A 140,849-nucleotide genomic window follows, 5' to 3' on the forward strand; every position below is an offset into this window, starting at 1 on the left:
AACGAAAACAATGAAATGTCAGGCACGTACGAAAGAAATTCGTTTACTTCGACTGTTTTCCTTTTTTCCCGTCCGTTTCCTCCACTCCTTTTCCCGCCACTCTTTTTGTCCATTCGAGGAATTTGTTTACCCTAACAAAGGTTACTCACCTTTTGCTTTTTCAGTAGTGCTGCCCAAACATTTTAATAAATGTTGCATCTCAGGAATATATAAACAATTTATAATATTTTCTATTTCATTGTCTGGTTATCCCTGAGAAATCAACTTTTTCGATAGGGTATTTCTGGTTCACCTGGTCGATTTCCCCAGAGGTTTTCCCATTTTTTCCCGACCAGCTTGGCGAATTTGACGGGCAACGTGAATGTCGGCGGCAGGAAAGAAAATAAATATGCCACAATATGTTAACGACAAGTCTGCCTTGGCCTCCAGTCACCTGCCACGCCCCCTTGCCGCGCCCCGCCCCCCGGCATTAGCACTTTCGGCTGCCTCCGCTAGGTGAACTACGTGCCAAGTTATACTTTTGGCTCTGACTGTAAATAAATATTATTAAAGCGACACTAAAAAATTGTATTCGATTATTCAGCAAGTGCTAAGATAAATGAATGGCCATGGGACTGGTGGAAATGGGTGAGTGGCTTACCACGAATTATGTGCAATAAATGGAATGTGACAGCATAAATCATTACAGCAGATAGCTCTGTTTTCCCGGTACTGTGTGTGTTTGTGTGTTTGGGTGAGTGTGTGGGAGTCCTTTTCGATTCTCGTTTGGCCCGAAAGTACGCAATCATTTTTCAATAAGCCGTATTAGCTTGTCAGCCAACAGATGGCGTTGCGTAGTAGCCCGTTGTAAACACATGCAGCTACATTGATCAGCATATCAATGCTCCAAATGGGAAAAACATTCAAATATTGTCTCCGTTACGAAATCGCCGGCGGTCGTTTGGGCCTGCCTGTCAGTTGTAATTCGATCGGTCGACGGAGTTCATTGTAGGCGGTGTTCCCGGTAACGATATCTCATTAAACTGAATCGCTTGTTTCAGGTAAACAGCTTTTACCAAAGGAAATTACACTTTCAGGACTTAATTGCATTCCTCTGCTGCGACTTACCATACTTATAAAGGTGTGTCAGGGGTTTGTAATGGGTTGTTTTAATGCATTCTTTTAAGCACCATCAAAAGTCGCTTGGGATTGTGCTGGGAAATCACTTCTAGAACTAGTTATCGCGCCATTTTCCATTTGGACGAAGAGTGAAGGGACAAATTGCAATCACAACGTCCGCCTATTTGCGAGGACGATGCAGTTGCCAATTGCCGAAAAGGCTCCGCAACGGTTGCCAATAACTTTGGCAATCAAGCCGGACTTCCACTGCGCTGCCCGAAAGCGGCCATAATTACAAGTTAATGGTGTCCGCGTGTAAGCTGTTCTCAAGTTGGCCGAAGTACTGCGCCCTGTTGGTAATAACTTTATTAATTACATCCTCGGACTTGGCAGGACACTCGCAAGGACCTCGGCGTCCCTTTTGCGTTCCTGGGCAACAGCTGGCCTCCTTCGGCTCTTGTGTGCGCCTTATTAATTTATTCAATTTCCCCTTTTTACGGCCTCCCCAAGTAAATTAGCAGCTGAAAGTGCTTTCAGTACCTCTCTCTCTGCTACTTCATTTCCCTTTCGGCAGGAAAGTGTGGCAAGTGAGCCCTGAACTTTAAATGACTTCCATTTATGCACTTCTAATCTCATTTTTTGGTGGAAAGTATAATACTATATAAGCAATTTGTGAATATTGAGTGTAAAGGTTTCATGTATATCTGATCACAAGACATTGGTTTGAGAGGTTTAACTGAGCGGTGAAAAGGATTTTCCTCTCCTTGTGATAGGAAGCACTAGTCATATCCACATAAATCACCGACAACTGTTCTTCAAAGGCGGCTTCGCATCAAAGACCGCCGACTGGCGCCTAAGCTCTGGTTTTGGGCCCCCGGGTCCAACTTTCCTCTCCACTGACTAAATGCCCACCAGCCTGTTCACATATGGCAACTATTTGCCCGCAAATTGGTATAAATGATGGTGGATTACGCCAAATGCTCTCCATAAATAAGGATTCCCAATGTAAGGGGAATGGGGAATGGGAGATAGAAATCAACCAAAACAAACTATACTCTTTTATCGAAGTTTCTTAGATAACAGCCTCTTAATAAAATGGATTATATGCTGCATATTAAATGTAAGCATAGGAAAACATTTTGTAATGGAGCAACCTCTTTGTATCTAAACTTCTGTTCAATATTAAGTTAACAAAACATCACAAATAATATTGTGATATGGCAAATTGTTTAACAATTTAATGAAGAAATATGTGTACCCTTAGCCAAGAAGGGTGTGTACAAAACCCAAGGCGAAAATTTCCCAAGGAAGGCCAGGAAAAGCAAAACGCAGAAAAGTAGGCAATGATTTTTATTAATTGATAAGCATTTGCAACAAGTTGCACAGACACAAGGGTAAACACAAGCACACACACACACCACGTGCGTATGTGTTCGAGTGAAAAGTCCTTCTGGCCGAACTCGTTTCATATTTGAGGTAGGATTTATCATATCAGATCATCGCATTGCGATAGGGTCCATGAGGACTTTGTGAGAATCTAGAACACGAGCTGAAAGGAAAAGCAAGGCGGGGCAAAGGACGAGGATACTAGAAAAGCTACATCAAAGCAAGTGGAATTTAAGGTCCAAAATAGCTGAGAGGGGGTTAAAAATAACCTTTTAAATGGTAGCTGGGAAATGTACAGAGGCTTTCTAACAAATGTGCCTCCAACTACGATGTATGCGTTTAATTAACGGGATGAACGGAACCATAACGAAGATAATTAATAATTTTTGCCAACTAATTAATAGAAATATGCCAAACTTCCGCGAGGCATTCACGGCTGACTAATTTGCAAAGCTAACAAAGAGCGGGAGTAAAGCGAAGGAGAAAAAATGCATTCTTCAAACTTGCTCAATACGAAAAAAAAGACAAGTATTTACTCCTTAAAACTTTCTGTCGAAGTTTGCGCTTTTCCGGCCCCCATAAGGCAGGGAATATGGTAAGCAGAGGGCCAAGAAAAATGTGCACTTGTCAGCAGAAGAAAAGCGCCAAAAGAAGGAAAGCAGCGAAGAAATCAAGGCAGCCCTAAGAGACTTCAACTCGAACCAAGCCAAACAAAACTGCAGTTGAAATCATTAAAAAAATGAAAGCGTAATTGATAAAGGGAATGCGGGCTGGTGCTGGCAAAATAAGAATTACGACAAAAAATGCGAAATAAGTGGGGGCATGAGATGCCGCAAGTCTGCAGCGATGACATCGTTAAAAGTCTACGAAAGTACACTTCTCATGGAGTACGCCTTCACCAATGAGTTTCCCCCCTGAGTTTCAACAGTTTCCCCTGTTTTCCCAGTCTCTCGCACAGCTTTTCTCTCTCTCAAGTGACTATTCAAGTGCCGAATTAGTGGCCACAAATTGGCCCGACTTCGGCTGAAAAGCAGGAAAAGCGAGCCGGGGGCAAAGATTCATTGCAGCCGACGAAAGATTAAGGAATGTGTGGTTAACTGTTAGCAATCTTGGTGAATTCAGCTCCAACTCACACTGCCCCGGAAAAGCTTCTTGTAAAATGCAAATGAGGGAAATATTTTGCCTGCGCTCTCGTCTACGACGAACTGAGTTATTTGAGCAAACCAAAACGCCATTTTGTGGGTATTTCCCTGGGAAACAAAAGGCATTCGCTGCACTAAAGCACTACTGACCCCCAAAAAGGACCCCTTCAACCTTTTCCACGGTACTTAAACCGAACTAACAAAAAGTTCGCTTTATTTTTCCCTTCTATTTGACTTCGTCTCAGCCAGAGAAAAACTGTAAGGATGGGGCGGTGGTGGTGGAAGATCCTTCGCTGCATAGGGCATTTGCATAAGTTGCTGTTAAGCTAAGCCCAGCCCCGAACTTTTTTCGCAACTAAAATTTTTGTTTTCGCAATTGTGGTGAAAAAGCGGCGGGCGCAAATTAAATCGTCAGTGGCGAATGGAATAAAATGGAAAAGTTTCTGGGTGAAAAAATATTTGGTCGACTGGGTTTGCATATCCACAGCAATTGAGTGAAGTAAAGTTGAAAGATGTTTTAGCATTTGAAGTTTCCCCAAAGAAAAGCACAAGTTTGCCATATAAATCAATACAACACTTTTCATTCTATTTTTCCGGCCTGCAGTTGTTTTCAATCAAATTCAAATGCCATACATTAAATTACTGATCTGCTGGAACACTTTTATTTGTGTTCCACTGGTTGGAGATGTATCCATATATAAATAAACAAAGTTTTGGTCTAATTAAACATAGCATAACAGATCCTGTCGGCGAAAGTGTCCAACAAAAACCGGGTGGTGAGAGGAAAGTTTTCCACTTTCCGTTGATAAGATAGCAATCCGCCCTGTCAATGCCAAGTTCAAGTGGCTCCACCCTTCCCAGAAAGGGTAAACAGTATAAAACAATGGAATCGGAGGGAAAAGTGTTAGCAAGGCGGGATACCAATCTATATATATAACAATGAAGACGGAAACTTTTTGCTTATTTTTATGTGTTCACATTATTTTCTGCTGCTGTTTGCACTTTATTAGGTTTTGACAAACGGAAGGACTTTCCTTTCAGGACTTTCTTTCTCGGTTTTTTTCCCGCTCTCCTTGGCCGGCTGACATATGAATATGCTGTGTGGAAGGGCGTTGATTGCCGTTTGGCCAAATTATGTTGCTTGGGGGGCCAACAACAAGTGCCAAGATCGTAAAGTTGAGCCAAGAACTTTCCTTCGGACTCCCTCCCTCCCCCCAAAGAGGAAGTAAATTTGTGGCGCCGAAGCGGGTCAATAAAGTTCCGGCATCGCCATCTTCCGTTTCCGGCTGGAGTTTAATTTTCTGGTTTATTTTTGTGCCTTCATTTCGGGCTGCTGGCGCGGAGGAAATCAATAGCGGCGCATTTATTATTCAACGGCAAACAAGAAACTCAAAATCCACTCAAATTCCACCCCCCGCCCAAAAGTCTGCCTTCTTCTTTTCGTGTGTATCCCACACTCAAGGCCGTCGCCGGTCGGGCCAAGGTTGCCACAAATTAAAATTATAAAAAGAAATCATGTATACGCATTACGTATAAATAAATTCATACTTGAGCGATACTTGTACTTGTGCTTCTGCTTCTGCTTGTGCTTCTGCCTGTGCTTGTGTTTGTGAGCGATTTTCGAGGGGCTGGCTCAAAGTCACGCGATTGTGGCCCAAAGTCAAGTGCCTTGCACAAGTTGGTTCACTCTGCCCCAGCTCGCCTGACTCTTCGAGTGCGTTTTCCATTTAATTACTGTTTTGTGCCGGCCTCCATTGCTTCCATTGCTTCCATTCCTTCCACTCGCCCTTCTGGCTTTTTACCAGTAATTATATTTGCAACTTGGCCCAATCAGTCGGACGTGATGTAACGGCCAAAAGTTATTTTTGTTCTATTGATTGGTTTTCAATTAAAGTCCTTCGGGGCCTTCTCTCTTTTATTTCCCTCGCTATATGGCCAGTCCGGTCTGTTTTCTTTGTTTTGATTATTTCCTATAACCTTTTCATAACACTTTTAATTCAATAATAACTGAAGCAAATTTACAAGATACTAGTTCAAAAAGTGAGATTTTGGGAAATATATTGCTAGTGATATAAGCCATAAAACTAAAACCAAATATTAAAAAAGGTTTGCCAACAAATATTGAACGTTTATGCCAAGATTTGTATTACTTTACACAGATGTATTTTCGGATATTTTTTCACATATAGACATATCCGAATATTTACTTAAAGATTAAATATTAAAGCTGGCACAGTATATTTGGGCAAATTATGGAATTTTTTTGCGCACTGACCTAAAATTGAACTGAGTTGTTAGCCCAAAAACTGTACCATGAAGACAGTTTCCATCGGAGCAAACTCCGCCATACATGGAGAGGTAATTGACTTTGAAATGAGCTCCCCTTGGCTGGAGCCTCAGATGCATAATCCACTTACCCCTGGACATTTTGGGGCAATCAAAGGTGCCTGCAACATGTTGGCTTGGAGTGCCTCCAAGCAGCCAGCCAGACACTGAATTCAGTCATTATGAGGTTGGGGAGCCTTAATATCCGAACACATCCTTCCTGCCTCGCTGCCTCTTCCCCACCTCCCCTCACCACTCTAACTGGAAAAGCAAGGAAAAGCGGCCACGAATAGTTTCGGGCCGTTGGCTTCTTTTTGTCACTTTTATTCTGTGAATATGTATATTTTTCTTCGCGTTGGAAGAAGTGTCGCTGGGGTTGGGGGTGGGGTTGGGAAAATTCGAGTCATGTGTGGCAGACATGCATAATTCAAAACGTGGCTGGCAAACTCTGTTGCCTGTGCATGTGTGTGTGTTGCCACTTTTTATGTTGGTAACTCGTCGCTCTACGTGTGTGTGTGAGTGTGTGTTTGTGTGTGGGCTAACGCAATTTTCGTATGCAGAAAAAAGCGAACAAAATGTCACCGCCTTCGCCTTCTGTTTGACATATTTTTCACACAACGTCTGCTTGTTAAATTGTTGGCGGCAATTTTGAGGTTAGCGTGACAAACACAAACACATAAACACACTCACTACCCACACATGTGCATTCGCAAGGCCACTCCAGTGCAACGAAAATTATGTTTGCTACCCTCTAGTAGCTCTTGTTTTTGGCCCAAGGAAATAAGATATTATTGTGTACTTTCAAAGTTCAAGCCACTGTCAGTAAAGCTGATTTGCTGCTATTGATCCGGCTTAAAGGACCAAAACCTTTAAGATGATAAAAGAGACATTAGATTTATTCAGTTTGATGGCGACTGCCTTTGGGCGGAATAAACGGCTAAATAATGATCCTGTGGAAATTGAAAATAAGCCAGTAGTCCGCAGCACATTTCCGTGTTGATCTCACACCATTTTTAATAGACTTCCACCGACATCTGACAGGGTTAGTAAATATGCAAAGTTGGTTTTTATCTTGGCACATTTCTCTGCAACGTTTTCCATACACTGGCACGCGAAACGAGGAAAAGCGGAGGGACCATGAGGTACAGGGAAAATTGGTGAGAAAGTAAGAGACAGAGCGTGAGAAAGGGCGAGGCGGGATTGGGAATCGCTTGCATGTTTAGCACTTGACGGCTTAATGGCGAACAATTTGGGTTAAGACAAGAGGCCACGCCCCCAGCTGGACTCGACTGGCAGAAAGGACGACTGGCCCGGATTAAAGGATATAGCGCGATATATGGCAGGGAAGGGAGCTTTAATGGGGACATTTCAATTATTGTAAGAGGCCTTTAACAGTCAAGTTATGGAACTTAATGTTGAGCAAATGTTGAGTTACAAAACAATTAAGCCCATTCGATTAATCCTTTTCCGTCGTGAAAAGCACTTGGCAGATGAGAATCGCCCTTTGCTGCAAAACTGTTTTTCTAGCAATTGTAAATCGAGACATAAATAATTCGCCCCTGGCGAATCCAAACCGAGCGGTTGAAGCGTCGACATGAGGGACAGGACTCGAAGCAGAACAGTGACAGGACCAAAAGCCACCCACCCAGTCGACCAATAGCCACTGGCCAAAACAGCACAAACTACATGGTGGAGCGAAAGGATTGAGCCCGGAGCTCAACAAACATGCAGCTGCCAAGAATTTATTGGCTGGACAATGACACAACGACAAGGACCGAGCAGGACAATTATCATTGTAAACATTTTGCCATGACTTCAGCAAAATGAGGAATGGACATCCGAGGGGGGCAGGGATGGCTTAAACTGCCATTCAACCAGCTTTTTTCCAGGTTCGTAGCATGTGTGCCAAAGCTTACTTCCATTCTATTTGCTTGTGCAACTGCCACACCGAATGGCTTGAAAGTTGAGAAGTACATATATTTTCTTTCGTATAAATCATAACTAGTTAAGTGGCGAACTAAAGGAAGCAGTATATTTTAACTAAAAATTTATAAGAATAGATACTCGTAAGCTCTAAAAGATTTGCAGTACGCGACTTAATTATCGCACAGTCTCGGCGTTGATAATGGATCAAAACTTACGCTCTTATGTTCGGCTCTTATCACTGATTCCATTTGGGGTACATTTCTCTCAATTTTCCAATAACCTACAGCTGCAGCCATTAGTGCCTCTTGCTTTTCCGACTGCCGCGAGCAAAGTTTTCCCGGCCAGCAGTTTCGGTTACATTCACGAGAGTTGCGAAGGAGAGAGGAAATGCGATGGAGCTGCGGGCGCTTCACTTGCAGCTCTCAAGCTCCTCCAGTCCTCCAGTTGGAAAAGTGCATTAGACAAAAGTAATCGATACTCGGTGGAGGAGCAACTCAGCCGAAATGCTTTAAGCCTTCAATCAGAAGATGTGTTTGAGTTATTCCCTCAAGTTCGTCGTTTTACGGGAGGGGGTGGGGTGGTGGATTTTGGGTGGAGATTTTGGATTTTCGAAATTTGTATAGATGCATAGAAGCCGACGACGCCAAGTTTACATTTATAGGACTTATCAGTTTCCCCAAATTGAAATGTTTGCACTCCGCTGAATCTACACGCACTTCCTTCCGGTTTTGTTTACCCGACTTGAGCCCGTTTCAGTGTGTAGGTGTGTGCTGTGTGTGTGTGTGGTGTGAGTGTGCGTGGGTATCTGTGTGCTCATCGAATTTACTTACTTATTTAGGTAGCTATGCTAATGGCATATTAGAAGGCGGCGGTGTGGGGTTCCCGTGGGCGACGCTTCTCTAGCCGTTTTAATGCCAGGTTAGGTAAACACTTGCGAAATGAATTAACTTTAAGCCGCAAAATTTGTACTCCTGTGTGTGTGTGTGTGTGTGCGTGCTTGCACGCATGTGTGAGTGTGCATACATAAACGCTCGTAATTGTTTATTTACATAACTTGACATAAGATTAAAGACGCTTTTGATTAACGATGCGGGAGACAGCAGGGACTTGAAATTAAATTGCAAACATTAAATGCTTGACAGACTGAAATGAAATTCCAAGGTGTGTTTTGCTTCAACTAAAGTCCTGTAAATACTACGATATCAATTTAAAATTTTAAAATTAAACGAAAATGCAAAGGTAACCAACGGGGAGTTGTGTACATACATAACTTATAGCAGAATGTAAATGGGAAGGCCTAGAAAAAGTCAAGCTAATTTAAATAATTGCCTTTTGCATTATGCAGATCCCAAAATGGGAATGACAGCTTTTTAGCAGCATTTTTCTGCGATTTCAATTTGTGTCAAATGCGCGGGAATAACAAAATTTGCTGCTTCATCCATATTCATTCGTTTCCCGAGCATTTATGTGCGGATTTGCGCGAAAAATGCCAAAAAGTTAAGCGAATGGGCGGGAGAGGCGGTGGAGGCGGGGAGTTAAGGAAAAGCCGCCCTAAGCCATAATTTAATATATTGACACAAAGCTTTGTCGTAAGACGTGTCTTGGCACCATCATAATCCCCAATATTGTATATTGACAGCTGTCAAAGGAGCCACTTCCCCACTTCCCACTTCCGTCCCGAAGAAAACACGAAAAAAGCCACAGAAAAAGTGGCAAGGAGGAGCAAGTAAGTTTTTGGCCTAATGCGCAACTATGCGGAAAATATTTGCACTTAGTTCGGGCTCAGTTTAGCCTAGGAAAATGTAGTCGCTCACTGAGCCCACTGCTACGTGTGCTGGCTGAAGGACACGAAAGTGGGCCAGGACCTAAGCCAGGGAAGCAGGCTGGCACACAAATGAACTGGGCCACAATGGAAAGGAGCTGGTGACAACTTTAAGATGCCGAATTACACAAGTCCTCAATCGTCAGCGATTTCTGTGGGCCAAATTCAAATGAAGTCTGCTTACAATAGAGCTGCGTTGCTAGGTTTCACTTAATTTATGAAGCGAATATACATTTGAGGGCTTGAAATGTGAGTAAAGTGTTCATTAAGTCTATCAAACGAGAACACAAACGAAATACCCTGTTCAGATTCCTAGGCAAAGTTAGCCAAATATTACAAAATGAAGGTCAGTAATCTTTATTTTCCAAGAACTTTCCCCAATTTTCAGTTGGGTTTTCCAATCATATACCATTTATTTAGAGAACAAATAATTTTGACAACTTGCTGTAGAAATCGATAAGGGGTTCGAGTCATGAGTTTCAGGGAAAGTTGCGCCCTCGGAATCGCGCCAGGGATTTGGCCAGCATCATGGACACTTCCTGTGCGGAGCGCCCCTTTCCTTGGATCAGCTGCTGTCCGGATGTGGGAGAAGTGGGCTTAGATTCGTGTTCCCGATCTCGGTTCAAGTCATTCGTGGCGTTAATGTCCTTCTGCGCTTGGTTTGCCGCACCTGGCAGCGATGAGCAGGAGGCAGAAGGAAAGGGTCGCTGGCTGGATGACTGGCTGATGATATCTGGCATGGAGGTGCTTTCCAGGTTGAGATCCTGATTCCGTTTGGGAGACATCGACTCCACACTCAATTCCTTCACCCGATCCGCATAGCGTAGGGTATTCAGGGTATGCTCCACCGAGTGCAAGCCCGGCGAGATCATGGCTATCATGCAGGTCTTAACCTTCTTGCCCCCAATGAAGGAGTCGCGCAGCACTTGGGTCAACTTGGAGCCACGGAAGGGCAGGTGACTCGACTGGCGACCCAGAGCGCGAATGCACTCCTTGAGGACCAGCAGCGACTTGTTGATCTCGGATCCCTCCAGGCGCGTCACCCGATCCGCCGAGCTGTTATCCGCTCCCCTTTCATTCCCGGCCAGATCTATAAGCGAGAATTTCCCGTGCAGCCGGTCTTTCGTCTCGGATCTCAGCACGATTTGGAATACCGCATGCGAGCGGGAGGACTTGGAGTTGGCTGAGGTATGGCCCGAGGTGCGAACACTATTGCCCATCTCGAGTAGTTCCAGCACATCGCCGGTGTTCTTCACCGGATTCTGCGTTAGGCCCACCACTTGCACCTGCTGGTTGCCATCCTCCAGGACGCGCAGTTGCGGTTTGCCGGGCATCAGGAGATCGTACACCCGGGAGCCGTAGATCTCGAAGAAGCTGCAGGATACGCTTAGCTTCAGGCTGCTATAGGGAGCCGTCTTCAGAGTGGAGAACACATCCCTGGCGGCCATCCCATAGATGCCATCCATTGAGCTCTGCTGACTGCCGGGGAACTTGCCGCCCATCGTATGGGTCTTGCCGCTTCCGGTTTGTCCGTAGGCGAAGCACGTGGCCATTCCGCCATCGAAAATGTGCTTTATCAAGGGACGGGCTGTGAACTCGTAGACCGTGGCGTTTGAGCAGTCTTCGCTGAAGACGTAATCGAAACGGAAGCTATGGTTCTCCAGGAACTTGACCAGGTTCACATGCTTTCGGGGCTCGTGGACCACCATCGTGTCCTTGGACAGCACGCTGACCACATCCAGTTCCCGATCCGTCAGCTCCTTGCGCCGCAGAGGCCTCTTCCTCACACAAACCACAATCTGGGTCTGGTGCCCCTTGACTCGATCGCTCGCAGCACCGCTCTTCGCCGGCTGATTCTCCAGTTGCACACGCTGCACTCGTATCATTTTGGCTATCTCCCAGTTGGGATTTGCCGCATCCTCGCGCTTCACCTGCTCCCGCTGCTGACGCGTCCTGGCCTGCACCTCACGCCTCCGTTCCCGCTCCTTTCGCATCCTTACAGCCTGGCTCACCACATCGTCCTCCCGAACCAAGGGCGTCAGCTGGCGGGGCGTGGCCGTGGCCAATCCGGGTAACAAACTGCCAGCTACCAAGCGTTGCTTCATGGAACGTGGGGGAATTGAGGCAGTTTGATTGGCTGATGTGGCATTGCCACTGCAGCGCGGCGGATCGAAGATCTGGGGATTCAACAGGATCACCAGCTCCAGCGGCATCTCCTTACCACGCACCGTATGTCCTTCGGGCCATTCCACCGTCACCAGGTTGATGCTACCGCCCTCCAGTTTGATAATCTCCGCCAAGTGGACTCTGCCGTCCGAGCGACGAATGAAGACCTTCTGCTTGATCGACAACTGATCCATGGCAGCAGATCTGTGATCCTTCGATTTCTGCAACAAATTTGTTTAACTGCAAATTTTCACCAATGACGCGGGCATATTATTTAGCCAGAATTCCGATTTAATGTTAGGAAAAAGGGAGCGACAGTCAAAGCAACGAATGTTTTGATATTCTATACTTAATGGATTTGGTAACTCCTTTTGAAGGAAACACGTTCAGTTGGCGGCTCCATTTCGGGTGTTCCAGAGCCATTCCAGTGATATCTATTCTGGCGGCGATTGTTTTAGCTATTTGTTCAATTTGAGGGCAAACAACAGGCAGCAGCAATAACCGAGTCAACAAACAACACCATTCCGAAGCCTCTCTCGTCAGCCGTGCTGCATGTCCTGTGTATTTCTATGTGTGTGTGTATTCTATTTGCCGAGCGGGGGGAGGTCCTGGAATGAAGCATTCTTTCATAGAAAGAGACAGAGAGGGAGAGAGTGGGAGAGAAGAGATAGAGCGAGGAACAAGTTGCAGATACGTTTGCATAAGCCGAGACGTGTGTAACGTACCAAATTGTTATTTATTTTTTGAAGTGCTTGCGCCACTGCCTCTGTGTAAAGGTGTATCTGCGTGTGTGTGTCGTATCTGTGTATGTACGGGTGGGTTTTGGAGTATGAAGGCACAGATACAAAGATACATTGCCACCACAGCTACGTGCAACTTGTTTGGGTCTTCAGTGGCGTCTTGTTTGCTATTTGACGTCACATTTTGCCAAATTTACCGTGTAATTATCGGCAAAGGCGAGCGCCACACCAGCGCCACACCAGCCCCACTTCAGCCCACCACCCACCATTTACCACCCAGTGGAAAATGCAACGGGAAAGGGGCGAACAGGTGGTACCCTGGACACTCCTGCTGCCCAGCTGATATGCAAATTTCGATAGCTTTTTGTCCTGTTTGGCCGGGACCCCAGGCATATTTGTTTAACCGTAGTCAGAACGAGCCGGACAGTTTGATTTCGTTTCGGGGATTTCCATTTCCATTGCCATTTTCATTTTCATTTCATTTTCATTTTGATTTTCATTTTTAGCTGGCATTTGCACCTGTACGCAGGCAGCACGTAAGCTGAATATTTGCTGTATGCTTGCGTAAACTGCAAATCTGAAATGAACTAATAAAGCAATTGAATTGGAAAACATTTGCCGTGTTTTACACAAAAAAAATTTAATTCCAAATAAATTGAAAAGCCATTGGACTGGATGTGCGTAATGTGGCTTGCATACAGCTTTTTTTTTTGTGCGACCTTCTGAAACGTAATAATAAATGCATGCATAATGAAGAAAATGATTTCATGGATATAATCTTTTGATATATGGCATTGTGCGCATTTTCCCTTTTGCGCCTTTCTCTCTAACCCGGCTTCCTCGATCAGCTTCAATCATTTGAAATATTAATAAATAATTTACATATTGTTTCACATGAGCTATGCATAAAGAACATACATACATGTACCATATATAACACAATGCAATCATAAACAATAATTGTCATTCGGCGCGGATTAAATGTTGTCCGCTAATGTAATCGAATTGGTCAATTTCGACATTTAAACTAATCCGTTTACAAAATCCGGCTGCAATCACACCCCGCACCCCGCTGCTGATTACCGCCTTTGCTGCTTTGATTTAATTATGCCTGAAAAAACTAGCACGACAAATCGCAAAGCCGAAAACTAAATGAATTGCATAAATCATTTATTAAATAACCATTTCAAAATTGACTTGGAACTAAACTGCAATGGACCACGAACAGATTAAATGGTTGGCCCACTGGTCACATAGTTCGGGATCGTTTTCAGTAACCGTTGTATAATTTCTTGAGCAAATCCCAGATTGATTTCCTCAAGTTGGCCTTTGGCTCCATTTTGGGTGTGTCGTCCTTCAAGAAAAAGTCATAAATCAGCTTTCCCAATTGCGATAATCTTGGTTCTTCGTGGCATTGCTCTGGTGCTGCTGCCTCTGGTTGTCTGTAAAGCATCCATGGCAAAAGTAGAATAAGTGAAGCCGCAGCTAGCAGGTAGATGAAAGATGCCTGCTTTCCAACACATTTCCGGACGTTGGTTAACGAAAAGGTATCCATTTTTTTTTAATACTTTTTTTTTGTAGAAATATAGATCTTATCGATGCTGGTTATACTGGCTTACTGACCGAATGTGCTGGGCTGACACGCGTGCTCTGTTTGACATTCGGTTCAGTGAACTCTAGATCTCGAGATCTCGACTAGTCCTCCAGTGGTTGCTCCCATTTCCTCAATTCCGATTGGAAAGCACTTCAGCCGCAAAACAATGGTGAAAGGGGGAAAAAAAAGGAGAAAAAACAATTCACTACCGGACACGGAGGAACACACATAAATTTATAGTTGAGCCATGGAAAACAATGAGATGGAAAAGCGGGCGGCTTTCTTTTCCATTCATCCGGATCCGGATCCCCGACTGAAGTGATTTCCGTTGTTTTTCGTTGTGCTGCAGCTGGGAGCTGGGAGCGTTGGTGCATTCAATGGAGTGCACTCTCTTCGCCAAGGAGCACTTGAACTGCAGCAAGAAAAGACGCACAATACAAACGCCGAGGGCCTTTGTTCGAACAAATCGTTTATATGCGTAGTGCATATCCCAGACAAAACCCGGTCTTATGTGCTCCATTCGGCTGTCTAAGCAAGAAGTAAGTAAGAATGCGAGTTTCAATGCTGTATATGGATTTATTTAAAACTTATTACACCTCAAACGACGAGTCCGGCTCTACAATTGGAACGTATGGAGCGGGTGAAAGCTGCAGGAAGAGTTACAATTACTACCAAGTAAGTGAGATATTTCCTGCAGATCCTTACATATCCTCGCGCGCCTTAATCAGGGTTTCGACCAGCCGCTGCAGTGGATAGTCGCCAGTGCAGATCCTGTACACGGTGGTAAAGAGGGGGAATCTGTGGAAGGATCATATAATAAAGGATAATAACGCATCTACAGCATCCTCACTTGTCCTCCAAGCCCTTCTTCTTGAGCATATGATGCACCAGCTCCGCTGTCACCGGACCCAGTGGCTCGTGTCCTGGTATGAGGATGTGCTCCAGTTCGCTCAACGGCTTGCCCGTCTTCACAAAGGCTTCGGCCAGCTTGCGATTGCGATTTGCTGTGCAAGATATATATGCTATACTATACTTTACTAGAAAGATTTAAGTAGATTTATGGGTATACCATAACAACTAGTAACCAAATCGGATATGCCGCAGGACTCAAAGAAGGTTCCCATGCGGCAGCCGGGATAGAAAACGTCCACGAACTGGAGCATCTCCAGAAATCCTCTCCTGATGATTCCCCCCTTGGTGTTCTCGTTCAGCTCCATGCCATCCGAACAGCCAGCCGCAAAGGCAATGATGTTCTGTAATTTCAACAAGAAACCAGTTTCCCTTCTCCCAATGTAAATATCCCAAGGCGCAACTTACCCGTAGAGTGGAACAGATCTCCACGCAGTCTGCATCCTCGGTGACCACCACGCGGAAAGTGGGCGACCTGAAGATGTCGTGGAGCACCCTATAGTACTTCTGATCCCGACAACCCACGGTGCCCTCGGCAAAGTGGTCGTGGGCCAGCTCATGGGCCAGGTTGCAGCCCACGAGGACGGAGCAAGGAATCTGTTGTGGATATAGGGAAGGTTACAATATAAAAAGCTTTAAAAGTGTAATATTACTATGACCTTTAGCTGCCGCATAATAATCTGGGAAATCAGCACGAACTGCCCGTCGTCGCCGCGCTCGAATCCTTTGATCAAGGACACTGCATGGGCCGTGGGCTTCACTTTTCCGAGCAGAGTCTTGCAGCAGCTGCTCACGAAAGTCGGCGGAATGGCAAATATTATGATGTCGGCATCTCTAGCCGTGGTCACAATATCATCCACGGCCACCTGTTAAGTGTGGAATTGAAATATTACAAAAATCCAGAGACATTGTTAGTCAATCAAAGTCACACACAATATTGGGCGGCAGTTCAAAGTTCGGCATGTACTTGGAGTTTATGTGGGTGGTGTTGATGATTTCCGTGAGCTTGCGACCCTCAACGATTTCCTCGTAAACGTACATGGGCACCTTCTCGTCCAGTGTCTGCGAGTTCATCACGTTCCTGCCCACATTGCGGGCTATAGTCGTTGCCCAGTTCCCGGATCCAATGATGCAAATCATTATCTTGTCCATCGCGAGATTGCCAAATGATGTATGAATTTCAAGCAAATGTTTCGTGTACTTCTGTTTGTTGGAATGACTTAAAATTCTACGAAATTCTTTCGTCACTAACTGTTTATTTGGAATTGTCAGTTTGATCAGAATTAGTTATTCTAGTGAATGAGTTTTGTTTCATGACACACATTTAAACGGTTTAGTAAGTGACACCATCGATTAGGGGCGTGTGTGTGGCACAAATAGCAATTGTGGCGCCGCAATTATTGGCAATGCTAATTGGAGTGTATACAGCTTTTAAACTGAAATCAAGCTTATTTGCCCCGCAGATGGAAACTCCAATTGACTCGCAGTATCAATTCGGCTGTGAACCTTAAAAATTAATGCCCAAATAAATTAAAGCACACGCAAAGGGCACACAGACTCGCATAAATATATATGCATATTTACATATGAACATATAAGTTCCGTGTACATACATATATTGATTGAGTGCTGGGCAAACAATTCATCAGTAAACCAGGCGGGATAAAAATTACGTATACGTCACGTTCGCCAAACTGGCAGGGCAAATAATTAACTGCAGCAACCGTTTTCCCCCCTTCAATTTCCAATATGGATTCATTCATGGTTGCCGGCAACAAAAATGTAAGCTGATGCTGCAAAAATTGCGTAATTCTTATATTTATTTTTTAATTACGGCTGCGTTAAAAATTCTCAGAGAAATTCGGCTGTGCGGCAGAAATGCGGCAGTTATTTAAATAAAATATCAAATTGCCAGCGTTAAAATGCAAAAAGGGCGAAAGCCAAAGTGAAAGTCCCATCGAAATCAATGTGCAAGAAAGTAAACACTTTGAAACTGTGCGACCCGCAGTCGCTGGCAACCCCATCTCATCCAATTCCGCGACCAATCCGGCCAGAATCCTGAATCCTGTATCCAGCATCCAGAATCCAACTGCAGCTCAACCGCCCAGCGCCATCCACTCGACTATGAAATCAAAATGGATGATGGGCGAAATGAAAATGGAATTTTTAATGAGTTGCTGCCGTGGCAAAGGCCAAACGAGCTGCTGACTGGTGACTGCTGACTGGTGGCCACCGAACAATGGAGCGGAGACAAAACGATGGAAAAGTGGGGCCAAGTCACGGTGTCCATCGCAATCCCCCCAACTTGGCGCCACTTGGAGCGGACCAAGGCCGTGGCAGCCAAGTAGGAGGGTCCACTTTCGGCTGGCCAGCACTTTAAGGGCACATGAAAAACGGTTCCAAGTAGAGACAGATTTCCAAATAAAGTATCAGTTGCAGTTTAAAACGTACAGGTAGCCTAACAAAGCATCTTGAACATAATTTGATTTTTATTCCTTTCCTGAGACTGCATAATTTATTCCTACACATTCTGCTAGCTGCTCCTCGTTCAACATTAATTTCCGTTTTTATTATTTTATTCTTCGTATTTTTATTTCCACCATAAAGTAAACTTAACTTGGCCAGATGACTGAAATCTGCTCAGGGATACGCACATAAAGTTTTAGCACAATTTTTTATGCTTTGCACCTTACACACTGCCCCACCTGCAGCTGCACCTCCACTTTTTCTTTGTGACTACAAAGTTGAATCGTAAATAAAATTATTCCATGTTTTTGAAAGCTGCAACGTGATTTCGAGTATCTGCCGGTTAGTTGGGTATCTGTGTGCGGGAATAGTTGGCAACTTTCGCTTTCTCTCTCCACTTCAACTTGTGCGAACTTCGCAATCTGGAGATAAACTAATTAGCCGGATGTGTGCTTCAATTTTGTGTGGATAAGGCGTGTGTTTTCAGAAAATCGATGTTTGCTCTGAAAGGTAAACAAAATCGAATTAAATAAAAGCTTCCAGGTGCTGATGGCTTTTAACTACGAACATTTTGTATTTGCAAACATCAAATTTTAAGTATAAGAATTTATGGAAGTAACTGAAAACTATAATCAGGTGAAAAACTCCATATAGCTTTTATAGCTTTTCCAACCACTTTAGATGGCGATCCGCAGGACGAAAAGTGGCTTATGCTGCCCAGTCGCTTTAAGAGACATTAAATTACGTGAAAAGAAAAGTTTCTGGCCCGAAGTTGAGTTGGATTCGAGTGGAAATCAGATCTAGATACACATGTATGTAGCTACAGATGCGGATACAAAGCGAAAGCTCTGGAGTGGAAATGACGAAGCCGCAGTCTTAGATTGCGTGCGAAATGCAGGCAAAGTTGGCTTGCTAAAGGGCGAAAAAGGGGGAGGGTCCTGGAAAAACAGCCAACTATGCAAACTCGGCTCTATGCTCGGCTCTGAATGAAATCGAGATAAACTACTCACAATATTTACTTTTAATTGGAGAAGTTCAAAGAATAAACAAATATCAAGGGACCGAGGGATAGAACGATGCGGCATTAAAAGTTTTTTGTTCTTCGTCCCTTTGCCACCTTTCCTTGCCACATCGAAATGGGGCAAATGAAACACATTGCTTTGGTGCACTAAGAGAAATTTACTCGGAAATCCCCAAGCTGATTATAATTAAGGTAAATGAAACTGTCAGCTAAAGTGGAAAATTATAGAAAGCAAAGACACCTACAGTTGATCACAGCTTGAGAAAGGATATTCCTTGGAATGGCTTTGTATTTCTCTGTGTAGCTTTGGCTTTAATTCCAGCATTCAAGTTCATTAAGCTTCTTAAATGCGGCGCAAACTGGAATTAATATTCCGAACAACATTTGCCGCATTCTGCTGCTCTTCCACTCGCTCCCATTTGACAGCCGGCCAGAAAGTTGAGCCCGAAGTTCAAAGCGGTCGCGTCAGGGGCGAGGGGCGTAAGGCGAGGGGGCGTGGCAGAGTCAGAGGGCGCGGCAGAGACGTCTGCACTCGGCTTTTAATGTTCTCTCTTGGATTTTAGCTTTTTTCGACGTTTGCCTAAATGGTAATTAAAATATTCCCAGCTGGCGTCTAGCTGTCCGCTCGTCCACTGTCCGTTGTCCGTCAGCTGGGTGATGAGGGACAAGTGAGTGGGCGGCCAAGGAGTCTCGAGGTCAATTGCAATCAGAGAGTTCTTTCGCCGGCTCGCAGGAGGTGAAAGTGCACACAGGTCACTCGCAGATGCTAATTTTCAACTCTGCTTTGCTGCTGCAATCATTTTAATTGGATTCCGTTCTACTCGACCAATGAAACTCAAATAAAATGTATCCAAAGTTCAGCACTTCAAACTTTTCATATAATCATCGCTTTATCGCACCACCTTTCAAATACATGGAAAAGTCCAAAAATGTGTTATTAAGCTTAAAGTGTTCTAAGTTCACATAGTTGCTGAATAGACAATGATGTCATATTGCTTATAGCTGATTTCTTAAATATTTACCATTTTTTATAGAAGTCTAGTAAGCTTTCCTTGTACTTTTTGTAATGCCCCTGCTGTACTTCACAGTTAGCAGTAGCCATTTAGCGAACTACCGCCATCTTTCATTCATAATTTGCTAGACCCTTTTTGCGCGAATTTTTCACACACACACACACACATATACACACAGGGGAGGGAGGAAAATGGCAGGAGCGCGGGAAAAGCATCAGACGCAGCTGGGCGAAAAGGGAAACTGTGTCAACGCAGCCATTTGGCCGCCCAAAAAACTCCCCGCTTTTCCATAGCTCCATAGCTGTTTTCCCTGCGTCTCCGTTTTTCCGCCACGCTGATGGCGACATAAATAGCACCGCTTGGATGATGGCTTAGTCCCCCCCCCTCTTCCGCCGCCGGAAAACTCCCCGCTGTCGCGCCCCAAAGTTGGCCATATCCCCTAGGTAACAGGTAAGAGCCGCCAGTCGCTCATAAATGTAAACTTTTTCGGCTAGTTACGTGTAATTATGCCATTTTACTCACAGCAAAGATGAGAGGCATGAAACTCATCCTGCCGGGAGACGGGCTGCTGATGTCTTTTCACTTGATTGCCAATTTAATCGGCTGGCAATTTTCCGCCTTGGCGCCGTGATTAGTGGGCGTGGCCGTGACCAATTTGTGCGCCAGTGCAAACACAAAAAAGGGATGACTCTGCCGTGAAACTGGAATAATATTATCCGAGTTTCGGGTTATATACATATTTATTTATTTTCACCCGCCAGTGGCAGTGACAGTGGCGTGCGTGGGTTTTCAGGACTCACCAGCACACATAATTCAAATACGTGCCGGGCATACGGAAAACTCGGAAAATGCACACACACTGACTGCAGTTAATCGTGGCTTAAGTCCCGTGTTTCTGTCAATATTTTCGTTTGGCCAGGAATAATGCACTTTTTTCACACATTTGCAATGTTTTTCCCCGCTTGCGAAAAACTTTTTATAACAGTCAATAAATAAATATATATTCTACCAGCTACTTTAGCTTAACATTAAAACGAAAGTTGTACAAAAACATAGCTTATGTTTGTGTTTTATTGTAGTAGAAGAATAGTATTTTTAGTAGCTTAAAATGTGATATTATTAATTGAAAAGCTGCAATATTGATCGAACCACTGGGAAAGTAAAGAAAAGCCAAGAGAAACTAGCATGAGCAGTCATAGAAGAGACGAACCGGGGAGAACAAATTTGCTTGCAATTTTCCTGCCATTTCTCTCTTTTGCACCCACGCATATGAGTTCGTGTGTGTGCGAGGCAGTCGGGGTGTGTGTGTGTGTGTGTGGGAGTCCGTGTGTGTGCACACACTTGCATGTTTGCTCAGTTCACATGAAGTCAGTTGTTAAATTGTTGGGGTTTCTCTGGGGCTTTCACGCTACTGCTCCCTGTGTCCCATTTTTCAGGTGGTACTCGCGGTTTTTCTGGCTTCCTTCGCCGAGTTTCACGTGCTTTTTGCCGCTGTTTTCCCTCGCTTCTTGGCCCTAACAAATAGACTTTAAATATTTTGGCACTGAATTTATCTGTGCCAGCTCGTGGGCGTTTACACATTCACAGCCAGGTGTATAAGATTTATGACATCGAGCCGAAAGTGGAATGTAAATATTCCACTTTATAGTTTTTCTTTTCCATTCTTGTTTCTATTGTGTGGGAGTTTCCAAAATTATCCCTTTGGAATCCGTATAAATGGTATTTTTCCCCCTTTTTTTCAGCACGTTTTTATTTCGTGTTTCCTCACTACTTTTAACCGATAATATCTTGCATCAATCTTCATATAGAGATTGGCTGTAAAAACATAGCCTACTTTTAAGGGTCAAACTGCATAAGTGCATTAATCACTTGTTGTGAATAAAAATAAAACTGTTTTCAGCACTATTTAATTAAGTTTTTAGTCTGATATATCAACGCGCAGGGGTTGAACCTAAAAATAAAAGATATTTTGGTGGAATTTGATTAAACTTTTTACATAATTCAAAGCAAACGTAAAATGAATATAAAACTTGAGCAATTTTAACTTCTTCGCCGAATCGCTGGCTTTCCTTCTCTGCTATTTTGTTAGTTATATATTGCTATGAATTTATAACGAAAAGTTTTGCATTTTGCAAATCATTTTTAGCACCTGCGGCAGGGTTAAAGTTCAGTCAGCGTGAAAACTTTGCAAATTAGTAGTCCAGCGCTGTTTCTTTCCGTTCTCCTGCTGTTCATATATTTATATTTCGCTCAGCGCAGATTTCATTTAAAATGAGTTAACCTGTTAATGCTGCAATGATGAAGAACGAAAGGAAAACATTTCTGCCAGCCATGACTCGTAAATTTGTTTGCTGTCGGAGCAGCGGAAGGTCTAGAATATCTGCGAAAGTGGCAAGACCCGGAAAATGCGTGAATCGTATAGTTCGTATAGGTCACCAAGCTGATCGGACTGGACAAACTGACTGGACTGGGCTGCTGACCATAAGCAAGCAGCGAAGATTTATGGCTAACTAATCGACACGGGCAATCCCATAAATCTGCACCCCGTTCGAATGTCAAATGGCCAAAAGGTCAGCGAGAGGTAAGCTTCTCGGCCAACAAGGCAAATTAAAGTTCAGACCCAATAAATGTTAATCGGCTGCTCTTTGTCTTTTTCTACCCTTGTCTGATGTCCATTCCCTCATCCTAAGTTGTTGGCCATCTTTGGTTTGACTGTGGCCACTTGGACTTTCAATATGTTTTAACTTATTCAAAATGTTATATTTGCTAAATGTTACCACTTACAAATAAAACTCATTAACAATCGCTGCCTGTCACATTGAACATGGTAATTAAGACAAATATTATTCAACAAAAGAATTTTGTGATACTTCTGTTCGCGCATTTGCTACTTTTCGCCTTAGCGGCGTTGTGCAGGTGCCAATGATGGCCAAACGTGCTCGAATTTATGGCCAATAAATTAAAAAACTTTTACAAAAAGCAAAACAGAACGCGACAGCATTAATTGAAAGCCCCGACTGCTGCGAGTGTAGCTGAGCATATCAAAGGTAATTACGAATGCCGTTTACAGCAGCCAAATGGCTAAGATACCACCCACCTCCCACCACCCACTTACCCACTCATCTCATTATTTAGTTAATTATATGTTTGTGTGCCGGCAATTAGAACTCAGATTTCATTGTTGGCCGAAAACCATTTTGTGGCCTACTCGGTTGCCATCAATGACGATGATGATGATGTCCATGAAAAGGGCAAGCAGGCTACATGGCTTCGCTTTGCTTTGCTTCGCTTTGCTCACCGCAAACTTCTAATTAATTTGAAAGGAAACATTTGAAACGCCTTGTGTTGCGGTTGAAGTGGCCCACCTCCCAAACAAACCCCATCAAATGGGTCTTAGACATGTGCAAACGCCTCGGAATTTTCCAGCAAGCTCATTAGAAACCCGGCACTCGATTGGGCTGACAATATTATTCTAGGCTAATTTCTATAAAGATACTTATGGTTTTTTGCACCACTGACATTTTCGCCTTTTTTGGTTGGAATTATGCTGCTCGAATAATTGGCCAAACTATCTTGGCCAGCGAAAAGTTGCCCAACTTGGGCTCTTAACACATTTAATCAAGAGGCGGAAAAATCCGAAATTTTAGCGCCACAATGCATTAGAACTGAAAGTGAAATTGTTGGCTATGCAACTTTATTTGTTGGAAACCATTTCGGTTTGGTTGCATCATTGCGAAGGCTTAACCCCCATTGCCTACTTTCCTGATGTTTATAAAGCTGCTTGGGATTTTACCAAAAAGCTGTACAAAAATGAAAAAACTTTCGGCAGCCCTGTCAAATGGCTTTACTATTTGGCCAAAAAAGTTTTAATATGCTTAAATTAGTGCACTTTTTAAGCCAGCATTTTAGTTATCTCTGTTGCTGGTAGTGTAAACTGTGAGCTGGGTATTAAGAGTCACATTTAAAACTAGTGACTAAAAACTTAAAGCCTTCCATGCGCAGCTGTCCATGAGGACTCATCCCAGTTGAACTTAACTAGCTGCCAACATATGGTTGCAAGATGTACCTGTTGGCCGCACTGAGATTCATTTTCGCAATGCCAGTGGAAGACGTCAGGAGAGCTGTCATGTCAGCCGCAAAATAAACGAAACTCGCTGCCCGAGTGGAGCAGCATCCAAGGACCCCTAAGGATCGGGGGAGGAAGTCGACATAAGTAATTAACCGAGTGATAAAGAACCTGGCCCCGGGGCAACACAAGTTGCTGTCCAAGACGACGACGACGACGACAAGGCTCGTCATTAGCGGCCGAAAATGTTGCATTTAGTTGTGGCCCTGATGAATATGGTTAATTTCATTTATATAAGTACATATTCTCTCGTACATACATAAGCATATACACATGGAGCGTTGGAGCCTGGGAAATATGTATTTATCCCTGGGCGACGATGACGAGGACGATGACGATGGCGATGACAGCGCCTGACCAAGACACATTTTTCGTTTGTCCTCTAATTGCATATCTGAGGATGGTGATTATTATTATGGAGCTTCAGCCACGATGATGAAGGCCAGCCGTACAATTACCAAGTCTCCTGCTGTTCGGAGCACTGTTTTGATGTCCTGCCCAGCAGCACAGAGAAGAGAACCCCTGGACATTGGCCAGACGAAGCCGTAGCCGTGTTTCAGTGTCTAATTAAAAGCACCGGCAACTGGTCTCTTAATTTATGCTCGTTCAGGGACAGGTTCCGAGAAAATCCCGCCCCCCAATTCCACATTTCGCCTTCCAACTGCCACCTTCCACCTTCCACTCCGCATTTGCATGCTTTCTCTGCGGATCTCGAATGTTTTGGCTGGAAAAGTTTATGGCATAAATCGCACACTTGGCTCGTAACTCGCAGCTGTTGGCTGGGAAAATGGCATGTTTTGTGTCTTTGAATGCGCACTCCGGATATCACGGTATTTTTAAGACACTCCTGGGGAAGGAATCTCTTTTGATTTCAAAAATAAAATTCATTACTCTCAGAACTGAGCCAAGAACCTAGTAATCCTTGCATTAGCTGTTAAGTCAGCTTACTGATACCCAAATCATAGTTGCCGCAAACATTTTCAAGTGTATTTAAAATTGAAATTGTGAGTTTTTATAGTAAGTTTCCACTTCACCATGGCGGATCCGATTAACACCGACATCGATGAGAGTGGAGCTCCGCCCATCGGAGGCGATACTTTCGCCATGAACAAGCGGCTGGATTGCGAGCATTTAGGTGAGAAAAGGTGATTAGAAATTAAATGATTACTCGTTTATGTGGCCAAAACAGATCAGATGACGGATAACTGGACCGATTATCAAAGACCCTCGTTTGTCACCGCACTTCTGCGATTCTTCGGCAACGTATTTGGTGAGAGATATTCAAACTTATAGATACGAATGCATCTAAACATTTTCTTTAATCCGCAGTCGACATATTTAATGCGATTTTCGGCTGAGATACATATACAAATATAGTTGTAACTGTTGGCGGAGAGCAGTCATTGGTTCAGTAGTAAAACTAATAAAATCGTTAGTTGTAAAAATGTCTTTATTTTCACTACTTGGTACTGTATTACTGGTTTGTATGACATTTAGCCGCAATAGATTTCTGTAAACACGGGAATGCGGCAATAGCAGGTGCAGTTTTCGAACTCATTGGCGTACTGTGATATTTCGGCAATGAACCGCTCTAGGTTTTCCGGGTTTTTGAATATGTTCTTGCCCACACTGAGGTCGTGGTCCACCAGGATTTTCCAGCGCCTCATGCTGGCAATGACATCGCCGCAGAAGTCGCGCTTACTCTTCTCAGCCGCCTTCTTCATGTTCTTCATCAGCCCCTTTTGCTTTCCTGTGAAATGATTTAAAATATATATATTTTATAGAGTATATATACAATTTAACTTACTGTACGCCCTATTCTTTTCGACCAGCGCCGTGTGGGCCTCTCGCTGTGAGGCATCGTATATCTCGATGATCCTGTACATGCGCCTGTCGATATTCTTGGACATTTTCAAGGCGGCTTCGCACTTCGGTTTGCATTGGCTCCAGTAGCGTGCTCCCTCGAAAGGAACTTTGCTGTATTTGTTGCTCTTCCCGAAAGCTTCCGTATCCCTGCTTTGATCGGCCTGATCCTTGGCCAGCTGCGACTTAACCCTGCCGTTGTGAAACCGGAAGTGCAAGCTGGCCAGCAGCTTCTCTATGCGCGACATGCAGCTGTGGGTGGCAGTAGGGTGATATTTCAGTGAAATAGATACTACGATATACTCACTTTGAGTTCTTCAGCGAGTATACACCTGGAATCGCGAAGGTGCGCAGCAGGTGGTGCAACTTGAAGGCCACGCAGTTGAGCAGATCCTCGGCGGCGCACACCTGCTTCCTGAGCAGCTTGCTGTGGTCATGGATGGTGCGCCGACTTCTCCATCCTCGGAATAGGGCCTGAATCTTGGTGGCCGACCGGTGGTGGTGATCCTGCACCCGCTGCTGCAGCATGTGCTCCACCAGCCTGAGGTAGTTGTTTCTGAGCGAGAATCCGCGCCACCAGCGCTGAATCGTGATGGCCGCCGCTCTCAAATCCCTGAAACACTTTCGGAAGTGGAATTTTCGCCAGTTTTGCTGCACAGTTCGTGCTGCTTGGTATTGCTTGTAGTCCAGTAGCAGAATTCCGGTTCTGAAATCGGGTTTTAACTCTTCGAATGGGGCAGTAAAAGTAGGCTTACCGCGAAAGTGTTTGCATTCTGCATTTGGATGATTTAATCGATCCACTGTTGGACTCGGAGACGCCACTTAGTGGCACCGTGGCCCTCCGCGTCTGCTGCATCATGGGTAGTAATCCTGAAAACATCCTGCCAAATAAACCGCGCAACTTCTTCCTAATTTAAGTGTTTGTTTTCTTTGTGCTGGTGTGTTAACATGTTTTAGTAGAACAAAGTAGAAGAAAGTGTTGGGTGTGACTGACATCTCGTTGGAAAATCGATGACTCGTAGATTTGCTTCGAGCTGCTGGCTATAATTTATGGCCTCCAGCGATTATATCCGCATAAATCTTCGGGCTTTGCATCCTGGTCTCCGTCTCCGTCTCCATTTAGGCGACATATTTTATTTCGCCTCTGCATCAACATGTTTTGCCGCTTATCGCGTCGCGGGAAAACAGATTTATGTGTCTGTCTCTGGGTGGTGGAACCCCGAGTTGGCATAAATATTCTGCAGACTGGCTTGAATTTACCAAAGGCGGTATTTCCCATATTTAATTGAATTGTATCGATGCCTGTGGACCTAAGCTCGCTTGAGCCCAACTTGAACGAGGGACCCATATTGGCAGCTGGCCATTTATGATGCCCTTGACTGCAGCGGCCGTGCTATCCAATTGTGTTCTAATGCTGACAAATGGCCGAGGTCAAGTTGCCATAAATTCGGGACACCGAACGCCATTAGGTGGTCCTGGTCGGCACTTTAAACGAAAATCGATGCGGAGCCACGACATTTTGCCAGCTCATTATGGGCCACAAATGAACCGCACTGCCACAAACACACACAGAGATACACACACACACAGAGACACAGTGCCATTCACATTCACAATCGCAAACAAACGGTCGGAAATGAAACGGAAATTCTCATTTATGGCGCCCTTGACGCCATTTCCAGTTTCCAGTTTCCAGTCCCCAGTTCGGTCGCTATCTATGCGGCCCTGACAAGTTGGCACTGCACGCTGATTTCTGATTTCTGATGCAGATTGCGATTGCAGGTCCTGATTGCAGCAGCCATGAGATTTATGGTCCATATACTCGTACTACCCCGTGCTGACCCACTAGCAGCTGATAGCCAAACTAGACCAGAAAGGCATGCTAGTCACAGTCAGAGTCACATTCACAGTCACAGTTGTCCCCCCTTCTGCACAGCCATTCACCTTGGGGTTTCGATTGCGGTTTTTGGGGCAGCTGCTCCGGCTGCTCGACTGGCATGGCCGTAAATTAGTTTTTACACCTGACCGACTGGGAACAGCACGTTCTTTGATCCCTCGAAGGGTTCGCCTCGCAGCAGATGTATTTTAATTGTCCTCCAATCACATGTCTAGACAACAGAGCGCAGAACGAGAGCTATTTATTTGTGGAATGTGCACGCTTGTGTAAATACGAAAAGGTCCTGCCTTCGCTTTATGACACACACACACACACACAGGAGGGGGGGGGGGTAAAAAGGTAGGGAGCCCAAATCTAATTTGAAAAGTACTAACCCGTAACGAGCCAAGAGCCATATATCAAAAGAAGCTGCTAACCCAAGGAATTTACGAGCCAACACCCCAAATATGTTAGCCATCAAATGGTTCCGAGAGCGGAAGCAAAAGGTTTTGTACTTTAAGAAGGCTTTTCAATTTCGAGTACCCTAGAACTTTGAGTCAACCGGAAAATCGAGTAGTCCACCTCTTACACTTTGGCAGAACTATGCAAAAATCAATACAAAATTTGTATTACAGAGCGAAAAGCAGGCTGGGCGTTAGGGGTTCGATCCTAGATTTCAAACGATTATCAGTAGCTCAACAAACTCACACTCGACAGTAAATTACAGAGGCAACATCTGGTCGATAAAAGATTGTGTATCATCATCACTCGTTTGTGGATTGGAAATCAAGAACCATATACTTAAGCGGAAAATCAAAAAAAATACAAATATGGATCGCATTCAGATCGGCGAGCAGCTGTTCTTCCAGCGGAGCGACGGTCGAGTGCATCCGGTTGTGTGCACTGCCAAGAATCTGGAGCACGACTCCATAACGGGCGAGTGGACCGAGGGCACGGTGGTCAAGGGCAAGGAGGTGCCACTGAGCACGCTGATCGGCATCAATCGTCACATCTTCGCGGAGAATCAATCGCCGCCATCCAAGCCACCGAACTCCATGTTGCCCAAGCCGAGGGCCCCGAGTCCGCCCACAGCACCTATGTCCCTTCGCAAGTCCCACACTGGAAATCCGTATACGGAACGCATTAGAGTGCCGGACTGTCGCAGTAAAATTGCCACGAGAAAGACGGATCCTGCTACGGCGGGAAATCGTGAGCAGGCCAGGTCGCACACCCCGCGGGTGGCCAACTGCAGACCCACCCGGGATGCCAGCCCCGCCCAAGGTCGCCGGGCGCAGGGTGGCCACAAGGGCAACAATAGCAACAGCAACAGCAACCAACGCTGTTCCAGTGTCGTGCGGGAGGTGAACCGCATGAAGGAGGAGCGGGAGCGGCGCAGGGCGCGCCAGGTGGAGCAGCTGCAGGAGAAGGATGCGATGCGTCGCAAGGATCCGGGCAATCCCAACTGGGAGGTGTCGCTGATGCTGCGCCAATACCGCTCCACCCTGATCTTTTCCCCACTTCGATGCCTGGATCCCAATGGTGCCACTGTGCAGCAAATCACGGTGTGTGTGCGAAAGCGACCCATGAGCCGCCGGGAGGAGAACACCAAGAATCTGGACATCATCTCGGTGCCCAGTGCCGACACCCTGATCGTTCACGAGCTGCGCCTCAAGGTGGACCTCACCAAGTTCCTGGAGCACCACAAATTCCGCTTCGACTACACGTTCGACGAGGAGTGCTCCAATGCGCTGGTCTACGATCACACGGCTCGTCCTCTGATCAGAACCATGTTCGAGGGCGGCAATGCCACGTGTTTCGCCTACGGACAAACTGGCAGCGGCAAGACGCACACCATGGGCGGCGAATTCTTCGGAAAGATCCAGGATTGCGGCACCGGCATCTACGCCATGGCAGCGCGCGATGTCTTCGAGGAGGTGGCCCGGCCCGAGTACCAGGAGATGGGTGCCAAGATCACGTGCAGCTTCTTCGAGATCTACGGCACCAAGGTGTTCGATCTGCTGCTGCCCAACAAGCCGCTGCTGCGCGTCCTGGAGGATGGCAGACAGCAGGTCGTGGTGGTGGGCCTCACGGAGATGCCGGTGACCAAGGTGGAGGATGTCCTGCGACTGATCGAGCACGGCAGCAAGGAGCGCACCTCCGGCCAGACCTCGGCGAATGCCAAGTCATCGCGCTCCCATGCCGTCTTTCAAATAGCACTGCACATGCCCGATTCCTGGGGCCCCTACGGCAAGTGCTCCTTTGTGGACTTGGCGGGCAATGAACGTGGCGCGGACACGCAATCCGCCGATCGCCAAACTCGCATCGAGGGTGCCGAGATCAACAAATCCCTGCTGGCCCTCAAGGAGTGCATTCGCGCGCTCAGCCGGCAGTCGAGCCACCTGCCCTTCCGGGGATCAAAGTTGACACAAGTGCTGCGCGACTCCTTCGTCGGCGGCAAGAAGAACAAGACCTGCATGATTGCCATGATATCGCCATCCATGAGCTGCGTGGAGCACACGCTCAACACGCTGCGTTACGCGGACAGGGTGAAGGAGCTTATAGCCAAGGAAGAGGATATCTTGCAGTCCGCCAGTGGGGGGGATGGGGAGAAGTCGCCCGATCTCGACGACGAGTCCGAGCCAGAAATGCTGGCCGACGAGGAGGTCGACGATGAGCAGGAGGACGAGGAGAATCCGCATATAACCATATCCTCCGAGGAGGCCAGCTCCTGCACTCAACCGCACATCAGTTTCGACATGAACTTCAACCACACCATCAACGCACCCGTGGAGCTGCGAGAGGTGGCCGAGCAGCATGGACTTTTGGTGGAGTATCTGGAGGACTACGCTCGCAACTTCCGGGAACTGGAAACGGAAAAGGAACTGGAGCAATACACGCGAAATTCAGAAAGCTTGCTACTGGAACTGCTGGCCATGGTGAGCCGTACGCGGGATCTAACGCTCAATTACAACACTCAGAAGTTGATGAAGAGAGGTCACCAGAATGCAAGCAAGGAGGACGAGCAGGACGAACAGGACGAACAGGACGATTCCGACTAGATATTTCCCACCCACTCACCCATCAATATGAATTTATTTTCTACCACTCTGTATCTTTTCAATTGCGTTTTGGGGGGACCCCCGAATGGCTCAGATTTCGAATCGATAAACAAGCAGTTAATGAAAATTCAACCACGAATTGAGTTCTTTTCTTCTCCCATCCCGCTCCCCCTCCCCGCACACTGCACTCAAGTTTCACTTGAGCTCGCCGAGGTAAAATAAAAACTTTCCCAGCGAACTTTTCTTTTTGTGCAGCTTCCCAACTGGCGGTATGGGTTTCCACAGCGCGCTGATACAAATTTATGACCGTCCAAAGTGTAATCAACAACATGCGGCAAGCGGCAAGCGGCAACAAAAGGAACTGAACCTTTGGGGTGGATTTGTTAACTTGGTTAACTGGCGATACTGGCAATACTGGCAACTGGCAGCATATGTAACAGATCCGAAAGAAGCCGCACGAAGTGCGAAAGAAGCGGTGATAAAGTTTTTCCCGCCATAAAGCAAAAAGTATATGTTACGTGTGAGTTAAAGAGGTAGCCGCTCCACTGTGTCAAAGAACTTGGTAAGCTCTTTTGTAATTTTCCCCTTATATTACTCTTTAGTTTTATTGTACACACTTTATGGTCTAATGCCCTCGGGATGGTAAACAATGACGGGCAACTCGTTTCAGAGAATGTTTTTGCAAGCTGCTCTAGGCGATGAGCCCTTGCTATTAAAATACATTCTTCAGTTTACATTACCCAATATTAATTCAAACAAATAACAATTACTTCAATTACAAATGGCTGGCAAATGGTTTTCCGAGTCGTGATCCCTGAACTCGCTGAATGCCAGCACAACTTTAAAGATGACGTTGATGAGACTGAACCACAAGCAGCTGTAGACAATTTCCTGCTCCCTCCGCAAAACGAGCGATTTCTGTGCCCGAGTATATGTAAAATCTTCCCCCAGATGCTGAAAATTGCAACTAATTCCACGAGCTGGGGAAACTTTAGCAGAACTTGCCGCACACACAGAGAGATCTCTCATTTGGAAAACTTTAAAATTAGTTAAGTTCGAGCTGAGATATCCAATAATGCAGCCCCAAAATGTGAACAAACAAATTCATCTGCGACTCCGACTTCATCTCCATCTCCATCTCCCGCCTTCACTTTGCTTACATTTGAATGGATTGGTCGGGCTTCGAGTTGGTTTGGTCTGGGTTTTGGTCTTGGTCTGGGTTTTGGTTTCAGTCCGGGGCATATATTTGCATCAACTTTTCCTTTGATGTGGCCTCAAATGTGCGGCGAATGTAAGACTCCCCACACAAACTTGATCCGAAAACTTTCAATCAAATTAGCCCAATGCAACGCATGGGCTCGAGTTCCACAGAACCGTTTAAGCACCACAATGTTCTCCTCTTTTTTATTTATGTGATACTCACATTTATACATTCAAATTGGTAAATTCGAATAGTCAACGTCAGCAATCGCAACTGCATCTCTGCACTTTTCATTTCGGTAATGACTGTTAATTGTCTTCAGTTGCTCTAATGAGGAAGCCTCTTTGGGAGCTCGTCGAGATACTTTCTGCTCATTGTCTGCTGGGGTGGTTTTCTTTTTTTTTTTGGAGGAAAAAGCGAAAGTGCAGTGCTGAATTTTAACGAAATTTATATGGAGCAGCAGCAGCTGCGAAAGAAGTTAAAAGGACAATTTACCTCCTCCTTGCGGCGTCCTTATTCTCTGCTTCTTGGCTTGGAATGCATGAAAGGGAAAAGCACAAGCACAAGCACAAGAACATTTCCACGTCTCCCTCGACTTTGTTGGTTTTTCCTAGTTGCCCTTCTTGCCATCTCGCTCGCCTTTTCTTGTGGGTTTCATTTTAAGCCGGGCCAAAAGCACTGCAATGCCAAAGAATTTAAGGGGCTGTGGCAGCGGGGAGTGGCTGTGCTTCAACTCGAAGCAAAACACTTAAGTTTTAACCCAAATTGTTGCCAACAAAGCGGTTTGTCTAACATTCTTTTTGAGAAAATTTTGTGAAAAAGTGTTTTCCAACAAGACCGAAACTCACACACCGCAACACACCACACCATGGCACACACTACACCCGTATGGGTTTTCACATACGTCTTCGCATATAAAGCCGTGAACATCCAAAGGGTAAACAAGGCAGCCGAGGAGCTGAGGAGCAGCCTGGGATCTGGCCCAAAGCTAAGTAAGGGAGAGGGCATTTTCCTACGGTTTCTTGGACCGAAAAGTGTAGCTGGACTTTGGGGATATCAATGAAGGAAGCAGTTCTTATGTGGGATTTGGACTGCTTTTCTTTTGGCCAAGTAGCAAAAGTGGTTGGCTCCCCAGAAGTTGGTACACATCATGGAAGTATTTAGTATATTATATATTATATGAAATAAATGTTCAATGAAATCGAATTTACTTCTGACCTCACGCAAGCAATAATATTAATCGTTAGTGTGGTGATTTGGGATCACTTTACCCAAACAAAGTGAGAAACTTTGTAAGCCAAAGGACTCCGAGATGGAAATGAAAAAGGGTCTGGTCCTTTGACAATCGCTGGGGATGCAAATGACATCCCGCACGTTGTTCCAACCGATATTTCCCGTTCGCCACCTTTGGCTAAACCCTTTTCCCGCCCACTTCCCCTTTCCTTTTTCCCCTCCCCCTTTCCCGCCCCCCTTAGCACCCGCGGCGTGTTAGCCATGTCTGATGTCTAATGTCTGGCCTGCCTGCCAGCGACATGTTGACCTTAAAAACTTGACGTGTTCAAATGTTGCAAAACAACTCGAGGGCTTTCGACTTGAGCACTTTTTCAGTTCTGTTCACTGTTCGCTTCGCTTTGTGTGTGTGTGTGAGTGAGTGTGTGTGTGTGTGCACTGCTCTGCCTTCTCCCTCGCACATGCACATGCTGTTCCGCTCCGACATTCTGTTTGACGCACATGAAGTGCCGCACTTGAAATATGCTTTTTTGCCTCTGGCCAAAAGGAAAAGCGAGTGGGAGGAGGTGTGGAAAATGTGTTTTGACAAGTGTCACTTATGCGTAGCTACTATGAAATATGCAAGCCCCTTCCCCCCATCCCCCCTTTCCACGCGACGTAATTGCAATCGAGCCAAATGCAAAAGCGGGCGGGCTTACGGGGCGGATGAGCTATATAGATGGCTGTGTGATCAATGCCTTTATCGAGTGCTGACACACACACACATGCACATAAAGGAGGGGCGACAAGGACGGAGAGAACCTGGCAAAGGATGTAATTAATTTGCACCCAAGGACTTTGGCAATGGCAATTTGAACGAACTATAAAATAAACATTGAAGCATTGAGTTAAACTTAGTAGCTGTAACGTATTTTTAGGAGTGTAATGCTTTGCTTTATGATTATTTCAAAAGTGCTGTGTTAGAACTTCTTTATGATATTACCTATTTAGAATGCCGCATTTATCGAGAAGAATGCGCCACCTTAGCTGCCGCCCACAACCTTTTATTAAATCCATCCGCAGCCAATTGAAATCGCCCCCCAGTTTGGTGGCTGCCACGCAGAGCTGCACTCCACAAATTACCAAACAAAACCGAATCTCCCAGTGGAACCAACAAGTTTAGAGCCACGGAGCAATGGAGCCATACAACCAGTTCCCCAAAGGCAGACGGACTGATAGCTCGCTGCTCAGAGCGAGTGGCATTTAATATGCGAACCTTTTGCGTGCTTAAATTTCACAAATAGAGAGAAAGCGCACAAAAACCATTTCGTCCTCCAGGGACTTTGCTATAAATATTAAAGCAAAGCAGCCCCCCAAATCCACTGCAAGAGAATACTTAATATATATACATATATATATATATTTTGATATGAATTTAAGACCGACGATTCCCTGGGCAGGCCAGCTTTGGATCGCGGCCACCGGTGGCGTATACGTAATGCGCCCATTAATATTTAGGCCACGTTAAAGAGTTGGTTGAAAACTTTAAAGAAATGGCGGCTCTAGCCCCTTAACCCCTTAACCGCCTGCCGCAGCCCAGACTGCTAGTCATTTGTCAGTGGGTTAAAGTTTTTCCCCAAACTGGGGCATTGCTCCGTTAATTAGCATTTTACCGCAATCAAATGGGCGGTGTAGGCCACCCCGTTTTGGCCACCACTGGCAAATGGCAATTGGAATGTAAACTGCGATAAATGCTAGGGGTTTCCAGCGCCGCCACTCTGTATCTTGGCCATCTCCAGAGGAATTAACTGGGCTATGCAAATGTGTAATTCAATTGCCCGTAATCATGAAATATTCCTGGCTTTCCCAAAGGATGGTGTTTAATATTTATGATTTTGAGTGAAAAGAAACCAGGTGAAATTGAATGGCTGATGCTTGTGCTCAACTTTGTCAAAATATGTTTCACATATTTCAAGAATTTAAACTTTAAACTTTTATAGTTTCGCACCTGTTGCTCGCATTCCAATGAATCAGAAATGTTCTAATTTGCCTATTTCTGCTGTTTTCGACAATTGCGGCAACTACTAAATATAATTTCTCCCCCCAGGAATTAGCATAGCAAACACTTTGTAGTTTCCCCAACCAAACAACCATTCAATCCAATCGTATGTGCTGCAATTTTCCTGCATAGTTTTTCACACCTTTTTTCGCATTCGTACGACTTTTCCTTGGGCACAACGACATTCGGGTCAAATGCGTATAAATTTGAGGCGAGGAACACACAAGCACATTCCTGGATTTGTGGGTAAAGTGGGGAAAATGGGGAGAAAGGGGTGTAGTTTTTCCTTTGCGCTAGCCAAATCAAAGGCAGGCGCTGGAAATTGAGATCGAGAATGCAAACGCTTAGGAGCAATTACAAATTCCGGTTCTGTCATCCCCGGCGCTCTGTCGAAGCGGAAGTCATTATCGTGGCAAACAAAACCTTATAGTTGGCATGGGGGTTCCCCCATACCCCCCTGCTTAACCCTCCTGTGTTCGTTAACCCCCCCGTTGTCCCCCTGTCCAACCGCAGGAACAACAACTGTGACACGCCATTACATACATTTGCGACAACTTGGGCGAGATTGGGGATTGGGTTTGGATTGGATGGGATGGGATGGGGTTCTCTGGCTTTGACTGTACGTGTGGCTACGGGTTTTGTCCTCATTATCGAGTTAATTATGTGTGTATGCGAAAGTCTTTATCCGTGTACCACTGTTTGTGTGTGAGAAGGTAATTACAGCCGGGCTCCATTGTTGGCCAGCAGCGCTGGGAACTTTGCCTGCGAATTTCGGGTTTTCTTGCCACTCAGTTTGCCCTCCATTGATACGCGGGATACCGATTTTCCACCCACACTTTCCCTCCCACTTTTTCACCTCTCGCCTCGATTGTAATTAATTTGCAAGGCGACTGTCCTAATGATGTGGTTCGTGGTCTATTTAAAGTGATGTATGTCTCCGAGCGGCGAGTAAATCTTTTCTAGCACGAATATGCTGCAGCTACATTAACCCATCATTTACACCAAACAATCTGGCTTTCGCATCTGTTATCAATTTTCTCCAGCTGTCTCCGTTGTTTAAGTTGGACTACCCAACTCAACTCGCGCGATCCTGAAGGTTAATTACATTTATCCAAAACGCAACTGACCCCGCAGGACATTGGCTTCATTTCCCTCGCGTTTGTTGTTTCTCATCGTCCTTTTTCGCCGTATGCCGCATGCCGTATTTGCCTTTTTTTCGATTTCGATTTTTTGCTTTTTCATTTCTGTTAAACGCTTGGCAAAAAGGGAAGAAATGCGGAAAAAGTCGAGACCAAAATGCTGCCAGCAATTTCTGCCATCTATTTTATTTTTTCGCCTTTCTGTAATGCTCGTTGGAGCGCCTAAATGGTAATTAAAAATTGTTGCATTGCCGCTTGAATGCGTTTGCTATTTATGTAGCACTGGGCATCGTGTAATTTCACAGAATTTAAGCTTCATTGGATTAGCATTTCATTGTTTATCATGGGTAGCACTCAAACTGGCTTGAATTTCATCATATGGGCAATGAAAATCAGTAGAGATTTCTTGGAGATAAAATAAAGATAGATCTCGAAGCTCTGGTACTTTTTAAACTAAGCTCTAAAAACTTATATAGCTTCAATAAAACACTTTTAAGTTGCCAAAGAGCAACTTTCTTCGCGTCTCAACTGACGTTTCCCAGACGTGCTTTAGACCAGAACACCTTGGCATGGTCTAGTGCAAATTGCCAAATCGAATGCTTTGCCAAAATAAATTCTGATTTGACAGCAAATAATCGGCAGAGGACGGTTGGTTGGCAACTTTTGCGAGGTGTCAGCACGTTCCCAGGGACTTGGAAAAGTGTAGAAAAAAAAGAGAGGAAAAGTCCAGGATAAAGTTGATTATGATGACGTTGGCACCGTTTCGTAATGCCGCAGTAGTTGGCTTAATCCGAAAGTGGCAGCTGCAAATGTTGCAGTTGCATAGTTGCATTGTTGCATTTGGCGAGTCTGAGAGTCTGAAGTGCTGCGCATCCCTAATCCAAATCCTAATCCCCAGTCATGCAATTCAGTTGGGCCAAAACCACAGCATGTTGTGAAACATAAGGCACAAAGTTATGTGTGTGCTTTGTGTCGTTTTTGCAGTACTTTTCCGCTTTTCCACGCATTTCCATTTTGCCCCCACCCCCGCCGTCCATTCAGGCATTGCGAGCTTAAATATTTAATTTCATTACGACTCCCAAAGAAAACTCAGGCACGAAGACTGAAAGATATCCAGCATTCATCATTCATCATTCATTGAAAAGGAAAAGGAACAGAAAAAGAAAAAGGACGCTGAAGAAGCGGTAGCGGGAAATGCGAAGGAGCTGGAGAAAGAAAACATTTATGTGGCTTTCCTTACATCGCGTATGGAAACCCACTTCAGCCCTCCTTTGACATGACTTCTGCATCGTGAAATGCTTCGTTTTATTTCGCCCCAAGAGCTTGGCAAGTTGGCAAGCTGAAGAGGACACATTCCCAAGGGAGGAGATTGCTGAATTACAATTACGAAATTGCTAATAATAAGTGAAATGAGCCTTTGACATCATGTGCTCAGCGCGCTTCACTCTTCACTCGCTGAAAGGAGTGACACACATTTCATCTAATGTGTAATAACTTGCTACACGACTTACCTATCTTTTGAATATAAAGTGTGGTAAATAGGGTTTTAGTCATATAACTTGAGTACCAATCTCTAATTGGCGTAGTTATACCAGAACACCTATATGGAGTATAGATATAGATATTCACCGCAACAGGAAACCAAATGTCACATCCGGCGGATATTGCCGTCAAGCCAACGGAAGCCGAAAAAAATGTTGGGAACTGCACAGATGTGGATTTCATGCGGCAAGCGGCACTTTTTGGCCAAAATCGATTGCCTGGGAATTCAAGGCTAGGACTGCAGTTGATTTGTCCCAAAGCCTGTCGCCTTGTAACCCTTCGAGTAAAAAAGAGTCACGAATGTGCAGCAAAACAAACAGCATTTTATCCGCTTTCCATTTTGTTTGGGCGCCGGCAATAATTTTGTCAATAATATTTGTTTGTTTTGGCCATAAATGCAAGTTTGGCTTTTATTAGCCCCTCCGCCGGCTTTCCTTAGTTCGACGTGTCGATGGCAGCCAAATATTTGGAATGGGCTTCGGGTATCTGGAGTATCGGGGTATCGGAGTAAGGCGCTTGCCGGCAGATATTGATATACTAGCTGAAGTCATGCAATGCGGCAAATGATAAACAGCAACGCCTTCAATAACAGTAACAATTGCCGAATTGAGGGGGGGCGGGGCCAGGTGAGTGAGGTAAGAGCCACTATAAATAGATGACTCAATGAAATTATATCGCCACATGCAATTGAAAGTGAAATGGAGATACGGGTTGCAAGTCCACACAGTCCACAATTATGTACGCCTTGAATTGAAATATTTGCTGAGCAGCGTGGCTATCGATATTCCAGAACTAATCACTTGCAGGGAATCAACGTGGCTTACTTGCATGGAACTGCATATTCATGACAGGCGAAACTGACCGAGTTGCCGTCTGGGTTTCTATGGCCAATTCACTTAGCGATAAAGCCACATAAATGCCTGGATAAAGATAGCAAAACAGCTGTTTCGCAGCACCCAGTTGAGCTGGGGAATAGTGAAATAAAGTGAATGGGAGCCAGTGCTGGCATAACTATTCAACGAAACAGTAAAGTTTTTATAGACAATGGCAATGGCCGGCAGTGGGAACTTTACAGAGCCAGGAGGTACGGACATAAACTCTAAAAACGGAGCTACATAAGTGTTAAGTGATTTCCGTTTAGTGTCCCCGGAAGAACAAGCTCATAACAATCTGATGATGGTGGTGGCCACCTTGACTTGGCTGATGCTCAGCTGCTTAAGTGAGCGATACAATAAAAACGAGCTGTATTTCCAACTGAAAACTCATTTTCCCGGCCAGCACTCCTCATTTACTGCTGCAATTACTGGCAAATCTTGAGGCCCCATTCGAGAGGATTCCAGGAGGCATCCGAGCCGCAGCAAAGCACTCTGCTATCAGTGGCTGATTAGCCGGGAAATGCAAGGAAACTCATATCAAAGGACAAAGGATAGAGGACAGCGGGACAGAAGGACAACAGCTGTCGGCCATCATTCTTGGGCCTTGACACTGGCCATATGCCTCTGTGCAGCAGCTTTCATTTCCATTCTCCATTCTCCATTTTCCATTTCCGTTTCCGCTAAGTTAATTCCACACGACAACAGGGAAACAACAAAAAAATGAAACCCTACAAAAACGGAAAATTCCATGTGTTGCTATTTCCCTTTTCCATTCGCGTGTCCTCCCTCCCCCTGCGCCCCTCACCGTTTAGCTCTCCTTTGCCAAAAAATATTTTATTTCCCTCGGCTGCCAGGCAACCGAGGCAGGCAACAAAAAGCGGAGCCAGCCATCCTGAGATATTTGCAGCCCGAGTTTTCATTTCTTTGGCTGGCAAAGTGAAAAGCATCTTTTATGCAAATTTAGCAGGTGGGCGGCAAGCGGTGGGCGTACTGGCAGGTGGGCGTGGCAGGCCGGAGCCAACATGACTTCCGCTCCTTAACTGGCTTAATGCCGCTCGGGCACAGAGAAAAAGAGTTCAACAAAGGTAATGTCTAAAAGGAATCTCGAAAATGCTGAAACATTATTAGATTAAAGCTGAGCAAAGGCCAAAGCGGGTAAAGGGTAAAACAAACTTTGGAACTCTTTAAATCGCATTTCCCGATGAGTGTTTCACTTAGTAGGCTAGATAATACCCATCGCAACTGCTAGTAGCTTAAAATGAATTTTCCGGCCTTAACGGTCCACAGTTCAGGAGTTCAAACCTCCGACAGAAAACAGAAAACCGAAAACGAAAACCGCAACAATTATCCGTAACCCATTTACGGGGGCACACATCATTACCGTTCAAAGGCAAAGGCTGCCTCTTCCGGAATTCTCGGGCTTAAAATTTCGCCAGGCCGAATTCGATTTGCCGGAGGCCTCGACAAAGCCTTTATCACATAACTCAGGCCAGAGCAGAGCTGGAGTTGGCTTCACAATCAGCTGTCGCAGATGGGAGAGAGAGCAAATGCGGAAAATTCGGAAAATGTGCGGGGAAAACCCGCGCCTAGCATAGAGGTAGACTCTTAAGAAAAGTTTTCGCCGGCACCAAATCAAATGCCGATTATCGCCCAGTTAGTTGCACTCACAAAGGCAAAGGGAGGTAGCTCCAATCCGTGGCCTGGCACCAAATGTGGTTCAGGACCCGCTCCAGGACCCTCGCAGGACCCTCTCCTTCCAGGAACAGGCAGCACAAGCAACGACTGTTCACTCATTATCGGCGTGTTTGTTTTATGAAGGTCGTTTCCAACAGCCCGCACAAAAGGATTCGAGCCACGCACGCACAGACATCGCCAGTGTCGTCAGAGGATTCCTGCAACCCCCTGCTGTATGGCCTCCCAATCCCCATGCTCCACACCAAAGAAGACAACCATCACTGAGAAAAAAGGGCCACTATTTAAGCTAAATATTTTGTAATAATTTTATGCCTGATGACATTGAATAACTGACCCATCTTAACTTCTTTGAATTGCATTTTTTTTACATTTTTCTAACCATATTTGTAGTAGTATAAACCCTTTTCAAGACAAATAGCTTACTAAACTTTTGCGGTATGTAAAATATGTTGTTATTGGCATTCCCCTTTGTTAGGCGCACTTTTTTGCCGGTGCTGCTGCTATTGTTCTTGCCCGTTTTTCCTTGGCATTTTCATCTTCTCTTCTGCCATATCCAGTGCCCCTCCCCTCCCCAGTTTTCCCAGCTTTGTTGTCTTCTGTTGACACTTTGCGTTATTGTTGACTGGTCCATCTCGGTGATATCTTTGATAAATCTCGGCTTTCGCTTGTCCAAGTAACCAAAAATTTGTCTTAGCTTCAGCAAGTGCTAATAGCGAACACAGCCAGCCAGGCAATGGGGGAAAATCTGTTGAGAAGCGGGGAAAATCCAGCTCAAGTTCATCATAATTGCTTATGACAAAGATGGGTGGGGGGGGGAAAATCTGTTTTCCGAGCTCCAAGCCATCCGGTTGACTGGGAGGCTGCGCATTAAATTATTTCTCATTATTGACAGTTTATCAAATTGATTTAACAAACCGCCCAGCAGCGCGTCAGTTTGGCCTGACTTTGCCGGGTTTTCCTGAATTTTCCCGAATTTTCCCCCTTTTGCGTCTACTTAAGTGTTCGTGATAAATGTTATGGTTGTTTGTTAGCTTCTTTTCCGGACTTCCCCTCCCCTTCCCCACGCTATCTAAGCCTTAATGTGCTTTTGTTGCCTTCACTTGTAGTGGGCTTTGTGTGTGTGGGTGGGAGTGGGTGTGTGGGTGTGGGTGTGTGGAATTTATGTAATGCCCAAAGTTGAAGCATACTTTTGGGCTGTTTGCTTAATGTTTCTGCTGCAGCTTTCAGCCACTCTCAACATTTTTAGTTAATTTTAGTTTGTTTGCTCAGGAAAGTGTGCGTGTACTCAAGCTGGCTAAATGTTTTATTAATTTAAACGCAAAGCCGAGCGGAAAGGCAGGAGTTTTCATCACAGGGACTTCATCACGGAATTCTGGCTCATTTGAGCAGAAGGACTGCGGAGTTGAAGTAGCAAAAACATATTTAAAATGCAATGCATATTTAAAGCCGGGCCAACAATATGCAAGAGTTATCAGTTTGAAATTTATACGCATTTAGAGGAATATTTTCCAACTACTTACTTATTCAAAAGCGGAAAAAGGGTAAGGTTTTAATGCTGCCTTCATCATTCTCGTTGGTAATGCTAGTTAGAATGGGATTTTGATATTTGATATGGCAAAATTTGAAGTTGCAGCGGAGTTGCATCCTCTTGAACTTCTATTACCGATTTCGGCGGGATTTTGAAGGGCGCTTCAGGTTTAATCGAATCGAACGAGAGAAAGGGAGAGGGAAAGCCGCTTTTGGAAAGCACTCGTATAATCCGGTTTTCATTTCCCTCTTCATCTGCCGCATCTGCAGGACGTTGTTTGCCATAGATTTCGTGGGCTCCTCGAAATATTGTTGTATTGTTGGGCTTCCCATTGTAATTAAGCCCCTGCCAGGATGGAGTGCATATCAAACACGTCCTGGGGCATTTGGCTGCGTCTCAAGTGGCAGGAAAATGGGAGAAGCTGGTCGGGGCGGGGCGGGGGAAGCGATTCTGGTTTCCCTTTTGTTCCTTGTGCTGGAAATGCCATTGACAATGGCGACTTGTGCCGGGATTGTCACGTCCTTGTCTAAAATAAAATGCGAAAAAAATAAAAACACTGAGACAATCAAGGACCTGACGTCTGAAGTGGCAATGCACAAAAGATCCTGGATTAAATTCGTCGTCTTTCATGTCCGTGTGATTCCGGGCAATTTGTTTGTTTGTTTTCCATAACAGTAGTACAAATAATCTTTTACCCTGGTCACTTAATTGCCGACAATGCGACAATACTTGCCATAGATTATTTATGCAGAATACCCCTTGATTTTCCCCCCGCCCCACAGGCAAAACAATCCTAATTGTCTGTTGACTGCTAAATAATTTATTTGCCAAGTCAATCGCTGAGAGATAGCACTCACTGGGGCAAGATGCTGTGTTTGTACATTTTTCAAAATGTCATTGGCAAATGGTTAATTAAATATTTACCGGGCCAAACGTTGTAAATTGTTGATTAATTATTTAGAACTTTCAGCTGAAAGTCAAGGACTTTGTTGCGCAGTCCGTAGATGAATTGGTATCTAGATTTCGCAACTTTTGACTGCTGCTTGTTGCTCTTGTGCCGAAAAACTTTCGAAACTTTTCCCCCTCTCCCCCAGCACACACACACACACACACACACAGGGAGAGAAAGGGCTTCTGATTTTTCGACATGCCAACACTTGTTTTCCGACTGGGCTGTAAGTGATTTAGGCTAGAGCTAAACTTTTCCCCGGAAATGTAGCGGGGAAAACTTTTGTTGTTCTGCATAATCGTCTGCCGGAAGTGTATCGAAAACGGGCCAAAAATAGGGATTCCTGCTCCAGCGTCTAAGTGCATTACGGAGCAATCAATAAATTAGCTCAACTCCAGGACTTGGCTCAAGGTCCTGCTGTTGGTCCTGTTCATGGGACGTCCCTGCAGGGATTATATGTGCGTTCCAATGTATGTGTGTGTGTGTGTGTGTTAGCCACGTGCCTGAACATGGCACAATCCTAGTCGAGTCGACTCGTAATTCATTTGCATAACATTAACGGGCGGGCGGATGCCACAACATGAACCACACGCCCCAACTGGCTGCTAACTGGGCCAGCCACCGAGTTTAAATAAAATATGTATGCCAACGAATTAACCCTAAACACTTTGGGGCTTCCAGGTGTGCCGGTGCCATTGCCAGTGCCGAGCAGAAGGACTCGCTCAAAGGATTGTTACTACATTACCTTATATACAATTGATATATGATATATGTATGAGTCATTTGTTTGTTTCGTGAATTCACAGCTTTATTTCATAGTTCAATATCGTTGACAAAGTTCATTTGATCGATCTGAGCACTTTACTTCTTGAGCAGAGTGGAGACGACGGCGGGGGCGGCCACATAGGAGGAGGAGTACACAGAGGGCGCGGCCACATAGGAGGAGGAGTAGACGGAGGGGGCGGCGTAGACGGAGGGGGCGGCGTAGACGGAGGGGGCGGCATAGACGGAGGGGGCGGCGTAGGCGGAGTAGGCGCGGGGAAGGGCGGCCGAGTAGGTGGTCACAGGAGCGGCGGCGGCGTAGGTCAGGGCCGGAGCAGCGGAGTAGGTGGCCACGGCGGGCGCCACCACATGAGCCTGGGCGGCGGCGATGAAGAGAGCCAAGCAGACGAGGAACTGCAGAAGATAGTTTGTATGACATTAAAAGGGCTATCCAGGATCAAAGGATAGTGGTGGTGGGGTTCCAGCGGAAGGACATCCCTTAGCTACTCCAAACCAGCCAAACTTACTTTCATGTTGATTGTTTTGGGTTTTTGGGCGACGAACGATCTGAGAGACTGAAGGTGCGTTGACTGATGCTGTTCTCCACTCGCATCGAGGCTTTTATAGCCAAAGATACGGAGATCTTAAGAACAAGTTGCCCACAACAAGCGGATGTGAACTTGGTAGCAGCTAATCCGGGCGAGCCATGTCGAATGGATTACCATTGTGCGGCGGAATGTTTGTTTATTTTTACACTGCGACAACAATTGGCCTAAAAGAAGGCGGTGGGACTGACAAACTGACTGGCTGACTGACAGTAATGATTGTTTTGGGGCACTTTTGGTGACAAGCAAAAAAGGGAAAAATGCGAGTAAAAAGCTTCGATAATCGCGCTGAACGAACCGAAGTCGCCTCGGAATCATGAAATAATTACGCTCGAATTGAAAGCGTAAGTGGATGGCAATCACTGTAATTTACGTCATCGAAGTGATTTCAATTGTAACCCTGGCATTGACATTGCATAGACTATTAATAAAGCATTGATACCAAAGCAGATATGATACAAGTTATAAATGAATAGAGTTTGGTATTTTATAACTTTGTAAAACGATTTCTTTGTAAGAAAAAAATTAATGAATCTAAGGTTGAACTATAACCTAATTACTGGTGATCTTAACCAACACTTGTATGTTAATATGTGACAACTTTACTTATGTTGGCAACCCATTTCTCGGTCTGCCACTTAGCTTGTCATTGACTAAAGACTTAAATTCTTGATTAATTGCAAGCCAAGTGTTACCTACAATCAAAATCAGTTGCTGGTGCAAAATGGAAAAGCTGTTGAGTACCTACATTCAGGAAGCTGTGAGTTTTTCACTTCTCAACTTGCAGACAGAAATATATATATATTGATATTTCACATTAGCTGGACTTCTACTCTATTGGCAAGTGGGCCGATTTTAAGGGGACCCTGGAGAAGGGCATTGCCAAGTGCACGACTCCGTATAGCTCCTACGACAACGACCTGGCCAAGGCCTACGCCCTGCTGGCTGCCCACCACACCAACCATGCCTTCAAGAGAGTCAAGTGCCGGACGGCCTACCAGGCCATGGCAATAAACAACTTCGATCAGCTGGACAGCCTGGGCCAGCGGGAGGATCCGCACCTGCAGGTGACCAAGGGCTACCTCTGGATGCTCTCGTCCAGCAGAGCCCAGGAGGCCGATGCCCTGTTCATCCGCGTGCTCCGGAAGCAGCGCAGGAACATTTTGGCTCTGATAGGACGAGCGTGCCTGGCCTATAACCGCCAGGATTATGTGGGGCTCTGGGCTACTTCAAGAGTGTCCTGATGATCCAGCCCCAAGGACCGGTGGACGTGCGGGTGGGCATTGGGCACTGCTTCCGGATGATGGGTGAACTGGAAAAGGCTCGTATGTCGTTTCAACTCGCTTTGGAGTACAACGCTCAGTGTCAGAACGCCCTGCTTGGCTTGGCTCTAATAAAGCTGAACCAACGCGAGGAGCAGACCTACCAGGAGGGCAAGATACTGCTGGCTGCAGCCTTTGACCTAAACAAGCACAACCCAGATGTGCTCAGCATCCTCGCCAGCCTGTACTACTTGGACGGGAACCATAAAATGGTGTGGTGTCTGGCGGGAAACGCCCTTCGGTCCACCGACAGCAAGCAGATGGAGTCGCTGAACTACTTCCAGATAGCCAAGAGTTACCACGCCACAGGGCAACTCGAATCGGCCAAGAAATTTTATGTGCTCTCAGTGAAAGTCGCGCCCGAAGGATACGTCCTGCCCTATGTGGGCATGGCCCAAATGTATCTGACTGAGGGCGAACTCCATAGAGCCAAGGCCTGTTTGGAGGCGTTCCTCCAGCACGAACCCGACGAGCCCGTGGTAATGGGACTGTTGGCCAAAGTATATCTCGAGGAAAGATCCCCGGGACAAGTCGATAGGGCCATTGAGATGCTAGTCAAGGTGGTGCAAAGTCGCCGGGATTACAACAGCTGGTTGAGCCTGGCATTTGCATGCGAGCAAAAGCGGCTTTGGGCCCAGACCGTCAGTGCCTACCAGAAGGCCATTTCCATTTACTCGGCTCAGGGACATCACGTACCGATTGAGTGGCTCAACAACCTGGCCAACAGCCAGCTGATGGCCCAAATGCCATCGCAGGCACTCGAAACCCTCGACGCGGCCCTTTCCAAGTGCAGAACCTCGAATGGCGATCACAAGACAACTAATCTGCTCACACTGCACTACAATCGCGGTCTAGTTCTGGAGGAGCTGCACAGATTCGACCTGGCCGAGGAGAACTACAAGGGCATTATCAAGGGCTATCCCACCTACTACGACTGCTATTTGCGATTGGGGGTGATGGCGATGCAGAAGAACGAGCTCTCCCACGCCATCGAGTATTTCAAGGATGTCCTGAACGAGGACAACTCCAGTCTGACAGCCAGGTGGGTCCTAATTGTAACTTATTTAGTATAAAGTACTTTATATCATGGTTTTGGGTCTACTTTAGAACCTATATGGGCGACTGCTTCAACAGGCTGAGCCTGGACAAGTATGCTACCTTCAACTACAACATGATCCTTGCCAGCCAGTCCAAGTTCAAGGACACCTATGTCACCATGGCGATGGGCAACTTCTGTCTCAAGAAGTTGCAGACTTGGATGGCTGGAGGAAACTTCAGAGCGGCCCGCAAACAGCAAGAAAAAGCCCTTCACTTCTTTGGAACAGTAAGATACATAAATATAATATTTACTAATATTTAATATGGCATTTGGCAGGTGCTCGATTGCAATCCCAGGAACCTGTGGGCAGCCAACGGCATCGGAGCTGTGCTGAGCAGTTGCAAAAACCTATCAGCTGGTGCTGCCATCTTTACGCAGATTATCGAGTCTGGGAACAAGTGTCTTCCCGCCATACTGAACTCGGCCCACATAGCGCTCGAACGTGGCCAATACAGGCTGGCCATACAGACCTACGAGCGATGTCTGAAGGACTTTCTTCCCAAAAACTGTGTGGACGTCATGCACTACTTGGCCAAGGCTTTGTACGACGAGGGCAGTACCCGGCAAGCCAAGAAGTGGCTGCTCAAAGTCCGCCACTTGGCACCCCAGGATCCATTTGTGATCTTTAACTTGGCCCTGACGATCAAGAAGGAGGCTGATCAAGCGTTGGCTCTTCCACGCCCCCAACTGCATGAGCTCCAGAGCATCGAGGAGGAGCTCAAGGTGGCATACATGTAAGCTTAAGCACTAATGCAGCTTCTTTAATCGGTTCTAGAGCAATACACATATCCCCTTTTTTAGTTATTTTTACCATTTAAATCTCAATTATCCCAAAATCTCGGTGCATGCGACTGCGAAGTGCGCCAACGAATGTCAGAACTTAATGGCCGACTTGGTGGTTAAGCAAGATCGCGTGCGCGAATCGCTTGCATCGGCAGAAGACCGCATTCGGCTGCAGAACCAGCGATACCAGGCCCACTTGGAGCAACTGCGTCTGCAGGCTCGGCAGCGGGAGGAGGAGGAGCGAGTCCTGCGCGAGCATCAGAGGGTGCAACGAATGGAGGTGCTGGAACGCGCCAGGAAGATCCTTACCGCACCTTTACCGCCTGAAGTTGCCAAGAAACCAACGGGAAATGGGCGTGGCAGGAAAAATCAACAGAAAGGGCGGAAAGCTAATAAAGAATCCAAGGATGGAAGCGCGAAAAAGAAGAGCCGCAAAAGAGCTGCGGCCAAGGAACAGGACCTCGACTCTCTCAAAAAACCAAAGTCGAGGGAATTCATAGATACGGATGATGATAGCTCAGACGACAGTTGCACAGAGAGAGGGCTCGATGATATAGTTATTAATCAGAATAGCGATTAAACCTTTTGCAACTAGTTTTCGGATATGATAACTCTCTAAAACAGCATGAAACTAGTGCATCTAGTGAATTACTTAAATAAAGCAAATGAATATCACCTATTTACCCAATTTATTACCTAAACGCCGTTAATGAATTTACAATTTCGTAACATTTGACCGACCAGCGAGTAGTTTTCCTGTGGCAAACACCAAATATTCATTCAATTTGCTGCTACACGAAATGCGACAGTTCCTCCCTGGGGAGCCGAGTGGAAATGTGCTCCACCACCAGGGAGCAGGGAGCAGCACACACATGTTCATTTGAATGTCAACTCTTGTCGAAGGAGCCGCAGGACATTGGTGTCCTGCTCGCATTACGCATCTACTTGACTGCCACTTTGTAACTGTCAGGGAATCTAACGAACCGAACACCAAAACCAAACCAAACGAAACGAAACCGAACTGAGTTCAACCGAAAGTTAAATATTCGTTAGGCAAACGCGAAAAATGATTCGTGGATGGGGCGGCGGCTCATTAATATCAATTTATGAGCTGAGACACGAAATTAGTCTGTGACAAGTTTCGCCGCAGGATGTGGACAAACAAACAAGCACCCATCACCCTCCGTCCTGCCACCCATCCATCCACCCATCCATCCATCCATCCATTCATCCATCCATCCTGCACCACTCCACAGCCACTCACACATGTGGTTGCTTTGTTTGAGGGCGCCTTTTTGGGTGGTTGAGTGGTTTTGGCGTCTGGGGTAGCGTTAATTAATTCCAAAAGTGTATTGCGTGTCCTGCCAAAAGGACAAATATGCGCACACTACTCATGTCCTGTGGTGAAATGGGCTTGTTACGGGTGTCTGTACCCCGCACTGCCGCAAATTATGAAAAATATTTCCAAATAAATCAGGGGCAACGAGCTGTCCGAGCGCCCATGGAGTTCACTGTAGAGACTTTTTTATTCACTTGTAATATGGCTGCAAATATTCATTGTCCCTTTTTTAAAAATAAGCACAACAACTTCAGTTTTAATACACATTTTGTTCTTTATTTTTGTTCACTTATTTTCACTTGTTTTTCGTCATTTGCAATATTAAGTGTTCACTTGCTTTACATTGAAGGGAACTAAATGAAACAGAATGATGCTTGTTCGGAAAATAAATACTTAATTCGCTTACAAAACAAGGGTTAATTAAGAAAATATAAATTATCGCCTAACCTTATATGTGTGTCGAAAGTTCTTAGCTGCTAAATTAAATTTCATTCTTAAGTATTCGTTTTGTCCAATTTATAATTCGAGTCACAATTCACAATTCAATTTGATTTGATTTTGTCATTGAAGAAGCACTTTCGATGTTGGTTTTTCTTATGGTGGGAGGGCTGTGATCTTGATCGTAATCTTGATCGCGATCGTGGAAAGAATCAGTAAATGGGAAAACTTTGAGTTTGACCTTAGAGCGACTACTTTGAATTGGAAAATGGGAAAATTGGTAAAGGGCTTTTCTTTGGGCAGTTGGTGGTAGGCGGAGACACATTGAACTTTTGTTTTTAACTGGTTTTGCGCGCAGCTTAATCATGGATACATACAGATCATTTATATACTCGTACTATATAGATTTGATAAAGTTCTCGACAACAGATGCTTATAAAATTTCATACCACACTTAACAAAATATGATTCGATGCCCATATACAAGTACTTATACACTTCATTCCACACCATATCGTATTGTAGTATCGCATCGATATACCCTTTATTTATATAGTTTGCGCCTATTTCAGATTCCTTGTGGGCTGCGCTGCTGCGGTTTGTGCTATATGTATTATGTCGATATAGAGATATGCCATTAAATTCTGTTATTTATCATATATATGATCATACATATGATCAGGGGGATAGTCTTTTCGTAGATTCGCAATGTGACTAACTAAGTTCAATTTAGTTTAGGCTACATTAAGTGGCTAAGTCGTAAACTAGTTTAAGTATTAGCTGACCTGATCCTAGTTTAAGTTTCATATATACACATCTATAGCTTAACTAGTTGCGATTCCGTAAATCTCTTAGTTCGAAGTTTAAACTAGCTTCTCTATAATTTCACAAGCATAGCTCATTGTGTTCACTGAAGTATTCCATTCCACTCGTTAGTTGTTATTATTATAATAATGTTATAATGTTGTTTTGCGCACAAAGACAGAATTGAGTTGTACAGTACACAGTGGTAAATTAAATAAATGCTACTCCTTGTGGCCTCCACTTGCTCCACTTTAGTCGGGTCTCGAAAGCAGTGCTAAGTCCAGTAAACATAGGCTACATCTATGTATATCTATGATTTCTTAAACCTAATTTCTTTCCATCTGCTCCTGCTGCTCCATTTGTGTGGAAGTCTTGTCGCGTTTTCAATGCAGCTTAACTACTATAATACAGATTTTGGGATTCAGTTACCTCCGCTCCACTGCCCCACTGCTCCTCCGACTCCTTAGACGATGGTGGTGCGCTCGGCGCCCAAGGTGCTGGTGGTGCACGTACTGCTGCCCCCGATGCACACGATCTGACACTTGATGTCCTCTTTGGCTAACTCTCAGGAGCTCACCGTCTCGTAGTTCCCGCCGCCGCCGCCCACGCCGGCCATCAGCAGGGGCGACTGCACCCCCCCGCCGAGGGTGGTGCTGTAGGTGGCCGTCTGGGAGCGCGGCGACGTCAGCAGCGACTGTGCCGCGCCGATGGTGATGTTGCCGCTGGTCACCGAGCTGGTCAGCGCCGCCGAAATGCCGCCCACGTGCAGGCTGCCGGGGTGGGGCAGCGTGTTGCATGCCCCACCGCCCACCAGGCCACCCAGTCCGTTCACTCCCACCACTCCGCCGCTCTGCAGCGAGCCATTGGACTGGCCGGCCAGCAGGGGCATCGTGCAGGTGGTGGTGGAGCCGTACGGGGAGGTGGGCGAGGTGCGGGTCTCGTACGCCGGCAGGTGATAGCCGCCGCCGACTCCGGCCGCCGTGACCGTTGCTCCGCCACCGCCGCCCCCGCGGCCCGGGATGCGGGTGTAGATGTTCGGGGGCGTCCGCGTGGACAGCAGGGGCGGCGGGGCGGTGTAAACGGGTCGCTGAACGGCGGGAGCGCGCTGGGGCGTGTTGTACAGGCTGAAGGCGGGGTTCGTGGTTAGCGAGAGTTCACCGTACTGCGGAAGAGAAGAGAAGTTGGCAAGTTAGTTGAACTGAAAATTATAATCGATAAACTGAAGTGTAATTACTTTTCCAATTCAAAATAGAGGCAACTAATTTGATTTTTTCTCAGCCTCTAACTAGTTGCCCTTTGTGACCCGCCGCAAACTTTGTGGAGGACTTTCGGCAACCTTTTGGAACCTGCATTTATGACAAGAGCTGACAAAACAATTTCTAATCGAAAAGTTCCCAAACTGACCCACACAAACACCAAGAACTTCTAATGAGCTTGTTAGCAACTCTCAGCCGGACGAACATTCACAAAAAGCCAAGCTAAACAAAAAGCTAAACATTTTTGAACTTTTGCCGCCGACGACTGGCATTCGCTCATCAAAATATGATGCCACCCCCCTACCCACAAAACCTTCGGAAAAAAAAGGAAAAAAAAGGGAACAAAAATGATATAAAACAATGATAAAATTGTAAGCAAAAGAGGGGAAAAGTTGGACTTGTTGTTGCTGCGGCAAACAACGAAACTAATTTGTCTAATTTTTACGGTTTTTGGCTAATTGGCGGGAAAATGGAGAATGGAAAACACGGGACAAGCGAGTTTCCAAGCAAAGGGATAATCAAATTACTGCTCCAAATCCTCAGATCATTCCCCCACTTTTAATTTAACGCATTTAAAGTCTCTTTTCAACCGACAGCCTGAAAGTCGGCAACACTGCGCGTTTCCGCTTCAGCAGCGCGGTAAGCCATTCACAATGAGCTCAATATGTGGGAAATCGGCAATGGGAAATCGGTGAAAATGTACATATATGTGTATTCACCTGCTTGCCGAAGGTGGGCGACAGCGAGGGCGGGGGCGGGGAGGCGGTGTTAATCCGCGTCGGCGGGGTGTACAAAATCCGCTGCGATTCCATATTCAATCGGTCGAAGGCCTTCTCCTCCTGGTGGAATTCGTCCTCGCTGTTGGCCTCCTGGGGCACCACGTCCGGATTTTTGTCCTCGAGGCTGGAGTGGCTGCCCATGTTGCGGGACAGCGGCTCCGCACTGCCCTTGTCCGCCTCCGTGGTGGTGGCATCCGCGCCCGTCCCATGCCGCCTGCCGCCCCGCTTGCTCCGGAATTTGATGACGATCACCACGCAAATGGCCACCAGAATGAGTGTGGCAACCACGCCCACCAGGGCGCCCAGCAGGGGTGTCAGTTGCACCAGCACCGCCGTCGATGAGGCTGCGGAAAATGTCAAAATGCGAAAATGCGGGAAAATGTGAAAAGCTGAACACGAGTAGGCGGCGCGATGACACAATGAACCCAATTTTCGAGAGTGTTGCCCTCGCCGCGAATCGAATTGGGCCAATTAAAATGGCCAAAGTGGTTAATAAAATACTTGTTGGCACTTCAAATATCTAGATAAACACATTTTGTGCGAAAATATTCAATGTTGAATACATTAAAGATTTAAATTGATTTAATTTGTCAAAGTGCTTTTACCAATGAAATGCCAAGATTATTTATGAAATGGGCTCATCTTGTGTGTCCACTTTGGCCTACAAATTATGGCTAGAAGTGACACATCTCTGCGGCACTTGAACTCACCTGTCCGCAGCAGAGGAGCCGAGAGTGTGCGTCCTCGCAGACGACATGCCACCTTGCTGGCTCCCTGGGCATTCACCGCCGTTACCCGGATGACGAACGCGGAGTCGCTGGGCAGACGCTTCACCGTGAACTCCGCGTACTTGTACGAGGCGTTGTACAGGATCTGCTTGGTCAGTTCGTCGTAGATCTGGGCGTGGAAGTGCTGTGGAATGCCCCCGTCGTAGCCGGGAATGCACTGGATCTGCAGCGAGTTGGCCGTGGCGTTGAAGGCCGTGCAGTTCTTCACGGGCTCGGGAAGATCTGGTGTGGAAAGAGTTGCAAGTTTGGTAAATAAACAACTTGAGATAGCAAATGGCTAAGCCTCTTCTTTAAAATACTTTTACTTACAACTATACCTTTACTCAATATTTATTATAAGCTAAAGTAAATTGGCAATCCCCACTGCATCTGCCCAACTGAATGCCTGTTGATGGCTTCCTGGCCCAGTTCCAGTTGCCATGTCCAGGACACCCTGGGCTGATGGCCTTTCAAGCTGTTTTCCTGTGGCCACGAACCGAAAGCGCCGCTTGTTTTCGGGCCATGGTCGGCGGGGGTTTTATAAATAAATGATGTGCCCTGGCAATTTATTGCATTTGATTATCAGATTATCGGTGCGCACACAGATTGCAGTAGTTGCAACTTGCAACACAGTGGCAGGCAGCGGCAACATCAGCGCGGCAAACATGCAGATGGCGTCGGTAAACATGGCTTTTATGGCTGTCACGGAATGGAAAGCGGGGACAGCAGAGGATGCTGATGGTGTTGCTGTCGAGGTAGGTGTCCTTTGCCCCAACCACCTCGCCCATCCGGTCAAAGGTAAATAACGCGCTGAGATTCACTCGCCGCTAGCCGTACGTACGTCGTACGTGCTGCGTGCCACAATTATCTACTGGCCAGGCCAACAGCCGCATCGAGTCAACATGTTGGCCGTTGGCCGTTTGCAATTATTTAATTTCTTTCGCATACCCTTTATAACAATTTAAAATATATAAATGCCAACTTTTAGCTCACTACCTTTGACTTCACTTGAAATAGATAACCTCTGCTTTTTATACCTTCCTAATAAACTGTTGAGAACAGACTTAACTGCTCAAGTTGTATACCCCCAAGAAGGGTATCCGTGCTATCTGATTTCCGGAGTCCGCCCCTTGAATTTTTCAGCTCCGGACTTGGAGCACTCGACTGGGACTCACCTGCCGGCTGGATGTGATACCAACAGGGCGCACTGTGGCCCATCGGACTGCTGGCCACGCAGGAAATGGCGCCGAAGCTCTCGTAGCTCTCCACGTGGTAGCTGTACACGTTGTTCAGCGGGGGCGCAGCGGTGGTGGTCGGGGGCGTGGCCATGCCGCCCCGATGGTGCTGCTTGTGCAGGGCCACCAGGCGCTTGCGCTCCGCCAGCTGAAGGACGCCGCCGGAGGGGGAATGGCTGTCTCCGGACGAGCCGCCGGATGGCATCTGCTGCTGCTGCATCTGCTGCTGCTGCTGCTGTTGCTGAGGGGACAGCTGCTTCCGCTGCTGCTGCTTGCTGCTCTCCACGTGGTTCTTGTGCACCATGTTGGAGTAGACCATCTGGGTGAAGGGCTGGCCGAGCTCCTCGCCGTACTCCTCGAACTCGCCATACCCGCCGTCCTCGTCCTCATCCTCGAACCGCACCGCCGCCATGCGTCCATGTCTGCCGTGGAGCAGGCGTTGCTGCATTCCGTGCGAGTGCTTCCGCTTGCTGCGCTGATAATATCCGTTCAGGTCCGATCCGGGGGCCAGCATCACCGGAGCACCCAGTTGGCCCAGTTGGGGCAGCTCGATGAGGCTCTCCAGCGAGTTGTTGAAGTGCCACTTGTAATTTAGATTATCGACTGGGTTCGCGTCCACCTCGCAGGTGATGTTGATTGTCTGCTTGAGCGCAGCACGTATAATCGTCGACTCCGACTTGCAAACGGGGGGATCTGGAGGGGAGCAAGTGCACAGGAAAAAAACAGTGAGTAACAACAGAATATCTACTGAATATATATCTCTATATATCACATATAAGTAAGGTAAATAGCTAAGTAAGTCAGAAAGTAACTTCCCCATGATTCTTTGCTGTGGAAGAGCACTTACATTTCACATCCAAGTAGACCTCGTTGCTGGACACGCTGCCCTGCAGATTGGTGGCCCTGCAGAAGTACTGGCCGTGCGAGGACTTGGAGATGCCCTGCAGGACGAGGGTCTGGTTGGAGATGATGATGCCGCGCGAGGAGTGCAGTTGCTTGTCCTGCGAGAGAAGAAAGCAAATATGCAATTACTGGCTGTCCTGCGGTCAGTGAAATGCAACTTAATGAAAACTCTAAAGCGAGTTCCTGATTAAATAGCAAAGTAAGGAAGAAGTTGCACTCACACTGTGGTACCACTCCACACGTGTAATCGCGGGATTCGCCTTCACGTCGCACTCCAAGTAGACATCGGTGCCCTTGAGCAGATTATCCGGATCGAGGGGGGCGCCCAGATTCAGGTTGACAATGGGTGCATCTGCATAACAGAACAGTCGCATTCAGTTACGGCTTAAAGCGCTCCCCACATTGGGGCACACTCCACTTACGTGTCACATTGAGCACCCTGGAGTCCTTCAGATAGAGTCCGGTGTGTCCATTGCCCAGCGTGGTCATCACCGTGGTGTGGCCCTCGTGCAGCTGCTGGGAGGTAATCCCCGCATTCAGCGAAATGGAGCAGACCACCTGGCGCTCATTATCCTCGGGCACGGGAATCAGCATCAGTTCCGATATGGTTGTGTTCCCATCGGAGGACGTCTGTGGGATTTGGAACATATTTAGCCAAGTTCGCCGCTGAATGCCCCATTGAGTGGGCACTTACCGAGGAGGTGGCTCCACGCACAATCTGGCCCGCCTTTGACCAGATTATTTCCGGCGGAGGACGAGCTCCGATTGCCGTGCAGGTGACGTGGGATCGGGTTCCGGCGATCACGGCGTGGTTGAGGCCTTGCAGAAGCAAACTCAAGGGCGGAACTGCAGGAAAATACAAAATAATTCCATTTTTAACCATACTAATTGTAAGTCAGCTGTATAAGCTAAAAACCAAGTTAATTCCCATGTTGAATGACATAGCTGAATTAATGAAATATTTAAAGTACATAGTAGAAACTAGTTTCATTGAGCTAATTTAAAATACTGCGTAGTGGTCGCTGATTAACATGGTGAAATTGAGTTATTGGCACACAAGGACATCGCGCACATTGCGCAGCTACAAGGATGCCGCTTAATTTCCTGCCCATCTATAAACCAACCAGCCTTTATGGAAATGTTCATTATTTATGACACATTTTATTATGCCCATCACTGGATGTGCCACCCGTGGGACCCACAATGCGATTAGCATAGCGCGCCGCACCACCTGGAAGCCACCTGAAAACCAGCTGAAAACCACCTGAATCCGCCCGCATAACCATAAATGCATGGATGTGGATGAATGTGCGAGTGGTTTGGGTGGTTTAGGTGGTCGGGCGTCCTTGCGGCAGAATGACAAAACTTTAATTACATTAATTTCCATGAAAATGTCACGCCCAGCAGCTAAAACACAAACAATGGCCCCAAAATCCCTGAATGCTGACCTTGAACTGCTAACCTGCTGCTGGGTGGCCGCAAAAATTATACAAAATGTGGGCACCACTGGGGCACCATGGCTTCCTATTAAAAGCCTTTCGAAAAAGGACACTTACGATTCATGTCGAGGATAACCTTCTTGGTCAGCGCCGGAACCACGTGGCCATTGCTCGCCTGGCAGGTGTACATCTGAAATGGAGGTGGGGAAACAGAGAGGCGAGAACAATTAGACAATGAAACGCGATGATTTATGCTCATTACAATAATTGCCTTTCACTAATAATAGCGCATTCCATGGAAGCATCGATGATAAATCATCCCGCTGAACATTTAATTTTAATTGCGGCAAATGTGCTGCAAACACGCACACAAACATTTTGGCCAAAAAGCAGTCCGCAGTCCACAAAGCCTAATCAATTATGCTTTCGGCCGGAGACAGAAACCGAGAGCAGCCACAAAGAGTTCAAAAGGTCGGCGAATGCAAGTATCAATATCATAAATTCCCCAGCTGGTAATGCGATACTTCTTGGCTGGTCCCAACCATATATACCTATATAGATACATATACATAGCGGACATTTTATTGGCCCAAACGAACAGTGTAACGCTGTCGGGCCATAAAAATATTTGCATAACTTTTGGGTTCGCCGCAGCGCAAGTCTCGTTTCGATTGGAAAATTAGGTCATAAATTTCTATTCGGTTACACAAGAATACCGAGCGTTGTGTGGAGATACTTGGATACCGGTGGGGGGTCGAGAGGAAGTCCTCTGTCAGCCAGTGGCTCATTGATACAGCTAGGTGTTTATTGTGACACCAAATGGTTTTTGATCCCTACATATGTAGATACAATACCCACAGTTCATTGCCACAATCGCTTTAACTCGTTTTCGGTACTTACAGTTGGCCGCTATACTGCTGCAAGGCTTAATCAGCTTAACTAACAGTTGAGTTGGTTTAAATATATATTCAATCATATATATTCATCATCAGAAAATCTCGCATTGGAGTTTTTAGTTTTGATTAAGTGAATATATGCTTTACTTTGGAATCTGAATACTGAGACAGTTCTTAGCTTACATGTACATATACTTCATATTCAATATTTTGACTTTAAAATCGCTCAAGAGCGCCGCTCCAGATCAGCTGCTTAGTGTAAGCTAATAACTTTGGGTATTACATGAACAAACCTCAAGTGGTGCCTCTCATCTGTGGCGAGCCATTCATCTGTGGCACAAAAGACCTGACCGACTTACAATTTGCTGTTGGACGTGGAGCGGAGTGGAGCTGGCTGGTTGAACGGAAACCAAGATCTGAATGGCAGGATTAGCGCTGTCTAACAATAATGTTCATTACATGGACCAAGGAAAAATCCGGCTTAGAATCCACAGAACAGAGCAGTCTCGAACAGTAGAATGGGGCTCCTCTCCGGGGGGAAGTTGCTGCTGTCCAAGGGGAAGGGGATGCTCCAGGGGAAGGAGGGAGGGTAAGCCGCACAAGCCACCGAGGGAACAATTCCCAATGCAGGCGGTTGCATTTGATTTCTATTAGCCATTGTGCGGCATCGCTTGCCACACGGAGCGCTGTCATTAACGGAGGCCCACGGACCAAGTCGTCCATTGTGGCCGCCCGAAAATAAATGGCCAACTGGGCCCCCAAGGGGTTGCAAGCCAGAGCTGCGTATCTGGCTATTACCATTCAGGCAAGTCTCCCATGATAGATTTAAGACTGAGAATGACTTAGTTCGCAGTGTTATTCCAGTGGCAGCACTGATGGCCAGAACAGTTGGGGGGGGGCAGGGCCATTGTGCCACAAGGCCCTTTGTGCGCGGGCCGTAAATATGGCTTACGACAGTTGGGGCAAACAGTCCAAAAGCGGTGGATGACTTACCGTTAGGAGATCCTTCCGCTGGATGTTCTTGAGGCGCAGGACATTGCGCACGGAGCCGTCGGGCAGCACCTGAAAGGAGTCGTCGATCAGGGCGTGCTCCCGCCACCAGGAGACGCGCGGCGGCGGAACTCCGCCGCTCGACAGGCAGGTGAGGTCGATGCTGTCGCCCTCCAGGTAGGGTCCTGCTGTCTGGTCCCGGATCTCGGCACCGCGGTGGTCCAGGATGGTCAGTTGGGTGGGCGGAACTGTGGAGTGGCAATGGCAATAGGTTGGCGCTGTGTGCATAGGGAAGTTTGCATATGATGAACCCACCTAGCACGGTGACATTGATGCGCCAGTTGCGAGTGGGCGACTTGTGGAAGTCCACGCGGCACTTGTAGAGTCCGGCATCGGCGGTTTGGATGTTCTTGATCCGCAGGGCAGGAGGATCGGTGTCGTGGTGGAAGTGGGCCTTCTTGTTGAACACGCTCTCATCCGCCCAAGGAATGCCCTGATTCAGCGGACGACCTCGGGCATCAAAGCTGTAAAGAACACAATTAGAAATAATTAATAACGCGTATAGTGATAGTTCTTGTAAATGAAGCATGACTGGTAGATTTCATTCAGTTTCTTATCCCTGCAAACTAATGACACATAAAAGCCCTTTTGACACGTTTTCCCCATACCCCATACACACCTACAATTACCCACAATTACCGGGCCTTAAAAGGCCAAGTTGTGTTAACCTGGCTCATTGATTTTATTGTCCAAGCAATTGAGACAACATCGCAACAGTGAAATGTGTGTTAAATCCGGGGAATCCACTGAACGCGGAATACCTAATTAGCTTTCCCTTGGGCCAAACTATTTTAGCCACACTACAATCTATGGACTGTGCACTAAAATAGATTTCATGAATGGCCGAAAAGAACTTTGTTTTTATTGTTATGGGCCAGCGCTTTTGTTTTATGGCCTTGTCCAATGCATTTTGACAAAGTGCCGCATTAAATGTCAGCACAGCCCAAAGGCCCCAATCCGAAATCAGAGAACCCGGCATCGTAAAGTGCATTTACAGAACTTTTGATTTCCATTGGCTTTCGGTTTTATCTCCACATTTTTTAGCATTTTTAAATGGTCGCATTTCATTTGGTTTCAGGCTTTTAATTTGATTTTTCATTTTATTCTTTTTTCTCTTTTCAGCACTTTGTTTGCTCTTTTTTTTGTTGTGGGGGTGAGGACTCTGCAAAAAAAAAAAACAGAAACACATTTTTGCTATTTATGTAAATGCCTTCGAGAACGCCCTCACAGTGCCACGCCCACTTGGCCCACAAAATCGTGTTTTCCATTTTCATTTTATAGTTCACTTCAATTAATTAATTGATCAATTTAGGGCCTGTTGTATTTCGCTCTTGGCTTAAGCGGATTACCATTTTATTTTTGTATTTCCGTATTTCCTTGAATTTTTATATCACTTTGTTTTCCAAATGAATTAAATTCTTTGTGGACTCTTTTTTGCTTTTTTCTCCCCCTCTTTTTAAGTAGCTTTAAAGAGCCCACAAAGTATTTAAATGTTGGCTAATGTGTTTATGCCACAAAAAGCACGTGTAGCTCTTTAAAGTTTTTTATTTTACTAAATATATACCAATATTAAGGCTGCCGCTTTATGGTCTCTTATGGGAAGTTTGGACAACAAAACTGTGTTTTACTTACTGAATTTAAATAAGCAAATTCAAAGCCATTGCTCCCGGAGTATTCCACAGCTTAAATAGATCATAGACCCCATTCTACTTTGGATGATTTATCATTGGAGCCAGTTCCAAACACACTTTCGAGAAATGCACTCGAAAAGAAGAAAAAACCCAGCCCATGGAACACAACAGGAGTAAGTGGCACAAGATGGATGGGAAATTTGTTAATGGATTTTAAACATAATTAAATTATGCAGCGCAGTGAGTGCGAGAGGACAGAGGTTATCCATGGGTAATCCATGGCAATTGGAAAACAAATTTCTCGTGCAATTAATCTCTCGACCTTTGCCAGTCAGCCAAGCAGCCCAGCAGCCTTTTGGCCATATTGAAAGTTCAAGCAAGCCAGAAAACGCTCTGTGGAGCAACAAACACAAAGCGGAAAATTTATGAAGTGTGGGAAAAGCAAATTAAAATTGATGGAAAACAATAAAGAGGAAATGCGGGCGAGAAGCGAGAAGCAAGAGAGCGGTGGAGCTGGAGGAGGGAGAGGGGATATCTGCATAAACCTCAACTTTATGCGGTCGTAAAAGTGCCCCCCACTCCACCAACTCAAATGGTAATTGCAATCGAGGGCACACTGTAGCGCAGAGACCACAGGAGTGCACATTCTACGGCAGCGAACTTTGACACTTTGATTTGACATCATCGATTTGTGTGCCCGAGAACAGACGAACGCTTTTAATGGAAAATGAAATAAAATTCAATTTCTGGTCTATTGCGCATCTGTCTACTTGAGACTCCACTCGACTTCACCTGGCAGGCAGCTCCTCTGCTTCTCTGCTCCTCCACCACCACACCCTCTTTGGATTTTCCTACGTGGCTTTTCCTGGAAAATGGCACAAAAGTATAAAGTTGCCAACGAGAGACCTTTGAGCCGAATTGCTGCTGCCAATCAGTCAGTCCATACACCATATAGTATGTACACCATATACACACCATATACACAGCATATATACATATACACATGTGGCAGGATCTCCCGCATCGCCATTACTTGCGACATTTCCTGGCACACTGCCTCACAAAATGCCTTTTCTTTCTTTTCCTATGAGCTCGTTAAAAATTGCCAAGGCGCTTGCTAGACACTCAGGAAAATGGCAAAGTTCAATAAATAAAGTGAATATAGTTTAAATTCCTGTTTAATAAACATGTGAAACTGCTGTCACTTTAATAATTGTTACAATGATGTACTTAGCAATCGTATGGTACTTAAAATGGCCTAAAGACCCTCCAATTAATATTACCAAATACTACACACGCATTTTTCCAAGTGCTAATAAGGCGCTGGGTGAAGAGGGGGCGGGGCTCTGTACCTTAACCCCACCTTCAGCATTTTTTAGCCCCCGCCCCTCACGTAGGTGGTTCTGTGTAAGTAATGTTTATATCGTCAAATTCAACATAAATGCCTCACGTTAATAGAATTTATAATGAGCTAGCGCCTACTTTGGCTGCCTAGGTATGGATTTGTGGATGCCACGCCCCTCGCCCACCGCCCCCGCCCACTCAACACCGGGAGTTTCTTTATAATTGGCTGCCGTTCCCAACGGTATCGAAGTCAAATCCATTTTGGGTCCTCGGCTAATTCCAGAGAAATATCAGCTCAACCCCTGGCTTACCCACCCCCCTTTGGAAAATATTAAATGAAATTCATTTAGCTGACACTTTAGCGGGGCGTTACTGTGAAATCCCAGGGGAGTGGGAGCCCAAAGTTGGGCGATGAGACGATGAAGGCTTACGGGGATTTGGAGGGGATTTCGCCAGGAAGATGACTGCGTTAAAAAGTCGAAGCAAATCCTATGATAAATTGCAAAATAAATACTTCTTCCAGTAATTTCTAACAATCTCTCTAAATGTGTTTAAGGTGTAGTGCAAAATGAAGTAAAATGAAGTTAAGTCTAATATGTAACGTTAGATGTATCACTTAAAACTAATATATAATCAAACTTACGTGTAGATGGGCTTCACGTTGCCCTGGCGATACCAGATGACCAGCTGCACCTTGTCGACGATCCCAGTGCCGGGCACCAGATCGCACGGCAGCGCCACCTCGGATCCCACGGCGGTCAGAATCTCGGAAAGAGGTCCTGCAAGAGGCAAAAGGATGGGAAAATTAGCATAGGTCAGGTCAAGGTACCCCATGAGTGGAGTTTTCCCCAGCTATCGCATTTCGTATGCTTTTATTCGCTTTATTGCGGCTTCGCCTAATTGAAATATGTGACCTCTGACCCGACTGGTCCTATCGCCACATCGCCACCAGTGCTCCATTCTCAATCGAGCTCCGAGCTCTATCCATCGTCCACCGTATGTGGGCTACAACTATAAATTGACTGACAGCTTGATTTCCCTTTGATGATAAAGCGGGTTCGCTGAAAGGGCTCAAGCGCCAGGCGGTCAGCTCCATTGTGCGGATTCCGACATGGAGACATCATCGCCCCAGCGCAGCGAGTGGCGCCTCCGCGCGCCGCGTTCCACCGCAGTTCCGCACAGACCAGGTCGTTTTGGGCGAGGTTCCCGTTCCCAACTGCGGCGACATCTATTTCCATGCTGTGCGTGCCGCCGCCCAGGGGGGCGCACTGGGGGGCGGGGCGGTCTTCAATTCGTCGTCGCCCTTTTGGAGATGGGCGCGTGACACGAAGTAGACAAATATACCTTGCAATTAAATATTTTTTTTGCAATTTCTTCTAAAGCTTATTATGCATTAAAAAGAAATAACTCCTTTTTTATTACTAATCGCACCTCTTTACTTGACTCCTCTCTACTTTGAGTGTTGCTGGCCAAGAGCCCCCCGCAAACAACTGAGACCTCATTCGAGGTGGTGTGTTGTGCAGTGTGTTGTTGTTGATTGGTATTCGGTATTATACGAAGGCATTGTAATTATACAAATTATATTTTCCATATTTTGTATTGCAACACCAACAGCAACAGCAATAGAAACAACTGGCCTCAGAGGGCGTGTCGTACGTGCCTATATGTGGAACCCAGTAACTTCATTGCGAGGGCCCCCCATTGGGAATTGGGGATTGGGGGGAGCCGTTGAATGCCTTCCCAAATATTAATCAATATTTATCTAGATTAGCTGGCTATGTGCGCTCTGCTCTTCCCGTTTATTTGTACTGAAATTCAATTACTTTAATGCGTTTCCGTTCGATTAATGGGCATTTTATAACGATTAACACACGGGCGGCATGAAAATGGGAATTTATATTATTGGCATATGCGCAATGCAGATGGAGCAGTTTGGGTCTATGGGTGATATGGAAAGCATACAATTTATTGGAATAGGTATGGCGATGAAAACTGGAATCTGTTGCGGTAATAATTCGCTGCTCTGCGTCTGAATGAAGAGAATTGCCCAATTGAGAATAGCCGAAAACATCGATTTCCATTTCTTTGGCCACTTTCAGAGGCATTTCCGGATTTCCGAGCGCCATAAGTAACATTGCCATTAGGCAATCCGAATCGGAATCGGAATCCTCTACCGATATGCATAAACACACTCAAATAAATTAGATGCCACATGGGCGGCGGCAAAAGAGGGGAGGAGTCGAGAGGGCGAGGCGCCACGAAACAAAAATAAAATAAAATTGAAGCAATTGGTAATCGGATGAATGATATAACTCATTGGGGCCAAATGCAATTTGTTATGGCTCCGAAATGGGATTTGGAATTTGTATTTGGGTCAGCAGATCAAAGTGATTAGTTACAGAAGAGTTCAATTACTAATTGCAGATTGCAGAGTGCGTGCAACAAATGCAACAAATGTTCACACACTCGCCACTTTTGCAATCGATCTTTGTCCATCCGATTTCCAAGCTTTGAAGTCCGTCCGAAATGGAAATGGAAAATTGGGATGTGGGGGGGCCTCTGAAAAGATTTATTGTCACATGCCCTCGTATTGATGGAGCGATCGGATCGCCCAGTGTGCTGCTGGAAGTGCATTTCAGTGTTTTTTGCTCCAATTTCCTCCATTTTCCATTTCCATTGGAAGGGGAACGGGAACGGCACGGCGATATTTTGACAAATTCAGTCGGATCTGTTGGCTGACTGGCGGACATTTGGCCGCTAATGGTGCGTGCAACAAATTTCCCGCATCATGTATTCTATAATTAAGCGGATCGCTCGCTGCGCCTCAAGATGTTGCGCCTTACGCGTCCGATGTTGTCGCCTCATAATTGTGCCACTTTAAGTGGGCGTCAACATGATAGGGCCAAGTTGTTGGCTGTTCCTCTTCCTCAAAAACACGCACATCTCTATGAAGATCACCACGCCGAAGAGCCAATTCTGGTTTCATCAGCACTCGATTTTTGGGGTAGCTAGAGAATTTATTCAGGTTCGTGGAATATGGAATCATGTGTCATAATCAATGTTGCTGTGCTTGGGGTTCTCGGAAACCGATAATAAAATGTTCATTCTATGTTGTCGTCGTCGGGGGAATTACCCTTTTCCCATCAGTCCGCAGTTCAGTTTCAGTCGACGAATAAAATTTATAGTCATGTACAGCGAAATGAAATTGTTGGAAAATTGAAATAGAAATATATGTATAAAGGCGTTATAATTCAATACAATTCAAAACTCGCTTTGTATAGCAACAAACTAACTAGTTTCAAATTGAAGAAACCCAAATGCAAGGGTTTAGTTGAAATGAAAAGCGGATGAAGTGTCGAAGAGAAAAGCGTGTTAAATGGAAACACCGAATTTTCCGGGAAAATGCATTCACCTCTGGATGGGATTTTCCCGCTCCATTGCAACCCCGCGGCGAAAAAGCATCAATGCAGCCCCATTCGCTAAGCTCATTTAGAACTTTTATGAAAACAAACAAACATCGGAATGGCCACGCCACTTGGCCATTACCCAGTCAATCAGTCATCCGTTTAAATCGCGTCCAGCTCTCCGCCGCCGGCTATTTATTTATTTGATTATTTGCTTTGCCTGCAACTGTGAAAATATTTTGACAATAGCCTCAAGTGATGCCGATCTGTGGCCCCCTGTCGATGAGGCAATTATTCAGATCATTTGTATTGCCCAACACTGCGGGGGATTTGGGGCAGCTATGGGCGTAAGCCTTTGAACATCCCCAGTGCGAGATCTTTGCAGCTTTTCCTTGGCGCCAACACGAGAGCACCACGCAAACGGAAATAAATCAAATTAGCTATGTTTACACTGCATTCTGGCGATGGAGCTGAAACTGGAGCTGGAAAGTGGATTCCCACCCAGCAAACACGGCACCTGAGCGACAGCCCCACCAACAAACAATTGCTGGCGACAAATTGCCAATGACTCAAACGACACCAGCGGCAACAGCAGCAATTTGTACAGCAGCAACTTGCAACAGCAACACAGCAACATAAACAGCAGCAACAGCAATTGTCGTAAAATGTTCCTTTGATTTTTCCATTCTTTTTTTGTGGCCCTTGTCTTGGCTCCCTTTATTTCCTTTACTTCTATATTTTCAAATAACAACGGCAACAAAGTGGGCTCCCTTCACTTGTTTCCCTGCACGTGACCAATGACAATTTGCGATCCACTGGCCATTTATGACCCCAAGTTTAGTCGTTCTACTCGTTTGAGTCGTTTGATTCGTTTTTAGTCGTTTTAGTCGTTTTAGTCGTTGTTGTCGATTGGAGCTTTAATATTTCCTGCAGGCGGCATTTGTCGAGTCTTAGGCGCCTCCATCGAAATGTCGTGGGCGGATGTTGAAATGGCCCAGGGGGGCGGGGCTGGCTGGTAGCTCATAATACCAATAATACGATTGCCGATTGCCGATTGCCGATTGCTTTATGGGCCAATGTGGGCAATTGGCCAGCGGAACGAGTGACAGAGCCACCTAAATTAAGTCCGAAATTAGCCGGGTTTGGCCCTCGCTCTTCCCCATAAAGTTGCTTTGTTATTTCCTCCGCTTGGGAAGTTGTAAAATATGGAAAATACTCGTTAGACCCTCGGCTTGGGCTTTCCCCCGAAGCAGCTCTGAGTTATTTTATTTGATTTTCATTGGATTGACTTTGGGCTTCGGCCCTTCGCAAATTACTATTATGCATGAGCGAGCAGCGCAACATGAAGACGGCTTTGCCATCCTACTCAGGGGTATTTATACCCGTTACTCGTAGAGTAAAAGGGTATACTAGATTCGTTGAAAAGTATGTAACAGGCAGAAGGAAGCGTTTCCGACCATATAAAGTATATATATTCTTGATCAGGATCAGTAGCCGAGTCGATCTGGCCATGTCCGTCTGTCCGTCCGTCTGTCCGTCTGTCCGTCTGTCCGTCCGTCTGTCCGTCTGTCCGTCTGTCCGTATGAACGTCGAGATCTCAGGAACTACAAAAGCTAGAAAGTTGAGATTAAACATACGGACTCCAGAGACATAGACGCAGCGCAAGTTTGTTGATTCATGTTGCCACGCCCACTCTAACTCCCACAAACCGCATAAAACTGCCACGCCCACACTTTTGAAAAATGTTTTGATATTTTTTCATTTTTGTATTAGTCTTGTAAATTTCTATCGATTTGCCAAAAAACTTTTTGCCACGCCCACTCTAACGCCCACAAACCGACCAAAACTGCCACGCCCACACTTTTGAAAATGTTGTGATATTTTTCATTTTGTATTAGACTTGTAAATTTCTATCGATTTGCCAAAAACTTTTGCCACGCCCACTCTAACGCCCTCAAACCGAAAAAAACTGTCAGTGTTGAAGACTCGCCTTCGCACTTCCACTAGCTGAGTAACGGGTATCAGATAGTCGGGGAACTCGACTATAGCGTTCTCTCTTGTTTTCAATTGGAAAGAGGAGCTAGATCCTCTAGGGATACGTCCGAATATTGAAGAAATTGAGGTCGGATAAATGTCGGAACTGTGGCCGGGGTAAGTGAGGTCAGTTTCAGGTCTTTGTTGGCTGTGGGTCAACGCTTTCTACGTAAAGTAGCTTCCATCGTTACAGCGATGTTTGTTTAATGCACAATTGTTAAACAAATCCTGGACTTAATGTTTATAAGCACACTGAGTTATATATTTTTGCCTTACTATTTTTGATGTAGCTGTCATCCAATGGCGTGTCTGACCCACATCACCCATTCAATCCAACTTTCTACCAGCTGTCCATCGCCACAGGTAACTCCTTAAATTAATATTTATGCTCAGCCCAACGCCCATTACTTGGTACATATATGTATGTTGTACACTTCTTACTATTTCGGTGCCCTTTTCACCGCTTGGCTTAACTTTATCATAATCTTGGTTAAAAATCTAACGCTCGCTGCTTTCGTGGCAGCCGAACTAATTTGGTGATGGATTACTTAGTCGAGCGGGGGATCGTATATATTACAGCACTAGAGCCACCCACCACCGATAGGGTACACTGCGATATAAACTTATGAGTGTGTAGTAAACAAGAGAGTACACTGCGATATAAGCAAGAGAAAGTGCAGTAATTCGCTTTAGTTGTATAACATTGAATACTTCGATTTGGAAAACATTTGCTCTAGTGTTGACGCGGTGCTGAAGGTTCCACTTATCGCCTCAGTCGGCCGTCCATCCATCAGCAGTCTCCTCCTCCTCCGCCGCCTTATCAACCCCACCTGACCACTAATAGAGCCTCGAAGTGCATTTGCCTTTGTTGACATTTGTAAAATGCAAACAGAACACGCAACGGCGCAAGATAGTCCGTCTGCAAGTTGATGGTGGCAGTGGTGGAATTACCTCCAGGTGCCCAGATAGAGCCACGGATACGGACAGTCGCGGAGTCGGAGACGGAGTCTCGCTGCAGCGGAGCCATCACTCAAAGTGATTAGATCGCCGAGCGGGTAATCGAGTGTAGCGCTCAAGATACGGATACACGGTTACACGGATACACGGATACACAGACGGATGGACAGATAGATAGATATATAGATAGATAGATGGATGGATCCAGATTACATATGTGGGAGCTGCAATTGGGTTCTCGGTTTTATTGCCCCAATGGGGGCAAGTTGGGAATGCCAAATGGAAATGGAAACGGTCATGAGGTCGGAGTTCTTTTCGAGTCGGAGTTGTCTGTATTTACGATATTGACACTAGAAATCGTGCCTTTTCCATAATGAACGGGATTTACACGTGTTTATGGCAGGTCATAAATGGTTCGACACCTAAAGGAATTTTTTCTCGCCGAGTTTTTACCCTCCTGGCCCATTTCTCCCCGGCGGTAGTTTCCTTTTGTAGTACCACACGGAGCAAAAGTCAATGCTGTAAATGGAAATATTATTTAAGCTCTCACCCCTCTTAAAACACTGCTAGAAAATGTGCTTAAAGGATTACACTAAGTTCTTAAACCTTTCACTTTACCAAAGTAAGTACTTGGTTCGTTTGCAGCATTTATGATGCAGATTTTTATCGCTGATAACGCTTTTCATATGTTACTTCGGAGTAGCATCCTCATTTCCCGGTTTCCCCACATCGACTGATTAAATTTTCCGAGTGCATCCTGCGCTGCTTGCCCTGTTTGTCTGCGAAAAGCGAAGCTTTCAGACTGCATTAAGATGAGTAAGTGGGAACTTCACGCGGGTTTTCCCGACCCCTTTTCCTTTTTCCGCTTTCCTCTCTCCTTTTTCCTTTTCAGCGAGACACCTGGCGTTCCGTTCCACCTTTGACAAAGCTCAGACAATCAGAGTGCTTAAGTGCTGCTCCCCAAACAAATGGGACTTCGTTCCAAGTTTGGCCAAAAGTTTTCTTAAAGTCGCTCCGGATGAAAGTGCACCCACTTCAAAAAGTGGGATAGCTGCTGGTTTGGAGCGTGGGTGGTGGGAAAACCTAATCGTTGTGGTACATGGAATTCATGCCGCATCAAATTACCTATCATAGAGACTCCGAGGCAGCCGGAGAAGAAGATATTATGCAAAATAATATATAATTTTGATAGCACCCAATTTGAGCCTGTCATAACAAGACTCACCCCCGTCGACCTCGTCGTCCTGCGGAAAGGAAAATCGATATATGTAAAAAATGTTTGCATGACTTTAGGAAATTTAGCAAACTTTTTCCTCCGCTTTTGTTTTCCTTTTCTGGTGGTTTAGCGTGTGTGTGTGTGTGTGTGTGTGAGAGCGCCGATATGAGAGCTTCATTGATATGAAAAATATCTTTTAAATGCAATAAACCAACGAGGAAACGATAGCAAGAGAGGGTGGGGCTAAGGCGGTTAAGGAAAAACAAGACTCATAAAATTAATATGATATAATAAAGAAAAATTTGCAAGCTGCCAAAAGCATAACGATTGATTCTGAATTATAGCCCAAGGGGCGGATGAAAAAAAGACAAACAAAAAAGCAAACAGCGGTGGTCGGAAAAATGTAACCCAGATGCTCAGATTAGGCCAAAAAAAAAGATTACAGAAAAAATATAGCTCTGCAGTATATGTGGTTCTTAATCCTAAAATGATAAGTATTATATTTCAGATATAATAGGTACATGCATATATCAGGAATATGAAAGTTAAGTTAAATAATAATCACTATTTAATCTTTAGTGTGGCATCACCATTGTACCCGGAATTATTTGGTGAGCATTGAAGGGGGCAATGTGTTTGAGGAGACGGAACGGAGGACCCGAAATCAAATCGAATAAATAACACGCAGAACCCCCGAAGAAAAAAGAAACAGCGGCAGCAACCCAAATATGTTCGGCAATCAATGGCAGCCGAGAAAAAAAAGAGAAGAAAAACTTTCGATGCCGCAAGGAATTTTCCGAGGGATTAGGGGAGCCACAAAGGCGAGGGAGGGGGATGTGGTTGGCCACTTGCTACACATGCAGCGAAATTAATCATGGCATTGTTCGGCGCTTTTCAAAATAATAAATACTTCAGCGCGACTATAAAATAAATTACTCAAAATCATTTCGTCTCACTAACGCAACAAGGGACTGAAATGGGGAATGCCAAGCGGCGACTCTGGGCACTGGATCATGACAAAAACATATATATACTTTATACATACATACTATATATACATATGTTTCAAGATTGGGGGGTGGATCGCGGAACAGTGTCAAGTTTTCCGCGTCGCTTTTCCCCCGCGCACGTGGCAACTTCAAAATGAAACGAACGAAATGCCTGGGGAATTTGTTGATCATTAATAACGTGCCACACAAAAACATTTCTGCCACTTAGGAGCCATGAATGGGCGCAATTGAAACACGAACAGCTTCCAACGAGAATATGAAAAAAAAGCCATGGCAAAATTGTATCACAAAAGGGCAAAAAGTTCTAAAAGATACAACCACACTTGCTGGCTTCTTAAAAGTTAAATAAGAACGTTTATTCTCAACCACATTCAGTATTTAACTAACTTGCTCGACAACCATCACTTATCTAAGCCCATTAAACATTTAAAGATTTATGTGAAATCGAAACAAAATTCATGTGCATTTTGTTGCATTTTCATTTCACCATCTACGCTGCAAGTCGCGTCCTAAAACAAAAAAGTGGAACAGCAATATTCGTATTCCCATTTTTTGGCTGCTATTATTATTTTTGTTTTCATTGCATTTATTTTCTTTCCTTTCATTTTGTTTGTTTTTCGGCGTCGCAGCCACTTCCGCCCAAAAAAAAAAACCTCTGGGCTTTTGTTTCGAATTTTTTCCATTTTCAATTTGGAATGGGCACTGGGAATATTTATACGTCAGCGCCTGCCTTTCCACACCCACCGCCTCCCTCCTTAAATATCACCATCGTCTGTGTTGTGTGTGTGGTGTGTGGTGTGCTGCTTTTTTTAATTGGAGCAAAATGTCAAAAAGCTACAGAAAATTAAGTAAACAAACTATAAAAGCAGATTATAAAGAGCCATAAACATAAACAACGAGAGCGGTGCTCCTCGAGATATGCAAATGAATTGGAAATCCAAGGGAAACTAACTCCAACCGTTGATAACTTCATTAACAAATTGGATCCGAGATGGGCCGAACTAAGAGCAGCTAGTTGTAAATTACTCGTGAATATTCATGGAGTGGAAAACGCTTCGAAAACACTTTAAAAGGCGTCTCATAAATTTCCCGGCTCGACTGTTTTTTAAGTCTAATGCCATTATGAAAATTATTTATTCCCCGTGGACTTGAAATTATTTATGGCCAACGGAAAGTGAATCCGCTTGAGAGCAGCAGCCTTTGCTTGTGAGACAACAGTATCCGTAAATACAACTAAATTCCAAGTGAGAGGGTATAAGATGACCGATCATTCTGTCCAGCCAAATGAAGAGGAGGTGGTTGGGGACATTTACTTGTCCCTGCTTTCGCGACATGCCCTCAGATATCCGGAGGATGGCACCCACAAGTCGTGGGTCCTGCCGCGCATGATGGTCCTGTTTGCCAGCGGGGACATGGATCAGGTGATAGACGCCATAGTTGCGGACATGGTCCACCCGATTGGCAGTGGACTGGTGGCTAGTGTGTTGGTGGAGGAATCCATACGCGACGAGATGATTAGGAAAGTGCGCGCCAACTTGAAGCCGATGAACGAGCGCATACAACGCCATCCAAATTACCTGAGAACCGAGAAGCTCATCGAGCGCATGAACTGCAGCACCATACACATCGAGGAGTTCGAGGAGTCGGATACGAAACGGCGCTATGGTCGCCGGATGAAGGGATCGCCTTTGATAGTTCTGGATTTCCCGCAGTACTATTTCGGGGACAAGCCCACGGCCGTGATGACTTTGAGCACCTTCCGCAATATGAGCGAAGTGGTCAAGTTGCATAGGCGCGAAGGTCTGAACTTCGATTGCATTTCGGTGTGGTCATCCAAGTTGGCCCAGTGCTTCGACCTGCTCACCAGGCTGCCCAAGGTGGATCACTGGACCTTCAACTGCACCAACGAATCCATCAAGATTCCCAAGCTGCCGGCTCAGCCGGTTACCACGGTTAGCATCCAGAAAAACCTTCACTTCGAAGTGCACGTCATTGGCGGAAAGATAAAAACTATAGCGTTTCCAATCACAGATACTGCGAAGGAGATATACCCCCACTACGATTCCTGACTTCTCATCGAAAATCCACCCATCAATTGGTTTGAGAATATTTATGGGCCGAACGACTCTAATTTGTAAATCTCAAACCCATCGAACACACAAACTCACACACGCGCGACAGATAATTTGTCAGATAATGGCTCATCTATCAGTTTTTGACAAGATTGATGGCTAGATAATGCGATTGATAAATCTCCATTACTTTGCAGCATCCTTTCTCTCCATTTTCCCCGAGTTAATTTCAAGGAAATCGGAATGCAGGGGGCGGGACTCTCCCCCCACCGCCGCTGAGACAATGATTTGATTTTGGCCGTGTCACTTGCCATGTCATCATCCCTCCGGAGAGGTGATTCCTGTCCTGGTGCCACACGCCCTCCATTTATCACGGCGCAGGCAAGGTGCACAGGGAAAAATGCTTGAGTTTGTTTGGCACTCAGGAATGCCTCGTATTGTCCTGCTTATTTAGGCAGTATTTAATGTGTAATATGACTTGCAACTCTAGAACTTAATTATCTTTTTATTGTTACAAAAGGAGTGGAGAATAGAGAATAGAGTTTGTTTCAGTGTGCACACCACTGCCATCGGCTAAGTAAGTGACTCTCGTGAAATCAAGGTTTATGCGGCAGGGGCTATAAAAGTGCCCATTGATTGGCATCATCTGTCGAATGGATTCCTAACCCAATCACACACACTGGCCCATTAATACCAAGCCGTTTACAGATCACATTGTGATGGAAATGAGGTGACAGTTACTGTCCCCCACGAGGTGTGATCGTTAAATTGGCCACAAGCCACAAGAAAAGGCTTTAAAGCGTCAGCCAATTGATTTTAGATCAAATTTTTATAAACGTTTAAATTAAACGGAGATTGTGGAGAACCTAAACCTTGAAATCAAGCTAGATAAGGAATTTAAACGACGACATTGGATTTAATGTGCCTGTCCCAAAAGTTGAGTGAATTATTTAGTGGGTAATAAGCCAAGCGCTGATTGCAGGGTATTTCGAGTCAAGTGCCTTCTTTCTCACTTCTGCCTCGAACTTTCCCCCCAATAGCATTAAAAATTGATTCCAATGACTTGTGAGACCACACACAAGTCGTACCAAATTAGTATCCCTGACTCCAAATTGGTTTTCCCATGTCATATAATTTTGTCGAATTACCAATTCACTCTGCAAGTGGGTACTGTATCGATCAAGTAGATTACTATCGATTTCCCAGCGAAGGGACTTGAGTAAATACAGGGTTCCTTCGCTCCTTGCTCTCTATTTTTGAGCCACTGCTGTCTGCCATAAAAATAGTTGAAAGCATTTCCCGAAAAAGCAGCAGGCACAAACACAATAATACACAGCAGGACAAAAACAAAACAACTTCAAAGCGGAAAATCGCTTATGCAGGAAGCACTTTTCTTGGCGACTGAGATTTTCCACATGCGGCAGTGGAAAACTCTTATCCTAACCCGCTCTCGTTTTCCTCTTCCCGCTGCTGCTGCTGCTGCTACTGCTTATGCTTCCATTACATTTTTGTGTGGGAACGTGATTTCAGCATAATTCCGTACATCAGCGCATAAATGGGGCATGCCACACGTTCGTTCGCTGAAACGGGCAAAAGGACACTCGCAGCGCATCCACAGTCACGGCCACAGGCTCAAAGGCAGGACATCCCGCCAGCAGCACTCGCACAGATATTGAAACCAGACTGCACTTTTCCCAGTTTATTGTCCTTCCCCCCGCCCACCGCCCCCTGGCTAAAATATCCGCCCAGGTCAAGTACACGCCGGAAAATCTCCTCGAAATCCCCACACAAATATGAGAGCAGGCGGCTCAGCACATCAAGGGTGTTCAGTGTTCAAAAATAAAGTCGGTGAAAAGGTCGAAAACACTTTGACTGATTTGTATGTGGAGCACACATGGAGCCGCACAGGCGGTGGAATGAAAAGTTTATATAAGGTAAATAAATATTAAATAAATTAGTTCAGGGAAGAGTAGTTACATTGTCAGTTAATAGTCCTTTGCGTCTGTAATATGACTTTGAAGTTCTATTTCGTTACATGTTTACAACTACTTTGGCACCTCAATGTTTTCACTTCTGCCAACTGCTTAGTCCACCCTCGCTGACCACTGCGATCTGAACCAAAAATGAGGCGAAATCCATTGATTCATTGAGTGCCAATTTACAAATCGAAAGGCAGCCGCCAGTGCACAAACGGCAATCTCAAGCGGAATCAGAATCGCAATCGAAATCGGAGCACACACGGAAATCGAGGGAAATCGACGGGGGAAAAGGGCTAGGAACTCTTCGGTGAAAAGGGGAAAACATGAAAATCGAGCGCTTTAATATTTTGAGCCCATTGATTTTTGAGCCACCCGCTGGCCATGCGATGTGCCCGTAACCGTAGCCATTGCCATAGTCGTACCCAAATCCTCAGCCTCACCCTCTGGCTTTCCACATGCATATGTACATATGTGTGTGTGTTTGCTCAGAATGTTTTCCCCGGGATTTTCCACAAATTTTTCATTCATTCATTGCGACTGCTGGGAACTGGGAGTTGGGAACTGGGATGTGGGATCTGCGCCGCCGCTGCGGGTGAGTAATTTTTCAAGTATTTTCCATGTGTCCATGTTTCCATCTACCATGTCCATCGCCCATGTCTGTGTGCTGAGCTCCTGTTGCGGCTCTAGGGTCGAGGGTCCTGCTATGTCCTGCGATGTCCTTTGCCAATATACCCGAAAATCAAAGATTAAAATGAGCAGCGCAAACGGCGGAGTACAGAGGTCCTTTCCGTATTTGCAGGAGTGCTTAGAGGCCCGGTCAGGGATCGGTTTTGATTTCGTCACCAGATACCAGATGCTGCTGTTTTCCCCGAGCGCCGCCAGCATTTTCCACAAATTATTGTACAAATATTTGACTTTCAACGAGGGCGGCGCGAGTGGTGGCAAGAAAAAGTGTAAAAAGATAAAAACCCGCGCTACACATTTATTGAATTAATGGATTATTTCTGCGTCAAAACAGCTGCGACCTCTTCCCGTTTTGATTTTTTAGCCTCCCCCGGATTATTATTCAAAGCGTTTTCCGACCTTTTTTCTTTGTATGGAAATCCTCTCGGAATTTAAGCGGTGTTCTTTGAATGGAAATCGAAGCGAATGTATTTAATTAGATCACAAATTTAACGGGGTAATCCATGGAACGTTATAGAAATTGAATCCAATTTTCAATTATTCGAGGGGCAATCAAAGTGTCACGGGGAAAATGTGAAAAATGCCAGTTAACATGCTGAACTATGATTGAACGCCCATTTTGATTGACAACCCATAAAAAATCATGTTCAAAACATTATCTGTGTAACTCATTTTTAATGGGGCGTTTGTAAGTGGTAAGCTTTACAGGGCTTAAAAATTATATTAAAATTCTTTCAAAAATGCCAAATTAAAGGGAATGAGTAGCAACAATGTTCCAAGTTCCCTTTTCATTTTTAGCACCCTTTTTTTGGAAGCAAATCAGTACTGCAGTTAAGCATATCGTTTGCATGTTCAAATTACATTGAAATCGGGTAGCGGAGCCGGAAAAAAAGGGCCACAATCACAGAGCACAAAAACCATTTCACAATTTTCTGTTCCAATTGGCCAAAACACACACTCACAAACGTTAAGTGGCGGCTTTGGCCATTTGGTAGGCTTGTGTTTAGTCGGCTTTTTTATGGGCCACATGAATTTCAGTTGTGGCCACTCCATCCGCAAAAACATACGGGGAAATAAAATCACAAAGCACACACACATACATGTGTGTGCCACAATTTGGCCAAAAAGCTGAACATTAAAATGCACTTGTTAACAAGTAATTTGTTGGGAATGGCAGATATTTGCTTATCGCAGCCATGAAATCAGTTTAGCCGACTAAAAAAGGTTGCATATTTGATTAGACCTAGCCTCGTTAGGGGCATGAACCTTTTGGCCAGCGTGGCAAAAGGGACACTACTTCGAGTGTGTGTGTGTGTGTGTGGCACAGTGGTGACCCTCTGGTGAACTAGGGGGTGAAAAACTATAGCCCGAGTGGAAGTGGAGTGAAGTACATCCATGTGAGCAAGTGCATCACTTACAATTAAGATCGTAATCACTTCGAATGGTGTTATAAATAAGTCACACTGCGCGGACGAGGGGGGATTACCAAGCAGATTACCATAACGAGGCAGCATCTGAAAGCACTTAGGACCTACTCCTTCCCATCCTCCTTTCCCAGCTTCACTGTATCTGAATGAGCGGCCATTCGGCATGAATTTAATCTTTATTGGAGGAGTCAGGGTGAGTCAAGTGCGCAAGTACTTGAAAATAATGCTATATAAGGTCTGGTTCTGGAGTCTGGAATCTGCAGTCTGGAGGTCTGGAGTCTGGCATTCCGTTTCGACAAATCCCCGCAGGCGAGACAAAATCAATTTCAATCAAACAAATGCAGCGCGTCGAAGGCGGGGAAAGCAGGAGTCCCCAGACAAAATCCACTCAAGTGTACCAATAAAAACATGAAATAATTCGAGCCAGGCACAATTTTCTGGCTACGAGGGGTGGTTATTTTTTTCTTTCTTTCCTTGGTGCTGGTTTTGAGTCACTGGAAATGAAATGAAATGCATGTAACGAAATAATTGAGAATAATCGAGTTTAAATCACATTTGGCTTTGACACTGCTGACAAAGACACAATGATGATTCCGATCGGAACGAGGGGTGCCCAAAAACCAGAGGGTGAGGGGTGAGGGTGACAAGGGCGAGGAAAGTTCAACTCTGACCTTTCACATGCCACACATCAAGCGGAAGAGCTGTCAAAAACAAGCCAACAAGTTGCATGTTCCTAGTCCAAGAAGTCATACGTAATCAGGGGTTCGATGACTAGATAGAGACCAATGCAAATAAGTTAGTTTACATTTTTACATTTAAGCTGCTTGCGATCATTTCCCCCAAAGAATGTCTCTCTTTTTTGTGGCTTGATTGGGCTGCCCCTTGAAGTTGCAACTCCGGAATAGTCACACTTTGGTAATTACTGAAATTTACAGTCGCAGCTGCAGTCACAACTGAGTGGCACCCGCTGGGCTTTCCTATCGAGCAGTGATCCCCGAGATCCGGAAAGTCAAAAACTACATTTTCCTGTTTCCCATTTCCCCGTGCAATTAACCCTCAATGCCGACTGTGTCGCCTTGCCCGCCAGATGTTTGGTCCGCTGGGTTACGCCTCTGTTTGGGAAATGGGAAATGGGTAATGGGAAAACTAAACGCAATCGTGGTCCGAGGTTTGGGTTTGGGTTTCGGTTCGGGCCATGCTCCATTTATATAAACAAACTCATTGACATGTTCTCTAATTTCATTTGGATGTCCGTGAAATGTCATTATGCAGGAAGGGAGGAGAGAAAACCATTTGAAATGTTACATTTTGTATGGGGGAGCGGCTCGCAGCTCTGGAAGAATTCCATTAAAAATGAAAAACAATGTCCTGCCTAGACTCGAATTGCACATAGCCTCGAATTAAAAAATAGAACTATGTTTTCTTCAGCTTTAATTGGAATTTATGGCACTGGCCGGCCAGTGGAAAGTGTTAATGTCTGAATTGGTTTTCATTTTTATCGTGGTTGTTTTCGGCGCTTTGTTGTTGTGGCAACCCTGCATTAAACACAAAACATTTTCAACTGGTTTTCCGCGGTTACGCTGTTTATATTTCAATTGAGGTTTTCACGCAATTCGAAATGTGTTGTTTGTTTGTTTGTTGTTTCTGCGATGCCTTTTATTTATTTACGCCGTGCCACTTCCGTGAGTTCCGTGTGTATCCCCAAATTATATGAACTGGACCGGGTTTGGGTTTGGAATTTAAGTTTGGGTACCTACCTTCGTCTGCAGTGGCGGGGTGCTGTTCAGCTTGGACCAGGGAAAGCGCTGTGGCCAGGACCAGGAGGAAAGCCACCGGCTGTCGGGGGAAAACCGCAGCGGAAAATGTGTCCATTTTCGCGGGTATTTCAATGGGAATCCTTCCTTTGCTTTGGCGTTGCTTTGGAGTCGCGACTTTTCCTGAAGACCGTTTGTTATTATTTTCGTGTGCTCTCTAGGGTTCTCTAGGGTTCTTGGCCCCCAATTCGCCCCTGTAATTGTTGCTTTAATTTTCCTTTTTTGCGACGCTGTTTCGCGCTTTTCTTGGCTCTTGTTCGGCTTTTCAGTGCTTTTCATAAGTTTCCCATTTGGTCTGGCAGGGGTTTCGTGTTTTTCTCGCTTTTTCCTGCAGCTGCTTGCATTTTCAATCTCATCTTTTTACTCGGGTTTACTGCGATTTGCAATTTGCTGCATTCAATTCGATTTTTCCATCATCAATCGTTGGCTGCCGCTGACACTCGCCACTGAAAATAGAAAATGCCAAAACTTAAACAATGGAAAAACATTTGCACGAATTAGTTTTCATTTATGCACAATTTGGAACAACAGGAACCACCGAGAAGAGAGCAACAAAATATTGAATTGCAAATCGAATCGGAGAAATTCATGTCGAGTTGTGGTTCCGCCCCTCCGATTTTCCCCTTTTGCGGAAAAGTTCGATGTTGGCGTAAAGTGCAGATGAACTAGATTTGGGGGGTTTCCAAGAAAAATCTGCATACTGTCATGTGTTCGATGGAGCGCTATTAATAATACTGCGGAAACTGGTCAGTGTTGTGACTTCCAATTCAATTTCCCCTCTAATGCTGCAAACAGTCAAGCTATTCTTAGGATTTTCCTCAAATTTCTGAAACTCTTTAAATAGCTGGACAAGTAAACTGGTAAGTAAACTTTGCAGCCAATTTTCACCTCTAACCAATTGGATCAGTGCGTCGACGCCTCCTCATTGAAATGCGTTGGGCACAAAGTTTACGGACACAAAAGGTACCCTCCAAGAAATCCACCTGATTTCCACCCACTCATTTGGAATGCAACTGCCCAGCGCCGAAACCCGATAAGTTTAATGATTTTGGGGCAAGGGAGTGACTTAAATATTTAAGGTGCCAGACGGAGGAGCAGCAGACTGTGTTGAGCCAGAAGGCCTGGGGCAGAGTACGAGTATCTGGTATCTGATGGATTGCAGGGGAGCCACAACCTTGGCAGTTGTGCCGAGGGCACTGTAAATAATAAATAAATAAATATTGTTATATTTAACAACGACGTCGGTGGCAGGCAGGGCAACATTCAACATCATTTCGGCTACATTGCCCTGGCAAACACAAGCCGTTGCAATATGGAATATGGAATATGGAAGTACACTTTTGTCAACCTTTCAACATGCCAAAACAAATTGACCTCAATTTTTTATGGCCCCCCAATCCAGCCAGATGGAAATGCACAGGAAAAGTGAATTGTTTGCAGGGTGGTTGGCGGAAAACCAACGCACTCCGTCGCTTGAGTTCTCGGCCAGGTGAAATACACAACTTAATGCTGGCCAAATGCTAAGATTTAAGTATCTGGCTGCTCTGTGCCAATTTCCCAGGCACTTTTCCCTCGCTTTCCCGCTTTTCCGGAGACTTTCCCTTTCGTGTGTGCGGGTTACTTATGTGCTCCACTTTATTTGCCTCTATTCTTCGCCTTCTTGAAGCAATTTAGCAGCATTTTGTTTGGCCAAAAGGGCTTACCATTTCTCTAATATAAACACTCACACATGCCCGCACGCAAGGACGAACACACACACACACACACATGGGGGCTTACATTGACACTTTTACGGGTAGCGAAAAGCAGGAGCGGATTGCTGAGGGAGAGGGATGATCTTAGAGGGTATATAGAGGGTATACAAAAAATTCTTATCACTAGGAAATTGTAGTAGTATGTGTATGTAGCTTGTACTTGTGATTTCACCTTAATAATTTCACAAGTTTTTGATAATTGACTTCAAATTGTGGAGTGCGCTCCTGTGCTTTTGGTATTCAGTGAGCCTCGCAGGTGAGAGGGCGACCACAATTTCCCGTGGAGCTGCAGCAATGGAAACAGAAAAGCTGAAGCTGAAGCTGAGAACGAGGAAAACTGGCTACAATGCATGAGTTGCCATTCATAATATTAGCGCGACGGGGCGAGTCGAACAAAGGAGCCACTGCCACCCCATCCTCAGCCCCAAAAAGGCGGAGGAGGAGCCGCTGGAGTGGGGTAAGCGGGTGAGGAAACTACACGTGTAGGCAAAGCAATCAACAAGCAGGATACGAGTCGAATGGGTAACATAAATAATAAAGAAACCAGTGGGGGAGCATCATCCGAGGGCCAAGACGAAGCAGAAGGAGCAGAAGGCGCAGGACCTGGCTCAGACATTTGTATGAATGATGTCTGAGGCCAGGACGACGCATGAATGGCAAATGGCGAATGGCAAATGGCGAAATGGGTGAGTGACGAGTGGCACCACCCACCTGGCCAGCCGTTTTCCACCTGCCCGGCCTGCTCGGAAAAGCCTGCTTATTTATGCTGCGCCTATTGCTGCCACTCGAGACCCCAGACGAGTATCTGTGTGTGTGTGTGTGTGTACCCCATTTGAAGCCAGCGAATGGAATATGACGGCAAATAGAAAATATTTATGTATTATGCAAAGCGAAAGGCGAAATGCGAAATGCGAAGCGAAGGAGCGCACCAATAATGGAAACCTGTTGTCCGGAAAATCTAATTTTCGACATTGCCACACGGCGGCAACTGGGCCCATAACTCAGCCGGCGCAGGAGAGCACATGGTTATTTAATTTGGCCATTCTGCAGCTCCGGCAAAAATAATGGCCAGGTGCACGGGGCCATGTCCCGGTGCGAAGTGCGAAGTTGTCCGGGAAACTCCCCGGAAAATAATATACGATTGCATATCTTGTGGGCAGGGTGTTCCAGGAGGAGAGTGCCAGAGATTAGCGGAGTATTTCTCGGGCGATTATCGCACTCTTATCCTTCTCAAGTTTATACAACCATGGAGCATAAAACTAGATATGAACAGGGGTTCAGTGGACTAAGATATAAATATTTCCTGCCTGCTTTTAGTTCCCTTTTAAATCTTAAAAGGGCCTGTTTAAACTTACATCTAGTTAAGGTCCTGGTTTTCTCCGGGATTTTTGTTAACATTTATTCCACACAACCGAGTGAACATTGCGAGAATTCTTAGCCAATTTGCATAAGTGATTTGCTCTCCCTTTTCACTCCCCACCACTGAGCTTTATTGGGTGCCGTCCTCCCTGCTGATTTCTCCTTGAATCCTCATCCGCATCCTGTGAGGCTCCAAAAGGCCTTCACCGCTCTTTTGTCTGTCCGTCTGTCTGACTGTCTGTCTATCTGGGGCACACAGGTGAGAAGGGAAGAAGGGGAAAAAAGTGTGTGTGAGATATGCGAGTGTCAGCAACGTGACGCTTATAAATTTATGAAGAAAACTCCTCTGCTGGCGGAGAAGTGGATGCCAGCCAGCCCAGCCCCCTAAGGACCTCCCATTGAGTTCAGCGTGCGACTGGACCATGTCACATTGACAACTTGAGGATGTAGCATGCTCCATACACACGTAGGATAATATACTTGTGCCCAATTACAAACAAATAAAGCACACAATATATATCCACTCAATACATATTTTATATTTAGGGAATTACTTGCTTTGCTCTCTTTTTGTTGGCTTGAAAGCTGTGCTTCGAGCTGAAAAGTGCCCTTCTTGTCTCGCTGTGTAGCCGAAAAGGATGCAGGGAAGCCGTAGGACAGAGCAGAGCAGGACTACAGTAAGTGAAATTAATTAAAAAGGACGAATAGCGTTAGTCAAGGATTGTTGCCCGATGGGGCAGATGGATGGACTGGGACACACAATGAATGGGCAAAAAGATGTCAACACTTTGTTGGCGATGACGACGTCGTCACGTTGTTGTCCTGTCTGCGAGGAGCAGTCCGTGTCCTTTGGTCCCCCCCCTACTTCAGTCTCCCCATCTCCATCTCCATATCCATCTCCTAGCCAAGCCATCATCCATTGTTGCTGCCATTGTTTCATATTGCTCTTCTCATTCTCGGCTCTTGGCAGTCTGCTGCTGTTTATGAAGTGGCAGGAACGAGTGGCGTTGTTAATAATAGAATGTTACTTCTATTTTAGCCGGCTTCGCGTTGCAATCTCCGCTCGTCCAAGGAGAGAATGTCGTTTCTCGGCTCGAGTTTCACGTCTCCGGGTGCTTTTTTGTTGGCTTGTTTCTTGTTTTCCTTGCACTCGACAAAGAGTTTTCACTCCTACAAACTTTGCTTTCGCCCCTTGAGAATTCTCGTGGGAAGTGGCGAGGAGTTCGTCCCCGGCTGGTAGTTTAAATAATAGAGTTTAATATTTCATTGCTCTGACTTTTAGCAGCGATAATTGCACATCCTTCTTAAGCTCTTAATTAAATATTTCAGACCGTGCTGGTCAGTAAAAACAATAAAACTATAACCACTTGTAATCTGAGATTTTATGTGTTTTCACAACTAATTGCACTTACACTGCCTGTCAAAAGGCAAAACACAATATTGTTTTGCAAAAATATCATATTTGTTTACGTGCTGCCATAGATAAATTAAAAACAAGCTATAAGTCAACAGTTTCATGTTTAAACATTGCACTGAGTACTTAGCCCAAATCCAAATCAAACCGAATTCAGGTAATCAAATTTCAACCAGGGAAAACAAAAAACAAAAGGGTGGGATTCCTGTATATCCGAGTAACAAAAATTGTATTTTTATTTGCCAACATATATTTTTAATTAAAAGCAAAAAGCCGAAACATGGTGGGGAATCGTGGATAAGAATGGGTTTATAAAAATGTATACAGATTCCCCTGAGCAGAGACAATACCATTGCAAAGCTCGTAAAATTTCAATGTCAACAATTTTCCACACACACACACTGGGCCATAAAATATGCTATATATATATAGATGCTATATCCATGACGAAAAAAATTGTTTATTTAAAGGAGGCAAATCCTCCATCCATGTTACTCCACTTTAAGCCTGTTTACAATTCACTTTTTCCCATGTACTAAAAATGCATATTTATAACAAGCTGAAAGGCGGAGTAAAAAAGATTGAGATTAAATCTACAGTGCCATATTTACCCTTTAATATTGGAAACTATGCTTATTCTGCATATATTCTTCTATAAAAACAATAAAAACATGTAGATAAACAACGCGCATGTTGTGCTCATCCTTTTAAAGCAGCTGAGTATAAATAGTCTGATAAACTCCGAGTGTCGAACACATTTGTAGGGTGGAATCAGTACACAGCGCCTATAAACTCCTGGGATTTCGCTGTGGAGCGCGACATGCACGCACACATGTAAAAAGTAAAGCAACCAATACACGAGCAGTAGCACACAGACTCCGAGGAGGTCGTCGCGTATCCTTGGCCCATTTCACATGGATAACAAATGCTCGGAAAATTATTTTCAAAGCGAAAGGTAAAGGGAGCCCCTTTTATTCTTGCTAACAATTTTCCTGCCATTTTTCAGCTACTTTGTTATCCAGCCAAAGGATTGTAGGAATCAGGCTACTGATTTTTGATATATTTCAGTCCTTGTTGGGTTAGTTCTTCCCCAGAATAGTGGTGCCAAAGACACAGGAAGGAGCACCCTTGGCACTGGCTTGACTTTTTGAAGGAGAACCGGAAGTCTCGCTGCGTTTGCACTGTGCGGTTTTCCTGCCTACGCGCAGCATGCCATCTCTTTCGCGCGTTTTCCCTGCGACTTCCGCTTTTCCTGCGAGTGTGTTAATTGGCGGCCTAGGTGTGTGATTGTGTGCGATTGTGTGTGATTTCGCGTATTTGCTCAGGTGAGAAGAGCAACAGATTTATTCACCTTTTTCCCGCCTCTCCTTTTGGCCTGTCAACTTAATTGGCTTCTGTGTGAAATTAATTGGATTTCTTTGCTCCTTATCTTTGCATTTTATTTCCTTTTTTTTATCATTGCTTTTATTATTTTTTAATTACCACACGTATGTAGTAGCTGAGATGCAGTTGCATAATTGGCTGAGATTTGGTTTCACGTTCGTTTGGCTCTCCATATATGGCTTTAAAATGTGTATATTTTTGTAATAATTGATAAACGAGTTGTGAGTTTTTCTTCCATTAAATCCGTAAAATCACTTAAAGCCAAAGTTTATCAGGCCATTTATCACTTTTCTTGCTACTCCTAAATGCTTTTACTCAAACCCCAAGAAGGAGAGCCCATTTTCCATCACTCGGTCTACGCCAAAGGCTTAGCATTAGCAAATAAAACACTTTTTGATATATGCACGGCTATCTGCGACAGTGCGCTGAATTTTAATTTCTCCCCACTAATGCAAAGTTAGTTAAGCGGACTAAGTTCAGCACGCGATCTTAATTATTAAGGGGGTTAAACCCTCAAGGGTGTGGGTGGCATTGCGTAAGCACCGCCCAATACACCGAAAATAAAAATGAGTAGCTACCCTATATCGTTATCAGTCGAAACACGAGACTATGACTATGAATAGTAATCCCCACTCTTTTATCTGTGTGGAGAAGAAAGTGAAGGCTTCGAAAAGCAGGCAGACGCAGACCACTTGGAACTGGGGTTCCGGACACGGCGGCCACTTAATGGCCATAACTGAGAGTGCCATTGACTGGGACCCCGTCCATTTGCCACTTGCCACTTGCCGCTTGCCCCTCGCTGCGATTACCTGCCCACGGCCACACCCACTGCCGCCCCCACCGGGGATTAACTATGGCTCCAGCCAAAGGATAAAGTGTGAGCTGCCTAGCAGAGGGTACTTTAGTTTTAAATAAAACCGAGACAAGATGAGCTACTCAGTGTTTTCAGGGGCAGGGCCCACAGATATATCCTTAAGTTCTATATAAACTAAACTGGCAATGAGAACTTATACTAACATATCATGATTGGTTTTACAGAGACAAAGGTTTCTGCAGAAAACAAGTTGGCTTGTAAGGGCATTCTAATTTCGGCTTTGTAGCTCGCCTACTTACATTGTGTCAGGTATATGTTTTTCGTATTTTTTTCGTCCTAAGTGCCACTACGACATATGCACAAAGGAACACGCATGCAAAGAGGTGCGGAGGGGTGGTTGGAAAAGCGCGGAGGGAGGAAGGGGTGGAGAAAACTCAGCAGGCGCTGCGACACGCACCACGCAAACATTTTTCATCGTTAGCAGTCATAAAGCAGACAACACCAGGCATCAGGCCACCCCCCACCCCCCGCTGCCAGAGCTTTTCCACATCTCTATTGCCATTGCCAGTGCCTCCCCCATTTTCCATTTTCCACAAAGTGGCCAGCCGGAGACAGACCGCAACTAATGTAAAAACAAACACGACGCCAGCGAGCAAAACCAATTTGCACAATGCACTAATGTGGACTGCAAGGAAAGGCATCACATTCATTTTCATATCAATGTTCATATCTTTTTAGGCAGTTTCCCCTTGTTTTACATGCAAAAAGTTCTTAAAACATGAACTCTGCTCAGTACATAATGGTAGAAATGTTAAATTATAATAAAAAGTATTCTTATCTGTGGAAAAACAGGGCACATTTTGCTGTTCTTGAGACCACAGTGCAGTCTTGTGTGGGGATCATCATGTATAGACAGTAACCCGACCTGTTCTGCCAGCCAGCGCATATTGGTTGTGCACACACGTGTTTTTCTTCTCCCTTTTTTACGAGAGTGTATGTGGCGCCAGCAGAACACCCACACGTTCGCCCCGCCCCGCCCACTTAGTTTACTCCTGAGCCTTTTTCAAGGCGCCCCACGACAGGGAAACTCGACTGGACGGGGGGCGGGGGGAAAGCGGCGACTAGGCGTGAATTATGACCTATTGAAACCTCAAACAAGACCCATGCCGCACAACAACGGCAACTCAGAGACTCGCCTTTCCCCTTTGCTGCCCCTTTTCCGCCCCTTTTCCGCTTTTCCCCCCACAGGACGCTCCTTTTCCCCCGCCTGTCTGCAATTTTTACTTTATGACTTTATTCTGTCCTCGTTTTATGCATTTTTTATGCCGCTCCGTTGCGGTTTTCTCACTTTGTTGGCCGACAAATCCACCAACATGTCGAAAAGCCACCCCTTTGGCCCCCAACGGGTTAATATATCCCATATATGTATGTACATCCTGATTCCGTTTGAGTTTGTTATCCCTGCTGCATTATTTATGCATTATTTAGTTGGAGCGACAATTATTGGCTGTCGGACAGCTTAATGGGTGTGGGTTAATGTGCCCCACATGTGAGAAACGAGGGTATTATGAAACTTTAGTTTCCCGTTTAAAGTTGGCAAACAAATGGCGCAGAGCAGAACTCAGTGCCTTAAAATACAGAGGGCCATATAAAATCAGATTTCAAATTATGTGCACACAGACTAGTGCAAGATGGTAATTTAAGATGTGTAAGGCAAATGTGCTCCCATTTTTTATCCGCACGTTAATCATTCGCCTAACCATGTGCACCATAAAAGGCGCAGCCAAACTCCAATTAAAATGCATCTAAAAAAGAAAAGTATCCACGTGTCGACATTTAGGTCCAATAAAAAATATGAAACGAACCGCCTCGTGTCGTGATTAAAATCTATAGTTAGAAACTGAAACTTTTGGTAGTTTGAAACGTAAACAAGCCGAGAATTCGTTGCCACCCAAAAATGATGGAACAGACACATAAAACTGCGGCCAGTTCGGTTGCCTTTAATGCAATTAAATATCCAAAAAGGAAAAAAAAAAGTGGAAAAATTGAGGGCGAGCAGCAGCAGGGAGAAAGTGGAGAAAAGTTGAAGTGGGGAAATTGCGTGCGAAAGGGAAGAAAATTTATTGGAAAAACAGGACGAGGAACGAAATTAAACACGCGCAGTGAAGTCGGAGCCGCCCTCCCATTTTTGCTCCGCTCGCATAAAAAGTCTGAATTATGTTCCATAATAAAAAGTTATGACTGTAAAATTTTTTAATTGCACATTTGGGAGTTTTCCGCACTTTTTCCTGTTTATTTAATTTGAAATTCGTTGCTGGCTCGGCTCAAAGACACCGCAAGCAATTTTATTGACCGACTTCATGCACTTCATGCTGCCAAACAAATGTGTCAATACGACCAGGACAAAGTTTTGCCATTGCGGTTAAGCCCAAGTTAAATACTTTAAGCAAATGCCCCGGCCAAAAAGCAGCTGCAAAAATAATTCTCCTTATTTGTACTGCATATAAAATGATTCAGCCTTTGTTCTTCGCTTTGCAGCTTTGGAGCGGCAATTAAATGGCCGGCGGGCGAATGTGCCGCTCACCGAGTTTTCCACAGAAGTGTTTTTCTTGAGTGACTCCACTTCGGCGGCTGGAAATTAAATTATTATTATTGGCAAACTTCGAGACTTGCCGAGGAAAGATGAGGCCCGCAGTTCTGGGCATGAAAGCCGAGACTGACAGGGAAATTTGATAGACGCCCCTAACTTAAAAGTAAACACAAATACAAATTTAATACACTGTTTGTCTAGGGAACTCGAGGTTGCAAATATGGCTGACAAACAGAGTGAATGTGATTTGTTTTCAACAAGGTGCCAATTAAATTTTAGCTTCGGAATTTAACTGTCATTCAAACAAATAGTATTTAAAAAAGAATCAGGATTTGTTGAGCATAAACTATTTTCACATGTATTGTTTAACATTTAAATAGTTCTTTTTTATGATTGCCATCCCAGTTAAAGGTTTTATTTATGGCTTTCTGCCTCATTTGCATTTGTTTTATGAACTCAATTACTAGAATTTTTAGTTGCGCGAGTCCTTTTTTCTTTTTTTAATATTTAAGCTCTCTGCAATCAGAGCAAACAAATCCAAAGTGGTAAAATTCCAAACTCTCTCCACAACTTTGGTTTTTAATGTCCACAATGCCCCACTTTGGTTTGTTGTCTCTGCCCACCGAAGAATGTTCTTCTCTTTTTCAAGCAAATGACATCTGCCGTCCATCTGCATTTTTGTTGGCGGAGTGTCTGGCTAATTTGCTTCTCCTTCGCTTTAATCTGGGCGAGTAAATTTACAAATTAATTAAAACAACAAACAAACGAGGGCAAAAAAACGTCTGAAGAGAAGTGGAGAAAGTGAGACGCGCAACAGTCGCGGGGCCAAAAGTCAAGAATATTTCAAACAGGAGCGCAAAAAAAAGTATCCCCAAAAAACACAGACAAACGGCGAAATTAAGGCACTAAAAACACAGGCAGACGGCAAACAATGAGTAGTTGAAAAGGCCAAAATACCGGGATGAGAACGCTGAATTTGGTGGCAGATTTGGTTATCCTGCTCCTTTTTAGCCAGAAAATTCAGGGGACACCGCAACAACAACGAGGAGCAGGAAAACACGGCAGAGGCTACAATAATAGCGGTGGAAAGCAGAAAGAAGCAAACTTCAGACCCGTCGGCAAATGTAAAAAAGTCAAAAGTGGCAGAAACGTTGGTGGATGATGATGGGGCAAAAGGACCTTTTCTGCGGTCTGGGAAAAGCGCGTGGAAACGCACAGAAGTAATAATAATAAAGGAGGGAGTAGGGGGGCGGTGGGTTCTGGGCGTGGTTTGGGGTGCTAGGCGATTTCAGTGAGCCGAGAGTAAATTATAAATTAACGCTGCAGGCGACGCGAGGTCAACTTGGCGGTGTCCTTTGCTCCTTCACCTCACTTTCTGCTGTTCTGCCGCTGCTCCAGCGTTTTGCGCTGTTTTTTGCCGCTGTTCTTTGACTCACGGACACACACGCATGGCCCAAGGATCCATGTCCTTTCCCAAAACAACAGTGCGTGGTGTGTCGCGACTATATAATACCCAGTACCCAGTGCTTGCCAATCTAAAGTGTTCTTCTCCCAATCATGTAGCATTTCCCTTCAAAGTTATTTCAGCATATTCTGAGATGAAGATTATTTTAGAACCCTTATTTTAGTTGCATATCCTGTTTGTGTCCGTTGTCCTTGCCAGGATATGCCCCAAACTCTAAAAACGCTGGGTATCAGACAAAAAAAAATGTAAACACGAAAAACACACATACAATGGGAACTCGGCACGCGGCCTCAACTGACCGCAAAAAGCATAACGAGAGAAAGAAGGCAGAGGGCGGAAAAGCGGGTGGAGCTGGGAAAAGCCAACGGGAGGGGGAGGGGGTGGGTGGTTGGAGGTCGGCGAGCGTGGACAAGTGCCTCAATTGGCGTTGGTGGCGATAGTAAATTCTCTCCTGCTCGCTTTTTGGCGAGGGGATTTTCCGAATTACCAACGTGGAGTTCAAGTGCAGCTGGTGGAAAAGGGGATGAAAAGCTGAGGGGCGCGTGGCTTGCCACCAGATGACATGATAATTGAAAATAAGTTGAGATTTGGCCAAGAGAGCTCAAGGGTGGAACAATCTGAAATTCCACTTGCTGGTTAATAAAGTTAGCGCAGCCAACTGGTTGGAAAAATCCGCAGTTGGATATAATTGAATGAGAATGCAGTTATCCATTCGATTGTTCGTTCTCATTGCGGTTTATGCTTTGGATAAATTTAAACAATACTGAGTTTAAAAATTAAATGATCAAAATAATGCACCAACTTCCAGGGAAAGACTTCCCCCAGCCAAGCAGAATGTGTCCAAAAGTTTTAAATAGCGTAGTTTCTATTTCTTGCACAACTTTATGAAAAGTTGAATTTAGTTTGCTCCCTTCTGCCCAAAACGATTTCTCACTGGCACAAGTTTAAAGTGTGTGTTGGCTTGATGGTTGCACTTTTGTGTTCCTGTTCCCCGGGGGATCCCCAGCTGCTCCGCCGCCTCCCCTGCTCCCCACGTCCCCCGGGAGATTATTCACCCAGTCATGCATTCATCCAGGCGATGTCCATGACAAATATGCGGGAAACATGAACATGAGCCCCCAAGGGGCGGGGCTGGCGGGCACGCAGCCCCCGGCGAACAGGTGTGGGCCAAAGGGGGTTGCAAATGAGCGGTAAGAGAGGGGGGTGGCAGCAACCGAGAGGGGGCGGGGCACGCGTGCACAATTAAAAGTTCCATTGACTCGCAACATGGACATGAACGGACATCCGCTCCGCTCGCGCAGGATCCTTGGATCCTTGGGGAGCCGATATTCGTGCATAAACTTGTGCCTAGTTCGCTGTCATGATTCGAGTTTACTTTCCAGATAAGAGTTATGCTAATATGCAAATTACTTTGTTATTTAATCCTTGTGTGTAATCCGCTTGGCGTCATGCTGCATATCAATTCTCATATCAATTCTCAATCACTGACACTGTGCCACACGGATCTGCGGCAGTTGCAGCAGCAACATTTCACGGCAACACCAACAGCAGAATACTGCGATTTTGCGACTTTCGATGTCCAGATATCCAGGGATTCAATTACTCGGTTTGCTACCCTGTGTTTCTCTTACGATGCTGCTGGAACTCGCGACGCACTGGCCACACGCCACACGTAGGCTCACTCGGTCACTTTTTGGATTGACTACCGATTGCGGGACTCGATTTCCAGCGTTTCTTGCCACAAAAGCATTTTCGATCGAACACAACGATTTGAAATTGAACGCAACAGCCGCGCGTCTTGCGATTTCGAATTCGAGTACCACAACGCTTGAAACTCTCGGCAATACTAAACGCAATTTATGAATCGAGTCGGCGACTGCATCGCGTGTGGATCGCATTGCTCGCCTGTGGATGGCATGTTAACAGTGCGAGCAGCGCGCTCAGTGCGCATGCGCCGCCTCCGCGAGAGAGCATGTGGACGCTATGTTAACATTCAATTCGATTCCATTCCCAAAGGAGTTTTCCTGCGGACCAATAAGTTACTACTTGATCTTGTTACCCTAAGTTTGAGCCTTGTTTTTGCTGTCAATACGAAACCAGTTTGTTCAGAAATAAGCAGGAATTGATTTATATTTACAGAAATGTATTTTCCTTGAATCCCTACTTTGGCTTATTTTAATGGTATATTTCTATTTATTTACGAAGTTGTAACTAAATAGAACTGTATATATTAAATTAAGTTATCTAAATCAAGAAGTGCACTTGCCTTAATTTTTTCATAGTTTAGTGAAAGATCACATTTCGTTTACATTAGATTAGCATACAAATTACTTTTACATATGCCACAAAATGACACACATTTCGAATGACTTCCACAAACAAAACCAGACGAATTAGAATCAACAACTCGCTCACTCAGTCCACATCGTCCACAGTCCACAGCAGACCGTAACATACGTTCCGAGAAACATCTCAGTGGAACCCAATTAAATGTTATTATAGGGAAATGTTGTGTTATTTAAAAAAAACGATGTCAAAAATTCGGAAAGGAAATCAATGAATGGAAACCCCATGAAATCATATATGTAAGTTGACAAATTTGAAATAGTTCAAAATACACCGACTACATAAGCGAAAATACTAATTCGGAGTAATGCCATCCACAAAAGGAAAAGTGCGCCACCTGTAACAGTTTTCGGAGTAGCGCGCTGTTAACTTAAACTTTCTTATTGGAACTGACCTACACCATTGCGATACGCGGGAAACTCAAGCTAATTTAAAGGACTTTAAAAGATTTTGTTTAATTGCCGCGCAATCGATGCAGCAAATTTCAGCACACATTCATTTAAGCTTTAATAAAATTATATTACCGGCTTAATTATTTTTGCATATTGGTGCTGCGGAAAATGGCTTAATACACATTTAAATAAAGTGCAGTGAACTTAATTACGTGTAAGTGGCCACATTTAAATTTAATCCTCCAGGGAGTTTCCATTTTTTGCCATAACTACGCAACAAAAACGCCCACGGAATTACGCCAAACAAAAGATGAAAATCAGGTAACGAAAAAATTAAATGATAAAAAAGGGAAACAAAAACAAGGGAAAATTAAACCGAGTGCAATGGTCACATCGCCCAATGGAATCTGAAGGGCATGGGGATCGAGATCATGTTTATCTTTCGATTTTAATCTCGCTGCCATCTGAGAAATGCGTTTGGCCCAAAGTGCCCCAAAATTTGGCCGAAACAAGACTCTCAACTTGCTGCTTGCTGCAATCTGAATAAAGTGCGCAGGCAGAGGCAGCGGCAGAGGCAAGAAGACAAATGCGGCACCATTCAAGCTATTAAGGCATCGAATCACAATGCACAGGAATGGTTGGAAAAAATAACGTCAATTTTAATACCAATTAGGATACTTTTTCTGCCCTCGCCTGCTCTTCATTCGAAATGGAATGAATGAAGACCGCCGGGGAAAATGGGAAAAAGCGAATCCAGAGTGAAGTGCAGAGGAGTGGCGAGTGCGTTGGAGCCTGCGGAGCGCGACAAACAAAGGAAAGGAAACCTGTTCAGCTGGACGGCAGAAGGCAGAAGGGCGGCAGGTGCAGGTACATATCACCAGCAAATCACCGGTGAGCTCACCAGGTTCTCTTTAGCAAAAAAGATTCCAAACTAAATAAAGCAGGGCACAAGGCAGCAAGGCAAAGCGGAGAGCAGTTGAAAGATTAAAATCAGCAGCAACGCAAACACAGCAGCAGCAGAAGAAAATAATGCAAATTCAGATGAGTATCAAAAGTTGAAGTTGAATTGTGTGGATGTCGACAGCCGAAAAGGGGGCGCAGGTAGGGGGCGTGGCACTGCAGCAGCATACCAAACAAACGCCAGGACAAATGCTCGCCGGCAGAGAATGAAGATGACTCCCGGAGCAGCGGGCATTCATCAGTGGGCGGACCCCGAAGTTCACGGCATTTATACAGCATTCACAGCATTACACGGCAAAAAAAAAAGAAAGCAATACACAAACATGGACAGAGTCCGTGGAAGTCGTCCTGAATAGAAACGCCCTGCGGAAGGTCAGTGAACCACAGGTATGGAAGTATGTAATCCGCACTTACGCTCATAAGTTCACTCCACTATCATCAACACGATGCACAAGTTGTCAGTCATCGAGGAAACGACGACAGGTACTTAGAAAATAGAATGGGAAAATTAAGGGGAAACGTAAATATTGATATTCGACAAGCATAATATTTTGTATATCCAGGAAAATATTCAAAATCAACACACTGATGTTGGAAAGTGCGCCGATTAAAAAGACTAATAATACTTTGTAAAGCAAACATTTGGCTTGATCCGTGCACATTCTTCATGCTTCTTTCTCGCAGTGCACACGAAAAGAAGGACAGTTGAACAACAAAATTAAGTCGGACATTTAGTTTGGATTATATGCTGCTATATGCCGGGCCAGTCGAAAAAGTCGGGCATTTCGAGCAGCTTAAATTGTGTTTTTTCCCCATTGTCTCGTTGGTTGGCTGCTCTTATTGTTGCCCCACATCTGGTCGCTTCTTGGGGATTATGTGATGCGGCTTCACTTGGGGTCAAAGTTGACACGCATTTGCATTCGAAAGGAGGAAAACAAACGATTTAAAAGGTTTTGCGGCACAGTCTCAAAGCAAATGCTCGAAAAGTAATGGTTAAATGCTGCCTCAAATCGCCAGCTCTCTCTCTGGGTCACTTGGATGTCCTTTTGGGTTTCTGGCTGCTCGGGATAATCTGCATTATGATTTCATTGCCGACTCACCTGTTACACCTCAGGTTCTCAGATTCTCGGGTTGCTTTAGTTTCGGTTTATCCGCTCTCGTCTGAGCCTGTTTTTGTTGAAGGCCCGGCGCTTGATTTTATGACCCTCATTAAGTGCGCTCAGGTCGCAGGTTATTCGCGCTGGTGCCTCGGAAAACCCGGGGAAAAACCCATTCGGATGCCCACCGCTTTTCCATTGTTTCTCCTTTCGGCGCCGCGGGGTGTCCACAAATGGGTTCTTCGAACTCGCGTCTCGGATTAGGGATTCGGGACTCGGTTTTGGAATTGTGTAAGAGTTTAGAGAGACAAATGGCCCTTGAGCCGCGTAATAGATCAGCGGAATTATCTTGTAACACTGTGCTCCAGCCAGTTGAATAGCCAGCTAATGGGCTAGTTTAATGGTGTAAGGGGCACTAGTTCAATGCAACTCTGCAGGATGAGGCAGCTAGATTTATGCCCCCGAAAACGAGGTAACTCAGATGAATGGTTTTCTCTGTCGATAGTGGGAAATATTTCTCCCTTCAAAGCAACACAATAAGACCAATAGAAGCGGATAGTAATGTAATTTTGCTAAGATAATAATCATTTTGCTTGTTTATCAGTGTAGAACTGAAGGTAAAGCATTGGCTCATCCTGGAAAAACCTTTATTTGCTTTGCTTTATGTTCTATTTTAAGCAGTTGAAGCAGAGCTTACGCAAATAAAAGCGAAACAATTTTCGCGGCGCCGGAAAAGGGAAAACTCGAAAGCATTTAAAGAACGCTTTTTTCGGCATTTGCGCTCCTATTCCGCATTTATTATCGCCGGGCAAACAGTTCAAAGCGAAACAAAGCTCTCCAATGATGTCGTTTAATGAATTTTTATCTGCGACTGAGACGGGATGCGATGTTCCGGGGAGTCCTGTCCTAGAGGTCATAAAAAGGGTTCACAGACGATTTGCTCGAATTAATTGCGCTGCCATTAACGAAGCGGCGTGGAACTCTGGAACTCTGGATTCGGAATGGGTATGGAAATGGCAGTGACAGGATATGGTTGGGCGGAGAATACCATCCCACCATTCAACTACCCAAAAACCCCACCCTTTCCTTGCAGTTACAACCCCAGGTTGAAATTTCGGAGAAATTATTCTCGCTGGTAATTTGTTTTCAGCCTTTGTTGTCGACTATGAAGGGGAAATTACAGATTCGCCTGAGCTGCACAACAATATTTGTTTATTTGATTTTATTTGCGTGTTTTGTTCGCCTCTTCATTTCTTATTTTTTTCATTTTTTTGGGCACCGGAAATGTGAGTTGAATTGCGGGCAAACCAAACAAAGCAACAGGTTCTGCTTAATTGAATTCGGGCTGCTGCCCATTGAGCACCAAAAAAAAAATAAAAGAAGCTGTCTCCTGATTTTTAAATAATTCAGAGATTAACTTCTGATTTGCAGCAGTTTAGTTCATTAAGTCCGCTCTGAACTTTTGTCTCTGAACTCTTCCGTGTATCTTCATTAGATCCGTACAAATTGAACGCATGCGAGATGCCTATCGCGATCATTAGAAGAACAAATTTTTATGCATTCCCCGATATCTGGATAGAGCATCTGTAGTTTGGTATCTTTGGCAAATTTATACGGCGCTCGGCCAACTAAACTATCATTAGTGAAACGAAACACAACGTTCTGCAGATCCAGCTAATTAAGTTGGATAACTCGCTGGGACACAAATCAAGTGATGGATGCGATAAGTGAAGGAACAAGCTTCTTCCACCAAATGGAACAATCAAGGAAGGTGAAATGGGTAAAGAGTCGTTTAACAATCGATTGTGGAGGAAGGCGTTGCTCTGGCAGGAGCCCAGTGATTATCTACTACATCATATTCAAATCAAATGATGAGAATGCAATTAAAAATGCATAGAAGCCGCCGGGATGAAGGGCTTTGGAGCGGGAGTCGGGTTCACTCAACTGTGGCCTTTGATTGCTCAATTTCGATTACCTAACAAACAGACCCTAACCTCGGACACAAACTAAAGAAGGGGAGAAGTTGCTGGACGAGATTAGAAGTCAATCCAGTTAATCCCCAAAGCGCAGCTGCCAGCTCATAAAAATCAACGAAGGAAAAAACTACACAATCAAAGAAACCCTTTTGAGTTGATTCCTCACCCTCACTCTCTCTCTGCCTCGAAAGTCTGGAATTTTTATTGTATCCGCATCTTTATGGGCGTTTATTAATTACCCATCGAGGCATTGATTTTCATGGCACAGCGCAGCGGCAACGAAAGAAGTCTCTTAGTTTTTCGAGGTTTTCGGTGTTCGGTGTTCGGTGTCCCCCGGCAATGAAAGGCTCGCCTTCAGATCGGTGAATGACAAAAGTGCCAGGCGTTGGATTAATCTGTGGCCACCGTCCACTCTCGAGTTCTCAACTGCTCAACTTCTTGCCCATCCTGCCTGCCACAATCTCCTTCACTGCGATAAAGCGTTTAGCTCTGGTCTTCGTCGTTGCCACTGATAAATCGCTCAGTCTGCAGATGGAGATGGGCTTTCAACGCTCTTAGCACTGCACTGGCAGAAATGCGCTGTTACTCTTTATCCGGAAGAAGGTTTTATCATATAGAGAGTGACTGCTTTCATTTCCCACCTGGCTGAGCTCGTTTCTCGCCGTGTGCCAACGCATTTCATTACGCGTACGCGTATTGATGATCGGCTGTCGCCCAAATGACCAAACTTTGAGATAAGAAAAGACCCCAGGCGAATGCGATGCCACAAGACCCTCGAAACGTGAAACCTGAGAAAATGCAACCGTGCGGCGAGATAAGCAGCCGAGGAGGAGCTTCTCCAGCTTCTCCATTGAGAAGGCATTAAGGCATTACCTGGGCATCGCAATAAGCGGATGGGATGGTAGCTGGGTAGGTGTGAATGTGCCGGCGATAAAGCGTAAAGTTTAAAATTTTAATTAAGCAAGCAGGGGAACTGGCATCCCAGGAGGAGCGCAGGAGGAGCTGCTGCAGGAGGTGTCGGATTTTGAGCAGCTTTAAGGATTGCAGCTTAAGTTGGTCTGCCTAATTGAATCCCTGCCTGCCATCGTTCTTTCCCCACATTCCGGCCCCAGGTTACTTAAAGCGATTTCTTCGGCCTTAAGCAGATGATATCACAACAACGCGAGTCGGCATCTGGGTATTAACTTCCTCAACGCTCCTGGCCTTGGCCCCACCAGCTCATCGATTCAACAGCTGTCGAGATGAACTGACTGGCAGCGACAAGCTTATTAAATACAAGTTCATTTTAATACAGACACAGAGATATGTATATATTGTTTATATCATTTAAGGTTTAGATTTTATTGAAGCTCATCCAGCAGGTACTTTTCGGGATCGTAGAACGAGGTCATCACGATGCGCCCGCTGAACTTGCGGCCACTCAACGCCTTCAGGGCCTTCTGCGATTCCTCCACGGACTCGAACTGGACGAAGACCTTGCCACAGCCCCGCTTCGGGAATGGGCCAACGGGGCGCGGGATCTTGATGCTCCGCACCTCGCCGTACTTGGCGCACTCCTGCTTGATGTCCGTGCGAATGTCCTCGAACTCCTCGTTGTCCAGCAGCTCCTCCGGCAGCACCATGTTCAGCAGGCACAGGATCTCGGTGGGTGAGCCGGGGTCCAGTAGTGTGGCTATTCCCGGTACCTGGACAATGGGCTGTTGTCCGGAGAGTCCGTTCTTTCCGCCGGGAATGGATCGCTGGACAACCAGCCGGCGATCGCCCAGCTGCATGCCGTGCAAGCCGGCGATGGCGTGGTCAGTGACCGAGGGATCGAAGTACTCGAAGAAGGCGAATCCCTTGCTCAGGCTGGTGTTGATGTCCTTCACCAGGTTGAGTCCCTTCAGCTCGCCGAAGGACTGCAGCAGGTCCTTGATCTGCTCCTGGTCCAGGCAGGTGGGCAAGCCACCCACGTAGATCTTATTGGGCGAATCGGGAACAATCGAGGACATGGGAATGGTGGCAATCGGAGGATTGGTGACGGTGGTGGCCGGCAACCTGAATGACCTATAGCTCTCCATGTTAGAGACGCGGATCGAGGGCACCGGCTGATAGTCGTGTGGCCTACGTATCTTCAAGATCTGGCCGCGAAAGATGATGCCATCGAAGTTCAAGGCCTGGGTGGCCTCGTCCATGGAGCGGAACTCCAGGAAGGCAAAGTTCTTCTCCAGATTCGTTTGGCAGGTCAGCACAGCCTTGCCATCCAAATACTGGGCGCCCTCGAGTCCCAGCGCCATGAGCTGCTGATTGAAGAACTCCATCATCTCCTCCTCCGTCACTCCAAATGGTATGTTGCCCACATACAGCCGGCGAGCTTGTCTGGTGATCATCGCAATCGCCGCCGATTCACCCGTGGGCATGGCGTCCGGCACAATCCGCGAGGCAATCTGCCCGCTGGCCTGCATGGCCTTGTACTGCTGCGGAGTCACCTGCTCATATCCCTCCGGCGGAATGTCCCAGGCGGTGGCAGCCCTTCCCGGACGGCGCTGCAACCGCGACCTGTCTGCGAAAATCGTATCCGAACGGGTGGGTCGGGATCGAGAACCGGATCGCGAACGGGTACGGGTACGGGAACGGGAACGCAGAGCGCTTCGAGAACGTTCCCCTCTATGCGGCCGCTGACGTCTCATGCTTTTCAACTAGAGTTCTCGGAAAAACCAGGCCTTTTGCTTGACAAATATCCAAATCACAATAGAGACTTCTCTGATTAAAATTCAGTCTGATTCAGGCTGACAATTGAAGGAATCGATAACAAGCAATGTGACCGCACTAAACAAACATTCTGTAACGTAAATTTAATTATTGTGTAGGCCTACCAAATTCAAAATTCCAGCAAATTTGTTCAGTCAGCACTCACATCTATCATTTAATGTATTCGATGCCAATGGCGAGCTGAAAAAAAGAGAAACAATTAAGTCGTTTATCATACATCATCCGCATAGTTTAGAGCTTTCTATGCGTCGTTATATCTTTCAACAGAAAAACGTATCTGAATGTGTAGGTAACGTGTCTGCGGGTGCATTTCCAGCGAATAATCATAATCATCATAATTTCCGTTAATATCGCCAATCAATTATAATTAATTGGCAACGGCTCTCGCCCGCAGGCCGTTGATGATTTAAGTAGAGAAGCAGCAATTTGTTAGGGGCATGCGTCTTTTGGGTTCGTTTCTAGAGCCGCGTGTGTCGTCTCCAACGCGATGTGTGGTCCTCCGAGCCCATCTCTTCCCGCAGGGGTTCTGCTCTCCACGGCGGAGCAGGGGATCCCATCCTCAGCGCATTCCTCGGAAACGCGACAACGACTTCATTTGGAACCGAGGGGCGACTCAATTAATTCCGAAAGGCGACACAATAAAACTGTCAACTCGGATCGCACAAAGGAGGGATTTCAAACTTTTAGGGGCGTTCTATTCTATTCACGAAAAGAATCCTGCTTGCACAACGCTACACAGAACAAAGTATCTGAATAAAAGTGCCTACTAAATACAAGCTAAGAAATCTACGCTTCATTTTTCCCTCAGTGGATTCCACATAAACAACTTTGTCGTACGCAGAACCGAGTGATAATTTATGTGCCGATCCTCGATCATCGACTGGGTTCGGAGATCCTTTGTGGTATCATGCCCCATCATTCCTCGGCTAGGATAATGGTCTACTGTTTAATGGCTATTTGATGGCCGGCGATCGCGCACAGATAAAGATACACAGATACAGATACAGTCCCAGTCATGATTCAATGCCAATTTGACACTTGTGAGGAGGTGACGGCGGCGGCGGGGGTGCACACTAAAATGCAATCTCTGTCCGGCATTAAGCCTAAATTAAATATATTTCATCCAGTGTCCAAAAACCAATTAATTCTTTGTCCGGCCAGGTCGCCTGGTTCCCCAATGGCCAGAACCTGTCCACAAGCCTGACAAACGCAATTAATTTGTCCATTTAAATTCATGCAACGTGCCCCCCGCCCGCCGACTTTCTGACATACTCCCAAACATATCCCTACATTGATGTCCATCGATAATGGCGATGGCTAGCCAGATGAGGATGACGAAAGTCCCAACTCCACATCCCCATTCCCTCCGTTTTTGTTTTCGATCAGCGACTTTGATTTGGGCCTTTTATTTGAACAATAACACGCTGGCGATAAATTAATTTGTTTCATTTTTTCCTTGGCACGCAAACACAACTTAATAAAAATTCATAACATATTGTCTGAGTTTTGGCCACATGCACGAAATGGAAATCAGTCAAGAGGCCAAAACCCACGACCACATTAAAGTCGTTCTGGTCGAAAGAGAATTTTTGGTATAACATTTCCGAAAACTAATATGCATATGTTGTTACACAAATAAACTATTAGGTGTCAAAAATCATTATTAGTGGCAGCTGCCACTAACATTTAAGTTCTATTATAGTAAATTCCATTATGCAACTTTATCCTAACTCGACGTTTCTGATTTTTTCATTCGAAAATATTTGGACGAATAAAACTCCATAATAAATTAGATAACAAATCCGTTTATTTCAGTCAGGCTTATTCCACGTTCGCTTGCCATTCGTCATTATTTCTATTTAGATTTTTCATCCCAAAAAATAATACGAGCGAATTTGTGTTTTTTTAATTAAGCTGCCGTAAAAAATGCTTTGTTTGGTTAGTCGCCAGATGTCGGGGAGCCGTTTAAATTTCAGTATTTATTTTGGAAAATGTCCACATACTCGTATATTTTGTTACCAATAGTTTGTTTTGCATGCGGTTATTCATCGTTTTTTGCCTGCTTTTGCCTGTTTGTGCGACTTTTAAATAAAACACTGGCATATTAACCAGCAGCGAAGACCCCACAAGCCGAAAGAGTTTGTTGTGATAGACTGAGTGCCTGGGACAGATTGCTATTGATTCACATGGAGGCCAAAGTCCTCCGTTGCGGTCAGAAGCCAAACGCTTTCCACGAATTTGGGACCCAAATAAAAATAAGGCAAATCATTTTATAATGAACTTTGGGTTCGATTCCGATTCCGATTCCGATTTCGATTTCGGCGGCACCAATTGATTTGTGGCCTTAAGCGTGTGAACGTGATTTTATTATCAAATATTTTCCATGTTCTGTTAGTTTTAGTAAATTAAATAAATCATGCAATGGCAGAGAGCGGAAAGCAAAAAGCGAAAAGTTCTCCCCAAAAGTCCGAATTCGGTACGGTGGTTTTGTCAACAAGAATATTTCAATTTATTTTCTGATGAATCAACAGAAAATAAAAAGCCATCACGAAATATAAAGCAAAATAATGAAAGCACAAATAAAACAATTTCGCATTTTGCAGCTTTTGCCCTTTGCCCACAGTGTGTTTCTCTTGCTGTCTCTTTCTGTCATTCCCCCTCTCGCTCGCTCCCACCATAAATATCTCTCGAGTGCATCCGCAACTACTTCAGATTACAGATTTCAGCATAACAATTTGTTTTTGCCCTCATGCTTTTTTTTCATTTTTTTGCTTTTTTTTTTAGCTTTTTGTGCTTTTTTTGTTTTTTTATAGTTTTATGCAATTTCTCGACAATTTGTCGGAGCCTTCTTCTCGTGCCAGCGCTTCATTCTTCGGTTTTCGGGTGAGGAATTTGCATCATAAATTGTCAGAAATGTCATAAAAACGAAATATATTTGTACATGCTGCTGTACATACATTCCGTTCGCTCTTTGTTTTTGCCATCAGATCCCAGATCCAGAACCCAGAAACCAGAAGGAGGAAGGGCTTCTTGTTGTGGGAGGACATTGACATTCAGCTGGTTCTTCGTAATTTCATTTCACTTCACATCAGGGAGCTGCTCCCTCCTTTCTTCTTTTTTTTGGGGGCTTCTCCCTCCTGCGCCATGCAGTTGACTTAAGCCCGAAGGAGCAGCTTTGGAGCCAGAAAGGGAATTCCTAATGATATTCCTGCCGAAATTATCTGCTTAGAGTTGGCGAAGCGCAGGGTAATGCAGTTAGCTGAAATGCAATCACTGCGAGTGAAGGCAGCTTTAAGAATCTGCGATTACCTAAATCCCATTTAAAGCGCACCCCTTCAAAGTCTCCAATCAGAAGAGCTTAGAGGCGGGCCATACAACACCATTCAAGATTTAATGGGCATGTTTTAAATATAAACTATCCGACTTTTAATGGCAAGTGCTCCAGTCGCTTTTCCGATTTTCCGATTTTCCTTCGCAGCGAGAGGAAACTATGGGGCAGCCTTTGTTTCAACCCCTGCGACAAGCCACAAACGCCATTAAATGGGATCTTTCTCCCCAACTCAGAACTTCCCAACTTCCGAACTTCCCCCCGTTGCACTTACACAATTTATAACTCCCCCTTGGAATTTAACCCTTGAACGCTTCGCCTCTGAAATTGATTTCTATGCAATTGTTGTTTCGCTCGAAGACTTTGAAGGAATTTATGTTTATGTTTTTCCCTTGGCCATTCTGGCCGACATCGTTATAATTCAATAACCAGATTCCTTTTCTCTTCGAGGGGAGAACTCCACCTCCACTTAACTCCACTCCCCCAATCGCTTTCCTTTGTTCCGCACAATGCGCTAAAATCAATTGAGAATTTATGCACTTTGGCTGGGTAATTTATTTTATGAATGTTTAATAATCTGTGCATCGAGTAAATTTATGACAATCGCATGTTAATTGCCTGCCTGGCGCCGATATGTCAGTCAGTCAGTCATCCAGGGGAAGGGTCTGCAAGAAGGGAGGAAAGTGGGTGTCCAGTCACCCAGTCGCTTTGTTTACATTCAATTTCATAAGTGCTAGAGATCCTTGCTGGTGGTGCTGGTGGTGGTGGTGGTGCTCCACTGGCCAGTGTTGACTCTGGTTGCCCCAATCCCTCGGAATCCGAGGCATGTCGAACACATTACAAGAACGCCCTGCTGACGAATATCGATTGAACTTGCCACCAGCCCGCCCTTTGATGAGTGGGAAAACTATCCGGAAATCAACGGCAATTTGTGGCCAACTTCGGTCAAGTTCTTGCATAAACAGAATAGTTTTATTTGTGATACAGACACTTGTCTTGGACACCGAAGTCAAACGGGGCCACAATAAAGGTTATGGAGCTAGCTCTAGTTCTATAGAATTCCTTGGACAATTTCTCTCCAGTTAGGAAATTGGTTTAATGTGTTCAAACCTGCTTTCTTGTGCAAGTCACAACATAATTTACCCTTTCTGTCGTCCTGAAGAGCTGAAATTCCTGGCGCTGAAAGTGCTGTGCACTCGTTCTGGTATTTACCTAAGCAACTTGACCTGTGACCTGGTTCTTATCAAATGCCAACTGGAACTCCACTGACTAGTTGACGAGCCCCACTTGGAGCTCGTAAATCGCCAGAACTACTGGTTGTTACCATCTCGTGCCCTCCATCATCATCATGCTCAACGTGCAACCGAAAGCGACACTTGTTTGTCTAAGCGCTGTCGCGTGGCAACCTCTGACCTTTGTCCTCTGACCCAAAACCCCGACCCCCAACCCCGTCACCGACCTCTGTCCATTGTATTTCCGGGTCTCCTCGGGATCTCTTGGCCGGGCCAGTGGCGCTGGCGACCAACAGAAACTTTGAAGAGGCGAGCATGATTTATGAAAGCTCTGCACATCATAAGCGAATGCGTTTATCATTTTTTACACCCGAAGCCAAAGTGAAGCTGCTGCAGCTTGGCCAAAATCTTGAAGCTGGCGACGTTGACAAATGGCAAAAAGCAGGCGGCAAATCCTGGGACCCCCGTCCAAGGCCTTGTCCCTCCATCCATCCGTTTGTCCAAAAAGCTGCGGGACTGCTCTTAATTTGATGCCCAGTTTCTGGTGCGGCACGCGCATCCGGATTCCGGACAGGATGATTCTGCGCTCGTGGCATCATTAAACATGCAATAGATACCTCCGCTGCTGCGAACTTTGTTTCTGCTTCTTTTAAAGCATTTGGCCAGTCAGTGTCGCATAAATTATTCTGTTAACAAGTTGTGTCAACATCATCATTAACAACAACCACGACAACTACACTGCGGCTCAGGCACATCTCACATGGTCGCTCCGAGTCTGAAGGCAGAAAAGTCTGAAGTCTGAAGTCTTAGGTCTGAAATGCGAGATGACTAGGTCCGCAGCATGCAGTGAAACTTTTTCTTATTTTCCTCCTCTATTGGCTAATGGGAAACATGTGTTGCCGCAAAAAGTTGGACATGCGAGTCGGCCGGCAGATCCCAGACGAGAAACGGAACGGAGTCATTTGCAATGGAAATCGACGGACTGAAGGTGACATTTTATGCCTCTAACGCTGGCGAAGATCCAGCGGCAAACTGGTTAAAGTGAAACTTGAGTAGTAAATGGAAATATTCTCTACTCAGCTGTATAAGAAATGTCTTCTAATGTACATATACAAATATTTCCTAGATTGTTTCTGTTTATTTATATAAATCTCTTACTGTTCCGTTTGGTATGAAAGGCCAGACTTTCCTGTTCTCGTCTTACCTCATCACAATTTGCCAGTTCCTAGAAGCTGAAAAGTATTTATGTGCAATTCTATAGGATTTTATGTTTTATGTTTCCATTCGACACTTGACCATTCCACGCACAGCCAGGCGAACTTCCTCCCACTGGCCAGCGATTATCGAAGTCCAGGGGATGTCAACGAACCGCGGAACTCCATGGGTTCATTTTGGCCATTTGTGGCTGGTGGAGAGACGGTGCCTTGTGGGCCTCCATGGGCAATTATCGGCAATGGTCAATCGGCAAATCGCAGAGGAAGCGATGCCAAGAAACATAAGTCAAAACTCGCGACTTCTGCGGTAATTGCAACAAAGTGGAAAACAAAGGGAAGGCGCCTAAGCAGTGGCGATTACCTTTTACGATTACAGCGAAAAGTGTCAGTCGCTTTTCCGACTGCGGAGTGAATGGGGCAATATGAATCATATTTTCCGATCGGGAAGCGCGCCGCTTCCTGGTCAACAACAAACTCTCGCAGTCCGGAGAGCAACTACCAATGGCTAATTGGATTTCCCGAATGGATTTCGCAGCCGAGCACCAGGATTGGGCCCTGCTCTAAACAATAATTGTGTGGCCGGCAAAAAGGCCGTGAGGTGGGAGATGATGATTCTGCTGGCTGACTGGCTGGCTGGCCATTGTCAAAGGGTCTCGGACTCTGGGCCGGCTTTGTTACCCTCGGACACTGGGACACAACATACACACTACACACTACACACTCTGGCACAAAGTGAAATTGTGCGTAAAATTCGTTGGTCACGTTTCCACGTCTGTTGACAATTGTTTTTCCGTTCCGTTGTTGTGTTTTCTGCCATTAAACGCGTGCACATGCTGCCCCAACCCCAACTCCATTCACATACCCATACCCATTGCCATTCCCACTCCCTTTGCAGTTTTTATCCATCCTTAGATGACTGCAGTTCGTGTCATTTCCATTGTGTGGTCCCAGCACTCAGAGAAAAATATTAAATACCCACATGTAAGACAGTGAAACGTGTATGTGAGTTCTAGAGCTATTTTCCAAGTGCACTTCCCTGTGGCAACTGCAGCTAATCTTTTGTTTAGATGTTACATGGCTCAAAGGAAGGCAGCCGAGGAGAGGAGGAATGTGGAACAGGAAGAGGCACCCGGCACCCGCTGAGGCCTCAAATTAGGCACAAATTTCACTGGCCGAGTGTCAATTCTGATCATATCTGGGGACGCACTTGGCCAAATTGCACTGGCGACAGGGCACAGACAGGATGCACAGCGTTGGAATGATACGGCACCAGGACGGAGATTCCAGCACACACCTTCAACACGGATAAACCATCGAAATCATTAGCAACAATGGCAAACTAGAGGGAATTGTGCATAGAAACCATTTTTAGTTACCCTTTATCAACCGTAGCTTCAAAGATGTTTAAAGAACTACTAAATAAAGTTCTTGTATTTCAACTCCATGCCATGAACTCTTTAAAGTAAATCAAACAAACGAAACCTGAGTGGAACGCCAGTTAGCAATGGCTGGGTTCACAAGAGGTCAACTGAAGAGGGCTCAAAACCAGAGTTAAACGCAAAAACAACAGGAAACCGAACAGCACTCAAAGAAATCCTGCAACACTGACCAAAAACCTGAGGAGCAATAAGGAAACACGAAGTGAACTAAAGGTTCGGGTCGGCGGAATGAAGTGGCTTATAAAGGATTGCATTGCCAGGAAGCAGGGTTTATTGTGCCACACCGCAGCAGCAGAAGGAACCACACCACACACACTCACACCACACACACTCACACCACACCACACACACCAAACCAACAAAAAACCCAAACCGAATAAGCCAAACGTAAAGCACACACCCTGTCACTTCCTGCCCCTTCCCTCCACACACCACCCTCTTTTCCACCCACACTTTACTTACTACGCGACTTTTGGTGTTGATTATGACCCACCGAGATCTGTTTTTAAAGCTGACTATTATGTATTTTATACGGATATATATTTATATTTTAAGTGATTAAAAAGAATTTCATTAGGAGTAGTTATAGCTAGAAATGTTATACATTATGCTATGTTTTATATACTAAACAGAAAACTATACATCAAAGATTAGAGTAAAATGAGTACTCCAACCTGCTCCGAACTTATAAGTATCTTAATATAGTTACTAATAAATAACTAACTATTTTTGTTAAACTAAACTGAGCATCACTGCTTCCGAAATGATAAATGAGAGTCATGCTGAAGTGTGAGCGGGGGGAAGAGCCAGGATAAACCGTGAACAGTCGAGTGAAATGCAAAAATTATTGCAAAATGTTTTTATGACGAATGAAAAATTCGTTTGGCTCTGCTTCGCGTTTCCCTCACACGTTTGCCTCGCAGGACACCACCTTCTACCAGCGAGAAGCTCCTTGAATACTTCACCATACTCGTGCCATATTCGCTGGACTTACTTTCAGTGCATTTTTTCAGAATCAGGGGATTTTATTCGATATTGTGACGCATTGATGATGTGCGGATGTTTGAGTGTGGGCACTGATGTCCTTCTGAGTCTGCAGCTGTGTGCCGATTTTAAGCCTTTGGGCATTTTATTTGTTTTGCTTTAAATGACAGCAACCAGCAGAAGTGAAAAGGCCGGAAAACGGCAATAAATTCAGTGAGAACAACGAATTCCCCATGCTCTTCACAATTACTTGGCAGCATGAATTCATATAATAGAAAGAAAAAGGCATATACTTAACTGAATATATTTGATTTTATAATTCCAAGTATAAATACTGAACATGGTTTTGTATTTCCCTGAGGAGGAACACAATAACTGGAAGACAGTTGACCCAAACCACTTAAAAAAAACTTCGTTTGGGGAGGTGAAGAAAACCCCATACACCCAGCAGGTATGTATGTATATACTTGTAGTGTCCTTGACAGCCGCAGACTTTGCTCAAGGAATGTGGTCTGGACAGAGGCACCCACACACAGAGAAGCACACAGAAGGACGCTGGTGGAGCCAACAAACCATTCTCCCCACAAGCAAAATATTTGTATTTAATAAAGCCAGGACAGAGTTCAGAGTTGAGAGTCGGCGGGCCTGACTTTGCATACAACTTGCGAAATTTAATGTAGCCCGAGGACTCGAGGATTCCGGAAAAATAAAAGAAGGCAAAACAAAACGGACCGAAGGACCGAAGGAAAGAAGTGCGGCCGATGCCAAGCGTAAAAACACAATAAAATAAAATTCGAACATGAAAAGCCTATTTAAAATGCTGACATACGAAATGCGAATGAACCGACACTTGGGGGCGCCACTGTACAAGCGGCTGCGTGGCCGGAAAATGAACAGTGAACACTGAACAGTGGGGAACACACAGGGGGGACGGGGGGGAAATGTCGGAAGGGAAAGGCGGGGATAAGGGTCTTCGACGGCATTACCATAAAAATGGAAACAAAAGGCGCAGGCACAACAAGATCCACTTGACTCCATCCTGCCACACGAAAATCCCCCACCGAGAATGCGAAAATATGAAAATTGAGTGAGAATATGTAAATGTAATGAAATATTGTTTTTACCGAGGGAAAGTGCCTCAGTCGGAGGACTTCGCACATGACGAGGACCTCCGCTCAAATCCTGAGCCCCTTTCATTCTGGCCAACAATTTATGCGTAACAAGTCGCTGCTCCATTTATCATTTCACTCCGTGATTTACACTCTCGCTTTTGCTTTGTCTCGACTGGCAGTCGCTGGTAGCCCCTTCTTTTGGCCAAAATAAAGGACTGGGTCCTGACGGACTAGCTGGCTGCCTGGCTGGCTGGCTGAATGAGTGAGTGAGTGACTATCTGTCTGCAGGGTTGGGTGCTGTTATTTAAATTATGAAAATTATTCAAACCGCAAATGGAATCATCATCATCTGTTATGGCTCCGAAAACAGAGGAGTGCGAGGTTTCTCAATCAGACCGAAAAGATAATCCGCAAATGGCAATCAAAACGAAGAGGCCACTTTATATAAAAAATGTGAACAGATTTCGGTGTATTTCGCTTGTGGCCGAGTGAAATGGTCGGGAACTAGCCCATCAGAGATCCTTTCGCAAATTGATTTAGTAATCACCTCGGGCAGAGCTGCCATATAGTTGCAGATGCAATTGTGAAGCCATGTTTACCTTTTGCTGGGATTATCTTAATTTCTTTCAAATTGCCTGTGACAGCTGCAAGATGCGTTTGCTGCACATCACTACGAGCTATTAATTATCCAAGCCAGCAATTCACAAATAAGCAAGAGATAGTCAATCCCAGCCGCATTTTCGACTGTCACAATGCACAATTTGTGGCAATTTAGGGGAGAGGGGGAGAGGCGGAGAGGCTCAAATAAATTAAATGAATGTTAACCCCAATACGAAACGTCATTAATAAATCCCAGAGCTGAAGCTGACCAATCCAAAATCAGACGTAAGCAATGTTTGCGCAAAATGACATTTGACCAAAATGTTTGCCACAAACGCTGCCATACGCCAGTGTATGTATGCATGCGAGTGTACAAATGAAAAATGTCGGAATTATTTTGTTTGTCAGCTCACCGGCAAGATAGGTAAACCCAACTCAACTGAACTGGACGGACTGCATAGATGGATGTGCAGATACTTACGTCTAATGAGTTAATTCAATTAAGAAGCCCAAGCTGCAGCTGAAATGATGGGAAGTATGGGGCATGGGGTATGCGACTTGCAATTTGACAGTTTTCAATTAGTCAAAGTGTCATTGGGTCATGAAAAGTCACTGAGGTCAGCCTCCGTCCGGATTTCCCAACTTGCCGACCACCTCTGCTACCTGTCTGCCTGCCTACCTACTTTTCAGTCGTTCCAGATACAGCAGCCGATAAGTGAATCGAATGCGAAGTGCCCTTTGGGGAAATATGAGAGTAAAATGAAGTGGTAGAGTTTTCTAATCATTCTGTTCGACTGATAATGATAATAACAACGATTAGTGTGACCAGCGCCATAGTTTTGCTGAATAGTGTGACCAAGTCTGCACTCGCTTCATTCTCTTCCGTTCCGTTCCCAGTTTAATTAGCTTTGAAGTAAGCGTAAGTGCATTGGGGAGTTGTGGCGTTGGAGCAGATCATTTTCCGACCAATTCTGGGTGAATAATTCATGAAGCCGACTAGCTAAGCCCCGTCCCCGGCAAATGGAAAGAAAAAACGGCGAGAGGTATTAAAATCGACATTGCTAATTTAATGAGTTTCCCTCCCGACTCGCTCCTCCCTTTTCCCCGGAGGCAAAAATAAACACTCGAGCGTTAATGCACGAAATATTTAATTTATACTTACATCAACATCGGACAACCTTGGGCCCAAATGTTTTTATGACCAGTCGGTCGGCCGTTTGGCGATGATGAAGGCAGATGATGAGCGAATGGGAAAGTGGCGATGAGTTGGGTGGCCAATGGAGAAGAATGAAGAGGACCAAGCGCCAAAGGCGCCCACTTCTGACACGGCAGCGGCAGTGGAAGGCTAATAAAAATCAAATATGAGGCGCTCCTGAGATGGTTAGTAGTTAAGGTGAAAGGACATCGGCTGCTCACTTGGCCAAAAGCACTGAGTTGTAAGCTGCCTTCGGGCCGAAAGGCACTTAATAACTATGGCCATTAAGGTACGGCATATATGTATGTGTAGTACTGCCACTCTTTCTAAATGCAACAATTCTCGTAAAGAAACATTGAGAAGAGTCGGCTCAGCTTTAAGACTTTCATTTACACCGCTTTCCGCTCAGTGTAACTTAATCCGACCCTGAGGCTTAAGGCCTGCCAAACAGAGACATGAGCAAAAGAAAAAAAAATAAAAATCAACAGCCAGGTGGGCGGCAGGTGCAAAGGGGGCGGGGCAGGGACCAAAAACCTGAGGCACGTGGCGATAAAGAAGATATTCACGGCACTTTGTTCGAACATTAAGTGGATTTAATGTAAACTTTATGTTTTCCTTAGGTTACGTGGTCGATTTCCGTTTTATTGCCTTAATTAAAAGGTCTTCCTTTTCCGCAGTCCCTCCCCCCAATCAACAATATTTATGACTATTTGCAATATTTATTTGCCCTTATGCCATTTTATGGTGGTTGGGGATGGGATGGATGCCAAAACATATCCATCCCAGGTGGGCAGTGAGCTTTCCTTGCTCCTGCTCCCCCGGCAGTCGTGAAATTGGAAAATGCGCTGGGCACAGAAATTAAAATCGCATTAAATTTGATGTTTGGGGAAATTGTTATGGGCCTCCTTCACGAAGAGTTTTGGACTGAGATGGCTGTGCAGTGCAAGACACGCAGATAAGACAGCATTTGGGCATTAAAAATTAAATGAATTCGAATTAAGTTGAGATATGCAAACCTTGGCTGGCCAAGTTGATGGCGTATATTGCATAACGATCGCAGCGACACCTTTGGCCAAGAATCACACCTCTCTCCATGTGGCAGGTGTGACAACTGGGTGGGTGTTTATGGCCGAAAGACTTATTTAGAGATCAGTCCATAAATCCACGCCATAAATCGACCACGCAATTCGCCGAGCTCGGCTGCAGATTACAAGGCTTTCGGGGGCTCAGTGTAAAAGGCATCAGAGGGCTTATCGCAAACAGATAAAGCAGATAACAAACAAAGAGTGGCCACTTTCCTTTTCAGCGCAGATAAGGGGAAAGATGAGCAGATGAGCAGATGAGCAGAAGGTGCCGCTAAATCACTTTCATGGGCTTATAAAACGGATTAACTCGAAGAATTCCCCATAAAACGGCGTAAAGGGAGATGAGCTTGAATATCTCAGTTGCATGCTTACATGCATGGGCCATAAAAAAGAGCATATCATAGTAACAAATGCAGGGAAATAACTAATCCCGAGATTTAAGCCCCATAGATGCGGAGAATCTTTAGTTCAATGAATTCATTTATTCGGATCTCTGACTGCAGTTTAACCCCAAAGTGAGTTGGGAAAAAACGTATGATGAGAGCAGAGCGGAAAACAAAATGTTTATCTTGTGCAAGCATTTTGCTTTCCAAATCCACAATCCACTTCCAGCTACGAAATTGTTGTATATTATTACTTGGGAAGCATTTTACAACTTCTCTTGACAACAATTCTGGCCTGCTTGACAACCCACTTGTGGAGCTGCTGCCTCTTCTTGCTGCTGTTGTTGTTGTATATATAGTCGTATTTTATTTTTATTTATATTTTCAACGATGTTGTTGTGTGGACCCCGAGCATTCGTCGTTGAGGTAAAATGCAAACATGAGGTTGTAAAAAGCGACGGAAACTAAGTTACCGAAAGCCTTTTTGGAAGCAGCAGCAAAAGCAGTTGCTCAAGTGCTTTAGGTAGATGCACTTAGCCAAATTTTACTCTCCTAACAGGCAGCTGAATATTTGAAAATGCTCCGCTTTCAAAACAGATTCAAATAGATTAAGCTAGCAAAGAGCATAACTTTCGTTTTCTTATGATAATGTCATTAGTTTTGGGTACTAAGCTTTTTTTGACTGTGTATTCAAAGCAGCCAGCAAGCTCTTTAATGCAAACAATGAGGGTTTTACTTCCAGCCCCCTAAAAGGGGAGCGAGTGAAAGAGACGGCGCCACCAGAGTGCCCCCCTCTCTCTCTCTCTCTCTGTCGCTCGGCAAGTGGCAGAGAGATGGGGATCCCCCTTTTTGGAGACTGCTCTTAATTGCGTAGGTTGGTAGCCAGCAGGGCAGCCGGCTCTTCAGCTTCCTCTTGCAGCTCCTCACGAGCTGGGCACTCGCTGCTTATCTTTGGCCCCTCCACCAACCTCCCCCCCCTGGGGCACCGCACCTGCTGCACACCTTTTATGCCCCAACAGCGTCTTCTCCCCCGCACCTCAACTCTTCGCAGGGATGTGTACATTTTTACTAATTTACAACAATTTTCGTTGTACTTGAATACAAAATGCAACCGTTGCTGTTTCGCTCCCCCGCCCAACTCCGTGGTTAACCCCGCCCCTCCCTTCAGCCCTGTGCACTGATAAAAATATATCGTTAAATATTAATCAATACAAGTGTTTAAAAAATACCTTTTTTGAGAGCGAGAATCGTACTATAACAATTAAGCATTATACATTTATTAAATGTGGACATGAAGAGGAAGCTTTATATTTTTCTCAGTGTTTCTTGGCCACTTGCCCTGTGCTACTTTATGGTGAAGTACGCGAGGCATTAAGAAAAATATATGATGATGCACCTGAAAAGTTGGGGGATCGGTGCAATGAGCTGGCCAGGCCAAGTCCCAAAATAAAAAGTGGCAAGATGAAGCGGCGAAGAAGAGGACCCGTTGCAAGGCAACAATGCTGGGTCAGAAAAAAGCGTTTAAATGGGGTTAAGTTAGCGTAACTATTCTACTGCCCAGCCCCAACAAGCGCAGCTGTCCAATTTCAGGGGTACAAGGTCTACTATTATGAAGTATTACAAGTTACTGGTAGAAAATCTTGTATAAATTAAGTACAAATAGCCAGCTTATTATTATTTCACTTTGCACAAAAGCACGCTTTATATTCCAATGCTCGAGTTCTTATCTCACAGATTGCAACCACTTTTCTCTCCGTGCAGCACAGAAAAATGCCCGAAATATTTGTGCAGCTTAAGGCGGAAATATATGGCAGTGTATGGGAGTATCTGAGTATCTCTGCGCTGCTTCGCCTGCGTTGCTGGGGCTGAATTTCGGAATTTCGCGCTAATTGGGTCAAGTGTGCCCAAAGTCTTGGCTAAGGCGACCTGTTACACCTGCAGGAAGACAAGCAAGTGGGTGGAAAAGTGGAAAAGTGGAAAAGTGGGTGGTGTGGTGTAAGCGGAGAACAATGGAGCTCACTGCCGCCAAGTTTGCCGAATAGATAACCCTATTACATATTTAACCAGCACACGGCTTCATAATTAAAGCACATATTTAGGACATTGAAAAGCCAGCATACATACATACATGTATCTACATATAAGCGAAATGGATGTTTAAGGAAAATATTGGAGCTGGGGGAAGGGAAAACAACAACATGAGCTGGGAAATTGTTTTCGGCTGCTTTGAGTGGCTGAGTGGCTTATTATTCCTGCTGGAAAAAGTGTGGCGGGCACTTTAGCACTTAATGAAATTAAAATTGTTCATAACGCTTTTCCTTCTCGCCTCGTCTGCGCTGCGTTGCGTTGCGTTTTCCCCCGGTTAAATGGAAGAGCACTTCTGTTTGAAGGAAAAGTGCATAATGCCAAATGAATTCGCATGGCGCGTTGACAAAAGCGAAACTTAATACCAGCTCCTTTCGCAAATTGCCGCGGGCATCTCATATTCAATATATGAGAGCTTTGCCAGTGTAAATAAGCAAATACGCGAATGTGTGTGGTTTCCATTATTAATAAACAAGTATCTGGCTGCTGTGTCGGCAATGTATATATCACATATACTATATCAGCATATGAATCCGCATGTATCTGTATTTACACGATTCCAATCCAACCCCCCACTGAATTCCCCTTGGGATCTACCAAAAATAAATGCGAAAATAAATTGTCAAAGTCTCCGGCGAAATCAACAAGCGCATATCCTGCGGATATTTTGTTTGGCATTTTGTCAGCCCGTTCAACGTCTCTCCGTCTCTTTCGCGCATTAGAAAGGGATGGCGACAGTGTGTGGGAGTGGGACGACAAGCGTTGGCTTTGAATAATGAATTGCAATTAGCGCAATTACAACAGATTGTCACATCTATATTAAACTGGTCAGAGGATCCAGTTGTAGCCGTCGAGAAAAAAACAATGCACTGAAGAAAAACAAATATTTTAACCCCAGAAGCATTTAATATAAAACATTTTCCTTATGTTAAATCTAAAGGGGTTATTACTTAATGTACAACCATGGGGTAGAATATGATTTTTCCACACAAATAACAAATAATTTGTGAACAATGATTTTCTCTGGCCTTTTACTAATTCCCACCCACATGACACGTGTACATGCGGAAGGTAATGTAATTTTATTTTCGCCTAGCAACGCGTGCACAAAACATGACAAATTGAATAATTTAACAAGGATTTAGAAGGGGCCTTTGGGGGGAGGGGGGCATCGTCAGGAGTCTGAAAAGTCTGCGGAGGAATACCCTCTCGGAAAATGGGTCACACACATCGGGAGCTTGAGTGTTTCTACTCCCCCTCCTCCTCCTGCAGCGAAAACAAAACCACCAATCCCAAACCCAATCCCAATTCCCAACCCACTTTTCACCCACTCTCATTGTTAATGCGCGTGTCGAATTTTGGGGTTTAGTCGCCAGGGACCACTGAGAACATAAATATTTATCCAGCGATAAAAGAATTTGGGGAATCTCTCCTCCTCCAAATAAGTAGCCCAATTTGACTGGGGCTAACCCAAAAACCCAATGTTTCAGGTACTTGGCAGGTGAATCCGCAAATGTCTGGGGACTTTCAGGTGGAAGTACCCACCTTCGCTATGGGCAGTGGATCAGATAAAGTTCCCGGAAACTATCACTCAACTAGCCAACAATTACAGTTGGTAAAACGAACTTTTATGACAGGACATTACCCCGAGGATCTATATACTAAGTTGGTTTATATTACTCGCAAGAATTTTATTGTTGAAACATACTAAGTTTAGCTACTTTCTATAGCGACTATCCCTATAACCCCTGGCTGAACTAGCTTCCCAGCTAGCTGGAGACTCCCTCTAAATCTAAGGATATCTAAATTCAAATGCAGAGCTACACTTGCCACGCGGCATTCACTGCATAACAATGAAAATTACCACGCTGATGATGACGAGCGCGATGATGGTCATGTGGCGGAGGATCTGAGTCTGGATGTGGAGAATGGGATGATGGGGTGTCGCCACCCCCCAGTTGTTTGCAGGTGGGCAAATGGGCAGCCCCTCTATCTCTCGCTCTCGAGCTGTTTGCCAGTCAACAGAGCAGCCTTCCCCGACTGCCACGCCCCCCCTTCTCCACGCCCCCCTGTTGACTGTGCCAATATTGACGCAGACCGTATCTCTTTATGACATATTTTTTTCGGCTTCTGTCAGCAGAGCACCGTGGCATTTCTGGGCTTTGTTTACATCCTCTCGTGGTCTGCGTTTCGGTGTTATTCCCGGCCCTTTGAGTTGATATATATATTAGCGCACTTGTACGACTTATTTTCTGGGCCAGCACACAAGAGAAGTAACCTTAGGTCCTCCGCGGCCTGAACTTTGTCTTTGGATCCGCCATGATATATACACATATCAGTGCAACTTGTATTTGGGTTAGTGGGTGATGCAGTTGGTCTTGGCCAGCAAGGTGAGTTATGGGCAATGAAGATGTTAACGACGTGGGAGAATCCCATAAACTGGAAACCAGGGGCTTCAAGTTGATCGCATTGACAGTATGGACTCGTAGCTGCCCACCGCCCACTAATTTGGTTAGAAATGCACTACGACAAGGGGTATATCAACTTAAGTTAAAAACATGTAAGGTTTCTTATATTTAAAGATAATTAACAACCACTTATCCTAAGAACATTGAACAATAATTTTGGAAAGCTGTGTGTAAAATTTAAGTTTACTATGGCCAATTGAACTCCTAATTTGCTGACCAAAAATCCATTTTTTGGCCAAAACAATCGATAAAATGTTCTAAATCTTGAATGTTCTACCTTATTAAACTCGTTTTTGCATCCCCAATCGATTTGCATTCAAGTTTGAAAATTTTAATTTTGGTCGATTTTTTGCAAATTTTAATGATGGTACCCCTTACAAAAAATGCAAAAATTGGCCAAAATCAAATTTTCCAAAACGCGCAGGATGGTGACATGGGTCATTAGTTCGGATCATTAGCTGTACAAAAAAGCCATTTACTAAGGTTTGTGACACTTTTTAGCCGAGTTATGAAGAAAAGTGTCCTATTTTCCAACAAAAAAATCAGCATTTTAGCCAAAACAATCGATATAATGGTCGAAATCTTGAATGTTATGCATTTTTGAACTCGCAATTGCATTCCCAATCGATTGGCATTCCAATTTAAACATCTTATTTTTTGGCGATTTTTCGCAAATTTTGATGATGGTACCCCTTACAAAAAATGCAAAAATTGGCCAAAATCAAATTTTCCAAAAGGCGCAGGTTGGTGACATGGGTCATTAGTTCGGATCATTAGCTGTACGAAAAAGTCATTTACTAAGGTTTCTGACACTTTTTAGCCGAGTTATAAAGAAAATTGTCCCATTTTCCTACCAAAAAATAAGTTTTTTAGCCAAAACAAGCGATAAAATGGTCGAAATCATGAATGTTATGCATTTTTGAACTCGCAATTGCATTTCCAATCGATTGGCATTCCAATTTGAACATCTTAATTTTTGTCGATTTTTCGCAAATTTTGATGATGGTACCCCTTACCAAAAATGCGAAAATTGCGAAATTTTTTTTCTTGAAAATCCGCCAGAAGTTGATACAAATTGTTAGTATGGATCAGTAGTTGTGCAAAAAGGTTTTTTCTTGGATGTGGGACGCTTTTTGGCCAAGTTATTAAGATGTAGCTCCAAGAAAAGTGGTATTGTTGCGTTGCTGTAGGGATTGTTACAAGTAGAACCTAAATATTTAATTAAAAAGAGCATTTTACATTCGCTATCTGTTTATAGTTTGGGATTTCCCGCGTTTGTTTCGGGGGCACTCAATGACTGGCACGCAAAGTGAATCGGAAAAGCGCAGCAATCCGGGGCCATAAATAAATCGAATCGCCCCGTTTTCAATCGGATCGCTTGTGATGGCGATGGGTGGGGATCGGGGATCTTTGGCGGGGTGCAAAGTACGGAGACAGTTCTTGGAAGCCGGCGACAGTTCCATCACATCGGACCCACATATCAGGCCAGGCGACAAGTGAAGTGTCAGCCATTGACAGGTTGTCCCCTGCCCCAGAGAATCCCCCATAAACTGCAGTTTAAGTGGCCATAAGGCAGGCCGATCACGTGATTGGTCTCTCAGGTGTCGCCCCCGAAGACGCATTAGAAGAGTTGGAGGATTTTAAATGACTCACTGCACAAAGGATCTCGAATACGTGAAAGTATTCGATTACTCGATTACCATGCGATCGCGAAGTGGCAGTGGAGGTGGCGGTGGCAGAAGGAAAAGACCTGACCTCAACCTGATCGACTGACTGGCTGGCCAGCGGATTGGATTCGCTATTTCCGCATTCACCGCAGTGGCGATCGATTTGCCAGACAAATTGCAGCAACTACCTCGAAATGCGCGAATCCAGTGGTGAAGTGGAGAAGTACCCACCGCAGAGTGACAGCTTGGAAACCCTAGAAGTGTACATGCAATTCATGGGCAATTCCTCACGATCTCTGCAGTCGGAGGTCTCGTATCGCATTTCAATGACGCGACCACATTCCGCGCACTTTGCAAGGTTTCAAAGCATATACGTTTCTATTCCTGCACAATGAGAAACTAGTTATTTTTCTGAAACTAACAACTTTTTTATAGGGACGACAATCCCTTCGCTTTTTAGGTAGTTTTCCTCAGTGTTTTTCACCAAATCCAGTCGATCTGGACTTGGCATTGTTCCAGTGGCACGCTCTTAGTTTTGATTTCTGCTGGCTTTGTGCTTTAGTCCGTGGTCAAGCTGCCTAAAAGGGCGCCCAGTGTGAAACCCAATACGAATTTCGGGGTACGAACTCAATTAATTTGGAGTAGGGACCTCGCTTTGACATAATTGAGGCGGCGGGGGCGGAAACATATCCGCTTTGGTGCCGACAAAGCCGCAGCCACGTTCCAATCTTGTCAATAAATCTCAATATCAAAATATGCTAAATGACCACCCGTATGGGGAAAACATGTACGAGTATGTGTGTGTAGTTAGAGCCGCTTGGCCGCGGAGGAAAATGCAAATAACTGCACGAACTATCTGTGAGATACGCGCATAAATTTACAATCTATCCATGGATGGAATGCCCACCGATGGGATGGCATATATTGCACTATAATGCGGCGGGCAGGGGGTTCCAATTTCAGCTCGAATTTGAGTTCGAGTTTGAGTTCGAGATCGGGTTCGGTCTTTTTCATTAAATGCCGCTCTGCGGCGAACAATGAACCGTGTTGACAGGTCTCCGCTCCGAAGTCTTTGTGTATGATTGATTTAACCTGAATGGACTGACAGGTACGACGACAGGCGAACCGAAGCGAAAGATATGGAAATCCACATGAGATACTTGCGCTTATGCTAACGATATGTGGAAAATGGGGGTCTTTGTGCGGCCTCAACAACTTCCACTTCCACTTTGGAGCGAAATTTAAAACGCGCTGTCGATCGTCGCGAGTGGAATGTATCTGCCAGATACAAATGCATATTCAGGAGTCTGCGAGCGCTGTGTGACAGTGCTCGCCAGTAATCCCACCAATCAATCACGGATTGAACTGTACAATTGTACACTTCTAATGGGAGGAGAAGAAGTGAAGAACCGTTCGAGAACTCATTACAGATGGCAGCATAATTATCCACGAGTCTCCGGTTGGCTGACCACCTCACATCGGCAGTGCAGAAAGGAAAAACAAGGCTGGAATTCGTTTTGGGAGCCAAGACAACCGCATCGAAGTTGATTGACAGCTGAATGATTTAATGAGCAGCAAGATAAACGACGCCGTCTCGCTCGTTCCACAAAACCGCAACGAAATGAATTACTTATTTTCGTTTGCATTCGAATTTGAATTTCCCCGCTGCTGTATCTTTGTATCTTTTGTTGCTGCTGCACTGCGGCGGTCCACAAAAGATACTTATCTCCCTCCCTCTCGCCTTGTCCCTCTCTCCACCTGGGAAAATTTCTTGCGATGTCATGCGATTGACGATGACGCTGCCCTTTGACGATGACGACCACGCATTTTGTGTCAACTTGGAGCAGTACCTACGTACATATAGTATAGCTGAACCCCTCCCCTTCGCCACCTGGGATATCGAATTGATAAACTCAAAACGTTAGAATAGTTGGGGGGCATGGGGGCATGGAGAGTGGGGAGCCCAGGGAGTGGGGTACTTTGTATGCCTTAAGTTACTTTTCTCTATGCGGAAAGCATACCAGAAGCCATTGGCCAGCCATAAAATGTTCGCTTCAAATGGCGGGTTTAGTGGGTGCTTTAAATTAAACAATAGCTATTTAGTTAGGTGTATGCCACGTTCTATTAGATTATGTAAAATTAAAATAAATATAAAGTACCAACATTTTCATGCGGCTGTTCAGTGCCTTCGCCAAGTGATTTAACTACTGTTTAATTCGCCATTAAGCAAGTTTACACATAATTAAATTCGACGCGCCATTTAAAAACGCATCTTGCAGCCGTGCGCAACAATTGCATTGAGAGCTTTTCACTTCTTTCCCATATTCATTGTTAATTTTTATGTCATTTGCGTGCGCCCCAGCAAGGGGCACCGTTTCCCCCCATCTCCTCCAGCGTCGCCCATGGAAATCCCTGACCAAGGGCCACTTGTCGCCGGAGGAAAACCAAAAAAAAAACCAAAAGAAGAAGCCCACACGGCCCTCACACACTCACGCACCTCGGAGCATAATTTATGTATCGGCGGAATAATGCTTTACGATCTTGGCCTGTCATTTTGGTCGCTGCTACCTGGGATCCAGCGATTGGCGTGGGACGTTTCGGCTGGGAGAAGGTTTCCACATGAACCGCGTCCAAATTCGAGTGAAATATGCAGCATTGAAAAGAGATGTGTATTAGAAATGGTCACTGATAAGTAATCTGCTCTATGATTGTAGTTACATCTTCAAGTGTTACTTTAAAGATATATATTAAATGTAGTATGCTTTCGAATTCCGGTGCTGTCAGTTACGCGTGACTGAATTGCTCAAAATTAGGAGTGCCACAAACACACAACTACTCTTCTCCAGGGCACAGACCACACGGTTCGAGACGAAAATGCAAAGTGGCCCATTCTAGGAGTCGCGATGCTATCAAAAATTCTACGTAAATATGGCACACTGAACTTGTTCGGCAACCACCATCCGCACAACAACCATCCGCGAAGTCCCAGCAATCGGACACCAGGATGCGGATGCGGATTCACATCGGATCCACAGCAGATCCGCCGCGGAATACACGACTGGAATCGGCGCAGTGCGGCGCACCACGAGCGCCGTAAGATCATTCCGAAGCTGGTGTATCTGCACAATCCGTGGAAGTACCTGGTGACCAAGTTCAATCTGTGGAAGCTCAAGTGGCTCTGGGACCGCGACTTCAGCGAGCCGGACTTCTTGGAGGGCGCCAAGCAGGCGGCGATCGTCATGACGGACATCATCCGGCATCAGAGTGCCGACAAGATCAGCGAGTATACAACGCCGGTCGGCTTCCAGCAGATCACCCGGGACATGCTCCTCTCGCGGAACGACACGCGGCTCCAGCTGGTCAGGTTCGAGCGGGAGCACCTGCGCCGAGCGATTCCCATGAAGGTGGCCACGCGGCAGAACTTCGGCCGGAAGTACGCCTTCATCGACATGCTCTTTGTGGGCCTGCGGAACACCAAGGACTTTGACACGGCCACCGAGGTGGTGGAGGTCAGCGAGATCATCCGCCGCATGGACAACGAGCTCAAGACACCGCCAGAAGTCGTCTCCGTTCCGCATCGCATTGTTTTCGCCGAGATCTTCATACGCTTCAGAAGGGACTACACGGCCGATGCCAGAAAGGGTGTCAACTTGTCCTTCAGTGCACCCACAGCTCCAGAGCCCGTCGGCAGTGCAAAGCCACTGCAGACACCCTTCATCCAGTCGGCCATGGATCCCATGAAGTCCGCCCAGACTCCATCCACGTCCACGTCCGCGGCACTGCCGCAAACGGGCAGGATCCTGCAGCGCATGGACGACGTGGGCTGGTCGGTGTCCTTCTACAAGATCCTGACCTTCGACGTCCTCAACTACGATCCGCAGCACAAGCGGCACCAGCACCCGTCCGACGACAAGCCTTAGTGTTAGTGATCAGTTTGAACTATATGGTATGATAAATTCCAGCTGGCAATAAATTAAATTATGCAACTTTTTATGTACTAAGCAACTTGTAGATGAACAGCAGGTTCAAAGATAAGTAGCTATTACTCAATCAAAGCAGAGAAAACGGACACTTCCCATACCGTTTATAATCAAAGTCATCAGATAACTTCCCATACCGTTTATAATCGAATTCATCCGATGGCTTGTTCCCATAACTAATGCCAGCATTTAAGCCCATTTTTGCGTGAACTCTCTAAGCTCACTGAAAACCCCCACAAGTTCACACCTTTTTTTGGGCCACACACGAAAATATGTGTGTGTACAAAACGATGTTGTAATGAGCCACATTACACGATTTGATCTTGTTAGCTGATGTTGGGATGTTATTTTTGTCGTTATTGTTGTTTCGGGCTCTAATTGGTTTTCCAACATTAGCTTTTGGGCTTGGAGTCTCTTTTTTCGGCTGCGGGGCTTGGCCTTGGCGTGACCCAATCAATTTAAATATGCCGAATGATTGAAGGAAATAACATAAATAAATTGACTAATGTATGTGCACACAACGAGCTCGTGTCATTTGCGTTTTTACATCGTGCCTAACATCTTTTTGCATAATTCGAACATGGCAAATGGTTTTTGGAAATTCACTCTGCCAGCCCAAATCCAAATTCAATTAAAGTGGGATGGTATGCTAAATATGACAAGTTATGCTGGTTACAAGGGAAAGCGCAGCCCTATGTCTATTAACTTGGTCAAAAGTGTGCAGTTGGCACTATTTTAAGTGAGCAGTTCCACTTCCACCTTAATGCGACAGACATTTATTCAGCTAAGCCCGTGATCCTTGTGTCTGTCTATGCAAACAAGCTGTTTTGACTGCAGTTTTAAAGGACATTTTTCAAAGTGACGGCACTTCGCTTTCATCCCGCCCAATTCCAATTAGTTGGCCACGGGAAAAGCTATTTGCTCGAGTTAAACAAGACCCGAGTCCCAGGCCAAATAATCCCGACATCCTGCAGTGGCCAAGGAGCGTGAAGCCGAAACAGAAACAGAACAGGAAACAGGACTCGAAGGGAGCGAATGCGATTGCGAATGCGAATAACAGGAGCCGTCAAAAGGGAAAGAAATAATTTAAATAAGAAAACACAAGCAGCTGTTGCAGCTCTGAGCCAAAGATGGAAATGTGCCACTCCCACTGCCACTCGCCACCCCGCCCTCGTCATCCCAGGAGGCAGATAGCTACTGAGGCAGTAACACTGTACAAGCAAAAGGGATAATCTCATTATAATGAAACGTAAGTTATGCACGCGCAGCCGGCAGCCGCTAGATGGCGCCAGCCAAGGCGTCACTCAAGTGTCGCCCGCGCTCTTGGCTTAGGCGTCAAAAAAAAAAAAAAAAAGAGAAAGACATCAAAAAAAGACTTTAAAAATAGGCAAAAAATCAAATCGGAAAAAGGAAAACAAACCGCTGGGAAAGGCAACCGAAGACACAGCTGCTTGTCTGAGAACCGGGCTCCACGACTCGGCTTACACAACTGGAATTGGCCTGGCTTGAGCTGACACGCAAAGCGGCCATCGGGGGGGGCCATCGGGGGAAAAAAGAAGGAGGAAAATTATAAAAATTTATGTGTTCCCTTCCTTTCTTTCTGGCCATTCAATCTGTGCGGCAGCCAGCTTCTGTTGGCCTGTCCACTGGATTTGTTGTCCATTTCCAAGGATGTCAGCCGGCAAATGCCTTCGGCCGCTCATAAATAACAAATGGGAAGCAATGCTGTTCGCACCACTGCGAACTTCAGATACCCTAAGCAAACAAATGTTGAGCTATACAACCTTCACAAAAAACACTTAAAATCTCTTACTACTGCGCCTATAAGTAGGCAACGAAATAGTTGGCCACCTGAAATCAGAACGATGCCGTTTAAAAACGATGAAAGTTTATGCAAAAGTAGGCAAAGTGATTTGATATATTTTAAACCAACTTACTGATACTTCGGGAATGTTGATTCTTCTCGGCAATTTGCCTAACTACCAGCAAAAGAGGGCCAAGAATTAATTAGACAATCCGAAAGCGGAGCAGATAGGCCGAAAATCAGTAAACCGGCTTAATTCCAAACTCATTTGCAAATATTTACCGAGCCCGGCGAATCGCAGACATCCTAAGCCAAGTCCCTTTTAACCGGACCCTAAACCGGATCGGCATCCCAGATCCCACATCCCAGATCCCAGATCCCGGCCAGAAAAAGATGAGTGTAACAGGTGTACACGAAACCGAACCCCAAAAGTTTCCACCCGCCTTGCTGGGCCGCATTTTCTTTTAATTTTCCAAAGATTAATTACAAGTCTGGCGTAATGAGAGGATTTCCGGTGCAGGATTTGCTGTGTCCCTTTTTTCTGTTTTTTTTTTCTTCTTTTTTTTGCTGTTTGGCCAGATCCCGATGGTCGCGTGGTGCGGTGCTCCTACCACAGGCGCTCATATTTCTTGTGCTTAATAAAAATTGAATGAAATTTATGAAATATTCGCGCGATGTGCATAGAAATGCGTTCTTCGGGGGGCGGTGGGCGGTGGGCGGAACCCACCCACCTGCAGTCTGAATCTCAGCCGCGAATCGTTGATCTTCATTAGCGGAGCCGCCGTCGTCGTCGTTGCCATCGTTGCTGCTGCCGGTAAATGTCTTTATAGACATTATTCCCGCCGTCGCCTTGCTGGCAAAGCTTTAAATTTATGGCAACGCATTTGCGGCGCGCGCTCCTAAAGGCCATAATATGAGCAAGAAGAGGAAGGAGATGGGAAAGCAAGAAAGTCTGGCTAATAAAGCGTCGGCGTTATAACACCATCACCAGCACCTCCACTCCCCCAGCTCTTTCTCTCCTTTATTAGTTCATTGCTTGGCTGAAGCTGAAGAAAGCCCCCTTCCGACCTTCCGACTCCCCCGGCCATATCCATTTACACTCGAGTATTTATCGCCGCTCTTGGCCAAGTTAAAAGCAGAGCTGCGAGACCTCCCTGGGCGCTGCAAGGAGGCACCAGGCCCAATCTACATACATACATACATACATACATAGAGTTGTCACATAATTCCCGACGCTAACAGGCCAAAAGCGGTATTAGCACTTCTTGGAGTGGTCAGTTTGGGCCAGTTGATTAGCCACTTTGAATGTGATATACATATATGAAGAGATTCAAATGTAATTGTCTCCAGCTGCAAGATGGTGCACTGCAAAAATAAGCAGTGGCTTCTTGCCTTTTAAGTTCATATCGGAAATCTTCAGTATTTCTACTTCTTCCAATAGGAAATACACCAATTGGAAGACAAGGACAGCCACAAGTTCCCATTTCCCCTTCGCATCTCCGACTATCTCCCTCTTCCCAATCTTCTGTCTCGCTTTATGAGCAGGGAAGCAATACTTTTTCGCGCCTTTTATGAATTCCGCGGAAAATGTATATGCGCATATGTATGAAATTCGCGGAACAAGTAAAAAACAATAACCAACTGAACCCATTTAGCATGACATTCGATTTGAGGGCCCACGGCACTGATTTAAACGAAAGCAAACCGCACATGTTGTAAAGTTTAAAGATTAAAGAACTGGGCCACGAGTTCGACTGCCCTTTAAATTGCCACTTGGCGCCAAATATTTATTGCACTCGGCTTGTCTGCCGGTTGGTTGGTTGGCCGTCAGCTTTTGGGGGAATCTGCATAAATCGAAAATATTTCAGCCAAAGTTGTGTCTTTAATTTAAAACACATTTCGCATTCCCCTTGGGTTGTGTTTGCAGTGCACTGAGAGAAAATACCAGCCAGGCCATTGGTACATACATACAAGCATATATTTGTAGTCATTTACCGAAGAAGTACTTAATGTTTTGATTTTCATTTGAAGCGATTATTTTTCCCTGTGCATCGGACATTCCGCCAACAAGAAAAACATTAAAAATAACGAAAAGCCAAACTGAAACATAAATAAATCTGAAATTTTAAGCACTCAAAATCCGACAAAACACAAACACACACGCACACCCAGCTGCACACACACACCCAGCTGCACACATACACAAACACACACATAAGCTGTTTGCGACTGGAAAACTTTTGTTTTTGAAAGTTCTTCGGTTTGGCGACGTTGTTGGTTGTTTTTTTATGTATGTACCTTCTTCCCTGTAAAACATGCAATTTCTTTCGGTTTCGCAACGTTCGATTGTTGCGGTGAGAAAGAAGAGGGCGGCGGGAGCAGGGGGCGTGGCAGGGCAGGGACGGGCAGCAGCTGCAATAACAACAACGAGCGGCGAAGAGCGAAAACAGCGGCGACAAGGACAAAAGCCAACAATGGGTTATTAGTGGCACTTAAGCAAACACGCGGCCCAAAGGGCTGGCTGACCAAGGGGGCGTGGTCGGGGGTCGAATGCCACAAGGATCTCTGTGTGTGTGTGTGTGTGTGTGTGACATGTGTGTGTGAGCGGTCTTCTGCGGTTCTGGTTGCTGCTGCTGCTGCCGTCGTCTGATTTATCGCCAAGATGTGGGCGTTTTTAATTAATTTCAGTGCACCACCGCTCAGCGCAGATTTCCAGCTCATAAAGAGCGATTTCCGCACAAAATATTCAAGCAGGGGGAAAAATCAACAGCAATGTGGTATTTAGTTAAGAGCTGAAGACCTGAAGAGCAGCAGCAACTCCTTCAGAAGTGCCTCAAGTATCGCCAAGTGGCGGACAGCATTGTGGTTACTTCGTTTGAGTGTGAATACAAATTATTCACACAGTAGTAGTTTGAATGGCAGGGCAAACAGCAGAAAGCCCAAGGGAATATTCGAAAACCCTGAGGGCTTCAAAGAATATATACATATAAGTAAAGAACTTTTACATACTTATAAAAAATACATGACAAATTAACTCTAAGCTTAAAAGCAATCTTTAATTCGACTCAATTTTCCTAGTTTTTCCTAAAACTGCGCAAACCCTCGCTGGCACTGCACATCCCCATCCAGAACTCGGAAATAATTAGATTTTCTGGAGCTAATTTGGTGTTTCCTTTTCTGCTTGGGAAAACTTTTCGCCTTAGCTTTTAATTCTAATTTTGACGCGGGCTTTCGCTAATTTACTTTCAACTTGAATCTTGAATTTCTGGGGAGCTTAGGACTCCAACTTTCAACTTGCAACTTCCAAGACTTGGCCAGATAATCTCGACGAGAGTGTCACTTTGCTGATGCCGCTGCACTTGGAGCTTTTTGGCCAAATGGGACTCCTCCCAGGACAAAAGAATGCCGCCAAGTTGCCATATCACTTACCCCGGAAACTTTAAAGGGAAGGAGGAAACTTCAATGTGGATGGTGGCTGCTCCTTGGGCCACAATAAATTCATTAGTCGGCTGCGGTTGAATATGAAAATCGCGCGGAAGAACTAATTATGCTGGGAATAGTGTTGCACTATTAAATTTCACTTTGTTGCATGCATAACGTTCATAACGTTCATTACGCGGCTGCAAAACTCAAATTGAACCCGTTTCGCACTTAATGAGAATTCTGCGGAAAAATCTCGCAGGGCTGCTTTAATAAATCGATAAATGCCTCGTGAAAATACCGATGCACATACTTCAATGACAGCGCGCTGGAATGCGACGTATTTGAATTTGTTTTAGTCGAAGCTAACAAAGTAAAATGTTTGTATAAATTAAAAAATTGGGCGGGGAATGCAAATAGTAAATAAACGGACAGCACCGAAATGGAAACCAATTAAAAGCAAACATCCAGTTTGTTATGCTGCCCGATGTCGTGTATGCAAATATTTTCGCATCCAGGCGATGTGCGAAAAGTGATTTAAAAGTTTAATTCATGGCCAACAATGGGCAGCAACAACACGGCTTGCAATGCCCATTAAAAACTTTGTAAAACAAATGCGAGTGTAAGTTACCAGCATGCGAAAATCGCTGATGAAGGCAGTGGTGCCAAAGTGTTGCATACTTGCAGGCGCGGTTGCAAGTGATTTTGAATATATTTCGAAAATATTTCCCCTTTTGTGGAATGTGGCAACTTGAATTTGAACTTTTGGCACTCCGCATGGTAATTGAAGCGTGGTAATAAACAAGCCAATATCGGCGCGTTTTCAGCTGTCGCCCGAATAGAACGAGTGCCAGAAAGGGCCAGTTAATTGATTTACGACCTTCAATAAAACCGCGCAAGACAACTTACCATTACCACCACCCCGTTTCAAAGGCGGCTAAGCTAAAACAAACTAATTTCAGGCTAGAAACCGAGCGCGGCCCATAAAGCAAGTTAACGATCCAGCGGGAAAAGGCAGAAAACTGGGAGCATCCGTGACATTGAAGGGCCCCAGCCGCAGAGTTCTTCAATTAGTGTAAACACAAACGATGACACTCTCCACGGAGCAGAGGCCACAGAACAGAGCCAATTGCCAATGCCAATCCGGGCTCTCCCTCCACTCCCTCCACTCCAGACCCCCAGTTCCTTCAGTTCCCCCAGTTCCTCCAGTTCCTTCAGTTCCTCCAGTTCCTCCAGTTCACCAGTCCTCCAGATCGCCAGACACTTTAATATTTAACGCCCCTGGGAGCTGGCGACAATGAGCCAAACAACGAGTGTTCCACGAATATGTTCGTGATCATAAAATTATAATTTATGAACAGAAAGCAGCGGGCAGGAGTACAGAGTGTGGAAGCTTATCTCATCTCCGGCATCTCCAAGTGCGCCCATATGGAGGACGCCCGATGCCGAGATGCAGATGCAGATTCCGATGCAGATGCAACAACCGACCCAAGAACCCAACAACCCGACAAACCGACAACCCGACAACGATGACAACGTTTGGAGCGATTTTGGAGCGCGGCTCGCGTCAATTTTGTGGATGGAGTGAGTGCGAGGGGAAGGGGAAGCTGGTTGTGGACCCTTGCACTGAGAGAAAAGAGCGCTCTATACACTGTGATTTAAAAAAAGCCACACTTATGAGAAAGACAATAGAAGGCATCGCGTTTGGTGAGCTATCAGCATTAGTTGTTATAAGCTTGGCTACAAAGTGATGCTCCAAATTGCCCCATTTTCTCTCAGTGAGCCGGTCCCTTTTTCAGAACCGAACCGCCTGTCATGGGGGTGATTGTTGTTATTGTTATTCCGGTTGCCCTTTCTGTTTCCAGGAAAGACGCCTCGGGCTCTGGATGCGGCTTCTTGGCTGCTGGTAACTGGTTACTTGGACAATATTTTCATATTTATTCAGGCTCTCGTTCTCCACTGGTCTCCACTCCATTGGTAGCCAGCGACAGAGCCAGAGATCCCGAGCAGAATCCCAGTTGCTCCGCAGCGAAACTAATTTGCGGTTCGCCTGTCCGGCGAGTCATCTGAAATTTCCTCTCGAGCAGCGAGGCTCTGTGTTATTCTGCCACGCCCACTGGCAAGCAGGCCTAATAAGTTGCCTTCTGCCCGAGACTGAGACTGAAACTGAGAATGAGACTGAGACCCTTTTGGGTCAACTTCCCGGGGGCTCCGACACACGCATCGCGTGGTATCTCCTTCCAGAGCTCCCAATTTACCCCCCCCCCAAAAACGATTCGATTTTGGCTGGCTTCTGCAGCTTAATTAAATTCTTTTCACTTGTTCTGCTCTGCGGCGCTGATTGAGTCTGCGTAAGAATCAAATTAGTTTAGTCGCAAAGTTTATCAATTAAGTCGCCGGGCTTCTCTAGGCCAAGTTAAAGTCATAGTTACTCACTGAAATGCCTTTAAGTTGGGCAATGGTAATACTTGCTTTTTGCCTACATTGTGTTGTGTTACGGTTCAGATTATTATACTTTTTAAATGTACTGCTAGCCAATTATTCACTCAGTGCTCGCAAGTCTGTTCCATTGTCATTCGCTGCGCCTTTGTGGGCTGCGAAATTAAAAATGATCGTCATCGTCAGCGGCTCGATGACTCCAGGCTCCAACTCCACCAGGTTCCAGCTCCAACTCCACCAGGCTGCAGACTCCAACTCCACCAGGCTCCAGACTCCAACTCCAGCAGACTCATTGTTATGGGGCTCTGCGGGACTTGCGGTCTCGCCGCCAGGATCATAACTCACGGTCCTGCGGAGCTCCTTGCCCGCTGCCACTGCGAGGAGCATCCTGGATGCCGGGCAGCGGACTATAATTTAAACGCGCTCTATTATTTATTTGAGCATATGTCAATGCAACTTATTTATTTATTCACGCCAGCAATAATAAACAAAAAGTCGCGTATATGTATGTACATACATACGCATGCAGATGCGAAATGCGAATAAAATCGCTTGTGGACGGCGGCCGTTAATGAGCACAGGGGGGTGTGGGGAAACTCCCGGAAAAAGGGCGGAAAAGCGAGGGGTGAAAGGGGAGAGGGGAAGAGGGGGTTCTGCAGGACTTATGCCGCCGCAGCGTTGGCAACGCGTTGCTGACGTTAATTGACCGCAACAATTTTTTCGCCGCTGCAGTGTGCAGTAAATTTTAATGAAATTGCTGCCATCGCACACGCCCACCGATATAACTGGGCGTGGCCAATCGGGCGCCGCCCCACCCCCTCCTCACCGCCCTGCGCCCAAAGTGCTGATGACGTGCTGTCAGCGACACTCACTTCGTGCCGCTTGTTGCATGCGGCAAACAGAGAGAGAGAGGTGCAGATAAAAATAAAATAAAGCTGAAATAAAACGCGCAAAAAAATGGAAATCTATAAAGGAATGCGAGATATAAAAATTATTTACGACTCGGGGCTTAATTCGCGATCCTCTAGCCTCTCGTCTCTTGCCTCCTGTTTGTGTATTGGTGGCCATTTTTGATGTGGCTGCATTTATAAATTAATTAAAAATAAATTACTTTATGTTGCATGTCCAATTTCGTTAAAGTTGCCAATGCAACAGCAGCAGCAGCGGCGCTGAAAAAGCACAATTATGCACAGACAGTTGACAAGAAAGTGTTCGAAAAAAGCGTTGAACTTGCAAACTTTGTTTACATGGCCATCAGCGCAAATAATTAAATATCTTGATTGAAGCTCTTTTTTTTATAAATCAGTGATATGTTTTAGTTGTGTCTACTTCTGCACTCAAATGGCTTACTCCATTTCTCTGCGGGATCAGCACTTCGGATGCAGCACTCACTTACCCATGAGTTGCATGTGCAACACGTGTACCCATAGATAATCCCCACTGTGTGCACAATGCACCTCATATTTGCCCGGGCCAAACACCCAGATTCCGCCGACTTAATGTCGCATTAAGATGGTAATCCCGACTCGAATCCCATATAAATCCACTGGCGGTAGCCCAGGAGTTCAGGCGGAGGAGGTAGAGAAGGTGGATGCGGATGTGGCGGAGGTGGGGGTCAGCAGATAAAGGTGCTGCAGAGATGGTGCAGATAAATTTCCATGTTGTCACACCTTGCAACTCGCATGCCACATAAATATATTTCCACTTCGAGCCGCCGAAAGGTGACACTGCCTGCATTTTCTGCACCTCTCTCGCTTTTTTTGTCAGCCTTTTTATTTTTTTTGTGGACTGGGGTGAGGTAAATAAAGATATCAGAAGGTAGCACCAACTCGATTCCGCATTCAGAGCTGCCCCGCCGCCGAATCCCCAGGGCCAGCTACCTCGCAACTTTTGGCCGCATCGAAAGTGAATTATTATTGAATGCAAAAAAAAAAGAAAAATGGAATGAAATGGAAAAAAAGAGTGAGGATGGATCCTTCTCGGAACTGGCCGCATTTAATTTATTGGGAATATTTGATGTTTGATTTTTCGCCTTGTTCCTCGCGTTTCTTATCGCCTGGCCATTGACATTTTATTTTCGCCAGACACTTTCGAATTCGGGTATAAATAACTGCGGAACAGAGATTGAAGTGTTGCCGAAATATTTGCTTATCAGCCGAAAGAGAAGAAACTGCAATTTATGAAATGCTGCAGCAGTTGAGCTGACTGGCAAGTAAAAGTAGGTAAAGTTACTAAATAAGCTGCTAATCCTGCTCAATATCACACATATCGCTTTTAACTGCGTTTAACCCGACGAGCAGCCGATTAACTAGCAGTCCCATCTACGTGGAAATCAATTAGCAACTGTCGGCTTGCAGGCCATAAAAGTGAAAATCCGGAGCAGACAGCATAATGCCACCCAAGAGCTGTCAATGGAGCGAGACCACACAGCTGGCCGGAGGAGCAGGAGAAAATGAAGCCTGGTCACGCACAGCTCAGCACACAGGAGGAGATGGGCGGGAAGGAAGGAAAGGAGGAAGGGGGCGTGGCGTGCAAGATAGAGATCCCGATTGCCAGCTCGAATATGAAATTATTCAAATGCCGCCACAACATATAAATTCAAGTTAATCCGCACAGCTGGACGTCGCCTCTTCCCCGCAGGCAGACGAGCCGATCTGGTTAGTGGAGATCTATATAGAGCTATATATTCATGCGAATAGCGCTTACAAGGACTCTGATGGGCGCCAGCTTTTAATCATTATTAATTATCCCAGGGCCAGGTCGGCGGAGTATAAATCACTTGAGCTGCCGCTGCAGCCCATCGTTTCCAGTGGGAGGAGCGGCTAATCTGTTCCCGGCCAACTAGCAAAACGCTGAGAAATGCGGCTAATTACAGTGGAGGCATTGGAGCATCATTTATATCAAAGTGAGTCGAAATGATACGATTAACAACCAGATGGGTGGATCTAGAACATGCTGTTCGGCGATTGGGAGGACATGTCGTCCGCATCGAAGTCCATGATGGCATCTTGGTCCTCGATCTCCCTGGCCCGGTAGATGGTGCACATCTCCGAGGGCTCCCAGTTCAGGGATTTCCTGGCCAGCTGTTCGGCCTCGTTGAGGTTCAGCGACTCCTTCCAGTTGTGCGTGAGAAAGGACACAATGTCCTCCGAGTCCCTGCCCTTGGCGGCATATATCACCCTGCGCGAGGCGCCACGCTCCTGCAAACTGTACAGGTGGAGGCCCATGCTGTCCTGGCCAGCGAGCAGCACATCCGCGGCATCGACGCACTCGTACTTGCCGCACAACATGTCCCGCACCCGGGACACGGTCATCTTCTGGCCGCGATCTCTGGTCAGGTGATCCACCTGGGCACTCACCTCCAGAACTATTCTCCGATCGATGCCGGCATGAGGGGCGCAGCAGCTGTAAGGTATACAAATATTATTTCAAGAGAATGCAGATGATATACGCGTCTTACTAAATGCGGTCATCTAGAAGGTATATTTCGTAGTCCTTCGAGTTAGTGGCCAGTATCACGCCGTGGGTACTCGTGAGACCCACCATGCTGCCTTCGATTTGAGAACTGTGGGAATCAATAGCTTATAGATCATACCATACATGATTCCTAACACAAAATCACCTTTCGCCTTCCAACATTCTGAAATAGACTCCCGCAAGCGTTCGAGCAGAAAAGCGCCAGTCAAATGAGCTGCAAAGATTCCGTGAAGCTGAAGAGCCAAAGGGTGTTAGTGATATCTTGGCTTGGGAAAAAGGCATAAAATAAAGTTGAGCTAGGTACAAAGACATCGAGTGGCGTTAAGAACGAATATTTGCCCAAGTAGATTAAGGCCAACAAATTGTGGCCAGAAGCGTGGCTAGCCATTGTGTGGCAGTAAGCGATATTGGCGGCCGGAGGCCGTCTGTCACCGCCACTGGATGGCGATCTTCAGATGGCAATCTTCAGATGATGATGATGATGCCAACTAGTTGGCATTGGCCAAGAAACTCATCTATGGGCAGTCGCACCTGCTCCTCCTCGCGGGAGCCGGCCCTAAAAATAGACCCAACCAGTTGGCGTGGCCAAGACCAGAAGGCCACTTCATGGTAGACACTTTAACGAGCCCATCAATTGCAAGCTACACTGTCCGCGCAACGATGTAATCGATGTGTTAATTAGCCTAAGCAGGAGCAGGAGCACAGGGATCAACCTACCAGGATCGAGTTCAGTGCCACCAGTTTCTGGATCTGAATGTTTGACGCACAATTAAAAGCCAACTGGATTGCCACTGGGCACAGGGTTCACATTCCACGTCAAAAGGGATTCGCTTTCCAATTAATAAGCCACTGACAGGTGTTCAAAATTAATACGTGCTTTAATGCCAGCTATTTGCATTTCAATACTATGCATTCCACTAAAGGGGCTTTTTGAAGGGAGTGAGTACATCATAAAAATGTGCACTATTAATTAAATAAAATGGCATTAATGCTAATTAACACGTGCTAAAGCATTTTTATGTGGCCTATGATGGGCTGGACATCTATCAACTATGGGTGTTAGTTAAATTAACTTAAATCACCATTGGCTGTCGGGTTTTTTCCAATTACCAATTACCAGTTACCAATTTCAACTTGGCTTTTGTCAGAGGCTGTTCTCTCGCTGTTTTGCCATTTGACAAAATAATAATCGCGTGTGGATCGCAGGCCCCTTATTACATTATTATTATTATTATTGGTACTCGTCGTCTGCATGTCTGGAATTTAATTTTTTCTGGCATTTACAAAACACTTCAACCCGTTTTGACAAGACTCGGCGATGACAGCAATTACCATACGATTTGCATGGCGTTTATGTTTATTTTCATTTTCGCTTTGTATGTGAATATTTTGCCAGCCAGCCTTTGTGTTCTTTGGGCCAGGCCCAGAGTCGAAACGCAAAGAAGAAACGAACCTGCGAGTGCTCAGGTTGATTTCGATTTTGACAGCTGCCTGACTGACTCACTACTCCTCGGCTGTTCGCATTTCGGCTGGATTCGCATTTCATTAGCTCGTTATGGACCACCTACGGCCAGGCCAACTGCTGACAGCCCCTCCTCCTCTCTGATCCCCATCCCCACCCATGGTTTTGGCCAATTGGCAGACCCACAGCGAAGCAATTAAGCCGCCTGGCATCGAACACAGTCCACAATCCCATCGAATGGTGCAATTTGAGGTATTTACAAAAGCGTAAAAAGGCAAAGAAAACAAGACTGGCTCCTCCCAATCAAAACATGACGAATGCCACTCGAGCCCCTCTCCGAGATGTCAAGCGGCCAAGTTTAAGTCGGATGGCTCCCTCCTACCTACCTGCCCCTACAACAAAAGGTTTAGGTTCTTCAAGGGAACGCTGGAGCTTCGGCTGGGGTCTTTAGTTTTTATTGATATTTCATGGTTGAATATCGTGTGTTCAAGATACATTTGCGAAAGTTGCATGAAAAGCATGCAGAACTAGTGAAACTTCAAGTAGTATACTGACAAATTTTAGAAGTTTACACATTGAACAGCAAAATGTGATCTTTGGCTTAGGCACAGGTTTCCCCCTCGTTGTCCTCGACGTCGTCGTCATCGTCCTTGCCCTGGATCTTGAAGTAGCGCATGGCGAAGGTGTCCTTGGCCGTGGACACCACCCGCACCCAGTCGCGCAGGCTGTGCTTCTTCAGATAGCGCTTGGCCAGGTACTTGAAGTAGCGCTTGGAGAAGTGCACGCCGGAGTGGATGATCAGCGCGGAGTTCTTGGCCCGCTCGAAGGTGACCTGGTCCTTCAGCTGGTTGACCTTGTTCTTGATCTTGATGTGCGTCTTCAGGTACTTCTCGAAGTCGGAGACATCCAATATCAAGTCCTCGGCCACGCAGGCGCAGTCGATCACAAAGCGCTGCCAAATCTTCTTCTTGGGCAACCTTTTTCCACGCAGCACATTCTTGGCCTTTTTGGCTTCGGTTTCTGCTTTGCCGGAGCAGCAATGCTCTTTCCGACACTTTTAGTGGCCGTGGCCACTTTGGTGGCTGGAACTTCGTTTTTGTCTGCTTTGGGTGCCGTGGAAGGTGGCTCCTTGGGCACTTCCTGGACCGGGGATGCCCTCTTGGCGGCAGCACCCGTGGCTTTGCCCGCGTTGCCACGTGCAGGAGGCGCCGCTCTCTTTTTGGTGTCCACCGCCGGAGCAACTGGCTCCGGCACTTGGCTCAGGTTCTTGCGAGGAGCAGTCTGCGCTTTCTTTGGCTTCTGGTCAGCGGTTTCGCTGGCCTTCTTAGCCGTTTCCTTCATGGCCAACCCGAGATTCTTCAGAGCCACAGCCGGAGCTTTGGCCACCTTTTTCGTGGACAAAGGCGGAGCCGCGGCTGCAGTGGCGGTTTCTACAGGAGCCACCTTGGCTGGGGCTTTCTTCGCCGGCTCTGGAGCCTTCGATTTGGCCTTGGGGGCATTCTTTTTCTGAGTCTGTGATTTCATTCCTAAATGGCGAATTATGAGCCCATGCTTAACTTATTCTTTTTGTTAACTTACCAGTAAGAAATTAGTAGCGAAAGTTCAAGAACAGCACGTGACTTCCTTCGTTGAAGTTGGTGGGGAAAAGGATTAGAGTGGCCAAGTCATGCTGCAATCAGAAACGAACTGCATTTTCGGCCAGTGTGACCTTACTCCCAATTGACTGTCGTTTACGCAGAATGCGAATGCCAATTATTCGATTCTCTTTGGCGGCCTATTTGTAAAAACAGGAAATCTTCAAGTGCAAAAAGGCGGAGTGAGGAGATGGCGGAGCAGGTGGGGATGTTGACGCTCTGATTTAACGCTGATTAATTGGCACGAAATTATTATTACCGCCTGTCGGCCAGGGATCAATTTGGCCTTGTTTGCTGTCTCGCCTCGGTAATTTGTAATTTTTATATTATACCTGCTTCCTTTTAAGCACGTTTATTACAGGGTATTGTCGAGGAGCGAAATCGATTTAATCGAGTTAAGTTACCAAGCTGGTAAGTTGATGAAATAGCGCCTTTTCGCTCTCTCAAATTGATTTGCGAAAGCCTGATTAAAGTCTCATCACTTCGCTGTCTCTTTGGCAGCCAGTTCATTTATTTCCGAGTTGTACAAACATTTAGCTATCGCTTCAATATTTTTTAAGCCAAAAGGAAACCCCTAAATTGCATAACATATCGCTTTGCAACGAGCGCCATTTATCAAATTCAAATGAAAGAGTTGGCCACCAACTGGGATTTGGGTTTGTGGATGGCGGATGGAGGATGGGGAATGGGAGATGCCACCTCCTATCGGCAGGCAAAATAAAAAAAAGTCAAAAATAAAAACAAAAAGTGCAGCCAAAGTGAATTCCCGCGGAGCGTTTAATCAAAATTTACCGGCGAACGCGTTCGCTGACAATGAGAAATTGCAACAAATTCGCGCTACATCGAAACCGTCTCTCTCGCGCCGTCTCTTTCTGCCTCGCTGCAGCCGTCTCTTTCGCACGCCACTGCCAAGAGCAAACAAGGCTCAAAACGAATGGCGGCAGGGGCGGGGCAGGGGTTTCGATAGCAGCGCAAACAAAGCGCAGCTGAAGTCCAAAGAAATGTAGCGATCACGTATACGCACCCCTGGCCACCGAAACTTAACCCATACCCAGCTCTGCACCAACACATACCCTGGAAGAGCGTATTAGCACTTGGATGCTTTGGCACTTTTGGCATTGGCATTGGTATAATAAAAGAAGAAACAAAGGAGTGAGTTTTAAGGCAACTTTGGTACATTCAATTCAGACTTCCCATAATCGTAATAATGATTAAAGTAGTAACCTTAGGGTATTTAAAGGGTTCATACCATTTCTTTATCCAACGCCGCATGAAGCCGCTGCAGTTAGGATGCTACTCGATTTCCCAGCCGCCGACTGGATATTGTTTTCTGGTGGCTTTGGTTCTTTTTGGCGGTTTTGTTTCGGTTGCGGATATGAAAAATGATGCCGAAACGATTTTTACAACCGAAAGCGCTCCCAGGCGCAACCTCTTGCCGCGTCCTCCTCGCGGATTTGGAGATTCGCGGATTCGGGACTCGGGACTCGGGATTAGGGACACGGGACTCGCGGACTCGGAGGCAGGTACGAGCAAGTGGAGTGCCTCCCGCTCACTGCGAGCACTCGAAGTTGATTGATGGGCCCGGCATTGGGCGATTGGGCGATGGGAAAACTGCAGCGGTGGGCGTGACGGCCCTCCGCCCCCCCTGCGAAAAGTGGGAGGAATGATCGGCGGAGTCGTGCGGCTTCTGGCCCGAAATCAATCTGGCTAAACGGTAGCAAATGGGCGGATGGAAAGCGGATGGAAATGGGTTTGGCGCTGCGGAGGCGTCTCTGGCCTGGGAGTTTGCCTCGTTATGGATGGCAGCGGCTGTCCAGGGACATCGATCACCTCGACATCAGGTGGGCAGTGATCTGGCGAGGAGTTGAGAAGGCAGAGTCAGTGCAAAGTGAAGGGGCGGAAAATGCCTTTGAAATTACTGATTTATACCGGGAATTTGCGTTGCAATTAAAATGATCTATGTTATGTAAATAAGTAAGCTAATACTAGAAAAGTTTGGCGAATCAATGGGAGATCTCACAATAAAACCATTAAACTACTTTTCAAATAGATCTAGCAGAGCTCTTAACACCTTTGTAGCCATAAATTGGCGTGCTTAGCGAAACTGCTCAGGCTAATGAAATGCAAACCGCCAATTGAGATAGTAAATGCAAATGCATGGCCCAGCTGAAAAGAGTTGCCAATCTCGCAGCCACAATATACGAGTGCTCTAGTTGGCCAACAAAAAAGTAAGGAGAAACGATTACCAACTGACTCAGCCAGGCCAAAATTGGCAATGTGCCAGCCGAAATAAACAGTTATTGAGTTGACTGCTTGACACTTCCCGCCGCGATAGCCCAGGGTAGCCGGGAAATGGATACGACACCTGGTAGGTGACTCCACTTCCACACCCACACCCACAACCGCTGCCCCCTTCCTTTGCCGTTCCAGTCGCTCTATTAATTAAATTAATTCCCAATATAAATTCAAATGGCCAAAGCGTGCCCGCTTACGAGTTCTAATTGGGCGAGTGCGAGTCAATTAGATGGGGAAACAGGAGGCAGGAAAAGCGGGAAAGCCCGCCCATTGTGAGCCAGTAAGTCAGGATTGTCGGAGCTGCGGAATGGAAAGTCGCTTGCGGGTGGCGAGGCCTAATTGTTTATTTATGGAAAGGTTGCCTTTCGCAACTCTTTTGCGTTGGGAGTGGGAGCGAGTTGGGCCTCACATTTCATTAATCACGCAAATGCTTATCGCCTGACCAGCAGTAGGAGCTCCTTTTCCTCGAAGAGCCCCAGTCGAATCGTGGCCATAATTTGTCTGACTTGCTGGAAAAGCCACTAAGAGAGCGAAAATACGCCTTGCATGACCAGACGAAGCTCCATCCCAAAACCCAAACCCAAACCCAAACCCAAACCACTCATCAGAATCATTGGGGCTCCGCCTGCTGACCACTTCCGTGCCGGTCTGCATTTTTCAGCGGCCACCTCTGATTTGGTGATGCTTCAATTCTGGAGGAGCTGGCCGGAAAATTACAGGGCACTGGGCAACTGGAGGGGGGCGAGGTGCGAGGTAATGCCATGAGCGGTCTGCTGTGTGAAAATTCTGTGGGAGGCTCTCAAGTGACGAGCAAATCTCGAGCAGGCCAGCCACATTCCTGTTGGGCCCACTGCGTTGAGGTGTTGGGATTGCACTTGGAAAAGGTTTTGGCACTCCAAGAAAATGATGGTAAAAACATAAGTTAAAATGAAGTTATAGCTTGTTTTAGATTGATAAGTACAATGTATATCTGTTTAATAGGACTGCGCAAACTTGAAGTTTGTGAACTAATTATAGTCACTTGCAAGTCGTTTAAAGTACTCCATCTGCTTTTGATCCTGTTTGCAGTTTGGCTGTTTCTCTGCCTTGTGTGGGCCATTACAATCACTTAACTTGAAAGCGGCCCCCGGCTACACTGAACTTTGCGCTCGCCCACTCCCTAAATTAAGATGTTATCTGATCTGCCAGTCGTAACTTATGTCATTTATGTCCACGATATCTTCGGACCCACCCACACTGTGCTCCCTCCTCCACTGGGAGCCTGGGGAGATTGCGCCAGGAATTGGCCGGGAAAAAATAAGGAAGAGAGCAGTCGGCAGACAGCAGACAACCTGGCAGACACTGCGCCGCTGCTTTTCGGCCATATTAGCAAGGCAAATTTCCCAAAAGGCGCAGGAAAAGCGCTCGCAGGAGTCGGGAAACCGGGAAAAGCAGAAGGGGATGCGCCAACAAGCATGTAGTACAATCTTGAAACTCGAATAACGGAAATAAAAATTATGAGCCCGGAATATTTTAGCGCTGACAATTTGCATAAGAAAACCGTTTTCGAGAGCAAAGGAACTCCAGTGAAGGCTGGAAAAGGCCGGAGAAGTGGCCACAAGATTGGACCAGACTCGGGCGAAATGTCCTTTTTTACGTACCGCCGGAGGTCCTGGGAGGACGTGGGTAGTATGGCAGTAGGCCACTCCTCGAAGGCCGTGCAGTTTATTGTTGTTGTGGGCGTTGTAATTGATAAGTTAATTTACATTTTTATTGAATGGCCCAGGCAATTGTTGTGACTTGTCGCCGTGCTCTTTGTCACGAAGGTCAGCCTGCTTTGCATACCGATACCCCTGCCCATGTCCATGTTCAGTGGGCGGAACAGCGCCACCCACTTAGATACAAACACCAACCCACCCGAGTTGCCCATTTCATGCATAGCGAAATATGTAAAAAAAAATACGTGGGTGAGTTAATAAAACGAATTTGCGGCAAGTCGGTCGTGTTTGCTGCTCAATTGGGCGGAAGGTATGGGCCAAAACCAGGAGGCACAATTGATAAATTCGCACAATCGAATGAATGTGTTGTGGTTAAGCCGAACACAGCTGCTGTGAAATCTAGAAATGAGTTTAATTAAGTGCTCAGCAAAACATGCAACGCAAATTGACGCATGCTACATCTCTATTGTTCGCTTTTCACAGCTTAATTAAAGATTTCCGGTATCCATAAAGCTATGGTGCTGAATAGATCAGATACTGGAGGTAAAAAACGAAACGCACTTTGGCAGATTACATTTTGTAGCATATATTTGCCTGCACATATTTGTATTTATCTTCTATTTAATATTAGAGTGTAAGCCCATTCAGATTCGATTCTATTAATTTAAATATCCACTCGAAACTCTCTGTTTGATTGTTTTGCCCATTTCTTCTCGGCTGGGTCGAGTGGTTCCGCAAAGAATGGAGCATCGAGAATCGAGAATCGGGAATCGGGGATATGGATCCATATACATATCCACATCCATTTCATGTTCCAGCGCCCCGTCGTGCATGAAAAGTTAACGAGAATTGATGTTCCATGTATCGCCAAGGCAAAACAAAGCATAAATTTCTCAGTCGCTCGCCGGCTGAAGCTTCCAGTTGCAAGTTTCCAGTTGCCAGTTGCCATTTGCCAGTTTTACATGCAGTTGCAGCCGCAGTTGCTGCCCTTGCTGCGATGTTCCTCCTGCTGCAACTCTGTCGATATCGGACTGCGTCCAAGTACATTGTCCAAATACACACACCAGCAGTCAGCGAAGGTCCCCGATATGCCCTGCCCCCATCCACTGCCCCCCAATGACCCCCCCCCCAACATATATCCCCCGATTGTTCTTGTTGCTTTCTCTTGGCCGACGCGACGTTGCATAAATTTTCAGCCAACGAATTCAATTTGCGTAACGCATGCGGATGGCTCCCCAAATGGAAACGGGTTGCAAATGGACGGGGATTGCTATCGGGATGGGGATTGCTATTCACTGGACTGAAATGCTGGCCGCGCTTCTTGACCGAGGGTACAAACGAGACTTTCCATGTTGCAGAAATCAGTTTGGGGCTTATGTAGCGGAATTGGTTGCATATTATTGTAAGTAAATAGGTATTACTAGATTCTAAAGCTATGCAGAAGGCTTTTATCTTCATAGACACCTGCTACTCCATAGGCTTTGTGCCCAAACTGTTGCACTCGTCACGCCGACAACTCTGGCCACGGGCCCAATCAGTGTCGCGTCTAATCCGGCTCCCCATTGAGTGCCGGACCCAAAGACCAAAACCAAAACCAAAAGCAAGACCAAAAGACCAAAACCGAAACCGAAACCCATGGTTGCATGCAAATCACCTCGTTGACTTGTGGCCACTGTGGGTGGGCAAACTGCCGCCAGGAGACTTGTGGAGGACGTGTGGATCAGCGGCCTCCTCTCCTGCCTCCTGCCTCCTCCTCTGATTTGAGTTGAT

At 45.5% G+C, this 140,849-nt stretch overlaps 14 protein-coding genes across 15 annotated transcripts; 6 read left to right on the forward strand and 8 right to left on the reverse strand.

Annotated features, from left to right (window-relative positions):
* Nucleotides 1–10,040: 10,040 nt before the first annotated feature.
* LOC122613399 (kinesin-like protein Klp59C) lies at nt 10,041–12,195 on the reverse strand. Its single transcript, XM_043787553.1, has one exon. It carries the CDS (start codon nt 12,057–12,059, stop codon nt 10,179–10,181), a length of 1,881 nt encoding a protein of 626 aa, XP_043643488.1. The 5' UTR covers nt 12,060–12,195; the 3' UTR covers nt 10,041–10,178.
* A 2,560-nt stretch (nt 12,196–14,755) lies between these two features.
* On the reverse strand, nt 14,756–16,380 carry LOC122614198 (glycerol-3-phosphate dehydrogenase [NAD(+)], cytoplasmic). The gene is made up of 7 exons (XM_043788720.1): nt 16,042–16,380; nt 15,768–15,974; nt 15,517–15,705; nt 15,269–15,452; nt 15,050–15,203; nt 14,905–14,997; nt 14,756–14,846 (listed from the first exon to the last, which is right to left on the reverse strand). The coding sequence occupies exons 1-7, from the start codon at nt 16,258–16,260 to the stop codon at nt 14,816–14,818; spliced, it is 1,077 nt and encodes a 358-aa protein (XP_043644655.1). The 5' UTR covers nt 16,261–16,380; the 3' UTR covers nt 14,756–14,815.
* Nucleotides 16,381–24,652: 8,272 nt separating this feature from the next.
* Nucleotides 24,653–25,179, forward strand: LOC122613982. Its single transcript, XM_043788432.1, has 3 exons — nt 24,653–24,869; nt 24,924–25,004; nt 25,064–25,179. Exons 1-3 carry the CDS (start codon nt 24,770–24,772, stop codon nt 25,090–25,092), a joined length of 210 nt encoding a protein of 69 aa, XP_043644367.1. The 5' UTR covers nt 24,653–24,769; the 3' UTR covers nt 25,093–25,179.
* On the reverse strand, nt 25,167–26,590 carry LOC122613981. Its single transcript, XM_043788431.1, has 4 exons — nt 26,353–26,590; nt 25,905–26,303; nt 25,542–25,849; nt 25,167–25,484 (listed from the first exon to the last, which is right to left on the reverse strand). The coding sequence occupies exons 1-4, from the start codon at nt 26,475–26,477 to the stop codon at nt 25,228–25,230; spliced, it is 1,089 nt and encodes a 362-aa protein (XP_043644366.1). The 5' UTR covers nt 26,478–26,590; the 3' UTR covers nt 25,167–25,227.
* Nucleotides 26,591–28,084: 1,494 nt separating this feature from the next.
* Nucleotides 28,085–30,671, forward strand: LOC122613335 (kinesin-like protein Klp59C). The gene has a single exon (XM_043787464.1). It carries the CDS (start codon nt 28,304–28,306, stop codon nt 30,530–30,532), a length of 2,229 nt encoding a protein of 742 aa, XP_043643399.1. The 5' UTR covers nt 28,085–28,303; the 3' UTR covers nt 30,533–30,671.
* An 8,017-nt stretch (nt 30,672–38,688) lies between these two features.
* Nucleotides 38,689–39,318, forward strand: LOC122614555. The gene is made up of 3 exons (XM_043789118.1): nt 38,689–38,766; nt 38,824–38,901; nt 38,961–39,318. Exons 1-3 carry the CDS (start codon nt 38,727–38,729, stop codon nt 39,068–39,070), a joined length of 228 nt encoding a protein of 75 aa, XP_043645053.1. The 5' UTR covers nt 38,689–38,726; the 3' UTR covers nt 39,071–39,318.
* A 4,256-nt stretch (nt 39,319–43,574) lies between these two features.
* LOC122614599 (cuticle protein 16.5) lies at nt 43,575–44,494 on the reverse strand. The gene is made up of 2 exons (XM_043789204.1): nt 44,019–44,494; nt 43,575–43,905 (listed from the first exon to the last, which is right to left on the reverse strand). Exons 1-2 carry the CDS (start codon nt 44,022–44,024, stop codon nt 43,591–43,593), a joined length of 321 nt encoding a protein of 106 aa, XP_043645139.1. The 5' UTR covers nt 44,025–44,494; the 3' UTR covers nt 43,575–43,590.
* Nucleotides 44,495–44,716: 222 nt separating this feature from the next.
* Nucleotides 44,717–47,932, forward strand: LOC122613744 (RNA polymerase-associated protein CTR9 homolog). The gene is given in 6 exon segments (XM_043788080.1): nt 44,717–44,856; nt 44,918–45,305; nt 45,308–46,460; nt 46,526–46,742; nt 46,794–47,251; nt 47,319–47,932. Coding segments are annotated over 6 exon segments (2,814 nt in total). The 5' UTR covers nt 44,717–44,820; the 3' UTR covers nt 47,881–47,932.
* A 1,031-nt stretch (nt 47,933–48,963) lies between these two features.
* On the reverse strand, nt 48,964–90,378 carry LOC122614334. Of its 2 annotated transcripts, XM_043788895.1 has the most exons (14): nt 89,968–90,378; nt 77,722–78,224; nt 61,825–61,960; nt 58,462–58,670; nt 58,150–58,394; nt 56,378–56,450; nt 55,516–55,667; nt 55,244–55,451; nt 55,043–55,173; nt 54,766–54,919; nt 53,859–54,611; nt 52,627–52,926; nt 51,857–52,260; nt 48,964–51,043 (listed from the first exon to the last, which is right to left on the reverse strand). In XM_043788895.1, the coding sequence occupies exons 2-14, from the start codon at nt 77,834–77,836 to the stop codon at nt 50,447–50,449; spliced, it is 3,477 nt and encodes a 1,158-aa protein (XP_043644830.1). In that variant the 5' UTR covers nt 77,837–78,224; nt 89,968–90,378; the 3' UTR covers nt 48,964–50,446. The 2 variants fall into 2 exon arrangements, with proteins under 2 accessions (XP_043644830.1, XP_043644831.1); XM_043788896.1 differs by lacking the exons at nt 56,378–56,450; nt 58,150–58,394; nt 58,462–58,670; ... (1 more) ...; nt 77,722–78,224; nt 89,968–90,378 and adding an exon at nt 56,197–56,242 and having other exon boundaries at nt 48,965–51,043.
* Nucleotides 70,952–72,682, forward strand: LOC122614336. The gene has a single exon (XM_043788897.1). It carries the CDS (start codon nt 71,062–71,064, stop codon nt 71,869–71,871), a length of 810 nt encoding a protein of 269 aa, XP_043644832.1. The 5' UTR covers nt 70,952–71,061; the 3' UTR covers nt 71,872–72,682.
* A 6,261-nt stretch (nt 90,379–96,639) lies between the features above and the next one.
* Nucleotides 96,640–98,092, reverse strand: LOC122613886 (splicing factor U2AF 50 kDa subunit). Its single transcript, XM_043788302.1, has one exon. It carries the CDS (start codon nt 97,995–97,997, stop codon nt 96,669–96,671), a length of 1,329 nt encoding a protein of 442 aa, XP_043644237.1. The 5' UTR covers nt 97,998–98,092; the 3' UTR covers nt 96,640–96,668.
* A 21,550-nt stretch (nt 98,093–119,642) lies between these two features.
* Nucleotides 119,643–120,872, forward strand: LOC122614076. The gene has a single exon (XM_043788548.1). It carries the CDS (start codon nt 119,775–119,777, stop codon nt 120,789–120,791), a length of 1,017 nt encoding a protein of 338 aa, XP_043644483.1. The 5' UTR covers nt 119,643–119,774; the 3' UTR covers nt 120,792–120,872.
* A 10,519-nt stretch (nt 120,873–131,391) lies between these two features.
* LOC122614243 lies at nt 131,392–132,763 on the reverse strand. Its single transcript, XM_043788776.1, has 4 exons — nt 132,709–132,763; nt 132,137–132,224; nt 131,975–132,079; nt 131,392–131,919 (listed from the first exon to the last, which is right to left on the reverse strand). The coding sequence occupies exons 2-4, from the start codon at nt 132,151–132,153 to the stop codon at nt 131,460–131,462; spliced, it is 582 nt and encodes a 193-aa protein (XP_043644711.1). The 5' UTR covers nt 132,154–132,224; nt 132,709–132,763; the 3' UTR covers nt 131,392–131,459.
* Nucleotides 132,764–133,886: 1,123 nt separating this feature from the next.
* Nucleotides 133,887–135,157, reverse strand: LOC122614043 (60S ribosomal protein L22). Its single transcript, XM_043788504.1, is given in 3 exon segments — nt 133,887–134,455; nt 134,458–134,979; nt 135,032–135,157. Coding segments are annotated over 2 exon segments (921 nt in total). The 5' UTR covers nt 134,978–134,979; nt 135,032–135,157; the 3' UTR covers nt 133,887–134,054.
* Nucleotides 135,158–140,849: the final 5,692 nt, after the last annotated feature.

This window comes from Drosophila teissieri, chromosome 2R, assembly GCF_016746235.2.
Source record: "Drosophila teissieri strain GT53w chromosome 2R, Prin_Dtei_1.1, whole genome shotgun sequence".
Lineage (NCBI taxonomy): Eukaryota > Metazoa > Arthropoda > Insecta > Diptera > Drosophilidae > Drosophila > Drosophila teissieri.

Bases quoted from the DNA above. Each gene is read 5' to 3' on its own strand.
- LOC122614076 (XM_043788548.1), top strand. From the start codon at position 119,775: ATGCTATCAAAAATTCTACGTAAATATGGCACACTGAACTTGTTCGGC.
- LOC122614336 (XM_043788897.1), top strand. From the start codon at position 71,062: ATGACCGATCATTCTGTCCAGCCAAATGAAGAGGAGGTGGTTGGGGAC.
- LOC122613335 (XM_043787464.1), top strand. From the start codon at position 28,304: ATGGATCGCATTCAGATCGGCGAGCAGCTGTTCTTCCAGCGGAGCGAC.
- LOC122614198 (XM_043788720.1), bottom strand. From the start codon at position 16,260: ATGGACAAGATAATGATTTGCATCATTGGATCCGGGAACTGGGCAACG. The intron at 15,453-15,516 runs GTAAGTTGCGCC...TTGAAATTACAG, and splicing joins AGATCTGTTCCACTCTACGG to AACATCATTGCCTTTGCGGC. The intron at 14,998-15,049 runs GTGAGGATGCTG...ATCCTTCCACAG, and splicing joins AAGAAGGGCTTGGAGGACAA to ATTCCCCCTCTTTACCACCG.
- LOC122613399 (XM_043787553.1), bottom strand. From the start codon at position 12,059: ATGGATCAGTTGTCGATCAAGCAGAAGGTCTTCATTCGTCGCTCGGAC.
- LOC122613982 (XM_043788432.1), top strand. From the start codon at position 24,770: ATGGCGGATCCGATTAACACCGACATCGATGAGAGTGGAGCTCCGCCC. The intron at 24,870-24,923 runs GTGAGAAAAGGT...TGGCCAAAACAG, and splicing joins GCTGGATTGCGAGCATTTAG to ATCAGATGACGGATAACTGG. The intron at 25,005-25,063 runs GTGAGAGATATT...TTTAATCCGCAG, and splicing joins ATTCTTCGGCAACGTATTTG to TCGACATATTTAATGCGATT.
- LOC122614243 (XM_043788776.1), bottom strand. The intron at 131,920-131,974 runs GTAAGACGCGTA...TATACCTTACAG, and splicing joins CTTCTAGATGACCGCATTTA to CTGCTGCGCCCCTCATGCCG.
- LOC122613886 (XM_043788302.1), bottom strand. From the start codon at position 97,997: ATGAGACGTCAGCGGCCGCATAGAGGGGAACGTTCTCGAAGCGCTCTG.
- LOC122613981 (XM_043788431.1), bottom strand. From the start codon at position 26,477: ATGTTTTCAGGATTACTACCCATGATGCAGCAGACGCGGAGGGCCACG. The intron at 26,304-26,352 runs GTAAGCCTACTT...ACCCGATTTCAG, and splicing joins AGAATGCAAACACTTTCGCG to AACCGGAATTCTGCTACTGG. The intron at 25,850-25,904 runs GTGAGTATATCG...TGCCACCCACAG, and splicing joins TACTCGCTGAAGAACTCAAA to CTGCATGTCGCGCATAGAGA.
- LOC122614334 (XM_043788895.1), bottom strand. From the start codon at position 77,836: ATGGACACATTTTCCGCTGCGGTTTTCCCCCGACAGCCGGTGGCTTTC. The intron at 58,395-58,461 runs GTGGGTTCATCA...GCCACTCCACAG, and splicing joins CATCAATGTCACCGTGCTAG to TTCCGCCCACCCAACTGACC. The intron at 51,044-51,856 runs GTGAATACACAT...TCTCTTCCGCAG, and splicing joins CGCCCACCTTCGGCAAGCAG to TACGGTGAACTCTCGCTAAC.
- LOC122614555 (XM_043789118.1), top strand. From the start codon at position 38,727: ATGGCAATGGCCGGCAGTGGGAACTTTACAGAGCCAGGAG. The intron at 38,767-38,823 runs GTACGGACATAA...ATTTCCGTTTAG, and splicing joins GAACTTTACAGAGCCAGGAG to TGTCCCCGGAAGAACAAGCT. The intron at 38,902-38,960 runs GTGAGCGATACA...TTTCCCGGCCAG, and splicing joins GCTGATGCTCAGCTGCTTAA to CACTCCTCATTTACTGCTGC.